The sequence below is a fragment of the Odontesthes bonariensis genome, chromosome 22 (assembly GCF_027942865.1).
Source record: "Odontesthes bonariensis isolate fOdoBon6 chromosome 22, fOdoBon6.hap1, whole genome shotgun sequence".
Lineage (NCBI taxonomy): Eukaryota > Metazoa > Chordata > Actinopteri > Atheriniformes > Atherinopsidae > Odontesthes > Odontesthes bonariensis.
The window spans coordinates 10,844,058-10,961,382 of NC_134527.1; the positions used below are offsets into that span (position 1 = coordinate 10,844,058).

At 39.1% G+C, this 117,325-nt stretch overlaps 1 protein-coding gene across 1 annotated transcript; it reads right to left on the reverse strand.

Annotated features, from left to right (window-relative positions):
• Positions 1-39,315: 39,315 nt before the first annotated feature.
• On the reverse strand, positions 39,316-101,968 carry trabd2a (TraB domain containing 2A). The gene is made up of 8 exons (XM_075456095.1): positions 101,879-101,968; positions 100,852-101,371; positions 99,183-99,743; positions 69,108-69,254; positions 68,509-68,683; positions 46,528-46,618; positions 43,640-43,912; positions 39,316-40,657 (listed from the first exon to the last, which is right to left on the reverse strand). Exons 2-8 carry the CDS (start codon positions 100,954-100,956, stop codon positions 40,453-40,455), a joined length of 1,557 nt encoding a protein of 518 aa, XP_075312210.1. The 5' UTR covers positions 100,957-101,371; positions 101,879-101,968; the 3' UTR covers positions 39,316-40,452.
• Positions 101,969-117,325: the final 15,357 nt, after the last annotated feature.

Genomic DNA, 117,325 nt, shown 5'->3' on the forward strand with positions numbered 1-117,325 from the left:
ATCTGCATCTTTTTATAAATTCAGGCTTCGCAGCAAGTTGAGCAGTTAAGGAAAGGACAACAAAGAGGAAATTTAAACTGCAAAAACATTTTTTGAATTTGGCATCTCTCACATGTATTCAGTGTGTCAAAGTCAAAGTTAAATGCCAAAACATCACAAAATATTTGCAAAGCCTTGAATGTTTTGAACCCTGAAATGCCACGGTTTACTACCTGTATATCAGTTGCAGCTGTGTCCATTTTCATCTCTGTATACATTCAAATTTAGTTCAACACTAAATCCTTTGTACTGTGCACGTATGCAGACTGATATGTCTGAGCAAAAATAGGTTACACCCGAGTGCGAGATTTACGCATTTTAATTTTACCACAGGAATAATTAGCTTACCACACCAAAACATAAAACAAATCAAGTATGACTACTGAAAGAGCAGAAAGAACGTCAGAGAAATGGGATCCAAGCTTTTTTATGTCAATCTTCACATGAAATCTCACATTTTTGGCCTTCAATTATGACTCCACCTATCACTCGCGCTCAGGCTGACTGGCACATTGTAGCTCTATAAATTCAAGGCAGGCAGCCAGTCTCAGGTTAGCAAGTTTGCAGGAGTTCATAGGGTAGCAGCCATTAAAACCACTGAATATCCAGTTGACAAACTGAGTTGACAAAACAAAACTGGGCATGCTCAGTCTGTGCTGAAACCTTAAAAGCCACCAGCTGCTTTATTGGTGGACCACTTGTATATCAGTATATAATTTTAAGTCAAATGCCCTCTGTGTAATGTCACTGAGCATTGATCTGATCATTTCTCCTTTTAGTTGTTGTTCCTCCATGCTTGTTTTTGCTTGCTACAAAAATAGCTTTGTCTGAGGCACATTATATAATTTCCTGGATGTGAGCGATCTGATCTTGATAAGAAAAGTGATGGTCAAAAGTGTGTGTGGACACACACACACACACACACACACACACACACACACACACACACACATCTATTCAACCATTATCAAACTTGTTTTTTCACTCAGAGGGAGCACCTGTTTCATTAGTCTCACAGTCCACTGAACACAAGTTCTCGTTTTCATTGAACAGCACCAAATGGCAGTGACGTCTTAAAGACATTTAGGTAAATAGCCAGCTCATTAACAGACGGGCTTCTCAACAACTTCTCTATTTACTGTTGCTGGCATCAGTTGTATCACTGAAGGCTATGATGAACACAAATAAAGAAGTGGGCTGTTGGCAGCAGTGAAATCTAATTTCAATAAAAAGCAGAGGATATCTTTCCCGGCTGGAGGGCAATGCTGTTCTTAAACTTCCCAGGATATTACAAAGTCAGCTTTAATTACAGTCCCTGAAACTCCAGCATCAATTTGACTCATTTATATTTATTTTCTGAAGGATTTTTTTTTTTTTCAAATGACATGCTCTAGGTAACCACTGTGCTTAATGGAGCCCTTTGTACAACAATAGGACTGTATGATTGTTCAGATTTTCAGACAAACAGGAAGTTTGCAAGTAATATTTTTTTTGTTTTCTTGTTTGATTTATTTCAAATGAATTCCACAGACATTCTCTGTGTGTAATTCCCAAAATCCTTTTCATGAGATTGATTGGTAAATTAATTGCTCGATTTTCACATTCACAAGACAGAAGATAAATGTTGACAGATGCGGTAACTAATGTTACACTGTTGATGCAGCTTGAGTGTTATTTTTTTTTTTTGAATGGGTACAGCAATAAATAGAAGTGTGGTGATAGGTCAGGCTATGTAAGATCAGAATTTCTCCATTGTTACTGCCTCAGTATAGTCAGCGATTGGCAAGAAAAATAAAAGATCGATGCACAGAAGTTGCTTCTTAGTTTGCAACAAACATCCATGACCAGAGTAAGCAGTCATTATTTTGTAATCAGAACTCCTTTCCTCTTTTTCTATTCTTTTATGGCAGCCAGGCCGCCTGCATGTGCATCCCTGCTGTGCAAACTCCAAATAAACTACACCCTCTGCTAGAAAGCCATATAGCCTGAATGATAAACCCTATGATGCCTGAATGCCAGCCCCTTAAAGTATGGAAGAAGCTGGTTGTTTAAATGCAACAACATATGGATTACATGTTCTGGCATGAATTAGAAACATGCGCGTGTGTAAGTTTGTTGTCAAAACTACTCACAAAAAAGCATCTCACAGTCAAACAGCCTCATTTAATCACTGCAGTGTATGAGATGAAAGACTAACAACACCTCCCAGTGATGCATTCAATTTTACCCAGAGCACAAGTAATTCATTTCTTACTATTGATGTGTAAGTCTTCCTTATGGATGTTCAGACTAAAACTTCATCTTCAATATTCACAGTTTAAATGATTGTGTCCTCTGATGACAGACAGAAACAAAGAATGTGAAACTGTGGACTTCCATCACATTATCATATTTTCAACTACTCACTCACACACAGTGCAGTTTGCCAGAGAAGTGGCATGCTATAATGTATTATGTGCATTCATTCTTATGCACAGCTGACAGTGCTCCAGTTCAGTGACAAATTTCTTGCTTTACAAGAAAAATTCATGTCACACATGCACAAATGAAAAAAGTGACCAAGGCCGCGCAAAGAAGTGTCAAAAGAAGAGGAACACTCTACATTTACCTATCATCATGTAGGAGGAGAGCAGTTTGTGCTGAACTGAAATTACTACCTGACAGCTGAGTGGTTATGACTCCCTAGTTTGCTTTGTAATGACACCTCTGTATATTTTCAATGTGATTTCAGTCCACGTTTTGAGCAAATGAAAAGCAAATGGTCCCATGATGAGGGAGCAAGGCCATTGTTTCTCCTCTTCGATTGATTCTTTGTCACCGGGGACCTAATTACTGTAATGAGGCGCATGCAGCCAAACAACAATTTTCTTCTACTTAAACAGCTTCTACCGCAACAACTTTAAAAAAAAAAAAAATGTATTCTATTTTTCCATACACAAACTAAAGCCACTCATGGGCCTATTGAAATGACTTGGCTTTTATGGCAATTGATACATGAATCACAATGCACAGAGGTATCAAAGCCTTGATATGGGAAAGAGATTCCCATCTTTAATTAATGTGTAAAAAGGAGTGCCATGTTGAAGTGAAAGACAAATACACTGATGGTTGTGAGAACAGTAAATCGGGGTTAATTGAATAACTTCCTGAGATCTCTACATGTAAATATTGTACTTGCCAATCATGAACATGTTTAACGTTCAGCTCAAAGTACATCTGTGTGCACAAAGTTACAGAGTCATTTTTGTGGCTGCTTTTTTATGTTTTATATGCTGGCAGGTGGCTCCATCTCTGCTTCTTGTTGCAACAATCCTATATTAGCTCTATCCCTGGCCTGTGCTCTGCTGAATTGTATCACATCACAAAGCATTATCTGCTTTTCATTATGATTTAGAAAGGTTCAGGTCATCCCCTGACTTCCTAATCCCCTCCCAGTCAATAGTGTGACAGGTTTTTATCTGATATTCACGGAACGCCGAGCTTATTTGACTCGTCTAATTATTAAGTCGATTGTCCTCAAACCTGCACTTTGTCATTACATCATCATCTATCAATCCATCGATTTTCTAACACTCATCCATGGCTCCTGTGGGGTGGCAGCAAACTAAGCAAGGTAGGAAAAAACGTCCCTCTCCCAAGCAGTGTTTTTCTTGCTCCACCTGAAGATCTATGGAAAAGTTTTTCCTGAACCAGACGAGGTGCTGTAAGTTACTTCTTCAGCATGCATTGAGCTGGATTTGCCCAGACTGTGGACTACGCCTTAATGTTCTCATTCCAAGCCTACAGATAGAATTAGTGTGAGTTTCAAATATGTGAACAAGAATGTTTAATCTTTTATTGTAACTGATATATAAAGTTTCAGGATTCACCCAATTTTGGTTGAAAGGATCCATTTAAAAAAAAAAAGGACTGAATTACATTTGACAGAGAATGCACAACTTGAGCTCAGCAAGTATTGCTTTACATTTTACTTTTCCAATTTTTACTGTTTTTGTGAGACATATTACAGCCAAGACCACCGTGGCAGCAACAAATCAAGAGTCTCCCAATGACTGAGGGGCTCCATGGTGAGATGGCGGTTGTGCAACTCTTGCATTAGTTTCCTAATAGAAAGTTACCTCAATTAGAAGGCTACAGGTCGAGGGTAATGGACTGCCTAAATTACACTAACTCTCTAATGGATTAATCACATTTTAAGGAACCACAATTACTTTGTGACATGATACATTTTCCTTCCACAGAAAAAAATAGAAGCATTAAATTCTTTAAATTCAAAATTTTCAATTTGCTTCTTTCTTGCTTTTTCTTTAAGGTTTTACAGCACCTTGCATCCTAAACTTTGCATGACTACCATTTTCTAGTTTCAGCTAAATCCTCAAAATTCTCAATAAGTTTCAAGTTCTTTCAAAATTCCCATCCGCCATTGTCCCGTAAAATTTCAGTTTGGTTCTCAGTTGGTATTGTCAGACATTTTTATGCTTTTTACCCTCGCAAGCAACAACACTTGAGCATCGACTAAGAAGTCAGGCCATGGGGTCAAACCCAATAAATGCATTCGAGACAGCGATGGATTACACCTGCCTAAACTCAAAGATCCGTAAAGAGTGAAGAGAAGGGACCTATTGAGACAGTATAATAAACAGACAATAAAAGACAAACAATAAAATTAAATTTATTTTATTTTGCATGAGCTTCGTAGTTTTTATTATAATTTTACTAATTCTGAAATAGTCTATGGAAATTTAAAAAATAAAAAGGCCCCTTTAGACAAGGCCCTGAGACAGAAAATATCAAAACTTCTAGACCTTTTTGAGCCTACAAATGCCCTAATGGTGATTTGGTAATTAAAACTTAATTTCATATGATTTTGGGTGCCTTGTGTAAAACGCATTGGGCTCATTATGCAGTAATTAGGTGTAATTTGAAGTCTATTTCACAGTTGAGCAGACCACTGAACTCCATTGCTCTATTTGCACCTAGAGTGCCTTTAGAAAGTATACGGGTCCTCTTTTTCATTTTCTGTTATTTTATGACCTTATGTCAAAACCTTTTAAATCTTCTTTTCCACACTGAACAGAGAATTTATTAAAAAGAAGACACTAAAATATAAGACTGACACAGGTATTCAGACACAGAGAATTAAGTTTGTTGCCTTCTGTTTCTCTTGATTGCCTTTAGATGTTTCTTCACCTTAATTGGAGCCCACCTGTGGTAAATTCAGTCAATTGGACTTGGCCTTTTAGAGAACGTGTATCGATCTCACAGCTGTCCCTGCATACATGATTACATATGGGCTAAGTTTGGGCCAAGGTTTGAAAAAAAAAAAAAGTGCACACAGGCCTCCATATATTTTTCTTCAGTTTTTTTGGCCTAAACTGAGCAGTCAGGGGAGAAGGCCCTTGGTTATAAAAAGAAAAAAAAAGGTGACCACGATCCCAAATGGTCTCTGTGAGATCCTTCGTGGAGATGAGAGAAACTCTCAAAATGATAACAATCACGACAGCACTTCACTGATGTGAGCTCTAGTGGCCAGACAGAAGCCTTTCCTTAGTAAGTAACCACAGAGGCATGGTTGGAGTTCCCAGAATACACCTGAAGGACTGTGAACAGCGAGATGATTGTGGCCTATTGAAGACAGGCAATGGCTAGACCATTTATCTCCAGCTTTGAGCATCATGACTTGAGGAAACCAGACACTGATTATAGCCCAAAAACCATCCCAGTTGTAAAGCAGGAGTGCAGTGGCATTGGGCCAAAGTTTTTATTTATTTTGTTCATTTTTTCCCCTGTGGCTTTGACAGGGATAGTGGTCATGCTTGAGTGTAGAACTGATTGGAGCTGAATGCAGATATATCTTGAGTGAAAACTCTCTCTAGACTACTCAAATGCTCACTCTGTCAGGGTCTTTTTAAAAAAAAAATTGTATTATAGGATATTATTATTATTATGCATGATAACTATTTACAACCATAGTATGGAGCGATGGACCTTAGGTGAAGGTTCATTATCCAGTTATATATAGTTTGGAGAGATAAAGATGGCTTAAAATCTAAATAAATTGTATTTTACTATCAGTTTTTGTTGATGGGTAACAGAATTATTCCGCTCCACATTAGGCTGTAAATAGTACACCGAGTAAAATGAAAGAGAAGGAGATAAACGTTTTAGCCATTGAACAATTTAATATGGTACGTGCATTAAACATCTACCGTAGGGTGTGTGCATGGCTTTGTTTGTTTGCAAGTGTTTTTAAGTGTATGTGTACACTGCACAGACGAGCTTACATGTGTGACAAATTGATGAAAGACAATGCTGTCAATTTAGATGAGGTGGAGTGGCAAGATTTACTGATTCATTTTCGAAAGAGGACTCATTTAGATCAAATTCCCATGCAGCTGCCAGTTTTGTACCTCAAAACCTCTCCTTTTCAAATCTTACAAAGAAACCAGAATTATACGGTTGTGAAGTATCCAAAAACCGATTAGCTCTTCCCGAGAATGTGCTCTAAATGTTGTTAAACACTGTTAGAACTGCAGGGGGCTGTCATAAGTCAAATTTGAGGAGGTGTGCAAACAGTAGTTCCTCATTTGCTATACATGGCAGTGAGGCTGGTGTTGACGGTTACATTTGCACTGACACAGACGGAAAATGATTGAGGCTTGTGATAGTCCTTATTGTTTTGTCTAATGTTTTTCTTTATACACCAATCCTGTTTAAGTATCTTATGAAAGTTAGGAACATCTAAGTTTTTCTCTCATGCATAAACATCAGTCACAGAGCATGTGAAAATAGTAAAAGTCAGAGCCCAAAGAAAGAAAAGGAAACTAATGTCTTTAGAATCGAATGCAATCACTGTGGAAAGATACTGTAGATAAGCAGGTAATTTTATTACATTGAAGGAACAACTATTTCATTCAAATTTGTTCTCAGTCCAAGTTCTGAAAACAGTCCATGCTCACTGACTGCCATACTGCCAATAAATATTTTTAGAGGAATATGGCAGCTAACAGATAGACATATGCCCGATACCCAAAACCCTAGCACCTTAAGGATGAAAATAGAAATCACAGGGTAAAGTGTCAACAGCGTCTTGAATGCTGTGATTTTTTTAATGAATGAAGTATAAAAAGAAGGTGATGACTGTGTTTTCATAAGCTGCCACAGTATTAAGTCACTTATTTCAGAAGATGCACCCAAGGGGAAGGAACAGACTTCTGTGAAAAATATTTTTCATTTTGTTCTTTTTTTTTATGCTGAGAGTTTTCTGTTTGCATCTGCCAGACGGGTATTGAAGCTGAGATCTGGCAAGTGTGAGTTCATTAGTCACATCACATTTTTACTGTCTACAATGGCTGAATTGGGAATTGAGTTTGTTATGCATCTAATAATTGCTATTATTTGACACACTGTACTGGGCCCAATTCAACCCCCGACTATATTTGTAGACATAAAATAGACACAGTTTGAGGGTCCTGTGATTTAAAAAAGGACAAAAGGGACTCATTGTACAAGGTTTAAATTTAAAAATCTTGTAATTAAATGCATTAAAACAACACTATGGTCACAAAACAAACTCTTTGTTGTGCCCTCCACTTCATTCAGCCTGCAGTCATTTTCTGTTCCCCTCTTTGTACCGACAGTGTGCTCCACCTGTAGCCACTTCCACTGTCAGGCCACATTTAAATAATCAGCTCTCCACCACTGATAGTCAGTAGTAGTTCCATTCCTTTGTTTTTCATTTCCTGTCCCTTAAGTGGTCTGTTTCTTTTTAACTCATTTTTACCAATATCTGCAGGTTTTACAAAATGATATAGCCTCTGATCCCAGAGATCATACTCCACGATCCCTGGATGTCTCTCATCCCAGTCAGCTTTCAGCATTATCCCAAACCACAACTTTGGTGACCCACTGCATCAACAGTTCCTCTCTAACCCAGTTCCCCAGTATATACTGCCTGTTCATCAGTCTCATACCCTTGCATATAGCTTGCACAGCTATCTTAAAGTTTATCGCTAAAATAGGGTTTTGAAGACAGAAAATGACAGGAAAGGCCACAACAATGCATAATCATAATGATAAATAATAAACATTTTTTTTTATTTATTTTTATTAGTAAAGCTTTAAAGTAGTACATTCCAATGCAGCCAGGAATGAACTTTTAGTACCTAATTTGTTGAAATAATCATGAGAGTAGAAAGTACAACATGAAGAAAACTGGCTGTGTAGATAAAAGGCCAAAGATGTATCTTTAAAACTCAAGATGAATTAATAATCAGTGTTGTTTCAGTAAATTCTTATTACTGGTGGTTTCATTAAAACTTCTCTTTGATGCTGTTGGCTACTTTTCCAAAGCACCGAGATGAATGTTGCAATATTTGTCAAATAGACTCAAACTTGTGATTGTTGGCATGGATGATGATGGAAAATGTTCCCTGTGAGATGGAGTGCTTTTCATCCTTTGCATTTCCAGCAGTTGTATGATTCAGAGTTTTCATCTGAATCCTTCATATTATTCATTTCCAGCATGTCCATGTGTTTTGCTGAGTTGTGGGGGTAAAATCCCAGACGGAGTGTGTTAATATGAATTTCCTCACCTGGATATGAAGCGCTGTGAGTGCTGAGGAGACAGGGTGACAGGAACAATGAGCATGTACCTTACACCTATACCACAAGGCAAAATAGAGCTGACAGAGTTTCCATTATTGGTAAGACGAGTGAAAGGCAACGGAGGGAACAAAGAAAAACAAAAAAAAGGTGTGTGTGTGTTTGGGTATGACTGAGTAGGTCAAGGTGAGAAGAGGTTGTAAAGAATGGATAAACAATTGCTTTTTTTGAAAAGAAACACATAAAGCAGCTCCCAAACCAGAGAGATGGCTATTTTCAGAGGCAATCCCAGTCAGAGGTAATCTCAACTCACATGAAGTAGTTTCTGCAAGGTCATTCAACTAATCTCAGTATGGAGCCTGTTTATATATTTGATTTTATTTAACACCCATTTTATTTTAATTTTTTTTTTACAAAAAAAAACCCTTTTGCTGCATTGGAGTCAGCTATTTATGTCTAATCTAACTTAGTAATTAACACAAGCCCTGATCTGGTAAACGAGTGTGAAGAGCACAAAAAAAACTAATTACTATTATTATCATTGAGAGATAGCCAGCGAAGAGAAAAAAACTCAGAGAGAAGACCAAAATAGTTGAATCAGGATGTCACAACAGTACATGCAATACAATCTAATGTGTAGGACAAGAAAATGTGAAAAAGAAATCAAGACTCAAGAGTTAAACGACAAGGTGGGGCAGTGGCAAAAGTAAAGCAGATGAAAAGAAACAGAACTGTGGCAATAAAAAGAGTTTGGGGGAGAGTTTACACATCAGTAGTATTTATTTCTCTGTCTTTGTTTTGCTCTATTTTAACAACCCTGCCTTTTAGGAATGCTAATTGTCCTTTGCCCTTTGATTTGTGCATTAATTGTGAACAAGCTCTGTGCACTTTGCAAATACTTTTTTTAGCAGCTCATTATCTGCCAAATTTAGGCTACTTAAAATGCAAATACAGGAATGTAATACGATTTGTTGGGGCATTCCACTCAGCCACTTTCTGAGTGAACAGATAAAAAAAGAAGAAGAAAAGAAAAAGCTTCAGTATTTGTGTCCTCTTGCGAAATTCGCAAAGCTGCATTACAAATAAAAGCAGAAGGGTTGTGTTATGTTACACCATGCAGCTTTTAAAAGTTTATCTGACTGCAGTAACCTTTTGATTTACAGGCTGTTCTTTGTAATTACAACAAAATATTGTAATAACTAAAAAAGATTTATGTTTATAAGAACTAACAGTTAGTCAGCAATTACTGAGATTCATCCAACAACTGTACTGTGATGACTACAAAGATGCTAATGGGCCAAAGTGAAGTAAGACACCAAACATGTTTAGCTGATCCTTACTTGCTTGCTTACTCACTTCATTTTTTCAGCAATAATTGTGCTGTCACAGTGGAAGCCAATGGTCTGGCAACCATGAGAGTAGATTATTTATTATTTAGAAGACACTCTCAACTCTTCAACATCATTAAGCATTTTGGGGAAAAAAAGTAAAGGAACACCATAAACAAGTTTGGCCATCCTGGGTATTTAAACTGCCAGACAACCTTTACCGAGGTCACTGACCTTAATTAGCTCTTAAGGACTATGGATCATTGTTCCCAATCAAAGTGAGAAAGGTCAGATGGCGCAAATATCAATGCTCATAAGTTTCCTCAAGAATCCTCGAACCTTATCTCAACAATGGGCAGCCATGAGCTCCTGTGAGCAGCCCAAAGAAGATTGAACAGACTCTGAAGTGGTTTTGCAATGCTCCACCATGCAGTGACACAAATATGAGCTTGCATGAAGAAGAATCATCAAAAGGAAAATCTCATTACAAAATTAAGCTGAGGGTTTTTCAAAGAACCTCAAACTAATCACCATCAATATTCTATGGATAGACCTCAAAGGAGCAGAAAACTCGTCCAGGAATTTCACAGAACTTGAACTCCTTTGAAGACAAAGTGAGGTAAAAATTGCCAAAATATGGACTGACATGCTTTTGGCTCACTACAAAAATATTTACAAGCTGTGATAGCTACTAGAGAATTTGCAATCGGAACTGACTGTGAAGGGTTCCCAATCTTTTGCTTCTGGCTCATTCCCTGTTCATTACCTTGAAACTGTAATAGAGGGACATAAATGAGCAAACTTTCTTGAAATTAAAGAGATGTGTAGTTATAAACTTTATACCCTTTTAGATAGATTGATTGAACTGTTGATACCTCAGGAGGTTCCCTCTGGGAAATTAAGGCTCCACCAGCGGTGCAGCACCATTAAAAAAAAAAACACAATGTAAACAATATGCAAAGGAGACAGTGGAAGCGAACAGTAAATATACATTAGCATTGTATTCGCTGTGTCACAGTATGGACAATCCAACAAAGTTGCTGTTGTTGAACGCAGAAAGAATAAATAAGATATTGTACAGTATCGCAAGGTTATGTTCTCATTGCACAAAGTGTCTTATTGCACAAAATGTCTTATCACACTAATGGTCTGGTTGGTCAGCTAATTGACTGCTCAGTCATAATTGATTATGTTGCTTGCCCAGTCCAGCTTGTGGTCCAGCCCGAGGTATTTGTAGGTTTCAACAACCTCCACTTCCTGTCCCTCAATCAGGACTGGTATCATCCTTAGTTTGGCCCTCCCAAAGTCTATGACCAGTTCCTTGGTCTTTGAGGTGTTGAGCTGCAGGTTGTTCTTGTGGCACCAGACAACATAGTTCCTCACCAGACTCCTCTACTCGTCCTCTTTGTCATCCCTTCTAAATCTTTTTAGATCTTTTTAGAAATCATATCAGCGAGGAGTTTGTCTGTTCAGAAGTTGCTTAATTTTACATGACTTCAAATACAATTTCTATTTACTCATGAGCACAAACATTATGCAGTGCATTCTGTATTTTGAATATCTTATCATCAGTAGTAACTCGTATCTGCTGGTTTATTGAACACCATAGTATCAATGAGCCAACGTATGCAGGAAAAGTACATTTTATATTGTTTACGGTTAGAATCACTTGTAGACCACAGTAAACATCACAAAGTCAGTTTAGGTTCTCTTGTACCTCTGAAAATATCAACAGCCATGCTATGATCAAATGAGCCATGGAAAATAATAACCTCAACATGGTAACAAGTTTTTAAAGACAATTTTAACCTGCTGATGCTTAACATATTTGGCATGTTCAATAATACTGATAAATTCTAAACTGACTTACAGCATCTGGGACTAATGGGAATTCCATATTGTATGCTTAATTTCCACATTGATTGGTCATAATCTTAAGTGTTTGATAGTTAGCTGGTCAGGAGATCGTGAGAGCTGTTACGATTCATGTTGAATGAATATGCATGGCATCAGACAGCACCTTTTTAACTTTGTTTAGGTTCTACAAAACACTACAAAATGTTTTTCCTTCAACAGTTTTCACAAACACTCAAACGGCACTTCTTACTGTGTATTTGCACCCTACAATCTTCAGTGACAGAGCGATGAGAAAATCAGGGGCAATTTAATTTCCTGTCCAAGGACTCTTTGCAAAGAGTCAAGGAGCAGGAGTCGAGGCAACAGGCTTTCAATGAAATGAAACATCCTCACTTGAGATAATCGTCGTTTTGAAAAGACATCCTTTAACTATAATGAAGGTCAAAGTGGCAGCATCTGTACATTGTTTTTGTCTGCCTGATTTACTGTATGTTCTCTGCCAGATGAGCATAAAAGTATGAATTTTCATTCAACTCACATTGTGAAATATTTAGACACGGCCCTTTTTTACATCACGTGTAATAATTTTTTTTTTTTAAACTTCAAAACATTCTTGTTTCTGGCTCTTAAAGAAGCCTCCTGTATCCTCTCACCAAGGGATGCATTTTAGAAATTGTGAAATTCTTTGTTTTGTTGTGTTGAGATCGATTTCCGGGTCATAGGTAAGAGGACGGAGGAGCAAGTTGATGAGAAGGTACAAATTAGAGAATAAAGAGCCCACAGTATACCTGAATTTGATTGGGGTTTGAAACAAGAAATAAATTGTATTATTTTAACCGCAGAGTCCAGTTTTTTTAAACACCCTGGATTCCTCTGCCACATGGACTTTTGCCATCTAGCTATGGGAGGACAAGTCTAATAATTCAACAAATCTTTCAAGTACCTGTAATATGTTCAGCGTTGTTAGGGGAGCCAATATGGAGGAGGAGTGTAAAATTACATTCAAACATCATTTAAAAGTTAACTACTGCCATAAAATTAGAAAAAAAAGTAATGATGGGAGTTAGTCACTTTGCTACAGTGGATAAGTGCTTTTTTGGTACATTGCTTTCACTCACCCTGTAAAGTAATTAAAGGGCAGTTTATAAAGACACTGGAGCAATGACAAACCATTAATCTATTAGCCGCCTGTGTCTGGTTTTACTCCAGGGTCATTTGTCCCCTCTGGTTTTCTGTCAACAATAACCACAGTAGCTTTTTACGTAGTTCTCTTCTATTTTCTACATTTTTTGTTCTAGTTATCTCATATTTTGAGATAAGGCATATTTTGTCAGGTTGTCAGGTTAGTCTGTCACAAGGCCGGTATACATGGCGACATGACCAAGTATTAAGAAGCTTAGCTGCAGGTATTGAAGATAAACGAAGGCAGGTAAACTTAGGAAGGTCTAAGGTGAAGAGAGTTGCAATTCAGTTTGTTCAAGAGGGGGAGAAAGTTAAAAAGACGATAAGGAGGCACGGCAGCTTGGAGGATGCTTGTGATTGGGAGATGCAAGTAGATTTAGGAAATAAACTTGTTGTTCCCCAGGAAATAGCCTCTACAAATATAAGGCCTGATATAGTCTTGTGGTCTAGGAGTAGAATGAGAGTCTATTTCATAGAGCTGACTGTTCTTTGGGAGGAATTGGTAGCAGAAGCATATGAAAGGAAAAAGCTTAGATATGTGGAGTTGGGGGCAGAAGCAGAGCAGCGAGGATGGAAGGTTAGAATCTGTCCAGTGGAAGTAGGATGTAGAGGATTTGTTGCTAAATCTGTTGTCTCATTCTTGAGGGAGCTGGGTGTAAGTGGACAGAATGTGAGGAAGATAGTGAAGGAAGTGTCAGATGAGGCAGTAAAGTCCAGTCAGTGGATTTGGATTAGAAAAAGCAATAGCAGCGGGGGCACTTAGGGTAAACAGACTCTTGGAAGAAGCAAAGAAGAAGTTCAAGATATTTAAGTGGAGGGTGTGGCCCATGTGATCCTTTTGAAAACAGGCGGCCATTTTGGGTGAGTTGGCTTTGAGTGAGGTGTATGGCTTTGTTTCTGCTGGCCTTTTTTGTGATTATAGGACTATTTAGATGAGTTTGTCTGCTGAATCTGCTAGTGTGTCTTGTCTTGCCTCCACCTCTGGCACCCTTCATTACCCCCTACCCGAACCAGGGTTTGAATCCCATTCCTACTAATCTTTACCTCTTTTATTTCTCCCCCTAACCGAACCAGGGTTTGCATCCCCACCCCGCTGTGACTGGTGTGCAGTTAGTGAGAGGCTGAGGTAGCTTGTGGCTGTAAAATAAATAAAAAGATGGTTGTTGTGGTGTGAGGAGCAGTGTTGGCTGGCATTAGGGGGGTGACTCTGGGACGCCAGTGGTCATTGTCTAGCCTCCTGGAGGTGTTGTGGGCCCAACTCGACGAAACACTGATGAAAGGAGGTTCCCACCTGATGACCCCAATGATATGTTGGTCAGCACTGCTCACTGGTCTATATAGGGAGTATAGGGAATTATTCACTTAGTCTGGTCCATTTATTTTATTTTTTTTCCTTTAGCACAAGTTTCTTGTGTTTACCTTGAATGAAATAAAACTGATTGTTTTTACCCTATAAAAATTTATTTATGGTCCCCTCAGGCAACACTGAACTTAAATTAGGTTAATGATGAGACAGAAGAAGAGATTTAATCCTTTCCTTTATCCTATTCTTCATTTTGATGAGAAGAAATCAAATGAAAGGTTGACGCAATTTATTGATGTTCTATAATAAGTTTGGTGAACAAAGAATTAGAGTAAAGTTTGTTGGTTGACCCACGTAGCAAGAAAGAGTGGACAAAATGGATCTTGGATCTGAATGGATCTGAACTTTCCCCAAAGCTTAATTTCATTCTGCATCAACTTTTTGGTCACCGCTGCTTTCTCATACCCTCTGCTGACTTTCGAAAAGCTAAAAACATAGGTAGTGATGGACAGAAAAGCAGGTCGTCGCCTGCCTACGTATGTGTGCTTGAGAGGAAAATGGATAAAAGGAGAATAAAAAAAGTCAGCGAGAAAGCAATGAAATAGAGTTCGCAGTCTGTGATTACTGTCCTCCAGCAGTGTGAATTGTACTGCTGTTGTCACTGCTTATTGCCGATTGTTTCCTGTGGAGGAGATGAAAGTGGGTAGTAAGAGGTAGTCGGGTACCATGCAGAGAGCAAGCCAAGAATATCAAGGAAACACAAGAACTTGTTTAGTCTGTTGTCAAGAATGTAAACTGTTCTAAGACCACTTAAGCCCCCAGTGTACATGCGATTTGATTTAGAATTTGTGTTGGCTGTAATGCAATGTCAGTCACCACTGGTGGCATCTAAGGAGGTCTGCTTAAAAAACAAGAAACATGTTTCTTGCAGTTCAGTGGATCGAAACTATAATTTCCACAGTCATGTGCAGTATTGTAACGACATATTCATCCAGTGTAACAAATGTACATCACAAGGTTTAATGTAATTAAAAAGAAAAAGAAATTGACCTCGCCAAGGACAAAGAAAGTTTCCTATAATTTACCTTTCAGATTTTTCGGCACATTGTCTGTGTTCAATTATTTCTAAACAAGAACCTAAATGGAGCCAGGACAACTGTGCTGTATTTTGGATTATAGAAATTTAAAAAGACTACTGTTCTTAAAAAACAACTGGGCTGGTTCACCTCAACTGTAACTAAGTAGTGTAGTTTGATTTGGAGGAATGACTCCTTAATATCTTGTAATGTTTCTATTGCAATGGTCAACATCAACACACTGCAATCGTGCGGATGTTTTCCTGAGGAAAAGAGGACCATGTCATCTGTACATGACATAAGCACAAAAAGAAAATACTTCCTGGAGGAGGAAGATGATGCTGTAGTTGAAGATCTCAAACCAGTCCTATTGCCATGGTAACAGTATAATGATGCAACAAATGGACGTCCCTATGAACTGTTTGAAGGTCTTTCAATCAGAATTTGATCATGAAAAAAAAAAAATTAATAAAAATAATACATATATATATTGGTATCGGTAAATACTATATATTTTGATGTGATAATAACTTTTGAAATTATGATTATGTGAATCAAAGAAGTATCACCCTTCTCCTTAGAAACCTTTATCATGATAATGATGATGATGATGATGATGATGGACATAAAATAAGTTTTTTTTCTGGGACATTGGAAACTCATTTTTATTTTAGTTATCATTAAACCTAACAATGGGGTTGAGGTGAAAAAAAACACGCTTCAGACAGTTTCGCAAAATGTTTCAAAAGTCTACAGATAAAAGGAGGAACATCATAAGCAAAGATTATAAAACAAAAAAAAAAATAGAAATCCAGTTAACTGTTTTGAAAATCTTCAAACTAAATCATTATATCATGGGGAGTGGAAAAAATCTTGCTTAGTTTAGTTGTATATGGTGGGCTCATGCAGAAGTGAAGGGGATTTGAAAGATCTTAGAATTTCTGTGAATGGGAGTTATTAGACTGAAGGTTGATTTAAGAAATCAAAGGGACGTGCTTTGTTTTCAGGTCTCCAAGGTAACAGTAACTGACCAGCAGTAGAACAAAGTGGCCCTATCAAACTAAGCTAAAAATTGGCTGTTGGGAACATCTGGAGCTTAATTAAAAAGCAGTTAGTGATGACAGAAAGCTGATGGCTAACTTTAACCATCACTTGTGATATTTTCTCATTTCTCATCTTATTTTTGCACAATACGCAACACTTTAACAACAATATGAACATGTGGAGTGAAGAAAGGGACAACGATCTGATAAGTATGACATAAGGGAAACCAGCTGTGACATTACCAATAAATACAAAACATATACTGCAGTGGTTGTTTTTAAATCTCGTTTATGCGGTCTCCAAGTTTCCTTTAATGTATAACATACATACTACTGCCCCTTCTGCACTTGCAAGCTCAGTCTTCTTGTACGGCGCACAGTGTACTGGCCAGTGGTTGGAAGTCATCTTTGCAGTGTGTTCAGGTGCTAGTTTGTTTGGTCATATGCTGGCAATGTGAGGAGACCCAGCAGGGCTGCTCTCTTAGCTGTAAGTTCTTCATGTCAGTTTGGTGTATAAGATCCCAAACAGATGCAGGCTGGATCAACCACAAGAGGAGTCGCATATCATGCTAATTTATGTTGTTGTTTTTGTGTCCATGCATGGATAAGATAGAAAATCGTGTCCCGCAACATAGTACAATAGAATGTGTTTCACAAATGTTCATTTTATTCATTCAACTATAAAAATGTTTTGTGACTAGTTAGCATTGTGTCACCACACCTAAGTAACTCATGGCCACAATTCAGTAAGGTACAAGGCTGTTGTAATGTAGTAACCAGACTACTGACCGCAGGACAAGGAATCTGTTGTTTACACCTGGTGTACTCCAGAGGTCCGTTTCACGTAGCAGGTTTAGTGAAAACTCTGAGTTGGTTAACCCTGAAATGAGGGAAACCCTGAGTTTTCCGTTTCACAAAGAGAGGTAACTTAACCTCACGGTCAGTTACCGTAGTAACAGACTCTCTGAACCTAACCTGGTCGGGACCAGGTTTTATTCAAGAAACCTTGAGTTTCTTTCTGTCTCCGCCCTCTTTCAGCCACACACGCCATTTGATTTCCTCATTCAGTCATTCAGCAGAGCGAGTTCTTCTACTTCTATAAGTCCATCAGGCACAGTAGGAGATGACTTTTTTCACCAACATGTCCTTTTGACAACGATCCCGGGGATGAAGGTGCAGCATTATTGCGCAGAGAAATAAATATTTGTCGGAGATGGTTATCAGACCGCGCATAGATTTTTGCATTTCCAGACAATTATCTTTTTGAGCGGCACCATCAGAATGTGTTGGGACAAAAGAAAAAAAAGACATAAAAGACAAATAAATATTTGTATGAATAGGCTTAAAAAAGACATATATAGGCCTATTATATTTTATAAAGGCACTCGTGTCTTGGGGATGGATTCCCTCCGGGGATTCCCTCAGCCACTGCCCTCCCGTTAGAGGTGGTGGCCACCACCCGTTTTACGGGCATCTGCCTTCTTTCTGTTGGCTCAGTAGAAGTCTGTGTTAGTTTAAATAGGCTTAATTATTTAACAGAACATGATATAGATGATGACTCTAAATTGTCCTTAGGAGTGACTGTGAGTGTGTGGTTGTTTGTCTCGTTTGTCTCCATGTGGCCCTGTGATGGACTGGCGGCCTGTCCAGGGTGTACCCCGCCTCTTGCCCATTGACCGCTGGGATAGGCTCCAGCCCCCCCGCGACCCGACTGACGGATTCAGCGGTGTATAGATAATGGATGGATGGATGGTATAGATGAGAAGACATAGTTTATGTGTGTGAAAACAGCATTATGTTGGGAATAAAATAACTGCACTGTCAAATAGCCACTTAATATTTATTTTACAGTGTAAAACATGATCAAAATGAGGTACCTCCATGCTGAGGTCTCACCTGTTTGAACAATGTTTTTATATTTCATCTTAAACTGCTGCCAAGAGCGCTTCTCCCCTGCGGGATTGCACCTAAATGAAATAAATGAATGGGCTACCATTCAAGCAGTTTCCCTGTAATATTATTGTGATTGCAAAGGACTACATTTAAACTTACACTTTTGCTGCTGCAACGGTGTTGCACTTATTTCTAAAAACGTATTGAAACTCGCCGTATGAGCGCATTAAGATTTCCAATTCGAGGTTAGTGAAAAACGTAGCCCCTCCTCTTCCCCGTTGCCAAGGTGACTCGTCGAATCGGGGCTCCATTGATGCTGGCTTTTTAAAGTTGTGGTGCACGCGCTAAACTCAAGGTGAACTTACTCAGAGTTGATTAACCTCACTCAAATCAACGTTTCTGGAACCGAAAACTCAGGGTTTTCTATCTCAGAGTAGATCAACTCAGAGATCAGGAATAGACTCAGAGTTTGTTGAACCTGCTACGTGAAACGGACCCCTGAGCTACAGTCGTACAACAACTTTGGTTTCACATTGCAGCCAGCTGAATAAACTTACCTTTCCAAGTGACCTGCACTGTCTGTACTGCACTGTCTGTACATACAAATGGCTCTTACTAAGGTAACTAAAAACACAGCAATTTGGATTTTCATGTGAATCAACATTCATGGCAACACAGTTATGAGTATTATTGTGAACATCTGTCAAAAAATTAATTTTAATGTTGCACGATGGCACATGGTGTTGTGAACAACATTTATGTTGCAGAAATGCTTTTACTAGCTAGGACAGAGAGTGCATGCTAATTCAGTGTCTAGAAACGACCTATGAAATAGTTTTCTTCCTATTTGCTCAAACAATTGAAGTATTCTAGAAAGCTTAGAGGGTGCTCCTTAAAGGCACAATGTGCGATTTTTATGTCATTTTGAAGTGTATTGCATACAAAAAACACCTATACATACCATAAGAGTGCAGAAATAATCCTACTGGCATGTCCTAACCAAAGTTTATACGCAGCATAGCTGAGTTTTACTGCAGAATTAGCAGGCTAAACTGATAGCGCTGGACCGGCAGTTTTTCTGGCTAGGAGGTGGCGATATAGAGTAAAATCAACCTCCGTTCAACCCCAGGCAGTAGAAGAAATTGCTGGTCTGGCGTTACAGAAGTGAAGGGTAAAAATAGACATTTTCAAATGTCATAACGGCAATGCGTTGGTGTAGTACAACTTACCGGTTCGAATGTAGAAGTTGACGAACTTGATGAGGACATCTTTTCCATATGCTCACAACCAGCTAACGGCTCTCGTACGGGGGGGGGATGGGTGGCGGGGCCTTGGTGGGCAGTGTGCATTTCCTCGACATGATGGACAATATACCTACCAGGTGCTGCCTCCACATGGTCAGGCGTGTGGAGTATGAATTAAATAAGAGCACAATACCGCACATTGTGCCTTTAAAGCAGCAGTGCATACAAGTACATGTACAAAATATATATTATGAACCATATATATTTTGTACATGTATATACAAAATTGAACTGGTCAGTTTGAAGAGCATTGTTTTGCTCTTCTCTTCTCCAGACAATCCTCCTCAGAGTTTGGTTTGATGATTAATATTTTTCCCTCCATTCAGGCTGAGCGACTCCTTTGTGCAATTAAATACAAGAGCATGGTGTCTAGTCGTAGCTTGTTAAGAGCGTATGATACTTGCATAAACAGCTTGGCCAGACAGAACTTCACATCATCATTTTAAACGTTCATTAGAATCATGGAATCAAAGCCATCAGCTAATTGGCTTGGATATTATGTTAGTATTCGCTTTATACAAGAGAGTTCTTGCTGTGATCACTAATGACACCATAAAAAAGACAATGAATAGGATATGTGTGACTGTGTGCTGTAATGTGTTTGAGTATATCCCTTCAATGCAGTATCCACAAGACAGAGTTTTTTTTTCAACCAGCTCATTTAGAAATCTGAGTTGAGTACTTGGATCCACAAATGCAATTGAAAGGAAAAAGCCTGAGCAAGCCTGCTTTGAAGTCTGACTTCCTGTTGTGCTGATGTTTAAGCCTCGCCTGAAGGCACCTCTTCAATACATGGAGCACAAAAACACAGAAAGAAATGTTTAAAAAAAGGAGAAGAAAAATGAAAGGTACATATGAAATTAGAGTGTGGATAAACAAAAAGCAAAGCCTTGGTCATTCATTGTCCAAAGCGCACAGAACTGTGAAATTATAGTTGATTAGCAGGTGCTCACCAACAAAGGACTTTGCGCTCAAATTGTTTAATTTAATGGTTTAGGCTTGTGGGAAGCACAAGATGCTTTATTAATTCTAATTTATTTAGTCAGTAAGCAGGTTCAGTCCATTAAACAAAATGCTCATGACATTTTCTTTCATGTTGCTCTTTGTTGCTGTCTCCAATGACTTAATTGATTTCCGTCCTCAAGAAAAACCTTCCGCTATAATTTATTTTCCAAAAATGGCTCTATTTATTTTGTTTAGCTTATATATGTGTGTCTATTTTCAAGTAATTCTTTGTGTCGAACTATTTCAGTGTGGTCACTTTAAGAAACATGGGTCAATGTAACAGGAAGTCATTATACAGGAAGTAGAATATAGGAGAAAGAAAATAAGTGAGATTGCTGCTTCATTGGCTGTGTTCGAATTACCCACTTTTATTATTATCCACTCATTCATTATAAAGTGTTCACTATATAGCGGACTCACTAATAGATGGGGGCAGACTGCTTCTGAATCATTACAGACACTACTTGAATGCAGCAGTGCCTCACATTTACTGTGAGCCAGCAGGTTACATACGTATCTTATCTGAGGTGATGGGAAAACTTTGACACAAATAGGGTATACGCACTTATATTTTTTTTTTATTTGTACTGATTTCAATTTTTCATTGGTTCCAACTGAAGATCACACTTGATTGGTTTTATCATCTCTGCTGAGCACTGATTACATATTGTTTATAAAATGATATATAAACATATATTGCTGTCAAAAAAAAAAAAACTTAAATGATAAAACAAGATGTTAATACAATAGATGTTTTTTCCAGGGTGGGGGACATCCAAGCCTTTACATGGTACAAAGCATTTTGTTTTCTCTCGTACTACCAGGAGGTCAGCATCTTCGCTTGTTTGGAAAAAGAAAGCAACAACTGCTTGATGAATGTCCATATTGTTTGGAACAAATATTTATAAATGCCAGAGGAAGATAACTTTGTATGATGTACATGACTTTTCATCAGGCACAATAGTCTGAACATGATTGTTTTAGTGCAAAACACCTACAAAAAATAATCAGAATTCCTAAAAGCCACTGCTGGTGGTCGTGTCAGTATTCTCTCATATTAAACTAACGTGGAGGTCTGCACACAGCCCTCGATTATTGTTTATATATGCACACTTTACCAATATTAAAGACATTGGTTCCTAATATTAAGGCAGGCTTGGTGGCCAAATCTACAGCAAGCCCACAGGAGAATTTTATACAGGAAGCATGAAGAGGCCAATCTTTGTGGTGGCTGTTCATTACTGATGCAGAGCACATGCAATATTCTGTTCTCTACTTTCCTTGTTTATCTTCCCTTATTAAGAAAGTGGTGTGATTTGGAAAAGGCAGAGATGGAAGAGATTGGGTCAGGGGCACAACATTAACATGAAGCTTTGTGCAGTCAGTATAGTACACAGGTTTGTGCTGTTATTTATGCGGTACACACCTTATGCTGTTCATCAAGATACATTTAGAAGAAGAGAGGAAAGATGAAGAAGCATTAATTCCTTTTTGAGTGAAGGTTTTAACTGAGATAGCCCATTAAATTCATGTAATTTTGAGTCAGATGGAAGAGGCATGAGAGCAAATCTGACATTTAAGTCAAGTAACGATACCAATTAAACTTTGCACAAGTAAATGAAAAGATGTTGCTATCTTGAATAAGATTAGAAAGTGAACTTGGACAGCTGACTGTTCTCAGACAACCCAATCTGTCATCATCAGTGTGTCATATATGGTGGGGTGAAAGGGAAAGAGAGACGGACTCATGAGATGTGTCCAGATGTGTCTTCTCTGTACACACCTGGATGGAGGCAAACAAACAGCGACAGCAAAACTGAATCTGTGCTCACTCGTGTTACTGAACTTGCTGCAGACCCACAGGGTCACTGTCCAACCAGAAAAAAAAATCCTGCCTGCCCACCTCACCTCAGATACATGGACAAGGAGATAGTAGGGGGTGATTTGATGTGAACGTTCTGACCCTGCTTTGAGAATTTGAAGGTATGCATTTTAATTTAATTTCATTGCATCAGGTGAATTATAGAGCAGTCTGAATCTTCGATCTGCGATTAGATCATCAATGCATTAAGAAAACAACACAATTACTTGCATCAGATGTTTTTGATTATCCCCTGTTTTAATGTGTATTGGAGTGACAAATTGATCTTGTGAATGGTGGATTCACCACCATGAAATAAAAAGCATTCCGCACCCCCGAATCAATTCAGCTTAAAGCCCACATTCAGCCTTGGGCTGTACTATTCTGTCCTTATCATTTATCAGAGGGGACACGTGTGTGGTAAGAGTTCAACAAAGTACATCTCCTTGCAGAGCTGGAAGCTCCAACACTGCCACCAACAGGCCTCACCACTCAAGCAGTTCCCTAAATGGCCCCATTTCGTTCAGTACTTTAATTTACCCTACCTGCAAGTAATTAGTGTTAGTTTAATCTATTGTTTTTACTTCACAGCTTCTCTGTTCACAGGAAATATGGAAAATGTTTTTTGATGTGTGCACTGAGCAACATTAATGAGCTGAAAATAACAGAAACGGAAGATAATATGACTCAGCTGTTACAGAAATTAAATGACAGGATAAAACGGGAGTTTTAGGATGCACTAGGATTTTATTCCATTAAATAGATGACACTTTCTCAGTGTTAAAGGTTTTTTGAGATGATATTGGGGACATCAGAATTCATGACTCTTTAAGGAAGAGTTGTTAGGAGTTAGGGCACTGTGGTAAAATGAAAGACTGAAAGTAGGGACAAGAATCGCACGGAACCAACACGGCATCCACTTCCAAGAAATTCTATTTAAATGTCTGCAAAACAAGAAAAAGAAACATATAAAGGACATGAAGATCGCAGAGAAAAATCACTCGAAAACTTCACTCGAAAAATCTAAACTGCGAAATAAGAATGGGAAGTACAATCATGTTGCCAGAATGGAATCTGCATTATCTGCCTTAGGATCTGAACAATAACGGTATCGCTTTGCAGGCAAATCATTTTCCTTTTCATTTACCTCCTGTGCTGATTCTGACACAACAGTCTCAAATGAAAATTCATATCTTTTGACTGGAACAATAGGGAGCACATTTGTTTCTGTGAGGTCCTGAAGCTCATAACATCTTGAAATGTAAGCAATTTTCCCTCTAATGAAATTCATCCAGATGAGTGCTGATAGAAAAAAAACAAATCGATTCTTTTTGATTTTCTTCAGGCAACTTCGTCCCTCCAGGGTTTCCATCATGATGTGCCATTACAGTTTCTATTATCCACCCTCTCAGGTAACAATAAGGGCATATTAAAAGTTACGCCGCTCTTACAATGTTTTTAATTTTCAGGTTACAGCTGAGCCCAAATACTTCTTACCATTGCTTGCAAATATTACTTTGAAGTATCTGTTAGATAATTGCGCCAGTGTTTCAGAGTAGATTAGGGGCAAGTGACCATACAATCTTCATGATCACTGTGTGCTTTGAGAAAAACACCATAAGAGATAACGTGGAAAGCTACCTCGACTTTAACTGGTTCTATTCAACTAAATACAATCGTACTGTATTTCTTCGTACAAAATTAGCAATTTTTTTAATTCTCCCATATCAAGTATATATCTTCACTGTTACAGAATAAGTGTTCCTATGCTGTAATCTTCATTATTTTAGCTTATACCTTATGAGGCAAATATGAGCAAAGTAACTCCATCCATGGGCCCAGTCACTAAAGCCTCTCAATTTTAATTGGCTGTTGTGCTGTAATGTATCAGTTGATTAAGGTAGTATGAATGTGAACCAACATGTCCCTTAGAATAATTATATTTATTTTTATTTTCATTATTTTTTGTATGTGGATTAGAAACAAATACACAAAGTCTTCAGAGCATCATTTTGAAAGCTGTCAACTCGCAAAATTAAACTTCCTTTTTTTGTGTCTGTAAGGAAAGCAGTACAGGTCAAGTGAGGACAGCTAGGCGTTTTGGACCAATTAATCCTCAACTGACCCAACATCTTGTTGTAACGTTTAAACATCCACACATCCACACATCGGCCTACAAACTCTGCTAAAGTTGCATCCCAGCTGCATATCTGTGAAGTAAATGTGGTTTAGGACAATTGAAATCCATTAAGAATCCGAAAGATTGTAACCAGGTGCAATCAGGACGCCCTAACAACAGCAATTACAGTGATTGCTACATAGGAAATTTCAGCCTAGCTCCCAGCCTTACACAAAATATACTGTGTCAAAGTGCCACCTAGTGCTCAGATATTTCTACTGGTAGACAGGTTTCAGGCCTCAGTGTCTCATATTCTCATGTTGAGAGATTAGTTTTTTCCCCTTTGCCCTGGTTGTTAAAATCAAACAGCCTTTTCTGCCATAGATCATTGCAGTGGTCCATGAAGCGTGCAACATAATAATCAATTCTGTAAAGAGGGAGTACCGCCACATCTCCTGTTCTTGTGTGACATCTTCTTGCTTCCTCTGAAGCCCCTGTCATGGTTGTGATCAGTGATACCTCCAGGAGTCGGTGAGATTCATCTGCTGCAGCTTTGCCTTGTCAGTGTCAGTTATTTGAGTCTTACTCTTGAATACCAGAGGAGCCCTGAGCTGAAGCACACAGCTCACTTATTTGCCTCGCTGTGGAAGGGAGTTCAGTTCTAATAAAGGATCAGTTCTGTCATGCACTTTAGAAAACACAGCAAGTGATTAAGCCATTAAAACTTGATTGTTTTTTAACAAGATTTTCAGGTCATAACAAAAGTTACACTCTCCATTTTCTTTACAGTTGTGTTTGTTTGATGTTTGAGTCCTGGTACCCTCAGCCAGAGTCCTGGTCCTGGTACCCTCAATCAAACATCCAATTTTATTTAAACAAAAAACAATCCACTTACTTACTTACTGACTAACTTACACTAGCCTCGCATGAAAAACACTGTGCTCTTTGTACAAGAGCAGAGGAAGAGGAATTCCATGGAAGATGACAAGAAAATATCCTTTTGTTGTATTTATCTGTTCATTCTGGCAACAACCCTTGTTTTTCCTGTCCTTTTCTGTCACTCTGGGATGTAAATCCGCCCAGGTTAAGAAAAGTCACGTCTCTCTATTTCTCCATTTGCATCCTTATGGGTTAGTTTTGGCAGCTGTCTTTCAGCTGGGACTTTTGATTTGCCACACTGCATCTATAATGAAACATTTCCTCCACCATGATGTTTTGGACTTTCATGAAAAAAGGATGAGATCTGTTCACAATGAGCCTGGATGAACAATAGCACCTGACTTGTGTTCCTTCTCTGTTTTCTGAATCTTTTCCTACCTGGACACAACATTGCAAGATGCAGTTATCAGCTATTTCCTCGAAACAATTCAGTTTATTGAGAAAGGTAAGAAAAACGTGGCAGCCTGACTTTGTTTAAAAAGAGAAGGTTGCATTTTAAAGCAGTTTGAATAGCTGGAATGCTTTGGAAAGGAGAGTGCCACTTCAAAGAAATCAGTTTTCAAATCACAAAAGGAAGCCATTGTGCACTTTTGTTATTATGGTAACATTTCAGGAGCTGAAAAGCACTTCATATATATATTTATATATATTAAATAGCAACATGCATTTGCCTTATTCACAGCCATTTAAATAGATGAAAGATGTGCAGCTGCAGCTGCAGCTTTAATTTCATGAAGAAGGTTAATGTTCTGTTACATTCAAAGGCCAAGAAGAGAGACGGAGGCTAAAAGCACAGAGTAACTTCATCTGAACTGCTAGGTCGGTCGTGTGGCAGGCAGGTAATCAACAAGGATTCATTTGCTCTTTTGGAGGCTCATGCTAAGTGAACATTTTATTTGGATGCTTTTCGTATACCACAAGACACAACTTTGGATGCTTTCTCATTCTAAAAACGGCAATTCAGGGATGGGGGCAACATCAGAGAAAGTGGCAATTCAAATGCTTAATACAGTCAAAATTTCATACCTTCAAAATAGCTCCTGTGGCTTTGTCCATCGGATTCTATGAGACTTTTCAGGAGGAAGCCAACTATTTGTAGGCATTTTGAGGGATTGGCTGCTTTTTCAGAATTTATTCTCTGAGAGCTGTTCACTTTTCCATAGCCTCTGACATTAAATTGATCTTGGCAGGTTGAAAAGTTCCTCCCAGGTGCTTTATATTCAGGGATGTTATCTCCACATGCTCAGAGAGAATCTGAGGTGGGAAGACTAGGAACTAGGAGAGACTTCACATTCACATTTGAGGGATGGAAAAAATGATGCTTGCGAATATCAGAGGAGCTGGTAACACTGCCATCCTTCATTTTTTAAAAAGGTGGTGGATGCAGCCCAGGGGGAAATAATTCAAATGTTTCTTGAAAGCAGAGCTTTTCACACTGGATCCTCATATGGTGGGCAGTATTCTCTTGTAATATTGTGCTTCGATCCTGTTCCACAATTTAAGTCACAAAACAAGAAGTTTACTGGTATGACTGACAGTTTAATGAACAGAGTAATGTTCAGACAAATGTTTTGTAGCCCATGTCGTAATGCATATTGGTGAAATGCAGCATGCTTGATCTACTTTTAATTCAAAAGTAGATCATTTAGATGTAATGCACTTTAATTCAAATATTAAAGTTTCTTTAAATCAAGGATGGGAAGGTTGTGGATTTTGAAAAAAAAAACTGGTCCTGACCTGAGTAAAGCTGACTCAAAATAATCACTGGGCCAGTGTTCTATCAATGGCTGACGATTGCCAATATAGATGCTAAAGAATATTACACAGTAACAAAACTTCCAGCGTCCTTCCAGTGTTCTGAAATATTCAAGAAAACCAAAAACAGGGCAGGTTACTCATATCGCACTGTTTAAGATAAACCGTTGCCAGATGGTGTGGGGAGAGAGGGAGCCTTAATATGTTGAGAAATCTAAGACATATCACAGTTGCACAGTTCTTCTCTCTGTCAGGCTGGATTTTTCACAGTTTCATCATTATAGCTCGCTTATTTTGTCACCATTGCCAAGTCCAGAGTCTGTTGCTGTGTGCACGTTGGGAACTGCTATCAGCAATCAATCTCACTCAGTCCTGACTTCGACCTCCCATCTTAATCTCCAGGAACATTATCCGACTGTCTAAAACAATCACAATGATCAACATCGCTTTTTTTTTTTTTTTACAAATGGAGCAATAGAAACCTTGGGTTTATATCTATACAAAAAGCAGGTTTGAGCAACCTGTTACAACACAAAATCTATATTCATTGTATTAATTGTGTTGAATATTGCACATGCTAGATAGGAAAGATAGAAATCTCTTTTTGATCAATAGTCATAAGGAATAGTCGTAAAGAAGATACAATCACCAATCATTAACCGTGCTGTTGTTCAGCTCTTCCACAGTACTGCAGGTGGATAGAACAGACTCTTGTTCCTTGTTCAGTTAAGCACCTTAACTGTACTGAAAAGACAAAAAAGCGACATAATCCCACATAATTGTCTTGTGGGTGTCCAGTTCACTTTTGATCGAGAAAGTGACAGTACTTTGTCTCGTTTGTATTCAATTTTTCTTGTAGTAATTCAACAAAATGATAACTGCGCTCGTTTCCAGTTAATCTCACAGCTTTATTCAGATATTTTTCCAGAAGTGTGCATTTTCAACAGATTGTGTTCTGTTTGAAGGGTTTAAGCAGGAAGCAGCTTCTCAGCAGAGATCAATCAGCACCATTAGTGGTTAAATAAATTCCATTAAAAGCACAGGTATGAGTAGTAGAGAGATGTCTTATCAGCTCAACTCTCTTTAGATGAATGAATTAGATACGATCCTTCTTCTAGCCTATGCTGTAGGGCTGTAAATAACCACCGGGTTAATGAGGTGTTCCACGTGTGGGTGCGTACATTCACTTTCCAATAAACTCCTGCCAGGGACAACATCATTCCCTGTTTTCTCTAATGGCATTTTAATAGATAATCATTTCATAACACTGCTGCACCATCAGAGCACAGGAGGATGACAGTTATGGAGATGGGAGTTTTTTAGTTGGTGAGGCGACTCCCCAGTCCTCGGTGATAAACTTACAGGCCGTGGGGCATTTTGATTTTCATATGAGGAGAAAAAAAAGAGTAATTTTCAGATGCCTTCATCCTAAAAGCTGTGCCTTATTGAAGGTTCTGTGTATTTAGACAGATCCCATAGTGGTTTATAATGCTGTTATGCATCAGGCAAAATGAATAGTGGATAATAACCCATGAATAATAACCCATTTCTCAATTGGTGACCCCCTCCAGCATGACCCTGAACTGGATTAAACAGATGTATAATATGGATGGATGGATGTAATATTATGAGAAGGATGGTACTGCGTTTCCCAGCAAGACAGCTCCTGCTTCAAATCACAGTTGTGACCTTTCTGTATGGAGTATGCATGTTTTCCCTGTGCCCCCATGAGCTTTCCGTCGTTACTTGCCCTATCTTTTGCCTAATGATAGGTGGCATCTCCAAGCCCTGCTCCCCTAAACAGAAATCACTCTTCTGCTCAACTGAAAAATAAAGCAATTTTTGAGACACAAGGCAGATTTGAACTGGGACAGCTGTAGCTCAAGAGGTGGAGTGGTTGTCTTTTAATCAGAATATCACTTATTCGATCCTCCACTTCCAAGTCAACACATCAAAGTATCTTTTGGCAACACCAAAGCCCTGTGATGTGATCTTACTCTTGCAAGTTGCTCCAGATAAAAGTGTCTGCAAACTGAAAATAATTATTTATTTTCAAAATGTATTGCACAATTATAGTATAGTTTTATCATAATGGCAGGCAATTATCCACAGTTTAATTTTCCCCTTAATTTGTTTGTAATACTTGCTTTAAAAATAATTGTCACTCAAGGGTCCAATCATTATATAACACAGTAAAAAATGCACAACATATTGAGCCACGAAATGAAGATACTTAAAGTAATGCTATAAAAAGAGCTATGATGGGAAAGATGTGTGATAGCTTGTAGATAGTCAAATTCAATGACCCACGGGGTTTCTTTATTCTGTTCCCATTATTATTCAACATCTGGGGTCCTATTCTGAAAGTACTGGAAATTAAACACATGAAAATGTTTCAGTAGTACAAAAAATGATCACCCATTAAAAGCTAATAACACCATTAAAGTACCCATCAGACAAAAATGAAGTTTACAGCTTTAACATGTTTATAAGACACCACCACCTAAAGTTTCAAAAAGCCGAGATCATACTTATGTGCAACATACAGTAATGATGTAAGTGAACAACCGGTCCTCTCTACTTGGAGGGATGGGATTGGACAGGTAATTTGCAGGAATCATATATGAAGAGAATTTAGTACAAGCTAGGTGGAGAAATGGGTGGGATACATTTGGTAGCCACCATTTGTGCATTTACTCAGAGCAACATGGGCGTTCTTCAGCTAAGACAATGGTGACAAGGCAAATAAGAGCCCTTAAAAATGTATAGAAAATGGATAAATGGATAAAAAACATTAATGATCCATTTATAATCCGCCCTGTGATGGTGACCTGTTCAAGGTGTGCCCTGCCTCTTGCCCACTGACAGCTGGGATAGACTCCCTAAATTGGATTAAGCAGGTATAGAAAATGAATAGATGGATGGAACTTGTAATCTTATCTTATTTAATTCAGATATATCTATGAACCCAATCATTTGATGTTTACTCAGTCTTTTTTTTTGCTCTAAACTAAACTGTTTCTTCAGAGAAGAATGTTGAAATAGACAAAAACTACTACTTTACTCTTCCAGCAGAGGGCAGCAGCATACACAGTTTCACTGCAAACTGATTAGGCGCAGCTCTCCCAGGAGATCTCACCTCTTTATTGCTGTTCCGATTTGTATTAGAAACAAGAACTTTTTTCAAGTAGCCACTTCTTAAAACATAAGTGCTTGTTTTGGTTTCGATGATTGTAGCTACCTATTTACTCTTTAGTCATCACAACTTTTTTTTAGCTGCAACTTTCTCTCCCTGTGATGGGAGACTGCATTCACATTCTTGAAATTAATACTAAGAAACAGTAAGTTGAGCAACTTTCTGAGAAAATAAATTTCTAAACTAAAAATGCATGTGAACAAAACCCACCTAGATCCTACATGGAGTCCTATTGAACATGCAAATCAAGTCCAGTACTCGATATTGGATCAAGGTAAAATATCTGCATGTATAATGCTGGAGGGATATGTGGGTATGTGTCTTTATATTTTGAGAGTAATGGTGTGTAAGTGTGTGTTTGTGTGTGTCTTGACTCCCAGTTTGAGCTCCCAGTGTGGGCTTCCTTCTATCCAAAACACTCCTCAGAAAAACCATTCCTGTGAATGGGATCCATTGACCCAAGCTGAAGCTGAGTGACACCCTGTGGTGTAGTGCCAGCACAAAAATGGTTCATTTGTTTATAAGCTGACAATCACAGGCAGACCAACCTTGAGAGGCCCTGAGAGACACAAAAAAATGTTTTCGTTTTAAAATTCCAACTGAACTGAAATACGGACTTTAATTGTACATGGATGACATGGCTGTTTGATGATTTCTAATGCCCCATTTGTTTCAGATTTAAGAGGGGGGAGGGATCAGTTGTGGAGGAAAAGTATTCTTTTTTAAAGCTCTCTCGTATAAGTGATTCTTACAGTGAACACTCTTCTATGTTAACAAGATGTATCTGCATCCCACTATTTGAAGTTGGGATTCAACGACTCTGTAAATAGCAAAGTCCTTATTGTAAATCACAACTCCTCTCAAAAAACAAATTGATCATCATTTTAGGGAATAAAGTCCCTCTCCTGTAGTTGATAATCACCTAAAAACTCATCTGTGCTTCTCAGAAATTGTACGTGTCCAAATCTTTTGCTTTGAATGAATAAATAAATATTCTTATGGCTTTATAATGACTCAACTCTCTGTTCACCAGCAGACGACACTTTGCTGGCTCTGCAATGATATGCAATGGACACCTCTAATATTAGAGTAATTCAACTGCACATATTTTAACTAGAGTGTGGCCATCAAGAAAGGGCAGCTATATCATAAAAGGCTGAAATATTAGAAGGGTTACTCACTTTCTGCGACTTTCAGCAATATTAGGAATGTTACCATTTCAGAAATGCATGGTGTCGTTTCTCAGAGTATGGCTGCACCCTGTGTCCCAAGAGGCTCACTGCAAAAGAAAACTTGCCAGTTGACGAAAACCCCCGATCATACTTGTTGGGTTGCCCAGATAAATGGCTAGAGCAGCACCAGACGTTGGAATTAGTTTAGAAATAAAATCCAGATGTTTTTGGGTCAAATTTCTTAAGCAGTTGCCCTTGATGTTCTCATTGCTGTTTTTGATAGGACACAATGATGTTCCTAGATGGGCTGATATCATTTATGCTGTAGTTTAAATTCTATAGCTTAGACCTGAAGGCTTACAAAATATGAGTTCATACAATCACTGCCATAAAGTGAATATTTCAATATATCTTAGCGACACAAGCAAAAAACACCAAGTTGCTTCTTCTCTCTGCTGCTACTGTCTTTTCCACAAAGCTCATGCAAACTTTTCCAAGTAGCTTGCGCTAGTTTCTCATCAAATCGGATCTTCACACTGCAATCTAATTAGCTTTAAAGGTTCCTTCAAAATTCTATGGAACATACAGGCTGTCTGGCCTCATGATTATGAGACTGGAAGTGATGCGCTGCAGGTTCAAAGCAAAATCTCCAGCCATATAACAGATGGTTGAAAACATATTACGGACATGTTAGCACAGTTAACTTGACACTCGATTTTCACTAGAGCAGAACTTTTGTATACATGACATGTATTCTATTCAACAAATGTTCGTTTAGCTTGTCACAATGCAAACTGTGCAAAATGGACAGAAATTAAATTAATGAAATAAGACTTCATTGTTTATTTTTTTATCTATTCTATGCTTTATTTAATCAGAAAAACTGAACTCTTGAGAATCAAATGATCTTTTGAGAGAATTTCCTGCCAAAGAAACAAGCTAAATCAAAAAATAATGCTCCCTGTGCTGCTTGCTTCTACCAGATGAGAGTGGGCTCGCTGAAACAGATGGCATCTTCAACACCAAATCCAGGACAAAAATCAAGCTGTTGTGGGTTTTGAAAAGTGTTCACTTGCCTTCTGAGATGGGCCAATAACACTCTCTAAACTTTCATGATGTGGGGTATTAAAGTAACTTAGAGTCTGTAGTCAGTGTGGGCAGATGGATGAGATTGATTAGGTACTGGAACAACGCAGAATTGCTTGACCAGCACTGGAACTTTTGCCTGATTCAGATTAAGGTTGAAGATGTGCTGTAGAATCCCACATAGCTGTTATGCTCAGGCTTTCAGGACCCTGGGGCTAACACGATCTGGACCTGCTGCCTGCTTGTTCTGGTTCAGTCTCTCCTGCCGCTTCTTCCCCTGCCTGCTGGAGACAGACAGGCTGGAGGGGGAGGCAGAGGAAGTGTCTTGATGTTGGGGAGATGCTGCTGAGGCTGTGTTAAAATTCATGACTGAAGTGAAGAGTGATATAATGGAGGTGTGACAGGGAGGATATTGGTACAGGCAGGTTGAGAGGTCTGTGTTGATGTTTGCAGGTGAGCAGCATGCTAAACGTTGATCTGAACTAAACCTAGTGAAAAACACTGTAAGGCCATTGGCTCTGTCAAGACTTCCATCCATTGATCTCCCTTCACCTTCAATTATCTCATCCACAACATTTCTCACATACTGGAAGATGCTTACTTTTGAGTTTATTTCTGTACATCTATTGCTCATCGTCTTTTTCAGCAGTTTTTTAACTAGCTTGCTTTCTTCCTCATGTTCAGCAGCTTTTTCAAGTCATTGATGATCAGGATTTGTTACTAGAGAAGCACCTCACTGTCATCGCCATGTGGCTCAGAGTCCATTCCTGTCAGTGGCCTCAGTTTATCCCTCTAGATCTTTTTATTTGCTTCACTTCTTCAAAGACCATGTGGTCACAGATGAGAAATTAACCACAATTGTACAGTTGGAAGTAAGAAAACCACACTGTGGTTTGATTTTCCTAATGGAGGATGGGCAGAGGGGCTGTTTGCATCTCTTATATTTGCGAAGAATTACTGTAATCCAACTTTTTACTCTCTCTGGTGGAATGGTTCACAAACTGTCAAAAGGTTGGCAGTGTGGCAAAGATAGAAATGTAGTTGAAATATCAGCTTGAGCTGATGATGTTACAGTGTCATCAGCGACGTAGGGTAAGATTTACACAGCATCCAGAATAACACAGATGACCTCTCTTTGTGGATAATATGAATGTAAACTCCCAGCAAGCAGTTCAATGTCCCAGACATAGATCCTCTACCTTTTTAGTGACATGTTCAGAATTATCTGAACCATCTGTTGTAAACTGCAATATCTCTTTTGCTTTTGATGATGCTCCTTATGTCTCTGTCTGCCCTTTGCTCTGCCGACTTGATGCATGCAATCACACATCATTGCTGGGCTGATCCTCCTGTGTTATATATCTGCGAATTACCAAGTAGGATGTTTTTGTTTTTTATTTCCCAGATCAGCTAAAAAATACCTGTTTTACGAGGTTAAAATGGAGGGAGATACAGTTCAATGTAACATAGTAACTGTGTCAGGTAAAGAGATGAATTATCTCTCAGAAGGTCTCAGAGTCACTTGATGATACATGCCACCCAAATGAAAGTTGATGGCTCACATTGAGTTGGATATATGCTGAACAGAGGACAGAGCATCTAAAGAAAGAGAGAGTCTTAACATAACCCATTTCAAGACTTTTCAGGCAACCCCAGACTATTCTCTAAGATCAAACACGTTCTACTGTTGACACAGTCAGTTCCCACTGGTCAAAGCTTTAACCTGCATTGATAATATATTATGAAGAGTCCCAAAGAGACTTACCATGTAAACATGCTGAGGACTCAGTCAGCAGGACACTCATTACCATGGTTCTCAGTTAACACACTGCAAAGACTATTTTAGACAGATGCAGTAATAATAGCCGTAGAGAGACCTACTCTAAACTTACTGTTGGCTTATTTGTGCAAGACTGTTGGACTGACCAGACCTACATCAAATAAACAATGACAGGCTTTGCTTGTTTTAACAGTGGGAAAGGATCTGACCTTGTGCTGTGAAATGTACAGTCTACATCACTCGACATGGCCTGATCAAAGCATGACTGGCAAAATTAACCTTCAGATTTACTGGTCAGAATCAGGGCAATTAACCTCCAACTCCTTACGATAGAAATATTATGATTACTGATTAATCTCAATTTGAGCTTTTTTTTTAATCTAATCTGAAATTTTAAATAATCTTATTTGTAAACTGAAATTGAGCAGGATGGTAAAATTAATTTGATGCTCCATATACATTTTTGCCTCTAAGTTTTCCCACTTTATGGAAAACAGATGTCTGCATGGACATCTGCTTTCAATTCCTACAGATTTACATCTATCCAACCAGGCAACCCTACCTCCAATCCAATGTAGTGTGTTCTCCGAAGAAACATTTTCTTATTTGATTATATTTTTAGGAGTTTATGTCTGTTGAGAGAAAGTGTCATTTATATTTCTGCATTGTGAAAAAATGCTACATAGTGAGAGAAAAAAAGTTCAGTACCCCACGTAACTTCAGTATCAGATCTTAAAGAATGTTCTGATTTAAAAAAAAAAAAATAATAATAATAATAATGGTAATACTTTGTGTGCTAGTGTAATTGCATGTAGATACACAGTATGCTGGTTTATGGTATGATGGTGGTTAAAATACTATCCTAAAGCTAATTCATGTCATCACGTCAATGAGCACCAAACTCTAGGCCCTGAATCTAGAATAATGCTCACCAGTAATAAATCAATCTTTATTCAAATTTCAAACTTCAATATCATGCCTAATATTGGCGAGAGCAAAAAAAAAAGTTAGCTCAAAAAGGTAAAATGCTCAAGTTCAAACCAAGCAACCGTCATGTTGGCCGCGAATCTTTGTGTCGAAGAGTCAATTTTTGGTTTTACTTCAGTGATTTGTTTCAGACTTCAGCTGACTTTATTGGTACTCACTTTGACTCGCAAAATTCACACCCTTCCTTAAGCTATGTTTCTAACAGTAAATGAGCTATAACATCTGTCAGCAAAAGCACTCAACGGGAGGCAATTACGGGAGTGACCTGCACCTTTGTTTGTTTGTTCTTTTATGGAATGACTGAGTGACTTATGTGGTCTGTTGTTTTTAAAAGTTTTATGTTTCATGGAGCAGAGGAAAAAATTGTCGTTAAGAATCACATGCTGATTTTAAGATGATGCAGGTTTAATGGTTTTGAGCAGTTGGACTGGCTACATACATGACAAGCTATAAATTCAATCTGCTTCCACCCTCCACAGTCACAAGGTGAAAGGTAGCAGTGTCTGAGTTGTGCATTTACACATAAGTTCAGTGGCATATGTCTGGGATTCAGTTTGTTTAAGAAAAAACAAACTGCAGAATCAAAGTGTCAGAAGCAGGCCCGAGTAATTTGTCGAGTAAAAATCAAAACCTCTTAGGGTTGAATATGATCGGTCTGCGATGGTCCAAGTGAATTATTTTTGTCGTAATAAACATTCGCCATCAAAATCCTTTTGGCTGAGTATGACAACATTTCACTGCTGTTATGAAAAATATTTACATATAGCCATAGTTTAGCCAGATATTTAGCCATTAGCTTTTGTTCAAGGAAATAATTTAGAAAATAAACAAACAGTATATATATATATATATATATATACTTTGTAATACTTTATACTAGTTGATAACATCACTTTGCTATAATTACTCTTCCAATCATATTACACACGCACATCAGCACGTCCAGCACGTCCAGCACGCAGCCCCTCCAAAATCAAAGTGCAGACTAATAAGACACTTAGCTATCTTTTCCTGTTGATGTAACAAATCACTTAACACTAATTTCTTGTACATCTAAAGGACCAGTTCTGGCTCCCGTTTCCTGTTTGTTTCAGCAGAACAGCTGCCTGGTTTGTGGCAGACCACATGCACATATCAAACAACTTTTAATAGCAGCCTTATCAGAGTACATCACCAACACATAAACATGGTATGAACCCTGGATGAGGGCACAAGTGTGTGTGTGCATAAACCCCCTGATTCTTGTGCTGAAGAAAGCCAAAACACGCAATCATACTGGTGTAATAGTAGGATTAAGGCTTTTATATGTTGTGTCCTTTAGAAAGCTGGTGAAAATGTTTTCAAGCAGTTGCCTATTCATGTTTCCAATAAGGTGACTCACAGTATATATATAAATATATATTAGCTCTAGTGTTGCAACAAAAAAAAATCCTTATGAGGGTAAGATTTTTAAATTAAAACTGCAGGTCCTGAAATTAACATATGTAGGAAATTATGCTCATGGGATCTTCATTCGAGGGGAGATAATCAACATCTGGTTTTGTCATTTGACCAAGCTGCAACCTCCTGGGCAAATAAATTATGCTTATGCACAAGTGCTAGATAAATAAAATAAATGAAATAATAGATAAATAAAGTAAATAAAGTATTTTTCTATTCTATTCTAGAAACAGCCATGCTAAAGCTTGGGGCAGGCTCCAAAATCTCTATAGACTCCAGTGTTTAAGTGGCCAAATTTGCAGCAGAAGTTATTGATAGAAAAAAAAGGTCTGTTTAAAAGAAATGCATATATTTAACTTGGAACGCAGTAGCCTATACCTCTCGGTGAAAGATAATAATTGGTGAAAATATAATAAAACTGAGAACTATGTAACTCTGGGCTGTGGGATAGAACACTGTAAACACTCGAGAGCATTTGGGTATTACAAGCTAATAAGCTAGCTTGCCAAGAATGATTCTTTCATCAAGCAAATGCATTTTCCCTTGATGCCTGAACTCTGTGGACTCATTGTTTAAATTGTTAAGGTGGTAAAGAAATTGATTCCTTTTGTTGAGACTCAAGTTGTCGAGGTTCGACAAAGATGTTAGAAAACTACACACACTGCAGGGATTTTATACTGTATAGTTTTACACAGTTGGTAATAGTAGAAATACTAATGGCTTAAGAGGCCTTCATCCTATAGAGTTCTGGTGCAGGATTATAAGCAGTACATCCCAGGTAAGGAGTTTAAAGCCACTTTCACACAAGCACTGGAATGCTGGAATGCTCTCGAGATGTTTTGGCACATAAGAAGCTAATGTCTTCAACATTCACTCCTGACGTTTTGCTAAGACTTCCCACAGAAAGATTTTTCAGTAAATATTCAGGAGCATTAGCTGCCGCTGTGTGGTTTTAAGTCCCTTTGATGCGTGCACTGCTTTCTTTTAATCTGGTGGAAACTGAGCATGTTGGTATTATGGGGGAGTGACCCCTCTGGTGTTAGAAAAGTAAACCATCGGATCCAGATTTCAGTTTGTCAATGCAAAAGATCAGTCCATTCAAAGCGAATGAGAAGACAGGAAATAAATATGTGCAAATCTGGCATCTGGCAAATCTGGATAGACAGACCCTCACAGTGGCAATGGGTTAATCTGATTCATGATCAGCTTTTTTTTAAAGGAATATGAAAGGTCACAATATTAAATATACAAACAGCACAGTTCAAACTGAAATTGAATTAGAGAAAAGTGAACTTGAGCTGAAGATTCTGGCCTCTGTTTGACCTTACATCAATATATCTAACTGCTCCCGCACACCGCTGTTTTGTTTAACACGCTGCTCAGCATTTGTTTGATTGAAATGAATTCGTATGACGATATAATATGTTGTTATGAGCACGGTGAAAGCACCGCATTTAGCATTCAGCTGCACTATCCCAACCACCCCTTGTGCGGATTTGGTGGATCGTTAAATGACAGATTCGACAATGTCTTCACCACTGATGTAGAAATGCTGATTAAAGTCATATCTCCCTAAGGCTGCTTGTAAGGATGATACTTTACAGGACAGAATTATGAGTCGTAGTTATTTAGGATCTGTACATGCAAAGAAAACCTCAAACTAAGTGATAATACATCATGATGTCCAAACCAACTGACATGTGATACCAGCCTCACGTTGTGTGCACTGATTTTTAGAAAATTTAGAAGTGATTTTTTTTTTCCTTTTTTTTACCCAACTCGTGTGAAAAAGGTCTAAGGTGCTGTCTTTGCTTATCATAGTTGACCCACACTTCTGTTTTCCCACTCGGTTTGGTTTATTTGTGCTGTTGTGAGAGTTATTAATCAGCACCTTCTGTGGGTCAGATAAGAGGCTCCTGCTAAACTTTTTAAGATTTTGAAACCTTATTTTACAAACCTGCTGATCTTTATTTTTCTTTTTTTTTTATCAATTCATGTTTGTCTGCTTGGTAATAAACATACTTTTCAGTAATGTGACAAATTCAGGACAAAAACGTAATGCTTTTCAGACTTTAAGTGGATCATCTCCGGGAAAAAAAAGAAAAAGTAGAATTTCTGGGAACACACTGATATGTTCTACATCCAAAAACTAACTATAAAATCAAATATTAATCTACATAAATATTTTTACAATCAACTTATGCCATAAAGGAAGTGTAACCCTAACCAATAAAAACGAAAGCACTATGATGTACGCTGTCTAGATGTGTTCATTTGTTACTGCATCATCATTATTACGGACACCAAAACCTTTGAAAAGAAACAAAAAAGAACACATTCGGACTTTGTAGTGACAAAAATATTTATAAAAAGTCATAGGGAAAGTTTCATGTGATTTACACCAAAACTACAGAAGTTAAATAAATTAAACAAATGACCCATGTCAATTCTTTCAGCAAACGCATATATCAAAGCAGGTGATAACACTGATACATAAAGCACAACACAATCATCTGTCCCTTTTGAAACTTTAATTTCAGTGAGACGCATGGCAAAGACTATGGTGGTTAGTTCCTGATATTCTGTTCAAAATATACTGCATATCTATTTATATCTTTATATAAACAACAATACTTTTGATAATTTTCTTTTTTTTTTGTAATCATTCTAAAATACATCTATAAATTTTCAAGAAAAAATATGTACAATTTACCCCCACAGAAAGTTTTTATGCAACATTAAGTACATTCTTCTAAAACGGAAGAATAAATTAAGGTCCGAGGAGGAACGCTGCTGTTTGCAAGTGAAAGGGGTATAAGAGCTGATAGAATGTCCCACAAGGTTTTTACATACAACAAACGCTAACTCGCACACACATATACAAAGACATATGGTTCCAGTTGTGCTGATGAAAGGAGTTTGATATTCAGCATGGCTTTAAATGATATTCTTGTTCTCCTTCCCTGAACGATCACTTTGGCGAGATCTCTAATTGTTGGAGGCACTGAATGTTGAAAAGTAAGAGTCGACTGTGACCCAGTTATCCATCAGGGAGCTGACAGGTCCTGCAATGTCTGTAAAAAATCCCCAAAACACTTCCTTTTTGTTCTTTCAGTTTTCTTTCCTGCTATGTTCTGCGTAAACTCTCTTCCTTTGTGTATGACATAACCAAAACGAAACCTTCGTTCCAATAAAAACTCATGTCATATGTATTTACATGATCATTGAGGACTCGGTTAGTAAGAAACATGCTTTTTTTGATTTGACCCAGTTCCAAAAGCACAAACTTTTTCTAGCCCACCATCCATGTCACCTCTTTGCCACCAACTACGTGTAAAGCTCATCTTACAACTTTTTCTCTGTGTTTTGATGCTTCCTCTATGTCTCAATCAGACCTCATATCTATTCAATTTAAACCATCAAATGTTTAAGTTTAAACTCATAAAGGCTGACTTTTTTCTAATAGCACCAACCAGTGTCCTGCTAGAGAGTCACAGTCCATATGTGCAGGATCACTGTTAACACAGTGCAGTTGAAGATAAGTAAAAGCAGCGAGGAGGAGGAGGTGGCTGAAGCAGACGGTAGGTTATGATTGTTGTGGTGGCTGCGGATTCTGTCAGGTGGCTGCACTGTGATGTAACCATTGATGATGCGAACCAAAGGGGGAGGCGGGGATGGCACCATAGAACTGTGGAGAGAAGACAAGAGCAGAAAAAGACTAATTAGTTGAAATTTCCCATCTTTATAACATTTAAGGTCCCCCAAACTGATTTCAGATTATCACTGTCAATGAAAATGGCGGATCCTGAATGAACACAAATCTCTGTCAAAGTTAGAGATGGACATGGCTCAGTTATAAAAACGCAATTATACAGACTCGACATTTAAACTGAAACACAATGACAGTTGTTTGCCTTGCTGCTTTGTCCATTTACAGTGCAGTTAATTCATTTTTCCAGTATCTTAGAGCAAATACTCAAAAACTAGCAGATGCTTGATGGGGAGGCAGCATCAGTGATGCTGGAAAATATCCTGGAACCAAGATTTCAGCTTAGAAATGCTGAAATCTTTTGGAAACCCCTTGTAAATCTCTATACATCTCAATGTATTTGACTGAAAATATAAGAATATCACACAAGTCCCAAAACTGGATAAACAGAACCAACCAAAACTAACGAGACAAAACACATGCATACTCGAGGAGGGAAATGATCAAGAAAAACACATCTGTGAGTGTTGCACAAGAAGGTCACGCAAGATACTAAAAGCAACAATAACTGCAACTAAACATCTCCCCTGTTTCAACTTTTGCCTGATCCTACACATCAGTTTGGCAGATTTTTTTCCATACAAAGCAGCTTCAACTCGAGACTTTTGATTGGTTTCCTCACATGAACTCATGATAAGATATTTCAATGTACTGCAGAATTCATCGCGCAGCTGCCATTAGCAGTTACATCGTCAATGTAAACAAGGTGAGCCAGTACCTGTGGCAGCCACACATGCCAAACCACAACACCCCCACCACCACGTTTAAAAGATGCGCTAGTATGCTTTGGATCTTTGGCGGTTCCTTTCCGTCTCCACACTTTCCCATCACTCTGATCCGAGTTAATCTTGGAAACGTGGAGGATTTTTCTTTAGTATAGTTGGGATTCTTCTGTCATGAGCAATGGAGGTCTTCCTTGGCCTACCAGTCCCTTTGCAATCACAGAGCTCGCCAGTGTATTTTTTTTTCTTATTTATGCTGTGTTAAAGCGATAGATGAAAGATTAACCACAAAAATTTTATTAATTTTGTGACAATGTGTTTTTTTTTTGTCTCAGAAATTTTAGAACAGTAGAGGTCCAATCCAGAACCACACAGACACTTGCTAACAAATGAAAAACGTTTAAGTCCGTTGCAGTTTTTCCTCAGTTTCTATAATAACCTCAACTGTTGTAATAGATCTGTTCCAATTGACTGGTCTTAGCCTAAGCCCTCACACTCTGTAGCTTTAATTATTCAGTACTAAATGGAAGATTATGTCAGACTAAAACAGGTTAAACTCTCAGCTGAAGTGAGTTTTTAACTACGTAAAGGAGGCTTTTTAAGTTTGTTTTATGAGTCAAGTTTATTTAGGTTGAAGACAGCAGGTGTGGCACGTCAGTGTGTGGCCTCGCATCACACGCACCAGAGCGCAGTGACACTACAGTAACTCCTGTCCTTTGGACTTCCTTGCCTTCCTTCTTGGCCACCTTTTCAGACTTTAAAATATACAAAGACCTGCAGCGAATACACTTTGCAGCACGCACACACAAACAGTCTGTTTCCTTTCCCCTCGAAATGCGGGGTCTCGCAGAAAGAGAGAAAACATTTCTACAGACATAATGTACACAAACGTTCACAAACCTCCTCTGTTCCCTTGGAGAACAGACTCTACTTGGATGGATTTGTCTTTCCATAACTAATTTGGAATCGTGCACACTGGATATGGAAAAAAAAAATGACCCCTGAATATATCAACACAGCTATCAAGGAGTAGACAATAGCTTAGACTAATGAAACTTGAAATATAAGCCAACATTTCCTCTTCTTTCAGATTTCCCCTTTTAGTTTATTCTGCTTACTTTGTGTTCCAATATAAATGGTCCAGGGCCCCTTCTGTGTAATGTTTTATGCTTGCTGGTCACTATGAGCCTCTGTGGTCTGACTTCAGCTAAAACATGAAAAGGAAAAAAAATGGTGCATAGATAGATTAATTTATACTAAGAAGGAATTTTCCATTTCCATTTCCAGTTTTGGGAATGGGAACAAAATTGAAATGTTTATATTGCGGCATAATTTTTCTTCAGTTGATTAATTTCCCTAAAGATTCAATGAGAATATGCAGCATGAGTCTTCCCCACACAGCAACAAGGGCTTTTTGTGTGAGGCTTGCATGCTTTTCTCATTTTCTTCTCCTTCAGTTGCCCCAATTTCCTCCCACAATCCAACTTTGTGTAAGTCAGTTAAAACTGGAAACTCTAAATTTGCCCATACGTGTAAACGAATGCATGTGGCCTATATGCATTGGCCTTCTGTTAGACTAATGCATGCTGGGATGGCTTAAAACTCAGAAAAAGATATGTTGCTTTCGTAACTGACTCTAGCGAACGGGAAGATGGAGTCATAAGTGTTCGGTCAATTTAGCTTCCTCGCGTGGATAAATATCATTAAAACATAATGTTACAAAACACTGAAGGGGGATTTGGATACTGTGCACCTTGTGCAGAAGAGTCTTTTCTTTTTTTTTGCCTGAAAAGTGAGCATGTTTTGTTGTCAGGTTAGTCCCTGCCTAGAGCTACTGTGACACCAAAGCTGGATTCTTATCAGGATTTATCAGGTTGCTATTTTCAACACTTATACCAGCTAGGAACTAGTCTGGACTTATACCACACTGCGGGGTTAATGTGTATGTTTTGCAACAGCAGGATGAGTATGGTGATGTGATACGGTGGCTCACTGAGCCTGCGGCACTGCATCAGGAAGTGTAAGTTTTATTCTATAGACAAGTCAATATCACACATTTCCATTTTCCCCTCCTCCCTTTCACATTCTCTCGAACCTTCTTCCCTGAGCTTTCATTATTGTACTCTTATATCCTTCTTTTATAGTCAATTTTCGCTACCCCCTGAAGTGGTCCTCTTACCTCTCCTCAATGCGAACCCAGAGGTCATTAAAATGCCGGTTTCGTTGTTTCTTCTGCTTGTTGCGCCTCTTTTTCTTCAGCATTTTCCTGTCTGCTTTCTCCAGCAACTCAAAGCTATCTGGTGGAAGAAGCATGTGGGGTAACAGATCTTCCTCCAGGGGATGCCCCTGATCTTCCTCGTTGTAGGGGAGCTCATGCAGAAAAGGCTCCAGTTGCGGGGAATAATCCTGGTGGTCCTCTGAAGGTGGCAAAGCAGGTCTGGAAGATCCTCTCCTGGAGGACACACATCACAAGATGATAAAAAGGTTTTGAAGGGGAAAAAAGGGGGGAAGATATATTTCTTGTAACTATATGTGTCATTTCCATACAGCACTTTAATACAACCATATTTTTGGGGAGAACGTTTTCTCCTGACTACCTGTAGCTCAAATTTGTCCTTTGTAGAGGACATTTATAAACTTGACTACCTCTCAACCCCTGCATACTACTAAAGTAACTCATTTTGTACTCTAAAGAGGACATTCAGGATTTTATTTTGATACCAAATATGTAAGGGTGGGCCTTTGGGAACTTCCGCTTTCTCTTCAAAGAAAATGGTGGACATCACCACAAGCACATTTTATGGAAAGACAAAAAGTAAGTTCAAATTAATTGTCATTAAGCTATTTATGCCTCAAAATGTTGTTGTTTTATAATACATGAACCTCTTTAGAAAATGTTAAGTCATTTTCTAAAATAATTTAACTACATTTTCTTGAAAAATTTCCTTGTTTACAAAATGTCCTCTGTAGTGGACATTTGTTGTTATTTTATCCATTTTGTCCCGTATTTTTTCAAATAAGATGGAAGGGATTCACTGACAGAATTTTACTGCAGGCTGTTGCAGTTAACTCAGATCATGAGTTGTCTGATAAGGAAGCTCAAGAAAGGTTATCCAAATATTCAGATGTATTGGGCCTCACACACCAGAGTTCAAATAGTGGCATAATCCATGACCGTAAATCAGTTCTACAAACTAAGACATCCCTTTAAGATTGTCAATGACCTTGATGTGTCTGATGAGGATACAAGCAAAGATCTTCTGTGGAAAGTCAGGCCTCTCCTAGACAAAGTGAGGCAGGGATGTCTAAGCCTGCCAAAGAACCGGGGAGTTGTCCATTGATGAGCAAATTATTCCATTTACTGGTCGCTGCTCTGTTCGCCAGTATGTAAGGGCCAAACCATACCCAACTGGACTGAAAGTGTTTGACAATAAGCCAGTGATCATGGCATCCTCTGCCTATGGCACTGAGTCTCAGGACTCTGGTGATTACCAATGCATGGCTTCAGTATGAGATTGACTGCCAGTTCTTATGTTGAAACAGATATTTTCATTGAATTTATTGATTGTCATCGTGGTTTAGTTTCACATGTATGAAATTCTAATGTACACTGTAGAGGACACGTGATATCTTTAAAATAAAAACTTTTTTTTTTAACATATATTTGCAATATACTCTTTGCCTCCCAAATAATTGGGAAAGATGAAAAAATAGTGATATGGCAACAATTTTTCATACAAAATCATGTATGAAAGGGTCAGATCTAGATTAATCTGAGACTCATTATCCTATATCAAACACAGGGATTGTGTGTGAAAGTAGATTTGCTCATTCACTGACTCATACAGAGGAGCAAGAACACAGATTCAAAGTGAGATAGCCACCCGCAGTGTGCCATGGTAGACTGAGTGCACTACAAGCTATGCAGCGGGAGGTATGAGCTCTACTTAGGTTGGCCTTTTCAACACTGCTTCATTGGTGGCCAGTGGGGAATTTGTCAGACTTATCAGCACCACAATCTAAGAAGTGGAAACAGTCACACACATGCAAAATCCCAGAAGAATGAGATGCATCATGGAGAATTATTTTGGTAAAACTGAAACATGTAAACATAAGATAGCCTACTGTACCTTAAAGAGTCAGAACAGGGGGCTTAACATTTTCAAAGGGGATCATTCATGTAGTAACATATTATCTTAAAAAGGGACATTTTTAGGATGTTGGAATTTTGTGGGATTTTTTCATCTTTCAATTTTTCACCTGTTGTTAACTTACTGAAAACAGAAAGGTTGTATGACAGTAAACATCAATCGTTTTGATTTTGAGGATTTCATATACTATTGAGATTTTGCTTAATTTGTATTTGTCACAAAATCCAGTCTATCAAGTTTGCATAACTGTAGTGACAACAAGTAGTGGAACAGCAGACCAACTGAACAACCCCAACTCATGTTCCTCTTCCAAGTGTGGAAAGCACTTTTTACAATGGTCGAAAAAAAAACTGCTAACACCCGCTAACATCTGACTTTTGAATTTAATGTGAAGTTCGGCAATCTGTCCCACGTCAAATGACAACAAGACGTGGATTTCCACTGGCTGCAGCTCACCACCGATGGCAATGTATCACCCAGATGAACACACTGATTTTCACTAAGGGTTGCTGCGGTCGAGGCAACTCAAATTGACACAGCTCACATTTTCGACTAAAAGGGAGAGATAAGACAGATCGTTTTCTTTCTTCTTTTTATTTTTTATTTTTCTCTTTTTTTAAAACCTGTCGGCTGGAAGCTTACTCTCTGTTCCACTGTGTGGGGTCCAGTGATCATTATCAGAAATGAACTCACTATAATCTAATACAGGAAATGTTTTAATTGGCTCTAAGCACTCGATTTGGGTGTTAAGGGAAACCTATTGATGTCTTGTTTTAAGGTATACCAAGAACAATAAAAATCATGGGAATTTTATGTTCCATTTTTGCCGGAAAACCTCCTCTAAATGCAACACATCATAACTTTAAATCAGTCCCAAAATGATGATAATTTTAAGACGTATTAGCAGTGTCATTACCTCTTTATGGACTGCCCGGCCGGGGTGTGCGCCACCTCGTATCCCTGGCGATGAAGCACATCAATAACTGTGTTGTTGCCAAGAAAGTGACCTGCAACCAAGAGAAAAAATAAAAATAAAAAATGGTTTCAATTTTTGAAAGGTATGTTGATCTAGCAATTAGCTAACAATGACCAACTCACAAACATTACAATCAGGCAAGGGACTTCATTCTACATAGTTTGCTATCATGAGTTACACTGGATATGCAAACACACGGGAAGGGCCACAATATCACATGATAGCAGTATGCTTTACTTGGAGGAAAAATTGGATATGCAGAAAAAAAGTGAAGGTATTGATGTTTAAAGGAAGTAAGGGAATATTCAAGGGAATATTTGGTTATTGTGCTCACTTGTTTTCTTACCAAAAATCCATTTTTACACTATAAAGCTGCAGCCAGGAGGCTATTTAGCAATGACTAGTCCAACAATTTCTTTAAGTTGACAGAATTAAATGTATGAAACAACTCGATCATTTGGCATCCTTCCAGAGCTGCCTCTTGCTAATGAGGTGAAAAACAAATGTGATACAGGCGATTAGAACCAGTATGTAATTAAGTGTTATTTATGCTCCAATTCTTGTCATCAGACATTCTTACTCTCACCATGATTTCTAATTCTCTATATTTCTAAGCCTGTTTCTCTGCAACTCATGTCATTGCAGCTTCTAGATTGTCCCTTTCCTCTAACTTTAGATGCAATGTCCCTTAGTTTCATTTCTCTAAATCTCTTTATCTCTCTTCCTCCATCCTTGATTATTCTCCATCTATCCCCCTCATATTATACCTCATCTCTTCCCCCTTTAATTTTGATCTCTCCATTCTCCTCTTTACTTATCTCTAACTTCCCCTCTCGATGTGACCCTCTCAGCTAGGTGAAGTGGGGGCATTGAGGCTTCAGGTTGCCATGTCAAGAGGTCTCCATTCTTCCTCTAACTCTGACAAAAGGGTGCAGGGGCCCATTGTTCAGGCCTGCTCAGCCATGGCACCACAGAGCTGTGTAAACAATGAGCCCCAGCACTTTAATCTGGCCTAGAGCCATCGATAGAGAGAGGTTAGCCTAGATGCGCTTTGGGTGCCATGATGCTGCCCCATAACATGAATAAAATGCTGGCTGAAACAATATCAGAGGGTGCAATAGACATTGAAAAATGGTCTATGAAGGAACCTTGGAAAAAATGCTAAATAAGCATTTGATGAGCCACAGTGAAGCACCTTTTTTATCTTTGTGAATGTATTAAGTTGTTTTCTGCCTCTCATCTCTAACCACCTCAGAGGTTTTGGTAAATGTCACTTTTTTTTATCCTATTCATTTTTTTTTGGCTCAGCCTTTTGTATATCTTGGTCATTTTGTTCGTGTGCTGAAATAAAATGTAATAAAATTGGATATCAGGTTGAATTGACCAAATTCAAACAATTTAAATTTTTATTCTATGAGGAGAGACACTTTCCTTAAGCAGTATTGATCTACAAGCTAAATATCTGGATAACCTTAAACTCTCCATGAGAGTTGGAAACCAGAACGAAGCAGAAAGGCAGTCTTTTCCAGTTTGGAAACAAGTCTTCTTGATTTATGCAAGTTTACGTCAGGGGATTAAGGTGGGACAAATGGAGCTGTTCAGCACAATCTAGGTCCACAGAGAGGTGGGCGGACTACAAAACTTCAAAGGGACACAAATGCATACACACACATGCACACACGATCGCACACATGCATGCAAATGCTATGGAGGTAAGCCAACTTCTTTTCATGTCCTGAAGGCCAATGCATTTCGGGGGAACAAGTGTGTGTTTGAAGAGTTGAAAATAGGAGTGCTATTTCATTATTGAGACAAAAAATTGTATATTATTGTGAGAAGTATGAGTGTGGGATAATTTGTGCTCTCAGAAACTTTTTATGAGCTCTTTTATAGGGTGAAGATATCACATAAACTGGACACTATGTGTATGAAAACATTATGTTTGTGTGTTCTAATGCAATATGTATATGTATTGCTCCATAAATAAACAGCCATAAAAAATGCAATATTCATTGTTCTAAAACAGTAAAATGATCTAATTATCAGGCTTTCAGTGACAAATGTGTGTTTGGTCAATTTTCTTGTCTAAAAGAGGACAGACTATGGAGGCAAAATGATGAAAATCTCAAAAGTGAAAACCAAAGAGCAATGGTTTTCCCATAATCTTTAATGGATTAGTTTTTTGTTTTTCAAAATACGCGTTTAACCTTGGGATATTCTTAAGTAACACTGTAGAAAATTACATGAAAGCTTGTGGTCATCTTTTTCTTGTTTGTAGAGCAAACTTTTCTTTAAGCGCTTGTAAACTAAATTTTGTTTAGCTTTAAACTAAGTACCATGCTGCAGTCATTTCAAAGGAAGATCACAACTACTCTGCTTAAAAAGAACACATTTCACACAGAAAATCAATGTGCCTGTGTGCGACAAAGATGCAAACAATAACAAAGTGTAAACATAATTAGAAATGATTGATGCCTTGGAGACACGCAGAGGATAGGGGCAGAAAATTATGATTCAGAAGGTCTACATTTTCTTGAAATTGTGCTCAGAGGGGCTTGATTTTCCATCCTGCATATTCCAGTTCCTTCTTGGCTAAAACTGGAGAGAACTGATGGTGTTTTATATGAGATGGTGCTTTCAGATTCTGAGCTGAGATCACAAAACACTGAAGTGACTTAATAGTGTGAAAAATTAAACAACCATTGTCCTTTTCACTGAAAAAAAAACGAGCATCATTTTTAATCTGGGGATCATTTAACTCAATAGACACAATAAAAAAGCATTTATATTAATCTTTCCCTGTGCGTCTTACTCCCAATTGACTTTCCATCCTATAGTAACTGTGTCTGAGACTGTGTCAATGTTTTCATTGCATGGCTTTGTTAGACACATCAACTCATGGAATCTAATAAGCTTAAACCCTTCGTTATTTTCTTCAAATTTACTCTTCTATGAAATCACTCAGTCAATTACTTTGATCTAAGGCTAATAGTACAAGTTACAGGAGTTTTCCACCAAAAGGCAAACATTTCTGTCCACCCAGCATTGCGTATGGTTCACGACATAAACTGTACTAAACGTATTTATTCAAAGGACTCCCACTGGAAACAGACCTGCAGCTCATGTTCCAGCCCAACCCACCGTTCCAGAGGTACACATCTGGAGTAATGTGTGACATCTGACATATATTTCCACTGATTATTTATATAAGCCAATTTCATACATTTTAAATCTATGAAATTGGCCAGAAACCTATAAATCAATGCACAATATGTTCACTGTATGTCCTTTTAAGTAGCACTGAGAGAGGGGAGATGGTAGCGATAAAGAGCTGGGACAGACCTGAAAGCTTTTATTCACACTGAACTCCCTTCAAGCTGCAGCATTTGTCCATGAATGAACCACTGAGTAAGCCCATCTCATACTTATAAAAACTTTATTTCAGTAAGTTTACTCTTTTTTTTTCTATGATGTGACAGCTTTTGCAGCGTCTAAAATGAATCAAATGAAACACAATAAACACTGGTAAATAAAAAAAAAATCATTTTCAAAGCCCTGTTTAACCCTCGTAGTATGACCACATCTCTTAAAAAGAGGCTAATCATTTTCTGAGCATTTTTGATCAGCTGTTGCTACTTGGATAAAGGTCACTGGCAGAAATAGGGGCATCCCAGTACAGCAAAGAAGTTGTAGGGAGGAGATAATGGTGTGTTGTTTGGAGGCAAGCACAGAATACCAGAGGCCAGTGATTCATCTTATGTGCATAGTTAAGATGAATGAAACCAAAAATACTAAAGATCTTATATAACACCCCACTACTTCAAAGGGACATCACATTCTAATACTGTTCATCTGTAAGTTAACAAAAGTCTTACTTGTTCTCATAGGGTATCTTTTAAAGTCAAAATAGTAAAAAGAAAGATAATTCCACAATGCCTTGCCTAACTCTGGTTTTAGCCCTGGTCCAAGCAGGCCAAAGGGACTAGGTTTCCATGCAGGCTGTCGCATTAATGCCATTTTAGTTCAAATGAGTCCATTTAAAATAATGAAAATCAATGTATGATATGAATTTAGTTTAAAACCTGTGAAATGTGAAACGGTGATGCTGTGGTCTTTCCAACTAAATCAATAACCTGACAGTCAACTGATGCTAATAACATCAGCTACACGAGTTATGCATCATGCTAACACTAAGGATTTTTCTGCTTTGTTTTGGGACTGCTAAATTAATATAGATAAATGTGTCCTGGAACACCTACAATTGTTGGACACCTACAACTATTGGAGGTGTTCGAGGGATATAATCTGAATGAGTCTTCAATCTGTCCTGAGTTTGTTCACACCTCTGGTGAGAGCTGTCCATGTGCAGTTGGATCATCCAGGACGCATCCTAACAACAAATGTAAATGGTTCCCATTCATGGGAGTACATGAAGTCTGTTGCATTTACTCTTTCAGCTAACAATAGAATATTGTTCTGCGTGTAGGTGAGAAATTTCAGAGTTGTAGGAAAGGATTTCAAGCAAGAAAATATAACTGGTGCATGGTGAGCTAGCATCTGTTTTAGATGAATCTGTTTGCTAACTTGAGGTCGCCCATCTCATTTTTTGACAAGAAAGAAAACCTCAATGACTTGCTTAGACTAACTATTTTTGCCCAGTGAAAGGAGTAATTGTGTCCCATCTAACAAACCATTGTGTTCTCAGTAAATACAATTTCACATGCCTTGATTTGAGATCACTCAGTCAAAACCAAATGTGGTCACATTCAAACAGCAATGCCCTCTAGTGGCTGGCATAATTATGTCAGGAGCAAACGAGTGAAGTCGGTGGTCGTTAGTCAGCTTTTCTTTCAAACGTAAAAAGGATTTCTTTCCAAAATGTTTCTCTCGTCGCAGATTGCAATCTTTATCTAAATCTTTTCGATTTTTTTGTTGTTTGTTTTTTTTTCATCTCGACGTACTCAAACCTTAAGATAAACTATGTTGCCCAACAGCATAATCACATTTATGTAAACAGTGACAACATCCTTTCTGAGACACATTAGTCTGTAACTTGAACAAACCTTGAGCACGCTGTTCACACCAGATGAGAACCTCAGACGTACTTGTCCTTAAGAAGACATCACGTCTCCACAATCAGCAGCTCAAGTTATTACAGCATATGGTAAGCCTTAAACACTGCTCCTTTTCCATACTCTTCAGTATTTACTTTACGGCTTGTAACCAGGGCCAAAGCTGCAGTTCTCATAACATTACACCATGTTGGATAAACAAACGCAATATAGTCAGCACTGAGGCTTTTCTGCTCCATTCAGCCTTTTCTTGCTGTTTGTGTACACACGTGTCCTCAGCAGCCCATAATCACCACCACCATGCACAGAGTGAAGCCTTTTATTGAATAACATGGTAGTAAGGTGTCATCTTATAGCTGCCTTTCTTTATTTTTTTTTGCCTTTCTGCTATTTTGTGGACATTTGATACTACAAGGGTTTTAGGAGGATCGGCTGTGTATAAATCACAGTACACTTAAACATAAAGGGAGCAAAGCTATATGGTTTAAAATGAAACCATAGACTGGATTTCATTATCTGACACTTTTAGGACATTGGTATGCGCCAAACAGTAAAAGATTCTACTGGAAAATCACACGACCCACGGCTAAGAGTCAAGGAAAACTTCAGTGTCTTCAGCTTTCTAAGAAGCTCAGCCATTCATAAAAGTGACAGTCGTGTCAAAGAAAAGTGACATGAAAATGAATGGTTATCCACTGGCATGAAAAAAAAGAAAGAAAATAACACTGTCTTCCTAGTGTTTTTTTTCAAACAATGCCAGCTCTATGTTAGCACACGTATCAAGTGTCTGGAAACACAGACTCTGCTTGCATAGCACTTTTTCTTACCCCTGGTTAAAGTTGTAGCAGGCGGAAACATTTTGTTTAAATTGGAAAATAAATCAGAAGTCACCCAATAGCAATTTGTAATCCAAGTGGCCTGACAAGACAACTACACTACCATAGTTCCTACAGGCTCGGTTTCAGCCTGCAGAAATGTTCCCATTGTGATGGGTGTGTGTCCAATCACGGGTCTAGTCAGGTTGAGCTGTCTCTATTGGCTGTTCTACAAAGCAAATGCACGTGCATGAGTTTGGAGTTTGGAGTTGAAAGACAGACGGGAGTAATGGCAGCGGTACCCGCAGGGAAAGACACAACCAACTTTGGCAACATCCGCCTTCACAGAGAAGCATGCTAAAAAGGGAGATGGAAAAAGACGGGCGAAGAGACAGTCTGACAACAGAAGGAACAAAGTGTGTGTCACTCTTGGCAAATCCTTCTAGTGATGGAGAGAAATAAGCGATTACACAACACTGACGCTGAGACAGTTCACATTGACAGGAAAACCCTGTGTTCTAGTGATTTTTAAATATGTTCTAATGGTTTGTCGCAAGCTGATAGCCACTATGACTCCCTGTGTCAGTTGTTGCTGCCAACATTCTGTTAACCTGGCTGCTGGAGACCAGGTTCTATTAACAAAACTGACAGTTTTTATCCTGGCTGCCTACTGTAGCTTTAAGTCGTAGAGTCATATGTCTTTGATGGACAAGATGACTCATTAAATAAAAGGTAAACCTAATCCACTGTCAGGCTGGCACACTTGTAATAAACAAGATCATTTTGAAAATAAGTCTCATATCAGACAATATGATTGAATACAGTCAGTCTTCGTCATTTTAATAGTTTGTGGAAAAGCTTAATAAGTGTGTTATTTATGTATTGACATTATTATTATCTATGTTTTACTGATTTGAAAGCAGGCTTTTTTGCAGCATTTTGAACAGGCCAAAATCTGATTGAGAACAGAATGCTCATTTATATGTACAATAATAACAGAATATTTTAGATGTATACAAGTTCTGAAGACAGAAAGCTCACTTTTATGTTTTCTCACTTTTAAAGGGATAGTTCGGGATATTTGACATGGATCTGTATGGCATCACCATAACCAACCAGTGTCGTGCATTCAAACTGACTTACCCCCGACAGTGTCCTATGAGCCGAGTTTTTGTCCAGTGTTGGTCAAGGCGAAAGTAGTCCGGCTTGTTTGCTGGGGTCAAGAAATTAGCGCGTTTTTCTTCCCAAAACAGTACGTGTGCTAAAGAGTGATTTATTTCATCACAAAAACCGAAGCCGGCAAAAGTCACTCCTCGTTATCACTTGGGCCCTATACTGTCTCTCATTGTGTATCAGTGCGCACGTCATTCTGACCGCGAGCTGTGCGCACGAGTCTTTCTGTTCTTTGGCAGTGCTCAACACTTACTCTGCAGACAACTGGCCATCGGGTCCAGCTGGTCTGGGACGCCTCTTCCAGTTGATCTTGGGAACATGGAAAAAAGTTCTCAGACGCCTGCATTCAGGAGTGCAGGGAAGTCACCGTTATTTGTGATGCAGGCAGCAGCTGTCCCGCGCCCGCCGACATCCTCATCTATGGAAAGGTTTTGTATCTGGGGCATAACTAAATCCCACTCGTGTCAGCAGTAACATTCCACCTCTGTCTGCATTACTTCGCACTTCAAACAAGTGCACCAGGATTTGTCGGCCACCCTGGGTATCGCAGCTCCAGCAGTGGCTCCAGCTTCTGTGTCCATCACTTCTCTGTCCACCCTCTCTCTTTCTGCCCGATCTAAGTCCATTTGGCAAACTTCCTCCTCAGTATAAACGGGTTCATAAAGATACCCCCTTGGCTCTGAACGGAAGTCAATATGTTCCTCGTCGCTCTCGTTGTCAGACATCTTCCCGAGCAGTAAACAAAGTGAACTCGTGCGCACAGCTCGCGGTCAGAATGACGTGCGCACTGATACACAATGAGAGACAGTATAGGGCCCAAGTGCTAACGAGGAGTGACTTTTGCCGGCTTCGGTTTTTGTGATGAAATAAATCACTCTTTAGCACACATACTGTTTTGGGAAGAAAAACGCGCTAATTTCTTGACCCCAGCAAACAAGCCGGACTACTTTCGCCTTGACCAACACTGGACAAAAACTCGGCTCACAGGACACTGTCGGGGGTAAGTCAGTTTGAATGCACGACACTGGTTATGGTGATGCCATACAGATCCATGTCAAATATCCCGAACTATCCCTTTAAGGACCTACTACTGGAACAAGGGTCTTTTGGGGGTTTATACTAACAGAGATTACCTGAAAACTTTGGGGTGGGGATGTGGGGATGCAGAACTTAACATCTTTAACTGGTCAAGTATTCCTAGCTTTTCTTTCTCACATTTATTCTCATTTTGTTTATTCCGCAGCTCGCAAACTCAGTTAAGTTTAGAGCCAATTTATCTGTCACTGTTTGTAAAAACAACATCGAAATCTCAGCCATTTATGTTGACTTCATACAGCTGGTGAGACAAGGCGTGTACCAAACTCGAGAATAATACAATTTGAAATAAAATGTTAATCTGTTTGCTTCACGGTGGCTATGTTTGAAGGCCTAAATAAAAGCACCCACGACAATATTGTGACGTGACTTCGCAAAGTGAATGCTTCTGATAACTGATGTCTAAAGTATTATCTATACTGAGGATGCATTAGGCTTCAACTTAATGGTGATCCATTCAATATTTAGAACAAAAGTATTTAGATAAAAAAAAATCTGTGGACCAGCATAGTTATGGGATATGCTGTCTGAGAATATTTTCTTTTGGGAGTCTATCAGATATAGAAAAAGGATGGAAGAACCAACATCGTGAGCCTGGTTGTTGCATAATAGGAAAATTCATGAATCCCAAATGTCCGTGGGATTCATCCTTTATATACCATAAATGTCTGTGCAAAAAGTCCATTGGAAACAGGTTGGGATATTTTTACTGGACCAAACTGCTGCATCAACAGACATCCAGCCTAAGAGCCACGTTGCAAGATACAACACAAAGAATGAAGTAAAGAGACATTAAGTGCTTAATATAGAGACATAAACCACAATTAACTTACTGCAAAGCAGCAGTCAGTGTTGTTTTATTTAAGTGAATCTTCCATTTATGGACAGTCACCAACTTGTGGTCTTGAGTCTTTTCTTAATGTTAATATTTGTATATCCCTACAGGCACCAAGATTCTTGACCACTAGACGGGCCGTGGAAAGCCTTTTTGAGAGTGAATGCTTTTGGCACGAATCATTTCGGCATGATGTAACTTTCAAATGTATATCGTCACTTTGATGTTAATATAATAGCAAAGGGTATGAAGTCAGCAGCCAAAACCGAGATATATTTGGTCAAATGAGAATTCAGCTTTGGTCCCAAGAAAAGAGAAAACATTCGATTTATTCTTTATTTCTAAAAAAGAAAGAAGTAAAATAAAAAAAAAAGCCTTTTTTTAGAGGAAATCAAAAACAGAGACTGAACAAGAAAATTTCTCCTTGAGGGTAAAACAACTGCCTGAGCCCAAGTCCACATCTATATATATATTGTTTTAGAAAATCTGAACTTATCCCACAATCGTGCCACTTTGCAATTGTTTTTGAGTCCTTCGTGACATTGTTTTAATACAAAACGCCAGCAAAAGGAAAAAGCTGTGACAAAAAATAAAATGGCTCTGAGAACTGGAAAGACAAGCAGGACTGATCACACAAGCCAAGCTTAACAATGTATCTGACTATTCCATGAAATAAGCCGATTTCTTAAGTCAGCCCAAAGAACTTTAACATCTCAACCAACCTCAATGGCATCTCCCTCCTTTTGTTTTCTCAGGCATAGTGATCCATAGTTGAGAAACAGACCATTTGTTGAAGGAAAGACAGACAGAAAAGAGGGAGGAGACAAAAAGAACTTTACATGTAAAGGAAAAAAAAAGGATTAGAGACAAAAGGAAGAGGCAATGCAAAACAACACGGGAATGTCGTCAGACGGTAAGTCGTCAGATGCCAGACTGTGATAGTTGTGGAGACGAGCATCTTATAAGACCTTCAGTTTTTGAAGGACAATCTATACTAAGATGATTAGAATGACTCTTGATGCTGCAAAGTCTACTATTCAAAGCAAGGCAGTTTGAAGCGGTATCTCAGTTTTGGGAGTAAGTTGTCCAAATATTGTAATGTTTTGAATCTCTCTGTCAAAACCTAGCCTGAAAAATACAAATGTTTGAAGATATTAGAGCAAGACACAAATACATCATCTAGAGAAAAAAAAATCCATCATAAAATTCCAGGCATGAAATCATTTAAAATATTTGAGACTAAAAAAAGCATCTATGGGAATTTTAATATGGATGATAACAGGGGTAATGTCCCAGTACTGATGGCCAATGTGGTTTGTATAGCAAGCTATACACAGACAATATAACTGCAGCATTATGTGCACTATTAGACAAAGATTGAGCATGAAACATTTTCACTTTTTTCACTTTTAAATGAATAATGTTCCGCTGTGTCTATCATTAGGGTGCAAAAGCGGCTCAGCGAGAGCTTTCTCAAGATCGTGCTAAGCAACTGCAGCTTTGGAGTTAATGCGGAGTATAAATGAGAAACAGGGCACATAAGAGGTCTGTGGTGTGAGGTTGTTTTTTAAATAAACCCTCAGTCAAAATTTGTGGTGGCACACAGCACTTTGGAGCCGTGTTAGGGATTACATCTGTCAGCCTGCAATAGTCTCTACACTCTCCCTCAGCTCAGTTCTCACTTTTGCTTTTTGGGCCAAGAAATTATAGCGCTTGAATTCAAACCACCTCATTCACTGTGGCCGTATGAAAAAGTGATCAAAGTTAGAAAATTCTCTAAAAGTGAGCAGTTCTGACAAAACAAACCCTAGCGCTGCCAGCTCTGAATGTTCCTGCCACTGAATGCCTCGTGTTCCTTACAAATACAGCTACTATAAAACCAAGTTTTAAAAAAATAAAAGGTTTCATAAGCGGCTTAAGAGAGTTGGGTTGGTAGCTGCCCACCTGTCTGCCACTGGAACATAGTGGAGTAATATTTGTAAGTAGCATGAAGTGGAACTATTCAAGATAAGCATCTCAAAGCTGCAGTGCGGTGCATTCGTTTAAAAGTCGTTTCTCTTTTGCGTGAAGTGTAACTCATCTGCAGTAGTTCATGTTGGGAAGATTTCTAATCTTTAATAGGTGCTGCTGTCTAAGCAAATTCAACGAAGACGTTTAGAGCCAAACGGCTTACCTTTTGTGTTACCCCAATTTTAAAAGCTGCACTTTTTGAAGAGTTTACTTTGAAGCACAGTACTTGTGCTAATTCCCCATAACTTAGCATGGCATACACTTTCCTTTATCACACAGTTCAAAAACTTCAATGATTTTTGCATCAGCTTTCAAGTTTATCAACTCTTTCTACCAGTAAGACTCAACACAAGTCACAATACTATTCATGCTGAACTAAACATCAGTCTGCTGCAATATCATGCCCAGTTGCCTTACATTGAGTAGGTCCTTCTAATGTTGCTAAGAGAGCTCTAACTGGTCAGTATCCTCGGGTGTCCTCGGGTGTCAGGTACTGGAATGTTAGCAATACGTCCTTTGGGCCCTGTGGGTTGGAGTCTTGTGAACTGAGTTGTGAACTGAGCTTCCCACAGATGCCATCAGATCCATCAGATTGGTAACAGGGGAGTTTGGAGGCGAGGGGAACGCCTCAGACTCTTTGTCATGTTGCTTTGGCCCTTCCTAAGCAGTTTTTGTGGGGTCCACTGTGGCTATGGGCTGCACTAATAGGTATATAGCTTTTGAAATTCACCCAATGTAACAGACTCAATAAAAATAATAAGTTGATAAAGACATACATCTATCAGAGCATCATAGTAAAATCTTAGTACTAGAGCCTAATGAATTTCAGACATGACAGCAATATATACAGTATATAACAGTAATATAATTGCAAAATGTTCATATTTAGGATATTTGTTTCAAATTTTTAGTTTAGCTAAAATTACCCTAAAATTATCCAAAACAAACGTTTCTAACTTTTAAAAGCAAAGTATCTGATCTTCTGTAACTGCATTTTTTTGTCAGATGTGTTGATGCTCTCTTCACACCAGACGGTTATCAATAAATTTGCATGAAGGAAAAAAAAAAAGGTCAGCCAATCATTGCATTAAACCCTGTGAGTCTGTTTGACCAGAGATCCAGTCTCCCTGTGCAGATCAGGGACATACAAGGGGTTAAAAGATAAACTAGAGTAGTTGCAGGATGATTAATTGCATAGAAATTCAAAACAACTATTTTTTTTTTTTACAGACAAAATCATGATTAACTTTTCAGATCTTTGTCTGTGTCTGCTGGATAATTCTACATCTTTGTGCCCAAATAAAACAGTTTGAATATTTGTTTGAGCTGGCAACCATACATGGACATAATGCAATAATCTACAAGCAGGCAAAGCTTCGTTTAAAGGGGTCACAAGCCAAAGAGTCAGCTTTTAAAATTGCTCTGGCCTTTAAAGACCAAAACGCATATTGAAGATATAGATGAGGATTATTCTGAGGAAAAAGACCACAAAACTAAAACTGTTGAAAGACTATCATCTACATTGTACTCGAGTAGGATAATTATATATATATATATATATATATATATATATGTACGTGTGTGTGTGTGTGTGTGTGTGTGTGTGTGCATATATATGTATACATATATTTCTTTGAAATTCATATCTACCGGAATGTATTCCTGCAGTTTGCATTCTGTGGTCTGGCTCCTCTAAAATAACACAAAAACCTCCGTAAGCCTGAGATCCTGCTGCGAGTCTCTGCTCAGCCTTTCAACTGTCTCAGTCCAGGAAAAAGGATACCAATGGGAGTCGGATGCCCTCTCCCTCTTTAAAAAGCATTCCACGCAGCGCTTCCATCTAAAACATGTGGCGCAGAGCGCAATTTTGTGCCTGTTTAGTTTGAGTAATCTGCAAGAGATCTTGTAGTCGTCCCAAGAGGCCTGCATATCATCAGTGATTTAGGTTGAAGTTATAACTAAGAGCAGATCCACAGGATTGAGTCTTGTAAATTCCTACAGGCTCTGCTTTGGGCTGTCAGTCCATCTCTCTTTAGTAAACCTTTTTTCTCTTTTTCCAGTCAGGTACTGCTACTACACCACTATCTTTGCCAATTAACCATTCGCTCATCCTGTTTCATTCCCGGTCGCTCTTTAGTTTATGCCCCATAAATTAGTCAAGCAGAGTGTATTGTACATACATACTGTAGAACTGCTTTTTTTTTTTAGGTCTAGTTCCTTGCCACAAAAATGTCGGCATCTCAGCGAAACATGGCCAGTTTCTACATCTGCTGAGCCTCTGAAACAGCTTCAGCAAGAACAGAAAATTATGTTTTTCTGATTGCAATCTCTCGTTCCCACAAGAGCATCTGTGTGCTTCGAACAGAAGTTACAAAAGTTGCGACTGTAATTTCTGCCTCAAGTACATTAAAAGTGAAGAGTTTAATCCATAAAAATATTTTCTCTCTGTATTCTGAATATTGGATAAGGCTCAGTTAAAAATGGTGGGATCATTTTGTTCATACATTAGATTATTTTCTTTTTCCTCAGATCTCAGTTTTTATCACTCCATAAATCAGAAAATACTGTGATCAGAGAGGAAAATAAAATACATTTTCACTGTTGGGATAAAATGCTCTATAAATCAGGCTGTGAGGGACAGATGAACAAATCCCTGGGTGAAAGACTTCAGATCATAGAGAGAAATAAGGTCGTATGGTCTGGTGTTTGTAACGGCTACTCTAGTGAAGATTTATGAGTACCAACTTCACCCTACAAAGATATCAGGCATTTCAAAACAACTTTTTAAATGATTCTGCTGTTTTCTGAAACTTTGCTCATATGAAAAAAAAATCATTATCTAAAGAAATGAGCTAATTTGCATAAATAAAAAGTAAAATTTAAATTAATATCAAATAAATGCAACATAATTCCCAATAATTAATATTGCTTGTAATGTCTTCCATATATTAACTATGTACTCTGGGCTTGATCTCATATCTAATTCATTTTAAAAGTTATATTTTTGACATGCAAAATGAGAGAAAATGACAGATTTTAAAATGTATCTGTTCATTCATATAAGCCTTTTTTAACTGTAACAGTTCTCGAACCGTCAGTCTAACTGTACTGATGAGAATGCATGAACAAAATAAAGCTCATTTGGGTCTTAAAACTCAAACTAGTGCCCTGCGATATCTTTTGTATCCTTCTCTTCACACACTCTGACCAATAGCACTTAAGATCACCCATACAGACAGCCCACTCCTTGCTCCAGTGAAACAAAAAAGTATTCAATAACTGCACAGCAAGAGAGATAAAGAGAATGTGGAAGCCACAAATCACACAAGTCATTTGTTCCTCTGTCTCCTCATATCTTCATCCCCTCTGGGCACCACGTTGCTATACTTTATGTTTCATCTCCAAAATGAAAGGGGACAGCTCCTTCATAACAATTCTCATTCCAAATCATCAATAGATGCACTGCTGCTCGCCGGCTAAAGATATAATTTTCCTTTCCCTTTCCCCTTTCATATAGGAGTGAGGTATTTCTGGTCCAAAAGAACGTTGAGCCCCTGGGCAGGCACATAAAGAGCCTGTTCCAGGTGGATAAGGAAATACTGCAGGGTTTGAATGGGGTCAGGGGTGAGGAGTTCAACTCTTTCAATAAATCACAGCAAGCTGTTGTGACAACTGAGAGAGAAGTGTGGGCTGTATGAAATATGTCAAGAACAGAGACTGCGGCCTCTGACCATATGAGAGCAGAAAAAATGTATATATTTGGGTGCTTTTCATTCAACAGTTTAACAGGCAGTTAGTTATCCAGAGGGGATGACAGGTTTATCTCCCCTTTATCCTTCTTTAAGGAGGGATGGGGTGCACTGATGACACATTACAGATGCTCCAGACATCTTGTCCTACTGGTAAAATGTTTTCTGGCTTTATCTGGATACTATCAGGGACTCTAGATATGAGGGAAACTAAGATTAAAGACACTGAAAGAAAAACAACAAAGCTTTGTTTGAGCGCACTGAAAGCAGATGTGCCATTTGCTTGTTTTTTTTTGATCGCGTGAAAAATATCAAATATATTTCAACCATGAAGCCATTGTTGGCTGCTGCTTTTAACCATCAAAAAGGAATTAAGTCCATGAATTGTCATTTTATTTGCAATTTTTCTGGAGAGCTTGGTACAACAGGAGTAGCAAAATGATCTCTAATCCAGGAGCAAATATCTTACGTGGTGCACCGATTAAAAACAGAGAACATTTTTTTTTTAAATAAAACACTCCGACATAAAGGTGTCATTCAAACTTAAATCTGGGACTTAATCCAGGTTTGGCAGACGGTTTGCCCCTGCCTGCCCTGCCTGCCCTGCCTCCCCACCCAGCGTGTATGTGTGGTGGGTCTGGTCTGAATTTTAATGGTGTTAGATGACATGTGTGTACTCGTGTCAGCGACTACCCCAAACAGTTGTAAACTGGCTGTTTATGAGGGCGAGGTGGTGCAGAAAAGCAGCACATTTTTTGACTTTCACACCATCTGGGAAAGAAAAAAAAATTGTAGAAATAGAGGCCAGCAACTGCGGTGTTGGAGTGCTCAGTGTGAAAACACACAGAGGGATTTGGACCAGTCACGGATTTAGGGCAGAATTTGAGGAATATCTCGTCAATAAATTAGAACTCAGCCTTATATTGGATCTACATGGGGGTAATTATATCTTAGTTTACATACAGATCTGATCAGAATCGGATAGCTCAGCACTGTATCATGATGATACTTTAGACTATCTTCATTTACTTTGCTGGGCCATGCCATCAGACTGAAAACTTGGACCTAATGCTGATGAAACAGTGTGTAGGTCTTTTTTCCAGAGCCAGAGCTTTAGACCATAATGATCTTCTTTTCTTTTTTTTTTTTGCTGAACCAGCTTTCATTCAAGTTCTGCATTAAAGTGATATGATTTATCAGCATGCTTTCTTTTGACATCTTAAGCTTCTGGACTCCTTCACTCTGCCTATGAGGTTTATTACTGGTGATGTTTAGGATGTGTTCTGTCTGATAAGACTGGGTGGTCTGCTCTCAGAGAGAGACGTGGTGCTTGCTGGTACCTTTTCATTAACAAACCCTTCATTGAAAAATTTTCAGAAGTGCTTCACCATGCAGATATATTCTTATCTGACCAGCTCTACCAACTGGCTTTTCTTTCATGTTCAACAGGTTCGGTCTGAGCTTTAAAAGCAATGAAAAAAGAAACAGCCCTCCTTAAAATCCAGATAAATACACTTTGGAGACGGTTTAGAAATCTAATTTCATACATCCCAGCCTCTAATTTCAAATGTTTGATATTAGTCGGTTTTATTTCAAATCTAATTACTGGATATACTAAAAAATATATCCACCTTATTTGCATGTTTTAGGATTTCTCACAGTACTTACAAATTTTTATGACTTTATGTAACAAATTGTGTCCCCTAAACAGGTATTTTGGTATAATCATACAGTAAAAGAGGTTCACCTCCTAGAGTGATTTCCTTGAGGTCAATGGCAAACACCATTGGGGTAAAGAAAGATGGTTGGAGAAATCACTCTGCAGTTTGGAAAAAGATACCTGTGAGGCAAAGGGCATTCAAAGTGCACCTACACTAAAATGTGATGTGATGAAACTACGACTGTGGTTTGTAATTAATGACATACATTTTTGTGGTCAAAACAGCTCAACATGCTTTGTTTTGTTGTGTCTTCAGTAGATCTAATTGTTAGCACTTGTAAAAATCTGTTTTGTCCTCATTATTATCTTCATTTACCTCTACTTCCTGGCAGGGTTTTTCAAACTACTCATTTTTACTTCAATAGTATTATTTGTTTGAAGATCAACTACATGGGAAGTGAATATAAACCAAAAAGCAGTATCCATGAAGTCATTTTACTTGGAGCACTTCTCAGTTTGTTGAATTACAGATGGAGAACTCGGGGCAAGTATTTATTTCCCTGCTTCAGTACCAAGATCTACCCACACACTGACATGTCAAGGTGCTCTGGGTGATTTTATGTCAACCACTGTCACAAGCCACATCTCAGACCAAGGCCTTCATCCATCGCAGCCTACCCACCACACCAAACGGCTCACTAACTAATGGGTATTCACTTTACTGAGGACCTACCAATCTAAATAGCAGAAGATCCAAAGGCAAACCTTAATTGTCTGTGAAAAGAGTCAAACATTTCAATGTACAGCAACTGTTAGAGCTTGTCGACCACATTGGCAATTACTTTGCCACAAACATTTAAATTTGTGGTTTGGAGCCAAGCTTGAGGAGAAGCATGGTGTGCTAAGCAGGCTCGGGCTGAAACATAGATGCATCCAAGTTCAGCCTGGGGGAAAAAAAAATTAAGAACGACAGAAATGGAGACCCTCAGCTTTCAACAAAATATGTATAAACACATTATTTTACTAAAGTCAAGAGTGCCAGGGTATGGCAGGGATTATGAATAGAACAAGGGTTCAGGTTGTATACATGGACTCAATTACTGTACCTACAGAGCTGAGGAATAACCAATTCCATATGCCTGTTTGAAAATGTGGCACTTTTTCAACATTGTCGCTTATGCTGAGTGATGGGTGTGGTATTTCAGACAAAGAAACGAGAGGGGAGAGACAAATCACCGTAAAGTATATTGAGGCATGACAATGCCCGAATTATACTCTAAGCGGGGGAGAGACAACGCAGCAGTTTAGTCACACCCAGGGAAATTGGAAAAACCTTCATATTTCTGTCATGATGTTTAAGTTACTCTTCTAAAACCCCTGCAACGCCGCTGAGATTCAACCGCTTTTTAACAGGATCGTAGTGCCGTACATGCCAAAAGTCCGATTCCAGCCAGTAAGAAAGGTTTGAAAGTAGTGTTGTTCAAAATGGTAATCATAATGACAACTTTTTAGATGTTGATTTCAGTAAAAGTTGAGTAAAAGGAGCTGACCACATTCTGAGCAGTTAACTAAAAGAACAAAGATTTCTCCAACAGTGAGAGTCAGGATATAAAACTGGAAACAGGCCACTTTGTAGTTTACTGTTTTGACAACTAAACACCTCATTTCAATTAAAACTCTGAATTATTTTCCATTCAGCATTCGCCTAGTTTAACATCTTACAGATCTTACATAGATTTTACCAAATGACATCATGTAAGAGGATAGAGGACTCGCTTCATACTTGGGCAAATATTATTGTAAGTACAGTATTTTTCACTTCACCTGCATTCAGTTTCTCCACCACTGCCTTGTTGCTGTATGTGTATCAGACAAGAGGCTGCAAATATGGTAGACATGTGATGTGATCATTTTTATCAATGCCAGTATATTACAACACCCCTTCGCTGTTCTTTACATTATTTCAGCTCAAGTTTTGATTTGTCAGCACATTGCTGTAAGACATCTATTACCAGTTCCTCTGTTGCGTTCCCTTTCAATGCGTCTCTAGTCCTGGCTAAAAATGCTTATACTGGGGAATGAGGGCATGGCCAGAGGTCAGGACTCATGTCTTCAACAGTCATTATATTTTTCTACTTACAACTTCTACCCACAAGGGATCTGTTACTGTCTCACTATTTACAACTATAGATTGTGAAATCCATGTATGTTGGACGTGAGGATGTGAAGTTTCATCTGTATTACGTTTTCTGGTGAGTAATAATGCTACATTCTTACATCTTAGTTCATGGACTGCTTAGGATTTTTGTGGTCATGGCATATAAAAAAATGGGGAAAACAAATACACCAATTGTCATAGCAATGGTCAAACACACACGGCATTTGGGTCAGTCTCCATAAACATAAATAACCAGCACACCCAAACACTTATATCTTCATTTTCTTTGGCAAAGCCCAGTCACTATCTAACCAGGCAACTTGACAGGGAGTAAATTATAATGTATAAACAGTTTTCTTAACTTGTTGTGGCAATAAAGCTTGCTTATGGCAAAAAATGAGAACTCACAGCAATTTTCCACATAGTATCAGTGAGGAATCTGCAGGCTAGTGGGATCATTACTCAGGAAAAGAAAAAAGCTCAATATGCCTCCGCTCCTTCAAACAGCACAACCCTAATTCCTCTGAATCCAACCTAGAGTTCAGACTAGATACATTTCAGGTAGTCAGGGATTATCTAAAGCTTTCAGCATTACAAAGGCAGCTACGTCCAAGTCTTTCCTAAAGTTTGGTTACTGCAGCATGTAACACTGACACTTGACTAAATGCAAAGTAGAAACGAATTGGACAATAATCTGCAGACACATCCTTCTGTACTGATTTAAAGGGACATAAGATGGTCACTGATAAGTCTAACAGCTGATGGTAACAGAGTAGTGAGTATGCTGACATAATGGGCTCCATTGTATTGAGTGGGTGGGTGTGTGTGTGTGTGTCCTCTGACCTGAGGGATAATTAAGGACACATTTTACCCAAGTTGGTTGTGGGAATGGCTTCTGGCTGGGGCTTGTATGCATGCGTGTGTGTGTACATGTACCCTAATGTGCCCCATCCCGTTCCTTGTCGACCTAACCTGCCCTCCGTATGTCCAGGACTAGTGCTTCTGGGCTGATTGGCCGTATCACTTTCACTCACAAGCTCTCTCACACACACACACACACACACCCACACATACACAGAAGCACACACACTTTTAGAGACCAATCCCTTGTAAAGGCACCTCCTTTGGGACACGCTGTGAAATGTACTCCTTGTTAGGGCTTGAGTGTGTATGTGTGTGTGTGTGTGCCTGCTTTTCCTCAGCTGTTTCCTGCCAGCTTAGAGACCAACAGCCTGTGAAGGTCTCTAACTCTCCGTCTGCTAAAAGCTCACAGTTTTTGGAAATAACCACAGAAAACTTTGGAGGATGATTTTTCTGACTATGTCATTATCTCACAATACAAATTAATGCCATAAATATCTGATCCTCCGTCTTTAAATGGGGTATTCTTACCACTGTGTTTATCAGCTTTCATAAGACACCAAAAAACTTCATAAAGGTTCTAGTGGTTTCAGTGGCAAAAGTTAAGGGAGTTTGGTCTTTCTTTTTGTTTTTGCTTTCTTTGCTCTATGAGCTGTCAAGAGCTCTATATAAAATAAGTAGAAGCACCTGCAAGCTAAGTACTGGTGGTATCCATTCAAAGGAGAACTGCGCTAGCTGCAGCTCCAAAACAGCAATGGCTAGGTTTTGGATTGGATAATGCTGTCACGTCGAGAGAAATTAAAGTGAAAAGTAACTTTTTTCTTCTCTTTTTTGTAAGTATGGTTGTGTAAGTACTTAGGGTCAGTCATTATCTAACCTGCAGTAGACAGCTGTCAGAATACTGTCAGTTTAAAGAAGGATAGAGAGGGCTGGGCTAATAAGGGAACCAATCTAACAGCTACTTAAAACTAGGACTGGAAAAGAGCAGTTTTTTGCCTTCTCAAACAACACCAATCCCATAAACTTATAGTGGTTCTAGTGATGGCTTTATTGTGGATTTTTATGCTGCTTCTCTTGCAGAGCCAAACAACACAGATATTATTCACAATACAGCTTGAGTGCCAAAGTTCATGAAGTTTGAGGTATTTTGGATAAAATCTTATCTTATCCCCATTTGGAAGAGCTGTTACGTTGGGTATGTGATTTAACCCATTTAATGAGGTTCCTTTTTTTCATTTGCCTCTTATTATGTTCTTCCACAACCAACAGGCCAAATGACACTACCGCAGCAAAGTTCTCACTATCTGTATCGAACTTCCCACAAACTTCCATGGTGAATGAACAACAATGGCGTGATAAGAAGCGAGCACTGCTTTGTTTACAATGTTTACTCTGTGTTGTTCCACTCTCCCTTGTTGAATGTTATAAACAGACAACCAGCCTCCTCAGCAGGTGTAAATGGTATCTCTTATCTGGGATGCTTGTGTCACCCAGCATGGGACCCTTTCATCCCTGGTTCTTGACATCATTTTGGTATATATCATCCCCAAGTAGCTTGATGGTGATTACATGGTGGAAAAGATATTGCATTCAAAAGTATAGGTACAGCAGGCAGTACACCTACCAGACAATGTAAACAGCTTGAAATATTTCCAAAGTTTATCCAATTTCAATAATGTGAGAGTGCGTGGTGCATTCACAGACACACGCAGCCACCATTTAATGAACAGCCTTGGGGAATCTCGCGTGCAGTTCTCTGTTCTCCACATCCTCCCTGGTTTTACTCAAGTCTGTCATCAGTCAAGTGATTATTGTGAAGTTGCTCTGTAGTTGCACATGAATTCAAAATAATTTACTGACACATCTAAATGACAAAAATGGCCACAAAGCTGTTTATAACTGATAAATGTATGCTTTCTAAGTATCTTCTTTAGAGACAAGTATTTGGACCCAAAAACTGATAAAGGGTTATGACACTCATCATCAGGGATGATTATGAATACCAGCTTTCCCAAATCAATGTACATTTAATAATTTAACAACAATGTTGCTGCACTAAGATGCAGTAAAATGCATAAAAAAAATTACATATATAAATGTTAATTGGCAAATTCTACTTTTGGTTGATATTGGAAAACATGTATTTGTTTTGTTACAACTTTGTTAAGCTACTCAGGCTGCTAAGGCTTCTCAAATATCTCTCTTGTATGGAGAGTATTTCAATTAAGAGCACTGATAAATGAACATATAGGGGATTTTTTATTCGTTTTTATTTTGGTCTAATCATTTTACCCTGAAACATTGGATTTTTTTAAACCTTCATTGTCACAGAGACATTAGACTAAGGACTAGTCTGAAAATATTTTTGCCCTTAGTATAGCTGCAGGCAGGATATTATAATCTTATGAATGAATCTTCTATATCTTGTACTTATCTTGTCCAGTTTTATTCCTTTATATGTTTCATTATAGACATTGATCATAGACTACCAACCTGCTCCAAAGGCAAAGAAGAAGCTCTTGTCAGGGTTCTCCTCGAGCAGTGCCTTGACTCTCTTGCCCATCCTCTCATTCCTCTTGTAAATGAGCTCCTGTCGGAAGTAGCTGTCTATTTCCTGGGCGGTCACCTGCTCACTGGGTGGCAGCGTCACGTTATTGAAGTTAGGGACCTTTATTTGCAGGGGTGGTGGGTCAGTCGGACAAAGAAGGTGAAAAAAAATTTACTTTTTCCCTTTTAGTCAAAAAGCTTTTTACATAGTCTGTAAATGAAAATGCTGGAATTCTAAACAAAAAAAAAACTTTGTTTTTTCCAAACAACATGCCTCAGTATACAATGTACTCGTGACTTGGAAAAATGACTGGCACTGATAATGAAGGAAATACAAAAGATCTAATATGGTTTAGAGACACTGACACAAAGCGGCTGTGGGGGAGGGGAATTTGTTAAGAGGGTTAGGGGTGAAGGTATAAGGTCAAAGGTCGTGTCGGTGGAAAAACAAGGTCAAAATGATTCTTAGTTTATTAGAAGTAACACTACTGATATGGCTTTATAAGTCAGGATAAGATGAGATAAGAGTCTTGGAGAAGACTAACCTGTGAGGTGTCATGATTGAAGATGATTGAGTTCAGATCTCCACAGTTGTAGTGTCTGATTAGGTCCTCAGTGGTGTAGGGGACCTGTAGGCTTCCTGCTCTCAAAGACTCTTGTTGTAATAACGTCTGGTTCAGGGCAAAGATCACCTATTGTGAGACAACAAGTTACCAACAAGTTATTACAATGATAAAAATCCAACTTTTTCACTCTCTTCTGAAACATAATGAACTATTTCAATTAGAGCAGGCAAATGTGGCACAATGTAACACAGTTACCCACACATTTGTTCGAATGCTTAGTAACCTAAACAGTGGCAGAAATGACTACTGTTGCTCACATTTTCATTCCAGAGGAGGAAATTATAAATACAAGCAGCATGTGGGTGTGAGATTGGAAAGTTTTCACTGAGAAGTAGGAACAGCAACCACGGTTTGGCTTACGCAACAACAGCTTAACAAAACTGACACACAAAAAGTATGACCGGTAAACCGTAGAAGAAGACTGATGTGTAAATACACAAACAGGGACGCAACTAAGCTGCAAACCACAGAAGAAAATAACAGTACAGAGAGATAAACATTGAAAACACAGATGTTACACACACTAGTCTACACACGCTTCTTCTAGTCTACAGTTAAGTTTAGACACGAAGACGGGGAAGGAAACAAACACAGACTGGCAACGATGGACAATGGTAGTATATTGTAGTTTGGTTATTCCCCACTTGAAATGCATTTATTCACAATTTGGCATAGCTTGAAGTATTTTCTCACTAACATGATTTCATTGTTGAAATGCATAAACTTTATTCCTCCGTTAAACAATACCACGCCATTTCGGTACCCCTTCAACTGACATTTGAAAAGCTACAGCTGGTTTCGGTTGTACAGTTTTGGGCCAGGTTCAGACAAATGCCAGCTCAAACTAATTTTTGACAAACTGTACGCAGTTCATTTTTACAAAATCTAAAGGACTTTGAAATGTGATCGCAATCTATAGAGATGAATCGCTGTTCCAATTTGTCAATTTGTGTCTTGTACATCACTTACAAGGCAATGTAAATTGACGACGTCAGATCATGAGCAACGCCACTGCTGAGCAGGAACTGTGCTGCTTCTGGCTAAGTTCCATTGGTGGCACTACGGGAAACAACAGTTCATGGAAAAGCATAAAAAGAATCACGCTGGCACTCTGGAGGGGAGTCTTTTGTAGAACCTAGCATTGGAAAAACTACAACACCAGTATAGTCATGTCGTAAGTAAAACCTATGTCATAAACCACGGCAAACTAAGCTTTTAGGTTGGTGTTGTCTGGACACGATTCCTAACTCATCACTTGCAAATTACTGAAGAAAGTTTCTCCTTAAGATTAAGTTTGAGAAACAGATATGTGTTTGTGCAGTATGACCGAAATCATAAACACAATAATAGACAATAATAGGTTTTTTAAGCCAATATATTATACCTAGGCCTAAATACCTTTCGTTACTATCCCTTTTTTTTGTGTGGATGCTTCTTTCTCACGGCAATGGCATCTTCAGGCAATGGAAAATACTGGAAGAATTGCTTTAGAGCAAACCTTTGTCACCAACATCATGTCTAAGTTTTATTCAAGTGTTACTTACAGTAAAAGTTCCTCAACATTACTTATTACAGTATTGCTATTACTCGATTTTTCTTTCTGCATCTAAGCATCCAGGAGCCCTTCTGCAAGAAAAGCAAAAATCTGAAGCAATCACTTACATTCTAGGTGAATAAATGATGAAACCACTATATATTTTAGCTAGAGTAGCCAGATTAAAAGAAAAAACAAGTTGTTGATAAATTCATAAAAATAAAAAAAAAAGCAGAATTGATCTTTTTTTTGTTTTCATCATGTCGTTTTATCATCTTGGGCAACAAAGACATGATTCAAAGACAGAGTAGCTAATGAAGTGAGCCAACGTTTCAGATTTACTAAATGAACTATTGAATTTTTCCAGCCAAAACCCTCTCAGCTTCGCTGCAGAGCCTAAGCTATTGTGTGAGCGTGAAATCGACCAGTGTTTGGAGACAGAGTCCTGGTGAGCCTGCCGCCTATGATCAGCACCGCAAGGACACACATGCAACCCAAATACACATAAACACACACGTTCCGAAAGTCGTACAGTCCTCACACAATGAGACTGAAGCACCTCCTTGTGATGTCTCCACCACCACCCATCCAAAAATGCATACACGTGCAAAACCTTCACCCGGCAAGACATTGATCTTAATTTCCATGAAAGAGGAAAGTTTGTATGGCTTCTCAAAGGGAGCAGCTGAAGTGAAGAGGTTCTTTGTCAGCTGTGGAACTATGTAAATGGTGTCTATAGTATGTACACATGTTTTCACAATTCAGCATGAGTTTGTGTACTGTATGTACTCATCTGTGTAAGTGTGAATAGTTTTGGATCTCAATTCTAAAAAAATTCAGTTTTGATACTCAAACGAGAACGCCAACCCAAGTGGCTGTTTTTTTTCTTTCTTTCTTTCTTTCTTTATTAATCCATTTTTTGTGTTCTATTTTCTAAGGTGCTCCTGATGACCCTCTTGGCCGTCCTATTGTGGGAGAGTCGGGAGTAGCAGAAGAGAGGAGGGCAGCACGGAGCAGATGCCTTCTTGTCAGGGGACAAAGAACCCCTCCGTCACCCTCTCTTCTCCTCTCTACTGCGCCCCTCTAGCTTTCATCGGCCGCGCATCAAAGTGGTGCTCTGCATATGAAAAGGGCCCCGTCTTTATACCACGCAAATTAGCCTATCGCCACCCCTCCCCACCTCATTTCACAAAAACACCCACACATCTGTGCCACGTCCGTGAAGGAAGGCCCTCATCTGCAGGGTCTCCCCTTTTTCTTAGTTCTCTTCTCTCCTCTTTCTCCGCTCGCCATGCCTTTCAGCCCCTTAAATTATGGTAGTGAAGGGAGGAGGAGAATGGTGAAAAAAAATAGGGGTGAGGGGGAGGATCAGTCATATATAAGTAGATAAAAAGGACTTGAACTGGAAAGGAAAGAGACAGACAGGAAGGAACACCAACAAGAAAGTGAGAAAGAAAAGAGGCACCTAAGGTGGATGGAAAAAGAGAAAACCCTAACAAATTATTTCTTTCTCTCTTTCTGACGTGATCCACCTTTTCTGTTAGTGAACTTTGGGTCAGTGGGTGCACTTTCCCACTCGGCTCCTTTCATCAGGGTCCCCTGTTTCTTCTTCTCTGCCGCTGTCCCCTAACCCGCCCCCCCCTGCACACACAGAGACACACAGACACACCCCTTGCTGATATCAAAGCAAGCTGAGCCAATGAAAGTCAATAATTGTCCTTTGTCATGGAAATGTCCCCTCTTGTTGAAATGGAGTGGGGTGGGTGTGCACATCTAGAGCAAACATCATCACAGTCAGATTCCCACATGTGGAGATTTGAAGTGTTCAGTGGCTCGGTTGAAAAAGCCAGTGCTGGCTTAGTGAAGGATTTACTAATCAGTGCAGAGCAAACTTTGCAGAGTATCATCGAGGACATACTGCATGACTTACACTGATGGAAATCATCACAATAAAAGCTGTAACTGCAAAAACAGAGATGGCAACAACTTCTAAATTTAGCGGAGAAAAGCACAACCCAAGACGAAACAGGCTGCAAATTAAGAAAACGTCTCCATCAATTTGGCAACACCTGTTCTGCAAACGTACAAAGGACGTAAAATCAGAAAGCCTCGTGGCAAAGACCCACAGAAAGTGCAGAGGACAGCGAAATTTGTTTCAGGAGCACAATTAAGTGACAGACCTGCTCATAAAGCGCAATGAAAAGACCGAGACTGAAGTTTGCAGCACAGGTTTAGTGAAATTGAGGAAGACGTTTTCTTAATTGCAGCACTATCATCGATGTATGCTTGAGTCCTTTTTTCAAATTTTCTTTAAGTTGGAAAAACAGTTTATACTGGTGCCAAACTTCGGCTTGCCAGAAGCAGCATCATTAAAGCTTAACTGCTTGCTTTCACTATTTGAAGTAGCTCGTATTATGCTGTTCTGCCATTAACGGGCGACCTGTTGGCTTGCCTTGTGAAGGTCCCCTTAATGAGAACATCACCATGAATATGACAACATGGGAATCCTTCAAGAGAAGGCTTTGTGACCCAGTGAGGCTGACTGTGGAAAAAGACCAGCAGGGCAAGTCAACATCTGTCTGCTTTCATGCTACCTAATCTTCAGTCTTTTTGACCCACAACGCTGCAAGATAAGATAACTTGATGTATTTAAGCTCAACAAGAATGTCAGCCATACATATAGTCTTTATATAAATTCACAACATAAGCTGTGTAAGAAGTCTTGTCATAGACCAAGTGAGCTGTGAATAACATAACAAAGATAAACCCCTTGCATGGTAAAGCCTAGTTGGAGAGTTTCAGTAACTTAATTTCCAATTCAGTTTTAATGAGACTCTAAAGAGGAGCATATGTGCGTCTGCATGCAACTATCTTTCTGTGTGGGTGTTTTTCTTGTCTTATGACTGATAGTGTGTATGCATGTGAGTCGAAAAGCATGTGTTGTAACAAGTGTTTCAAAGTTAGTCCATCCACACACACATACGTATGGCCAATTCAACGGGTCTTGGCTGTATACCAAGTACAAATGAAGACTTCCAAATGCTCCTCTCTTTCCTCCTGCCTTTGAGTTGTTATCATAGTAATACAATGCTTACTCCCTTTCTTTCTGTCTTACACACACATCAAGCAGTAAGGGATTGAGAGGAGAGAAGTGTTTGATTTCTACCAGAAAATCAGTGAGAAAATAAGAGTCAAACCAATGAGCGAGAGAGAAAGAAAGACAGACTCGTAGTGCTCACAATACACATGAAACCTATAATGAAGAGAGCACTTACAGAAATGATAGATATCCTGAGGAGCGTATCAGTGAAATGTTAGTCGAAGCAAACCCCTAAAACAAAACCCATCTAGGGAGGACAGGAGCACATCCCGGACGTGTTACACTTTCTGCCTCCTCCAAAGATTTAGGCCCAACTGTTTCTACAGTTAATGACGGTTGGTATGAGAATTTATTGTGAGAAAACAATTCAATCACGTCCAAAAATGAACTTTCGAAGGAGCTTTGAACTCTGAGAAAATAAAGGTACCAAACAAGATGTAAATAAACTGCTATTTAATTCCAAGTCAGATAATAATCATGCTGCACTTTTTTCAGGCCAACAAGTGGTGACTATTTCAAATTCTAAATAAATGTATCTTTCATTTTTCCCATAACATTAATGAAGCAGACAAACACGTTTAAAGTTTTACCTTAATATTCATATGTGAGTGATTATTTTTATATCAGCGTTGTAATACGAAATCTTAAAAAAATGTCATTTTGTTGTTACTTTTTTCCATTTTTTCACATTTGTAAAGAAATGGCTGTGCCCACAGTACCTAGCGAACATTGTGGCTTGAAATGCAGTTTTAGTCAGCAGGAATTCGCCGACACTCCCTCACACATAAGGGAGCCCAGACATAAATCTTTCACCACTGCACAAGCTTTCACTTTCTGACTGAAAACCAACCATTTAAACGCAGATGCACACACCTGTCAGTTTGAGTTAACTGTATTGTTTCTGCACTCCACCCCCCCCTCCCCTATCTCCCCCTTTTTCTTTCCTTTATTACTCCCTTCCAGCACATTTTCTCATACTTTCTTTCCCCTCATCTACACCTCCACTCTCACTCACACATTCACCCTCCCATCATTTCATTCCTCCCTTCCTCTCCCCTTTGATCCCATGTATACCCCCCTTCCATCCATCTCACCCTCCCTTTCTCCCTCTCTCCTTTGATCCTATACATCCCCTCTATCAGCCAGGTCTTTTAAGATTTGACCTCTGCATTCCTCAGGTCACTAATGACCTCCTCGCTGCGTGTGTGTTTCCATATAAGTGCGTATCCACCTGTACGAGATTAGGTCTTTTCTTTGTGTGTTTGTATGTACATGTATACATTTGTGCATGTATGTTTGAGCACGTTTTTGTGTGCGTCTGTGTGTGTTTTAATTGTTTCATCATCCTGCATGACAGCAACCTCTGGAGAGCTCAAAGTGGACCTTTGAAGGTAGTTTTATTAATTTTCCAATACGATGCGAAAGAAAGGAAATATGGGACCATGATTTCCTCCACAGGACAGAAGGAAGAGAAAGTAAAAAAGAGAAGCCAAGCCACATAAGGAAAACTCCCCAGGCCTTTGAAAATAAAGAAAATAATGACGACCAAAAATTGTTTTTCCCTCTTTCTTTGAAAGGAAAATCCGTTCCCAGACATAATTGATATATCCTATTCCTTTTGATCGTCGACAGATCAATCAATGAATGTTGACAGGAATTCTCTCCTGCAGCCAGACAGCTGAGGTCAGTGCGCGCACAAGTTTCTTTCTTTTCAAAATGTGCATAAGAAATGAGTTTTCACTGGAAAGTATATATTTATGCATTCTCAAGTGGACAATGTATTTTCAGCACCACAATGGCACTGAAGCTGTGCTTTATTGATTATTGCCGTGGATCATTTTAATGACTATATGCAGTAAATCTTCTTAATAAAGTATCAGACAATTAGGGCTTTTTCCAATATGATCTCAAGTATCAGATTATGGTCCCGATCAAGGTGTTTTTTGATTAATTGGTTTCGGGGTCACTGAGTACACCTAAACTCTGAATGACTGTTGTTTTACATAAGCTACAACAAAGAGTTGTGCCATTGGTTAGCCAGTGGAAAACAAGATCAGCTACTTGTAAAGTTCAAGCATTTGCAAGGCAGCAATGAAAGACAATCACAAGAGTATCAATGTTGCCACTTTGTGTTTAGTTTAAACTGAATGCAACCTGCTCACTTAGCGAATCAGACTAAAGCCATATCGAGAAATTGTCTTCTGTTTTGTAACTAAAATGGACCATTTCTTTCCTCTTAACTGCTGTAACAAAAGCTTTGAATCAGAAGCCAACACAGGAACACAATGGAAGAAAACCTTTAAAAGAATCACGTATCAGCAGGACAGTGATGAAGCAAGTCGCACTACAGAGGGCCTAACTGAATTCATAGCCTGCAGTGTTCTAATCAGATTTTGGAGTCATGGTACACCCTTCTCTCTCTCAACACAACATATCTACACTTACAGTGCTAACCGAGTCTCGTTTCATTGCTTACCTTCTTTGCACACTGTACTGATTTCTTATTTGATCAAAAGCATGTGGTGCTGCATGCCCACAATTCATGGATTTTAATACTGTAGAGCATGTGAAGCAGGCAATCAAGAAGATGCTAAAAGCTTTGTAAAAAGCACATACAAAGAATTTAATGGCAATTCATGCTATCGTTGTCAATTAAAAATAATAAGAAAATAAATAAAAGCCTTGAGAAACAGAATGAATGACTTATTGCCTCTCAGGGCTAATTCTAATAATACATTTACTGTATTTTGTGGTGTATAGCTTGCAGTGTGCTGTAGGACAATGCTAGTACAAGACTGAGACTCAGAACTGGCAAATGTTAAATCCAAAAGACTCTGATCTGTTTCAGAGGAAAAACATCTTGATATCTATATATATATAGATATATATAGATATATATATATATAGCCAGGTGAGAAAGTTGAAACAGCGTAATGGTTTTTACAAATACGTTAGCAGCCCTGATTTATAAACCACTCTCAAGAGGAACTGCAGGAGAAAAAGCATATGGCCGAATCAGATATAACAGACACTTTACTTGTTTGACCCCACATGCACTCCTGTACATATGTAGTCCTTGTACTGTGTGACTGAACATCTGTCTGAGCAGGAAACTGTCCAAAGCAATTGCTTAAGCAAGCGTGTGTCAGCCGATGGTGTTTATATCATTCAACTGCTGTTAGTTAAATTGTGAGAATCACAGATAAAAAGAAGGTCAAATGAATATCTAAATAAAGAGACAACTGGGTTCTGGAACTTTTCCTGGTAAGGGCTGACACAAAACTACTCAGAGAATTTCAAGACGCAGCAAAATTGTTGCATAGTTTTGTACTGCATGTTGTTAGTTATTACTTCACAATGTGCTGCGCTGTCATTTAGATTTCAGAAGAGATTCCTCAACATCTGAAATAGAAGAAATGAGAAAATAGTCAAATGTGGGACTTCATGCCACGATAATAACTAAAAAAAATGGAGAAGAAGCTTGTGGTACAGGTGTCCTGTGACTCAGGAAGGAGAGCAGTCGCCTGCCAACCAGAAGGTTTGTGGCTCGATCTGACTTCCCCAGTCCACATGTTGAAGTGATCTTGGACAAGACACTGAACCCCAGATTGCTGCAGATGCATTCACCGGTGTGCAAGTGTGTATGATGTAGGCTAACACAAATTTGCAGACAAAGAAGTGCAGCATGAACGTGTGTGTGAATGGGTGAATGTGGCTTGTAACGGAAAGCACTCTGAGTGGTCAAAAAGACTTCAAAAGCATATTATAAATCTAATCTAATACACTTACCGTTTACAATTTAAAATAATAAAAATTTGTCAACATCATAAGGCATTGCAAATATTTTGGTATTAAGTTTGTCCTCATCCTCAGGTGTACGTCAACAAAAATCATCACAATCACTCCAGAATACTTCATAGGATTTGTGGATCAAAAATCTAATCGGAAAATTCTCTTCTACTCCTCACAAGTATATGATGTGAGTAGAGTTCTTCTGTCTTACTGTGTGTTCTCTGTTTCTCTCATTTTATCTGTGTCCAAAACTTACCTCTCTCCCTCCCTTCCCCATCTCACTCTCCCACCCTGTAAAAACATTCTTTGCGGGGTGCACTTACCTTGGTGCCCGGACGCAGTCAAATATTTAGGCTGTCACAGGGAATCAGCCTCAAACCAAATGGCTCATGGTTTGTGAGTGCGTGCATGTGTGTGGGTATTGGGGATTGTGGTGATTGAAATGTCAACTTCTGAAACCCCCCACTCTATCCTGCTTCGCTGCAACCTGAACAAGCTGTGTACAAGTCCCGACCAACAGGCTCTAACCAAAAGTTCCAACATTGGACATATCTACCAAGAGTATATGCTGGGAGACAAAGGGTCAACCACAACTGGATATTAGCTACTTAACTGGATGGCAACAACTCTGATAACTCGTGAAATAAAAAAAAGTAATAATAGGTGACATTTTTCTGAAGTAATCATCTACCTATCCGTTTAAACGAAGAAGCAGGGGTGATGGGGGTGAGGAGCATGACAACAGCAACTTAGGGGCTGAACATAGATCTCATAGGACATAGAACTGTCTTCATCGATGTCTGATAAATGTGCATTTAGATGCTATGCTGCTACTTGGGGGCAGTCACATAAATATTTGGAACAATCCAAGCTGTGGTCTGCTCTTGGTTGTAACAGCGCTGTTGTTGTTGTTACTTTAGCTTTACTCTCAGTGGAAAGTTAAAGTGGACAAAGAACTGCCTTGTGATGAAGTGAAACTAAGTCCAGTGCAGCTGTTGTCTGGGCTTTTCACCGGTGCAGACAAGTTCATCCATCCAAGAAGAACTACATTTCCATGTGTTGAAGACTAACAGCTTTGTCCGTTTATCGGACAGAAGTTACAGACCGACACAAACATAAAGCTAACGAATGGGCCTCTTAAGCAAAGACAATTATCTTTTTAAAAAGTTGTGCAGTATCCAAAGTAAACAATGCTGTAGAAAATACCTGCCTTAGCCACCCTTGCTCAAAGTACAAAGCTCAAAGGTGCACCAAAATTGACAGAATTATCACTGACACGCAATGTCTTTTAGAGTTATTTTGGTTGACCTACAAATTTCTGCAACCTGGTGCACTTGGCATGGTTGGCATAAATGCAAAAAAGATCAACTGGAAGTGAGAGTCAGAAAGCAGGCACATCTTTGCAGGCATCTCTATGATCCATCAGTACGACAGAAAATGTTTTAAAACAAATTAGAAAAAATGTTGTGTTTGTGTGTTGTGTCTCTCTCCCACTCAAGGGGCATACACTGTATTTGCATAATTTGGGAGAAGACTGCACTTAGACTCGCACATCAATATCAGAGGGTAATGCCACAGTGTTGACATTACAGTTGACATGCTCAATGGGCAATAAGTAAAACATAACTGGGATATTACATACAGTAGTAGAGACACTTGAGGTAAAAAACTGGGTGACTATTGTGTTAAGCTAGATTCACCCTATTTGATCAGTGTGAGAGCCTTTCTTGTAAAAAATAACTTCATAATTTCATAAATATAAATCCTCAAAGGAACATGTTTGTCAAGTCACCTTCCAAATATTAATCTCCATGCTTTCTTATCCAAATATGCTCATTTCAGTAAACTAAGATGGTAATGTCAAAATACCATACTCAAGGCTTGAACATGTCAATTAGAAATCGCAGGTACACAGTGTATATAAGTTACAGTCTAACACAATGCACCCTAGTTTCTCATATAAGACACGTGAATCCTTATGGACGTCCTCTTTTAAACCTGGAAAAATGATGCACGCCTGTTATGTTTTCCCAAACAAGTTTCTGTTTGTGAAGAACTTATGGAATTACCCATTTTTCAATTGTAACGTCTTTTTAGAGCCAGCTTACGAGGCCTTAAGAGAACATCTGAAATTCTACGTCAGTAAAATAAAGCAGGTTACACTGTCCCAGAACAGGCTCTGCTTTGCAATTTAGGTGCTTTGGTGCACCTAAATTCCGAAGGCATGCGCATTTTGAAAGGAAAAGAACCATAAAACGCAAATGGTGTGGCTGTCCACCGCTAAAGGGCCAAGTATCTTGAGTACTGGAGGTTCCAATTTTTCCAGATGATCTGAAGGGTGACACATTCCTTTTTCTGGGCTGAGAAAATGATAAACATGTCATTTAAAACCCACTGGAGTAACCGTTCTAAAACTGAGACAAGGATTGGTTTGGCAACAAGACACATGTTATGGAGATGCATTTTTGCTATCGTGTGTATTTTTGCATTGATGATTGGAAGATTTAAAGGTCCCGATTTTCATGAATTAAGACATCAATTCAATCAGTATGCTTTTAGCTAATTGGTTTGTTTCTAATATTTTGATAAACAGAGCCTTTGGATTTAGAGAAACCAAATTCCCCTCTGCACAGGATGATAGTAACAATTTTGTTCAGAAACTTGTTCTCAGCATTGGAAAACAAAAACCGGCACAGACTAGCTTTAAAAACCAAAACACCTCTAACTTTTAGAAAGACGCAGCAGGAATCAAAACCCTCAGAACCATTTCTGTGTATCTGCAATTCCCTGAAACCACTGACCCAGACTCAGAACTAAAGCACTGCTGGCAAAGCAAACTGAAGAGGCCACACACACACACCAGCACACAGCCACGCTCATTCATGTTAATATACATATATACATTTTCACAAGAATTCCCATTTTCTACACAAAAGTACACTCAAATTCTAATATGCTTAACCTTTACTGCCAGTAACAATATAAATTCTACACATCACATACACACATTGAGATGGAGTCTATGTAATGGAAAATAGGAGCTCGTATCCAAACCATCTGAGAAATACATCTGTTTATTGAGCTGATGTGCAAAGGAGACAAAGAGACTGGCAGATATAAACACAGTTTTGAGAGACAAAAGGTGGGAGGGAAAGGGGGATTATGCCTGTAAGAAAAGGAAAACAGAAAAAGTGATAATAAGCTAAAGTGGAAAGATGGGAAATCAAAGTGAGATCGATGGTGGTTGTCATGCAGATATCTGCAACGACCCACAGCCTCACCACAGATACATAAACAGTCCCAAAATAAAACACAGAAAGCATCCAAAAACTGAAAATGTGTTATGAGTTCAACTCTCTGATATGTGTCGGTTTCATTCACAATGCACACGCATAAGCATTATCCTGCCCTGTGAGGTTATGACCAAAATAGCAACTTAATGTTACTCAAACAAGATGTGACAATCTGGGAAAACAAGACTTTCAGTTTAGAGAAAAACTGTTATGAGAAGAGAAACAGCCAGGGAGAGACAATCATAGAAAAATAAAGGAAACTATAAAGGTTTCATATCAGCAATGCCCACTTTAATGTTGCTTTACCAGCAACGGAGAAATATTTCACCATGACGAATGTTGTGAGCCATCATTTTGGTCAATTAATTTTCTATCAGTCAAGTGATTGTTTCAGCGGAAGACAACACCTAACCACTGTCGGTTAGCAATGAGTTGCTGCCTCAAGTGAAGGAGTTTAAGTATTTTGAGGTGTTGTTCAGAAGTTTGAAAACCACGGAGCAGGACACTGACATGCAGTTTGCATCACTGCAAATGGTGCATTGGTCTGTCAATGAGAAGTGGGACTCGAGCCAAAAGGCAAGGCTGGATATTTACTGGTCGATATATACATTCCAGCCCACCAGGAGCTCCTTCAGTCAGGATCAGCTCAGAGTAGTCGCTATAACTCTGAACCAAAAAAGCCAGTGAACATGGTTCAGACATCTGTCTATGGCCCTTTTTTTCCCCTGCCTGTTCAAGGCGGGACTGAGCTGCCTTATTTGTAAGGAACAAACAGGGGAGTCTAACCTGAGTGAGTGAGCGACAGCCGGCACAGCAAAACATGCTGCTCTGCCAACGTCATCTCTCAGCTGAGGCAGTGTGCTTTTTGATGGATACGATGTTAAGACACCACAGTTTGGTCCTTATAAATCAGCAAAAGTAAACATGGCAAACACTGGAGACATGCTGCTTGCTTGAATGAGAAGTTTAAATTTCTCAAACGACGTCAAAAACTAGAAAAGTAGCAGCATGACTAGAAAAACCTTCGTAAAGAAACCTCAATGATGAGAGGACAGACAAATAAAGAAAGAAAGAAGGTGGTCAAATGAGCTGAGAGGCTTAACAGTAGTGTTAGTGTTAAGCTCTCACACGTTTTATGATCTCAGCAGCCACAAGTAGTCAAACCCCCAAAACACAAACAGTCTGTGGGTGGAAACAACCCTGAAAACTTTCATCCACCGAGTGGAAGTGACTCTGGGTGGTGGGAGGAAGTATATGCATGTGTTCATTGTATTTGTTGTGGCATGTGGAAATGCTTACATGAATGTTTAGAAGTTGAATTACAATTCTGTATGGTCTTCTCTATGTAAGTGGGTGTATGTATGTATGTATGTCCACACCTGCAACAAATATAAAGAGAACATGTAGTGATATTGAGTCATTATTATCACCTCTATCTCTCCTAATACTAATTCGGGCTACATCATTTTCCGCATATTACTTTTTCTAGATGCATATGAGCTGCTCAGTCCTCTTGACTTTATATGATCATCTGCCAAATCTTCATTAAAGCCTGCTATGCAAATCAAAAAATGTATCTGCTCACGAACCAGTGGAGGTTGAAAAAGGAAAATAAAAAGTTATTAGTCATTATTTCCCCTAAAAAGACATGCTGGTGTCTCTCTTAGTACTTACAAATGTTAATCATATTGCCTGTAGAACTTGACAGATAAAAATCACAGATGGACAGATATGCAGACAGAAATACACCGGACACAAAAACATGACCACACACCACCGGTTTATACAACATCCTTTTCTTCCTTTCTTTCGTGGATTCAGAGCAGCAGACCATCACATTTCCAGTTGTGTTGGGGCCAATATCTGTCAGTCATCTAGGAAGCAACAACTGTTAATCAAAAGGAATCTTCCACCGGAAAGATCTTATCTGGAACCTACAACTACAGACTGCTGAGGATTTTTTTTTAGACACATGGGAGAGGAACTGTCACAACCATGCGATGGTTTAACTCCCCAATTAACTCAGAAGCTGTAAAAGGCAGCAATTCAATCAGAAACAGCTCTGCTCTTAATCAAGTGCACGGAACGATCAACTAGTTTTCCCTTCCATTGGGATCAAAATAAAGCAACAGCTTGTAAAAAAAAATCTAATAAAATGAGTGGATGTATAACTATCTTTTGTCTTCTTTCGTGTGAGCAGCTTCAGCACTCCGAGAAACAATAGCTGAAAAAAAGTGTTTTATGCCTTAAAATAAAAAAAAGCTCAACTGTGGCCTGTTAAGACAGCTGTAGAGTATCAGGAACACTGATGAAGATCAAAGCCTTCCACAAGGTGGACTGCATCTTAGTAAGAAAAGAACAAGAGTGCACCAGGACACGGAACCGGATCTCCAAGGTAAGAACTCCAGGCATGCTGGATATCTGTCTTTGTTTTAGTCAGTCTGATTAACTTTGCGCAACATTCAGCTTGAGAAATCTGCGATTGTTTGTAATTCAGGGTGTAGTCTGAAATGTTTCTCTCCCAAAAAAGAATTCAGAAACAATCAAATTTCACAGGATGAACCGCTGGTGAATCTGGCATTGACGAGTCAGTGTGGGGTAGGTGCTTGCCAGAAGCTTGTTGAGCTTGTATTCCATGAAAAGTTTGCAATTTAGAGGAACAAGGGGACAATATTGGTTGTCAGCTTTTACTTAAATGTGTTTTGTCCAACAGAAGAGACCGCATGTGGACGGAACACAGCGAACAAGCTACAATAGTTTATTTGGCTTTATTTTTGCATTTTTCGGCTCCAGCACTGTCTGTTGAGGTCCAGCCTCTGGGGAGGATTCATCACTCTATCAGATCTGTTGCCACTGATTTTCAGTCCACTTCTTGTGTCATTTGGCATAGCTCGGCCTTTTCAACCCGTTTCCCTTCCTTATGAATGGCTTTTTTTGACAACCACCTTTTCATGGAGACCATTTCTGATGAGACGTTGTTCAGTGAACAGCAGATGAATCAGCTGAAGGGTCGCATGTATTTCTCGGGTCCTGTGACGCCTGTTTGCTGGATTTTATTTTTTCCTTTGGCCTGCCGCTTCATCTTTTGTCCTCCATTTGCCTGGCTGCCTCACATTTCTTAAGGATACAGTGCACACCATGTGCAGATGTGACGAATTTTTGGTTCATAATAATAACAACAATAACAGCCCTTTTATAACCTTGTTGATGCAAAAATACAATTTTAAGTGAATCAAACTGGGTTATCTTTGGCATTTTTTTGTAGATGCAACTAATGAAATGGAAACCTATTATGTATTTTTGTGTCAGGCTGCTAGTCACAAAGTGCCTAAAGATACGATTTAGAATTGGCTCTTTACTGTGTTACCTGTAATGTAACATCCCTTGAGTTAGGTGCCTTTTTATGCTTGGATTATTTGTAGATCACCGTCCTAATAAATAAAAAAATAAATTTCTAATTCTTTACATTTACATCTTTACATTTTTCTATGAAAATGTCAAGTACAAGGACTGTACTGAAATGAGTGGAAAAGCAGCCAATGTGCAAAGTAAAACTCTGAAAGATCTTCATAAAGCCTGGAACTAGAACTGTCTCAAGAACTGTTCAAAGGATTATAATAAATTCTGGCTTCTTGGAAGCAAAATATAAAGAAATCAGGGGTGGCTGAAAGATTTTGAGGTACTGCATTTGTGTTTTAGTTTCCATTTGCTATTTTTTTGAAGCCAGTAAAATATCTTACATATCTAAGTCTTTACTGAAGACTCAGTCTATTGTTATTTAGACAGTGAACACAGCTCCATTAGTCTTGTACAACTTCTCAAGCTGCACATTCCCTTGGTGGCCGACCTACCTAATATTTAGCTAAACTAATTAGTACAATATTTTACTGTTTGACACCTGATCTGAGAAGTTATAAAGTAAAGTACCGGATCGACAAATCATTCTGGAAGTGCAAAGCATCGCCCCAGTAAATGTGAATGGCAGGCGAGACCGTTGAAGCCTCCAACACAGATGTGTGATTCCTGCCTCACAGGTGAGCAATGACTTGAATGTCAGCAGGCCAGTTCGCAGTATAGGTTGAAATTCTTGTTGATGAACAAAGTGACTATTCATTACACCACTGTAATGTGTGAAGATATGCAAAAGCATCAAGACACATGCCTGTCTGATTCTGGGTCAAGTCAAAACATCTGTGGAGACGAGCGCGGTTCACAAAACCCTCCTGTATGGTGCTCACCTGCGAAATTCCAATAAAGCCACAAAAATGTGGACTGGAGCTCGACAGACACAAGTGGATTTATGGTCACGTTGGCTCAAAAACGATGCGGTCCTGACCACAACTCACCTCTATGTAGGTTTAAAGTACAAGTTCAATTTCAATAGCATCTACTGGACATAGTATGAAATCTTTTTTTAGCTGCTCTTTTATTCATCTGGACAGTTTTATCAACAACATGGAATAAAGCCTGACACGTATTTCCACCTGATAAAAGGCCAAAGAGACAACTTGAAAAGGAAGTACATGCTAGACAAGGTGAACTCGGAGAAATATATGAATCACCTGGGATCTTTTTTTTTAACGCAAATATCAAATGAATTTTATTCCAAATTAAAAAAGTGGCTTCTGCGCAAAACCTGTCAACACTGCTGGGAAGCAGAAACTATTAATCCTCTGTGTTGGAGCTTGTGGACAGGTTTGGCCTTGTATTGCTCGGCTGAAGTCCAGCAGGGTTTGGCTCACTTCTACAAGCGGTGGAGTAGCTGGATTAAATCCAGACCAGCCACAGATCTCACCAGCGTACAGACAGCATTAGCAAACCAGGCACAGTTTTTTAGAAGTCGTGTCAGACAACGAGAGGGTAATGTTTGATTTGCATCTTTATCTCTTATTAATTGGAATTTCAATACATTTTCAGCAATCACATGCATAGGAATAAATGAGAATTTCCAATGTGAATAAAATTCCTAGTTCAAATTTAGATACTGGCTTCATGTGTATCATTTTAGATATTAATTAAAAAAGTACTATCTTTGTAGTTTTCCCCTTCTAAAAAGAAGCATAAAGCAGCGGACTGCTGATATGTTGCCACATAAGAAGAAGATCAAGAATTAGAATATCAGTTTTCATGACCATACAGCTATCATGTCTATGACAGCATGTGGCCAGTGGGTTCCTTGCGAGATATTAATAGCAGAAAATTCTTTCACCTCAAAGCATGACTGTGCAAGCCCAGTTTACTCTTAGAGGAAAAGTTAAGTGTTAGGTCAGAGTGGGTGCCCTCTAATTCACATAATATGACATTATGAAAACTTTGTGGTTGAGCTACTACAGTGAAACTACAGCTGACTCAGTGTCCCTACATTGCATCATGAAATATTGATTCAAATTTCAACAGGGGCGAAAGGGAATACATGTAAAAAGTTGTTTTCATGCTGCTGCTGAGAGTTATTTTTAAGTGAATGCTTAAAAACAAGTTAAATTTGGATGCAGCAGAAATGAACGTAGAGATGTTGAAGCCTGTGTGAAAATAGGCTCATGTTTTAATAGGATACAATTTATCACACGTCTGAATGAAGTTTTAACTGAAATTTGCAGTGTCTGTATGCAACATAGGACACAAATGGTGGATTAAAACGGAATCGTTCTTTTCCCATCACTGGCCCACAAAACGTTTTTATCTACAACTGAGGTTGTATTTTTTTCAATACGAAAGTACAATTACTCTAAAATGAGTACGTATTGTATTTCTTCATTTGTATTCGCCACATGCTAATTCAGTACTGATTGGTAGTAGCTTAGTAAAAACAACGACCCTACCGCAATCACATTCAACTGCCTGCAATTAACTTACACAACAATACAGGGGTATGATTGGCCCCTAACAAATTGAAACTAGCCCTGTGGTGACTCCTAGAGCTCTCACGTAGACATACAGCTACATTACATTAGCTTTAACTATAGGAAAGAAGGCTGTAAACAAGCGTTAAGTACATTAGTAGTTGCTGCTGAGCTTCTCTTATTTAAATCAGGGTGGTGGTAATGTGGGACAGTAGAAGACGTTTTCAGTGTTTCCTCCTGAGCTGTGTATACTCGGCAAGGTTTCATAATCAGATGCTGGACCAGTGCATGGAAACTGTCGGCTAAAATAAGCAGTGGCAAAGATATCTGCTGCTTCATCTCTAACTACATTCAGGGTTTTTTTTTTCCACTGGTCTCCATTTAGTTACTATACAATAATCCCTGGAGAATACCAGGTAAGCCATAAATCAATTATAATGAACCTACTTAACCTCCAAGTGTTAGCATGTAAATACTAGCCAAATAAAATATTCAAGTGACTTGGATTTCTTGTAATCAGAAGGATTCTGATTGGCAAAATACCACTGAGGTTGTTTTTATTTAGCTGTGAAGATGAACTTTTGTTTAGTTGCTAGTTCAGGCCATAATAAAAGCAAGTTTTTTTTTCTTTTTTAAAGTAAAGATTACGTAGTTTATTAGATTTCTACAACTGCAAGATGAGTACAATTCAAATAAAACTGATCCCAGCAACACGCTTCGGAGGAGTCAAGCCAGGGGAAACAAAGGACTGAAGAGGTTGTGTATGATGTTTGGTCAACACTTGGTTGTTAACAAGTAAATGCTAACTACATAACCGGGAAAGTGACATGGCGACGCACAAAAATAATTTAGTCAGACTGTCACGATCCATATATTTTTTGTGTTTTTCTGGTTAGTCTGTTTAGTTTCCTATCAGTTTAGCCTTGCCATTTCCTCACCTTTCCTCAGTTCCCTCCTGCCAGTTGTCAGCTCCACTACCTAATTAATTATCCTCAGCTGTACCCACTCACTAATCTACTCTCCCCACATTATTTAGTATTTAGTCTCCCAGTTCTTTTCAGTCAGTGTCAGATCCTCCGTCAAACTACCCATGATTTTCCCCGTCTATAAGGTTCAGCGTCCTTGTTTTTGTACAGTTAAGTTTTTGTTGTTTCTTCTTTAGGTGTTGTTATTTGTCTAGTTTAGTTTTGTGGTTCTCCAGCATTGGCTGTGATTTTCATTTATATTATAATAAACCCTTTAAGTTTTCTCCTGGCTCCTGTCCCGTGTCTGCATCTGGGTCCTTCATCTCCATTGCCAAACCGTGACAAAGACATAAAGTTGAAAAAATCCAAATTGCAAGAAATATAGAGATTTCATGATCTATAGTATGCAATGTCATATAAGCAATTCAGAGAAATTTGATAATAAAGGTACCATCAACAATAGCTTGGACGATAATATCCTTCAATGTCGAAGTTCACATGGGGGGAATTAGCATATTTGTGTAGGCACCATCAATCCTAAACTTTATATACAGATCGTGGAGCAACATGTTACCATCCAGATGCTTTCTTTATTACAGGAAGACAAAGCCAAAACATTTTGTATGAATTACAGCCGCATGGCTCTGCAGTGAGAGAGTAAATAAAACACAAGAAAGGTGGTCCAAAATTGTTGTGCCTCTGCATATAGATCATTTCACTGACATCAGATCATCTCCTGACTTCCCAAATGTTTACAAAGTATCAATAAACAAACTGAATAAAAGAATTGTCTGTGACAATTACTGACATCTATTGGTCAAACTGGAGGTGGCACCACCATTTGAGATGGCCACCAGCAACATATTGCATCTGTATTGGTAGGCTATGGCTGTGTTCGAAACCGCCTACTACATACTACATACTACATACTTGAAAACGGCATACTCATCTATCTGACAGTATGCAGATTGTTTACACACAGTGCACTTCACTCCTGCCCGAGCCGAAATCAGCCGGCCTGAAAAGCTGATTTCGCTTAAGCTATAAACTCTGTAAATATATAACTTTAGCAACATTTGAAACATTTTCAGACGAGAAAATAGTCATTTAGACCCCCAAGGTGTTGAAAATCTGACAAAATACCAGCTATTTACAAATTTTTTCCCACGAATTCGGCGCTAAAGCTAGCCGCAGTGAGCAACGCACTTCCGGTTATGCCGTTTTGACTGCTCTCGTCCCGTTAACGGAATTTGACCGTTCAAATGGCGATGGGCAACGTCACGTTACGTTGCATCTTGGGTAGTTTGAGTGTGACAAGTAACCTCATGATGAATACTCAACATTTCGGTGAATCTAGTATGCATCTAGTGTACATCCGGGAACTTGAAAAAGTATGACTAGTAGGAATAGTAGGAGAAGTAGGCGGTTTCGAACACAGCCTATATCACCTGTTGAGGAGAAAATATACAAACCTCTGTGTGTCCGCCTTTGCCTATTCCAAAATACCTTCTCCCCCTCATGTTTTCATTTCAACGATAGGGTAGACTTGCATGCCGTTGCCTGTTCGTGCATTACTTAATAAGTAGAATCCTCCTTCTCTTAAATCTGTACCCCTAACATCCACAGATTCCTACGCTTTCAAATTCGCTCTCAACAGAGCTCATCTTCTATGTGCTTTTTTATGACAGTAATCTCCCTTAATGGACTTACTCTGCTAACAGATATAAATGGTTCAATTTATGGAGAAAAAAAACATAATAATTCATGTAGCATATTGATTTAAAAACTAATAAAAATATTATTTTCAATGACATCTTTTTATGGCTCTCTCTTGTTGTTACAAAGTGTAACTTTAAAAGTTGAGTTGATCCATTAAAAAGGCCTCAGTCGCAACTTTTCTGACACGTTGCCAGCATCAAATATGATCGCGTTTTTAGCATTTAATGTTATATCTGTACTAATTTAACTTAAACATAGTGTTTTTCAATTATTATTTAGAAAGCATTGCTTTTATAAATGTACATTTCCCACAGTAGCCCAACTTTTTAGATTCTTCACACATTTCTGCAGTTTTATAGAAATGTGCTAAAGCCTGTTTATTATAGTTGAGAATATCCTTTATGTTTTGGAATGTTTTCTTTCGCACCTTTGTGCTTTTTAAAGCCTTTCATACTAAGTACAGTGTGTACTTTGAAGTATCTATCATTTGTGTGAGCACAGCACGAAGTTAGTACTATAGGCCAAGCACACATTTTCATGACCTGGTGTTAAGTCAAAGAGACAAGCTATTAAATCCCTTTTTGAGCTGCAGAAGCTTGTGTTACACAACCAGGAAAACCCTGCGGCAGTCTCTACAAGTCAAACCCTACTCCGAGGGAGAGTATTACTGTGTACTTTCAAGGATCTAAGCTCTTTTTCTTGGCACACAGTTGGCACCATCCAGTGGTATCCGATTCCTCTTTCAATCAAATATACTTGAAAAACAAAACGATGCAAAATGTTGGACTTAGACAGGAATGGAAAATCTAATTTGTGAAATTATTCTACCTCAATAGAATGGAAAGCAGCAAAGAAAAGTGCTTAATTGTAAAATGTAAAAAAAAAAAAGTTTTTTTAAATGTAAGAAAGCTCTAATAATGCCCAACAAAGGTTGATACCGATATACAGATGACTTGGTTTCTCATTCACAACTTAAATTAGCTGATTTAAAATTTTGAGCCAGTATATTGATCATCTCAGCCATGAAGTTCATGAGATATAATCTTGGTATATTTTTCAGTGACAGATGGCACACATCACCTTCTTATCTCACTGGAAGATTAAATTCAATCGTTCAAAACAAACTCATTGTCGTTTGTGCACGTCAAAAGTAAAAACAGAAAACAAATCAGACTGATGCTTTGCTTTTTTTCTGTTAAATAGTGCTTTCTTTTTGATGACCTTTTTGAAGACAGACTTCAATTTCCGCTTATAAAGCTTTCGGGAGGGGGGAAAGAGGGGGTTTGAAAGTGAGAGGAACTCCACATATTTGTCTCCGGTGTCATGTATCCAGACAGATGGACAGATAATGTCTGAGGAAATGCCAGACATCTAATATGGGTCTGTTTGGTCAACAGCAAGGAGGAAATCAAGCACCTCACCATGACACAAGAGCAGGAACTAAAAGGAAGTCATGAGGACCTGATGGAAATTCAATCATAGAGCTGTACATGCACATCAACGTATACATACTCATACACATATAAATCCTTATTCATACCCTGCCATGAAGTCTTGCAAACAGGCAGAGAAGTGCACATGTGCATGGAAAAGTTCCACCCACACACACACACACACACACACACAAACAATAATAAACATCAATTGTATGAACAGATACACACCAGACAAATACGCCCCGTGCTGTAATTGCACATGGAAAATTTACTCCCTCTGATCAAAGCAGAGTGAAAATGATTTCATAAACAATCTAGGGACGAAATCCCTGAGCATAGCTCACAAGATTAGAAATAACTTCCTACAAAATAAGGCGTGAGCTAGACATCTGTGTGCTTATGGTAAAACATTGTATTTAAGAATAAATCACGACACTTAATCTACTACACATCTTGTTTTTCTTTTTTTGAAAAAGAAAAGACACATTTCCTGGTAATCTCATATAATGACATTTCTGTGGCATTACTGTTTCATTAGTCACAAAAAATGTCCACATGATTCATAATATGTCCAAAAATACCAAAACAACATCCTTTAAAGTCAGGATGATTCTTTGGCTGGGCATCAAACTCCTACTTGAAGAAACCTTTAATGACCCTAATAAATTCAAGAGCAGGTTAAGATTTATAGCTGCTCGTGTCATTTCTTTGGCTTCGTGGTGTGCAAGTATAATGTCATCACTGCAGGCCATTCCGCTCTGATGCTCACTCATTGGACCACATGGCCACATTTCTTTCCAGTGAGACAAATAAGATCTAATCAGATTTGCTGTATGTTTATTACTGTGTAACACTCGCTTAATGCCAGCATAATTATGTTCTCTCCATTACAAACACACAGAAACACACACACAAACACCTAGATCCAAACATGAGAAAGACTAATACTATTTTAACTGTCACAAAGTTGGTAAATAGTTTGTCTCTTTTAGAAAATTAGATAATGAAGACCATTCTCACATCTTTTAATGAATATGAAACATGGGAAACTATGGTGTCGTGTTAAAGGGACAGGCAGCAGAATTTAACTAATCAAAATATCATATCAGATCGAAGGGTGATCTGACTTCAAAAAGCCCAACTTGCAATGGTAGCCATTGCATGCCACCCATTCGCAAGCAGAGGCCAGCTCTGAGGGATGGGAAAATGACTAAAGGCCCGGGCTTGTGGCAGTCACCTGGTCCTAGGGTTGAATCAGGCAATCTTTGTGGTAACTAATGGCGCGTTTCCACTAGCTCGCTTCGGCTCGGCTCGGCTCGGCGCGCTATTGCGTGTTTCCACTAGAACACAGTACCTGCAACCAGGTAGACTTTTGGTATCACCTCAGCCCTGGTTCCAAGCGAGCCGAAGCGTTGCTAAAACGTGACGTCAGCCGACTGCCTTCCACTGATTGGCCGATGAGTGTCATCACTTTTCAATACGTCTGGCGGCCAGGAGTCTTCTCTGGCTCTCTTCTCTTGCCTTCTGTGCGACAAAAAGCCACAGGGTGAGCAGCAACACGAGCGCCTCGATGTCCTCCATGCTGTCCTCCTCATATGTTGTTGTTGTTGTTGTTCTGGTCGCGCAGCCGGGTTACGACGACCCCGCCCACGTCGAGGAGGCACGAAGTGATACTCGGTTGTAAATGGAAACACAACCGAACCGAGCCGTGCCGAGCTAGTGGAAATGCGTCATAAGTGGTATCCCCTGTTGTTGGACTATCAATGCTGCTGTGTCACAAATTTGTGATTATTGTGACATTTCTGAGGCAAACCACAATGTTCCTGGTATACACAGCACATTCTGTAAATAAATATTCTTTGTTCCATTGACCGTTCACTGAAATAGCCTAGCAGACCTGCATCATTGCATGGTCCAAATCAAAACCTACCATTTTTAGCATGTCAGATGCTGCCCCACAGGATGCTTTTTTCACCTGCAGTAATTCAGTTAAAAGAAATACTTAAGATGCAGTTAAGAAAAACCAAAGGGGAATGCAGTATGAGATAAAAGACCTGTTGGAGCAGCAGTCTGAATTTGATGAGCCAGACTAAGCCAGCCCATAAGCCCTTTTTAACCAAATACCATCATGTACTTGGTAAAAACGTTTTTGTTACGAGACGATACAACAGTGTTAGTGCTAATTGTGAACAAAGCCAAGCTAGCTGTTTCCAAATCTTTTCAGTCTTTGTGCTAAGCTAAAGAGCTAATATTTTTCCTGATTTTATTTCTTGTGCTTCATGCATTCCTTTTTAACTGAGCGACAGGTAGCAAGCGCTGCCTATGCTAGGCAGAAAAATATTGATGGCTAAACTGTCTGCAACGGTAATTTTCTGTGTTAATGTGCATAATCAACAAGCTTTATGGCAGCATCAGTTCTTTCCAAGTAGTGATACAGGATGAGCTGCCTGTTAATATGTGACCTCTCTGATAGTGACCGATGTAAACAGACATTTTTTCCACAAATCTGATGATTCAAGAGCCAATCCAATCTTAGAATTTACATGCTCAAGCCAGGAGAGATTTGCCTTTTTTTCTGTAATTGAAAGCAGCCCTCATTCTCTGAAGGCAGAAAATATTTCTGGACCCAGAGATTAAGATGACTTGTACAGAAAAAGAAAAAAAAACTCTATTAGAAGCTTTTAATTCCAAATCTCGGAAAGTGCTAAGTTAAGTTTATGGATACTGAAGAGCAGGAACAAAGAAATCATAATTTGGTCAAAATCATCAGTGCTTTTGAGCCTGGTTAATGTTCTCTGTCACATAAGGCAAAAGTTATATTTGTCTTTGGTTGGTGAAATAGCTCCTTGATATTTTAGGCTTAGAAAGAGGTACACCAAAGAGACCAGAGAGAGAAGAGAACCAAAAGTGTAACATGAACTGAATTGCTCCATCAAAAGAGAAAACAACATTATTCAGAGTCTGACATCTTTGCATTTCTCTAATGTCATAAATGTGGGTTTTGTTTGGATTTCATCAGACCTTGCATTGTGTAAGCCTGCAGATCCAGAGCTCTGTAGCTTGTCAGTTCAAGTCAAAAGAAAATACTGCAACTGGGGTTTCGAGGTTGTCAAACAGAGGTAACGTCATGATACCTTTAATGGAGATGGAGTCACCCCTTTCCGTCCGTAATGGCTCTTCTACTGATCTCAGTCTGCATCTCAACTCTCCCTTGTTCTTCTGGTCATGAATGAACTAAATGGGCTTCAAACATTCCTGCTCTCATAGACGTATACTGAGACCTGCATTCATCACGTCGCCATGCACCATTACTCCCAGTGATGGGAGGAAAGAAACAACACTTTCATTAGCAGGTCTGCGCCGCTGATGTGTGGAATGTCCCGTGGGTTTCCAACAACAGCGACACAGAAAGCGGGCCTTCATGCAGCTATTGTTGTCTTCGAAAAGCTCACTTAGTGTAATGGGCAAGGCTGAGCCCGCTCTTCAAAAGACTAGGGGCACTGTGCAAGAATAAGAGCAGTCATGCTTAGCCAGATTAGAGATCGGACAAAAGAAAGTATAATTCTATGTGGTTTGATAATAATGAGCTAAAAGGGCTTAATTTGTATTGACAAGCAACTCCGAAAAATGAACACATCGCTTGTATTAAAAAGAAATTGGACTGCTTTTTTTTCTTTAAACCTATTAAGTTATGCAAATGTTTGGCAGTTTAAAACAGCCATACTGAGCCAAGTAGCAATATTCCAGATAATTTTCCCTCATTAGACACTAGTCTGAGAATGATTACAGTCGAAACCATGACAAAAAGACATCCAGGTTAAGGAATTCACTAAATTGGTGGTCAATAAGGGCTCTCTAGCAATTACTGAAACTTTCCCAATTAGACAATTTGCAAAAGCCTGCTACAAATAGAGTCAAACGCAGCATCTGATCTTAAAAAATACAAAAAACTAAAAATGCTTTCCTGGGGTGAAACACTCAAATGAAACATAAAAGCTTATCCAACTTCTCTATAACTAACTCAGGACTGAATTTTAGTACAATTCCAGAGGAGCCACTGATGGAAATCAGAAATAAAGACCCAGCTTGGCTAATGGTGCATTCTGTACAAAGGCTTTGTTTTGATATTTCCCTGAATGTCTGGGCTGTTGGAGGTAAGCAAGCAGGCAGGCAGGGTGCCATTCTGGGTTTGCCCTTAACGAGCACGAGGAGAGAACTTTTCACTGCTGCAGTACATCAAATATTTTCATTTTGCTCGAAGATCTGTTTTGTGCCAGATAGAAATGGCCAGTGAAAACATTACAGAGACTATTACAAAGCATAAATGCGCCCCACTATGTGGAGCATGATTAAACATCTTTTTCAGTCAAGAATGGCGACTGAGGCGGCAGCATTGTTTCATCAAGCGTGTCTCTCACTCATCACACTCTGTCTGGACATCTTACAGTTGAGTTGAGCTAAAAGGCTTTAAATGGAACTGGCCTTTTCAACTGCAAGACAAAACTGTGAGAAAAAGGTCTGCTGCAATATTAGGACGGCAGGGTGAAGGCGTCTGTCGAGCTGCTGGTGATAAGATTGAAATTGAGTGTGAAAGTTTTGGAGTGCCAGGCAGCGTGCTGTTTTGGTGAAATGTCGGGATAGGGGTTGTTTATGGGACAGTAGAGTTCATTGTTGAGCTTTGTGAGGGCTTTGCAGACTTAATTCAGTGATTATGGAAGGTTTGCTATCTTTACAAATCTGTTGGCAAACCCAACTCCAGTCTCCAGCATTCAGTCACAACAATAACCTGTGCCGAAACAACAACAAGTCAGCAAATCTTGAAAAACAGACTGACAGGATCATTTATAAATAATTGTGGGATTATACCATCTTCTTTAGATAATAAATAACAGGCACCAAGACATTTATAATAAAAAAAAGGTACTTAAAGCTAAAAGAAAAAAAAGGAAAATCATCATTGACCCAGTTGAAGACAACAGGAATGATGACTGCACTTCTGCCTTTGCGTCTGCACAGAAATTATTTGCACGATTACAAGAGAATGCTTGTTAGATGAAGGCTGATTCTGATGAAGAGTGTCATCCAACATCTTCGTTACCAGAGCAAAATGTCAACATTTATTTTTTTTATTTTGGTAGGCTGCATTTTAATGCCATAGCAATATCTTTTTCATTAATCGAAACCAAGATGTCCTGGTGCCTAAACCTCACCAAACAGTGAGTGGCCAGGTTTCCGTACTGTTTCTGATTCGTATTTAGAAGATATGAAGAAGAAAAGGTGAATGAAAATGTTTGAAATGTTTTATTTGTTTTTAATCCACTAAAGCCCACTTTAGAAGGTTTCCTCTGTTTTGAAGAATAACTAAAGCCCATTACCGGGAACAAAAACAATTATGCTAATTATATCTGAGCTGGCAAACATTGAAACAACATGACTCACCAGCTGTTTCTGCCCTGAGCTGGCAAACAAAAAAACACACATGCCTGACCACCATCTTCCCAGACAGGACATAATATCCCATATATTCCCGGAGATCGAAGTAAATCCTGAAGAGGCGCTTTCACCATTTTCCTCTCATGGATGTCCACCATTGTTGTTGTTGTTTTGTTCCTCCTTATAATCTGTTCTCTGGAAATAACAACTACTTATTTTACTGAAAGCACTGGCGACGTAGCCTATACAGCCTCTATGGTGACATATGCTACCTAGTTCATTCAGTTTAAACGAGTTAATTAAAATGTGTCTGATTAGTTTTCCTTTGGTGCGGCCTCTTAAAAGGCCTTTTCAGATTTGCTTCAAAAGTGAAAAAAAAAACTAAAAATAATAAAAGAAACCCAGAGAAGAAAAAAAACAGAGGGTCTCAAATGATGGTCACAGGCTGAATGGTGTGAAAAATACCAATGGTCTCACAACAGCACAGCTTAAGTCCATTGCAACCCCTCAAACCAACCTTAACATGTTTGCTGGTTAATGGGGCACAAACATGTGCGCATTGCAGGTGCATTGGTTGGGATTCTGGTTTTTTGTATTTTCTAGAAAAGCAACAATGCAACATCTTACTCTGTCAAATTACAAAACAAAAAAAAAAAAAAAAGAAATTCTTGCACCAGGTCAACCTAGCTACCTCCTCTAAATTAGAGAAAACAGCCCATACTCGTTGTCGTCTTACAGTGTGTTTGCTAAAACTTAAAAGCTGTCTCTGAAAACATGATTTCTATTCAAATGCCTTTGCAAACATATTGAGAAAAAAATTATTTCAATTATAATATTGTAATTAATAATTACATTATAGGGACTATTTAATTGTTGATATCCTCAACTATTGTGACTCGTAAAAATGCTGGTTTTTCAAGGGTCCAGCAAGGCCTGCTTTAAAACAACACCATTCAAAGCTTCTGGGCATTAGGCTAAATGGTCATGGGTAACACCTTTAACTCCTGAACAACATGAGCAGAAATTCCTCGATAACATGTAACATGATTTTATAGCAACTGCTGCACTGATACGAGTTTGTAATGCCGAAAAGGTCGCCAAGGGACACAGAGAAACAGACAGACAGACAGGTAGACAAGGAGACTTAAGCGTGCTCATCCGAGAAACAAGGCTCCTCTTTATGTGGTTTCAGACGTGAGTCATTAGATTCCATTTTTTCTTTAATAACGTGTGGAAGCAATAATCCACATGTTTGAACAGCTGATTAGCAACACCACACAGCTCCCCGTTTGACTAAGTTGTAGGAAAAAGAGGAAAAGAAGCCAAAAAAAAAAGTGTTATTGCAGCTATTGCTTATTGCACACTTAATATTAAGTGTATATTAGTATTATATGTATATAAGTGTATATACACTCAACACTTAATATATAAAAAGTGAATTAATATACAGTACTTGGTCTTTGTCATTTGAAAAGGGCAGCCATATCTTTTGGGGAATTTGGACATGTTGAACTTTGTTAGCACATCATCTGGCATCCACATGCTGTAGATGTCATTCAGACAAGTAATCAGGGTACATCGCCAGGATGAGAAAATCCATAGTGATTACAAACACAATAAATTTTGCTCCCAGTTGCAGACTGATACAGGTGCTCATTATTTCTATATTTAATCTGTTGAGCATCCACGTAGGTCTGGATATGTGCAAACTGACACGAAGCTGATTCTGCACATTATTTCAATTTCTTGCGGAAAGAACCTTTCAGTGCTTTTTTTTTCAGTCTAATTGAGGCCTAATGTTCTGGAAATTGCATTGCAACGATTCGTAACAGGACAACACATGTTCACGCTCAATCAGTCATGTTTCGCTTGAAAACTTTTGAAATCTTACAAAAGTTTACTGCAAGCCGCCGAGTGAACATGAACACTGTCACACACATCAATCTCATACACTTAGATATCGCATTCTGTTTTCACTTTGCATTTAAATGATTGCGTCTAAGGTTAGCTAACCGCGAACGTCACTGTTAAAACATCTGGATTCATAATAAAAAGGCCTCCCACTGCCTTGACATTCATATGCTTAATTCTGATGCTCATCCAAAAGGTGGCCACAGTAGCAGCAGCAGCTAAATGCATTATTTGTTCAACAAAGAAAAGAGCACCAAAAGAAAAAGTGAATAAACTCTTATAATACAGTAAAACATAATGTGGATTGATCACATCTGGCTGATACTCAGCCTCCTTAATCAATCATCTTGAGAAGCAATTGAATCAAACTGTTGAATTCTGGAGAACTCACACATGTTAATAATTTGAAATAAGATATAAAGAGTACATGTTGTTGCTCTGTGTTGTTAATTATCACTTAATATTTTAATTTTATTATGATTAATGATCTAGAGGAAGGCCCGAGGGCTGAAATTTTAGTCTAACTGAGTTAAAGCGAACTTCGTGCGGAGCCTTTTCTCTTATCGGTTTCCAGTGATCAGAAGCTGACAACAACCTTTGGCGCGCAACACTTGCCAAATATCGAACTTGGAATGGAACAGGGGAGTATCAAAAAGCAATGCTTGAGATTAACCTGTACCAGTCCGAGGTTTGGAAACACCATCTCAGTCAGAATGAACAGGTAACTTATAGTATCCATCGAGCCAGCAGCCACAAAAAGCTCCATGCTGTGTCTCCTCACAACCACAATGTCTGGACAAAAAAAAGTTTTAAACCTTTTCTTTTATCCAGCCTTTAGATTTCGGTGACATAAACTAAAATAATCTGGATATGACAACAATCGTGACTGGGACAGCAAACGCTGCTCGGACAATTAAATGGAAAAAAAACGTGTCCTCCTCAAGCTTGACCTCCAAATGTTTCAAACTCACCTGGGAGAAGTTGAGCCCGTTTAGTGGATGGCATTGTTCTTCCACCTTCTCGACTGCCCCCGTTCTCTTCCTCATCCTCTCGGCCTCCTGGGCCAGGTACAGGTCCAGCACCGGCACCCCTCGCGTCTTAATGTCTGCCTCAGTTAACGAGTTGACCATCAGCATCACCCAAACAGGTCGCTTCCTCTCCCAGTTCCCTGCGATGGCATTGAAGAGGTAGTCCGCATAGAGACCCTTTCCCCTCTGATCCGGAGTCATCCATGATGGCATCATGAGTTTTACATACTCAAGGTGTCTTTTGAGTCTCCTGTAGATGTCTCTGGGTAGGACGTCCTGTAGGTTCTCACCTTGTGGAAGCAGCTGGCAGCTGGTCAGGGCTGAGATGGTGTAAGGGTCGGTCAAGTCCAGCTCAAAGTACACGATGTTACTCTCCTGGAAGGCCTGCTTGGAATTTTCAGGGATGAAGTCCCAGACACGCGTGTAGGGAACGTGGATTGTACCATAGAAATATGACGGGGGATCGCGTTTGATCGTCCACAGGAAGGAGTTTAGGTCATTTTGCTGGGGAGAAGAACAACAATATCAGTTATGATAGAACATACAATAATACAATAAATGCTCAAAATTATGGGCACAAAATGAGACCTTCAAACGATTAGTTTTCTTCTTTCCACAGCCCTAAACCCACACATATTGAGATTTCAATTATATAAAAGAAAAAACTTAACATCCCAACATTTTAACAGCTGGAATCTGCCAGCAAGTCCTGATAATTATTTGTTGTAATTTACTGCCACTTAATTCATTCTTTAGGCACTTGAGCACCAAATAACCACAACTTAAAAACACATGAAAGGCATGTAAGAGAGAGGAAGCGGCTGGATTTACAGTTACTTTACAACCAACACTGGGCCCGTCTGACACCAACCACCTCTTTGTCTGTATAACAGTATTTGTTAGACTGCTAACAGACAGATAATTACTTATTAACAGGCCACTTAGAATCCAAGTGTCAAACAAACAAAACACATGTCAGTAATTGTCAGGTTATGGGCTGTTGCCCAGAACTTTTTGCTCTCCAGTTGTTGCTGGACCTGACCTTAAATAGCCTTTGTGACACGTTTAAATAAAATGAATCAAAGAAGGGACTGATAGATAATCAATATAGGGGGAGGTAAGAAATGCCATTGCAAAATGTGGTAAGCCTTGAGTTGAAGGTTTTTTTTCCTTGAATCTGTACGGCATGTTACACAATGCCAACACAATACCAAAATGAAGTGCTCTTAAAATAAATTGGTCTATTAATCGGCAGAGGATTAATCATAATTCCTATTTGTTTCTTTGGGATTTGAACTGCATTCTCCCATCATATTTAAATGAAGAAAATTGAAAAAAAAAAATGTGATAATGAGAATAAAAGCGAAATGCACGAAACAGAAGTAACAGAAAAGAAGTAAGAAAAACGTCCTCAAGCTAATTGTATCATAAGAATATATTTCAGTAAGTGTTCCTGCGGGAGAGATGGGCAGAATGTCATATTGCAAAAAGGGAGCAAATTGCACTTTGAGGCTCACTCGCTGACACAAAATTTCATGAAGTACTTCAAACATATAAAAATGCATAAAATAGAAAGCAATCACTCGCTGACAGTTGCTTTTAAATGACTTACTTTCCTGTTTAACTCGCAGTTGGCAGAGTCCTTCAGCCTCCACTGGTCTGCCCGGACCAGCAGTATGAGACAGGACTGTATGAATGCGCCCAAAGTGCCCCGCATCGTAGCTCTTTCCAAACTCCAAACTCTACACCACTGCCTGTGTTTGCTTCACCCTCGCGTGTTTGCAACAATTCCCCAGAAAGCATGGATGGCGAGTCCTATTTCCACAGCTCCGGCTCCATGCGGTCGCGTAAAATGAGCTGACAAGTATCCGACAAACCGCCGGACAGGGTCATGTTGACTGGAGCCTCCCGCACTCAGACCTGCTGCTTCACGTGTGTTTGAGGGAGGGAGAGGTGGTCACTGGGGTTTTACACGGGGTCACATCATCCTCTCACAGCTGGCCGGGCCGTTTTCACCACTCTCCCTGCGCGTTAACGCCTCCCTTTCACGACGATTTGCCCAGATCTGCGAGAGTGGAATCCAAAAGTTTGCCACCGAGATTGATCCGACGGGGGCCACGTCGCGTCAGCACCTACAGCCAAAAGAAACACCAAATAAAAGTCAGGAGGACGCCGTGAGCGGTGTTCCCGGTGTTCCGTTGGTGACTTTCAGCCAGGTGAAGGTGACAAACTGCACCGGGGAGTCGCACTATGCAGAGAAAAGTTTTTAAAACCCAACTTCTCTGCGGTTTGCTGCGCGTGTCTGCCAAGTCGGCACCGTTTGTGAGTCTCTGCGTATATGGATAAGTGTGTGAGAGAATGTGTGTGTGTGTGTGGTGTGTTAGAGTGAGAGAACATGGGCAACACCAACACCACCTACCCCCCTGGTTTGCCTGCTAAACCCCACCACCAGCAGCCCCCTCTCTTACACAGGCGCGCGCACAGCAGCAATCTGCTAAAGATCACCTTGCCCGTCTCCATCCATGTTCTTAATGTCAATCAACAGAACGTGCAGACCTTAAAAGTTTACAGAACCGAAATTTATCGTCTACATTTTTTTGGTTTAACATTCGCCTTAATTCAATTAACGCTGTCATTACATTGACTATTCTGATGGGGGTCTCTTGGCGTCGCTCTGCAGGAGGGCCGAGGACGATCAGATATGCCAGCGGAGATCCTGAGGATACATTATCATGCCCTCGCCGCTAATGCCTTACAAACTGCGGTCGTTTGCATGTGAAAAGCTGCAATAACACAGCTTTACAGTGGCTGTCTGAGGCACAGACACAGAACTCCACCTTTTTAATGAGTAATCAGCAGCTTTGGCATGCTGACTCATTTTATGGTTTGGACCCCAGCCTGCCCTCAGGTCACACCTCTTGTGGCCCTTAATCAAACGCATGCTTTCACGATAGGGCATGGAATGTAAATGTTCTGCACGCAGGCCCAGTAGATTGTTTTCGAAAATAAAAATTCAGTGCAGATTAAAATGTTGGGTTGCACTCTGTGTCTGACCTGGAATGGAATTTTCATCTGGAGGCCAACCTTTGTGCCCTTTTCTTGCTCCTCCGTGCGGACAAAGTCCTGGTCCACAAGAGGCCAGCGAGTACACATGTAGGTGCTGTCAGACGTCTGAGTAAACACTAAACGATTTGTTGATGCAAAGAGTGACTTCAGGATCTATTTTTTGCCGAAGCTACTGTGTTTACAGACAGATAAGACCGACTGGAAAAGTTAGGACTGTCTGGCATGGTAACTGGTCCCAACAGCAGCCTGAGATGAGCTCACGGCTCACGAACTTTAAAAGTGATACTGTATCAATTTATTGGCATTTCAATCTTTTTGCAAACCAGGCTAGAGGAGGACATAGCCAATCCATCAGAAATTATCATAGAAAGGGGAATAAACGCAAACATTTAGGCTTCAGAATTGTAAATATGCACTTTATAGACTAAGATCACTGTTTTTGATAATCTATTTGGATTATTAACTCCTGTTTGTCATGTAGACAAATCCAACCACGTCAAGGCCTGTTAGAGCTCCTCCTAGTGGACACAATTATTTCTGCAACAATTATTCACCTCCAACTTGTCTCAGTGGAAGCTACAAGACAGTGTTTTCTTCTTATTGAGAAACCAGAGAGCTTAAAGAAAGAGTGACAGACTTAAAGGCGAGAGACAGACAAGAAGAATAGAAGCTAATAGACATAAGTCACAGAGATAGAGGCTAAGTAAACACCTTGTCATCAGTGGATCTGCCTCACTGGTTTTAAAAACTGCCCTCAGGGGCAGATGATGATCGCTCCACAGGTGTTAGGGATGGCAAAACCAGCTGAGAATTTACTCTGTTCGCCTTCATCCAAAGTATAAAGAATATTCATGCCAAAAAAAACAAAATAAAGTTTGCCTGATGATGCCTGATAGGTGAATAGTTCAATGAATTTTTCATTTATAGAACCAGTATAAAATTCTCTGCATTGAGGAGTAAGAAAGATTACAACCACCCTCAGCTAAAAGGCTTTGAAAAGGTATTCCCAGCCGTTTTCTTCCTGCTTTGTTATTTTATGACCTGGAATTTAAATGCATTTAAATTGTAATTAATCAATACAACACGGCCACCACTTTATACAAAGTCCCACTTTGCCACAATTTCAGCATCAAGTCTCTTGGGGGAAGTCTCTATAAGCTTGGCAAATCTTTGCATATGATTGGGGTGAAAGATGAACCCTTTGTCCTATTATGAGTTCGGTTGGATTGGTTTAGATTTTAATTAACTGGTTTATAATGATGAGGATTAGAATACATTGGATTAAGTTGAATTATACTTAAATTACTGTATTATTATTATTTGGATTCAATAGGATCCTAATCATATTTAATTGGACTGTATCTAATTAGACTCATATTAAAACTTGTTTATTTTCTCTTTAAGGTGTCTTGAGATAATTTTTATGATAATTTAGTTTTTATGAATAAATCAAATCCTATCGAATTCACTAGAAGACTGAAACAGATTTTACTTCAGAATTTGCCTGTGTTTTGCACAATTTCCCATTCCACAAGTCCAACATGATGCTGCCACCACCGTGCTTCGCTGTGAAGATGGTGTTTTGGAATGATGAGAGGTGTAAGGTTCTGCACTACACACTGTGTTTTCCTCAATGGCCAATTCATGCTCAATTTGTCTCACATCTGAGCAGAATACCTTCTTCCACATGTTTGGGAAATCTTCCATGTGGCTTTTGGTGAATTCCAAATGTGCTTGATTGTTTAATTTTCCACAAACAGTAACTATTTCCTCTGGGCATGCTTCTATAATGTCCAGGTTTGTGGAGTTTACAGCTTAAATTGGGCCTATGAAAAAGTCCACTTTCTACCACATAGCTTTGCAGACTCTTACCTTTGGTCTCTTTGTCTCTGATATATGCCCTTCTTGCCTTATCCGTGTGTTTTGGTGTTCCAACTTCACTTTGTTTGGTGTCATATTCTTTATATTCATAGTCTTTAATGGTGTTGAGATAGTCTAACTTTTTTATATATTTTTTTTGTAGCCCAACCATATTCAGTACTTATCCAGAACTTTAGACCATAACGTGTTTGGAAAGCTCCTTTGTCTTCGTGGTGTTGCAAACTGAGGCCTTTCGCAACAGGTTTGAACACACTGAGATCACGTGACACTGTGTATCACACTAATTCATCCAAGCTGTTTATGGATTATAATGAAAGAACCAAAAACAGTGCATATGCCTGTGTTTATGATCATCTTTCCTTTTGTTGTGCAAGATTAAAAGATCACCATCTGTGCACAGCTACACACACACACCTGTTCTTCATCTCCTCACTCAGCTGCTGTATCATCCTCTTGTGCTGTGTAGCATAAAAGACAATATCCCTGATGAACGGCTTGTTAACTGATCTTTTTTCATATACATCATTTATGGCTTTTTATAGCGGCAAAACGAAACCACATGCTTAATTCTTCACTGCGGATTATAACAGAGTTTGGTTTGATTAAACAGGACTTTTAGGAGAGATCAAACTTAACATTTTTCAGATATGATTATCAATATGTGCTTTAGGCTGAAACTGAACTGAAGTTTCGGGTTTGCCTAAACCTACTTTGTAGATACACATGTAAAGAATGAATGCATTTCAATAGATACACGAATAACAACGATAGCCCATAACAATCAGTCAACTCTGGCAGTAAAAGAATATAACAGTGTGAAAATAAAAGCGACCTGTATTAAATCTCTCTTCAAAATTCAATGCAATTACTTTATGAAAGGGAGTCTCTTTGAAGCCTGCAATGGATTTCGATGTCCCCCTGTCAATACCGCTTCTGAAATACATCTGTACATTTCCACTTTAAAGCAGCTCTGTTTTGTGAACATCAAACAGAATGCACGTCCTCTGAGGGATCCTGAGCAAACATTTGATTCAGCCTCTTTAGAGGAATCTTCAAACAGATTTTACAATATGGGAATAACCACATATGTTTCATCTTATAAAGACTGGGTGGTAGATGCGTTTGATCCTGTCAGGTGACTCAACGCTCTGTCTTTTTCTCTCTGTCATAAGGGTAATACTGTAAACTTGGAAAAAGAAAAAAAAAAAGACACTTCTGAGTTATCCAGAAGAAGAATCAGAAAAACGTGTGGGAAGCTTGAAATTGAGACAGCTTGTATGAGAGTGACCAGTGTCTTTTCCTTAAGCAAGAGTTGTGAGGGATGCCAGCTGAGCCTTTAGGGTCAAGCTAAAAAAAAAAAAGAAAAGAAAAAGCTTCCCTTTGGGGCCTGAAATGTGCTTCATTCATTTCTGTAATGTAACCAATCCCAAAACCTCCTTTCAGAGACCCAGGTACTGTATGTTGACCCCTTCAGAGGGGAAGGATGTAGAGTTGCTGTAGGAAATGGGGAGGTATCAACTCGTTGCTGGTCCTGAAAATAAAATGCCTTTTCCAGAGGTACTCATGGTGAAAGTTACTGGGTCAATAATCAAAAGTCCCTCATTGAGCATCACTGTGATGGTGTTCTGTGTTGAGTCGCTGGAGGGAAGTCTCTGACGGGTCCCGGAAAGAATAACACCTCGCTGGTGATTTGGAACAATGCTCTGCCTGCTTTTTTAAGCCTGAGTGCTGCCTACATACTATGTTTCTGACAGAAATGTCTCTGTGAATCAAAAAGGCTATTTTATAGTTTTTGATTGAACTGCATTTTGAAAAATATTTTGATTACACTTAAAAGCCAGATAGCTACTGGTGGGAGTTAGTCGTTTTTTTTAACCCATCTAAAAAAGGGCGTGGCACTCTTATGAGGGTGAACTGAGGGGTGAACGGGGCAATAGCTCCTTATCTGTGAGGTCTTTATCATTTGTCTTTAGATTGGAGACATGGAAGCCAAGCCATGTTGAGAACCTCTAATGGTAGTTTGTTGAAGCTGTGGTCAGAGAGTTGTCAGTGCCTGTCAGGTCTGCAACTGGAGAACCAGCTGGCAGACCCCAATGCTGAGCAAAGCTGTCAAGCTAAAAGAAAAAGGGGAGCATTATGGGCTGGAAGATCTGCTGGTTTTCCAAAGCAACAAAGGTAGAAGCAGGCAAGATGTCTGGACAACTTTCAGCTTATTCCGACTGTGTTAAGTCCTAAAGGTCAACTGGTGACCTGGACTGAGGACATATTTTGGTGTCAGAAAGAGCATTTCGAGGAAGGAGATGAAAAGTGCATGGACTTGTATAATCCTTCCAGTAACAGTTTGACTTCATATGACTCAGCCCATTTACAGATGGTCAGTCAAATTAACCATGGCCTACTTCCTTCACAGCACATTAAACTCTGATTGAAAAGACATGGCACTAGTCTACGCAGCTCACATGAATGTGTACAATATGTCTCACTGTACTCTGGAGGCACGCAGGAGTATGACTTTCTGCATGCTTACACTGACAATGTGGTTTTGTGTCGGTGATGGGGTAAGCAATCTTCAAGCAAACCTGAAGAGGTTTCTCAGCATCCAGGTATGAGAGTATTACAGATGTTTCCAATCAAAATTAAAGCAGGAATTCTGATTTGTGTATTTCTTTACAAACTTATCGGTACAGCAGACTACAGCACATTGCTCGTAAGCCTTCAGCCTCTGTGACCATTGGTCATTGGACTCAATTATACTTCGAGACACTTAATTCCAACCAGAGAGCCAATTACAAAGACACATTAACATGTGCAGTTAGGAACCCCGTGGTGTTCAAAATTAGTCATTAGCCAAGTCTTGATTTGTTTTTTTTTAGAAGTACATGGAATAATTGATACAAGGTGTCTTGCCCAACATAAACGTAAGGGTCATGGACACGGACCAACATGATTTGAGACGACTTACAGTGATCAGGCAGGACTTGGTGGAAAGGAACTTTAGGGTTTACATTAGCCAGAAGGTAAAAGTTTCAAAAACATGAAGTGGACGTTGCTGCTACACCGAATATTAGCCTACGAGATCTCTCTGAACTGTCACAGCAAGACATTTTCTGTTGAATTTGGTACCGCATTGACTGCTTCACGGATAAAGATGTAAACTGTTTAATACCTGCTGCACTGGGAATGATTTAGCGTACTCCCTGTGAGCGCGCAGATCATAGGTTTCCTAAGATCCCTAAATGAAAAAAACAAAGCAGAAAAACAAAGCCTCTGGTGTCTCGTGTCTGTCAGGATGAAGGGGGCTTATCGGGTAGCTTCCTGCTGAAGGAAGCTTCAGTAATCTCTCACAACTGAAACAGTGACTCAAACGTTTTTTGTACTCATATAAACCCCACAGGGTTACCTTGTATGGAATATGTCCTACAACCAAATCTTTATTTCATTTCTGTAAACAGGTTATTTCCTAATTGTTTCTTACAATAAAGTAGGGAGGTAGATCATTTCTGGTGGTTAAATATTACTGATCTGAACATTTTATTTCTTTTCTTTTGTGAAGAAAAAAAAATTTTTTTTAGAGAGAAAAAAAAGAGAAAGCCACATGGAGTCCCTTCTTGTGAAATGATCATTTGTCAGGTCTCTTTGCACTGCTTACAGTAACCCCATCCATTCTAATCCGTGACTTCCCTACATAAGCAAGCAAACTCCACAGATAACTCAGCTGCAACAAGAGATGTGCTCTGACTTTCTAGTTTTAGCTGTAAAACAAACCACACGATGGTTGTATTTGATATTCACAACACGTCGAATTATCCAGCTCGTGCGAACCTCTGTAGTATCGCATTTCAAAAACAAACTTGACATAAATGAACAATGACACTCGCACCAGAAAAAGCTGGAACTGCACGGTCAGTTGTGATGGAAGTGGTCGTGTGACTGAAGCGTTAGTCACAGCATCAAAGCAAAAATGGTGTCCAGGGTAAAATACACTTACTGGAATCCGGTTTGTCTTGGCAGCTCTGTGGGCAGACACACAAACCATCTATGCACGATCCAAAACTCTGATCCATCCTTATGTTCTCCATTATCCCATCACCACCTTATCATCTGAGTCTGAGGAAAATATTTTTCACATCTTGTTGAGGAAGTGAAAAACATCCACTTAGAATCATAAACCATCACAAGTGTATGTGCTGCATAATTAAAACTTCAGATGATTTTACTAATCTTTTTTCATAACAACCGAGGATACTTTGTGACTGCGCCAGATGTTTTAGTTGATGGTGAGAAGTGTGTTGCGGACGGTTAGGTTAGGTGTGAGAGGCTGAACAATGTTCATTGCAGTCACCACAACTGTTGTTTGTATCACATCAATACCCTTAAATACACTGTAAGGATAGCCTCTACAGAACTGTCGCTACAGGCATCAGGAGGGAAATATGACACATGCAAGCATTTCCACATGACGGCAAACATCTTTCTCAAGTGAGGCCACGAAAAGATACGAAAGCAAGTCTAATGCACAGGTGCAACACATTGTCACTTGGGCTTAGGTAATAAAAGCACTTGTTTAGTATTAGAAATCAATACTTCTTGATTAGAATAAAAAAACAAAAACAAACATTGGGTTGGGACTGAAATATACTCTTAGTACTACACTCCGTCACCTTGATGGACGCCATTTTAACATGTCACAGAAAGTTGCTCTCCACACCACGAGAGGTTGCATTTTCTTTTCACATTATTGCGTTATTATTATTATTGATTTTAAAACACTTTGCATAGTGTATATGCTCAGCGTGTGAGGTTAAGAAATGACTAAAACACAGAACTTTCACATTTATCAGCCATGATAGTTAGTTAGGTAGGAATTGGGGTTGTGGATAGATAGGTGCTTACTTAGTTACTCAGTTACTCACTTAACTTGTTCCTTCTTTCCTTCTTTCTTCCTTGCTTCAGCTTGGACTCCACAGCCATTGACACTTAAAGGGATAGTTCGCCTCTTTTGACATGAAGCTGTATGACATCCCATATTAGCAATATCATTTATGAACATTGAATTACCCCCCGCTGCGTCCTGTGAGCCGAGTTCCAGCCTCGTTTTGGCGTTGACGAAGGTAGTAAGTAAGTAAGTAAGTAAGTAATATTTATTTATATAGCACCTTTCTCAGACAATGAAGGTCACAAAGTGCTTCACAAGAAGTGCACGTAAAATACAATAAAAGTCGACAATAAAAACATACAACACAAAAACAACACTAAAACAAAGAAAGTGGTCATAAAAACAGCCAACACACTGCTGTGGTTAAAAGGCTTGACGACAGAGATGGGTTTTAAGTCCACTCTTGAAAGCATCCACTGTATCAAGCGAACGTAATGAGAGTGGAAGATCATTCCAGAGCCGCGGAGCGACGGCCTGGAAGGAGCGATCTCCTCGGGTCTTAAAACGAGTACGAGGGACCAGGAGAAGATTTTGGTCCTCTGACCTCAGCCTTCGCGAGGGAGTGTACGGACACAAAAGGGCTCTAATGTAGGAAGGAGCCTGACCATGGAGAGCTCTGAAAGTCATCACCAGGATTTTAAAATTAAAACGAAAAGCCACTGGAAGCCAATGAAGGGACTTAAGAATGGGAGTGATATGGGCCCTTCTGTTTGTGCGGGTCAGTAACCTCGCTGCAGAATTTTGGACATGCTGCAAACGAGACAGCTCCTTTTTGTTTAGACATGAAAACAGGCTGTTGCAATAGTCTAAACGAGAAGACACGAACGCATGGATTATCAACTCCAGATCATTCTTGGAAACAAAACTTCTAAGTTTTGAGATATTCCTGAGCTGATAAAAACAGTTTCTTGTCAGCTGCTTTGTATGATGCTCCAGTGACATCTCTCTGTCAAAGATAATGCCCAGATTTCTAAGGCTTGATTTAGCAGACAAGCTCAGATCACCCAAGTATTGCTTGATTCCTGGGATTTCATTGTCAGGGGCAATAACCAGCACCTCAGTCTTTTCGGAGTTTAACTGCAGAGAGTTTGCGCCGAGCCATTGTTTTACTCTCACAAGGCAATTTATTAATGAGTTCAGTTTGTGGATCTCAGAGGACTTAAAAGAGCAGTATAGCTGGATATCATCTGCAAAGAGATGATAAGAAACACCAGCAAACTCCTGGAGAATTTTACCCAAGGGAAGGACGTAGAGCACAAATAAAATTGGTCCCAAAACAGAACCCTGGGGCACTCCACACAGCAAATCTGCAGAGTCCGAAGTGAACTGGTTTGCAGAGACGCTAAAGGTCCTACTCGACAAATATGAGGTGAACCATGCTAGTACAGGACCAGACAGACCAACCAGGTCACGCAGTCTTGTTAACAAGATTTCATGGTCAATGGTATCAAATGTCCGGCTAGTTGGCTGGGGCCTCAAAAATAAATCGTTTTGCTTCTCAAAACAATATGCGTTCAAATAAGTAATACATTTGCATCACAAAATCGTTCATCCAGAAAAAGTCAGACCTCACAATCGCTTGGCGCTATTTTCTCTCCCTTGTATCAATGCGTACAGCCACCTGACGATAGCTGCACCTGTTACTGTGTTTACTGCTCGGAAGCAGGGGACTGCTCAGTCTGCACTTCGGTCTGCACCGTCTACATAGCCCGTAGTGATATGAAGGGCTATGTAGAATCAAGGGAAATAACAGTGAAAGGAAAACGAATATGAGTTGTGAATAGATGCACAACCTGGAGCCTCAATCACTTTGTTTTTTCATGTTGCAGCACAACTTCTGCAAGCTCTACTTTTTTTACTTATTTTATTGTTTAAAACACCAATCGAGACAGGTATAAAGGGATATTTAAATTGATCCACACCTTTGAACTCTGCATCACCTGCCTTATGTCAACAACTGTGCACAATATGGGATGGATCATCTATTTTTTTGCACGTGTGGTCAAATAAAAAGACAATTAAGATCACAGTAATCTGCAAGCAAAGTGGGAAATATATGTATCTCATCCAAGAACTGTTTCCAGATGAGTTCAAAAGTTCACAAAATAAAAGCCATAATTATGTTTACCGTCTATCATCATTCCTACTCTGCCCTCAAATTCTAACTCATTCCAAGATGCTCAGTATGCGTGTGCATTCCGATCAGTAGTTTGCCCAAAGTTATGTTTAAATTTCCAACCCCTGCTGGAGGCTTTGACATGCTCATAGTCAACATTTCTTTTCACATTCCAAAGAGGAAACTAATTAAATAGTCATAAACTATTCTGATGTTTTCACTATTTTGACTCTCATCTTTGCTGCATGTGCCTTTCCAAGATTACGTTTATTTTGTTTCAGTGATCATTAATTCAAACAAAAACAAAGGTGAATTTTTCCAAATGCAATGCCCAGGTCTTGGAACTTTCCACAGCACCACAGTTCGAATATAATTCTAACAGAAGTGAACCTGTAATCCAGGCTGGTAGTTGACAGACCTCATCTGTTTAGCATTAGTGCTGCAGCAGACACCAGAGTGTTTTCCCACAGGTGTGACGTCTTTCTTCAGAAACGACTTGATAAAGAGCTACATCTGAATTCCAGCAGTTTTCTAGAGAATGTGGCAGCAGATATTTACCAATGCTGACAGAGTAGAGGGATGTTGAATGCAGATACTTTAGCAGAAGTTTCCTTGGCTGTCTTATTTCCACCTTCTTGAAAGCCATGGAAATACGTCAAATCATTTAAAGCTCATATTTCTTTAGAAAGGAAAGTGCACTCACCTGCCACTTTTCTGCCTGTTTTCTGTCACATGGACAAGAAGAATTGGCCTCAAACTGAAAGATTAGTCAAAACATGAGTTTTTAATGGAGACACTGTCATGCTTCAGTTCTTTCAAAAATCAATCCGGACTTCAGGCAAAAGCAACACTGCTGTTGCTTGAAGTTAAGTTATGGAGTGAACAAATCAGCAAAAAATGTCAAATGCCAGAAATGATAAATGCATTAAAAACAGTTTATCTTGCCAAATAATTCAGGTAAATATTGGGATTTTTATGTCACATAAGCTTTTATGCAAGCGTTAATTGTGCTGCTGCACAAGCATTCGCTGTGTTGCACTCAGTTTGCTCTCCGTTGAAATTTCGTTTGCAGCAATCCATCCACAGTGTTGTGGACTTTAAAGGGGAACGGCAAGAAAAAGCAACATTCGTCGAGTGATAAGGGTAGTCAGTCGAGCGTGCAAGGGAAATCTGTTAATGTGTTTGGAATAAAATGGAAAAATACTGAGGAACATTTAGCAGGATTACGGAAATGGACTGGTAAGTGCCTTATTGGAACAAATGGCAAGATGGCATGGAAAAAAAAGCTTGCGTCCCCACTCTCTGCGGAATAAGTTTGGCATGAGAAGATGGAGCTTTCTGCAGTAAAATTTTCACTATGTGGTAGGAAAATTCTTGTTTATGTTACTGTCTCTGACATCATTACAGTCAAATGCACAGTATTCTAAATAATATATCATATGGAATGTACCCCACAGCATTTTTTCAAAACATTATTGGATTTTTAACACTTCTGAAGCTTAAACAAAAGAAATCTTTCAGTGCTAGGTCTGTCCATACAACTGCAATGGGAGTGCCTGTCACTGTAAACTGATGGCCCAACAATGAATGACTCTGGAGGAGGGCGGCTGCATGTGTGAAAAGAAATGGAAGCTACATAATGACTCACTCGGGCTGTCATGGGTTCATAAATCAGCCACAGTTGCTGCTGGGAAGCCTCACAGAGTTTCTCTGTTGCAGCGTTATACTCGCCCTCTAATAGACACCTGTCCACAGTCAAAGGATGACTTAACTCACTTTTGCACTCTTTTTCCATTAAACCTGATCTCCATCACACCAGAAAGACACAGACGGGGGTGGAGGGGTTGGTCAGCAACGAAACCAGAATTAGTATTACTATACAGCAAGAGAGAGGGAGAGGATGAAGGGGTGTGAAGGAATGCAGCTGTTCAAACAGCTCTTTGATTTAGCGGTCACGGGCACCCAGAGTGACTCACTGTGGCTCAAACATGGAGGAGATTACTTAGGCGTTCATCCCTCTGGTCTAGTGGTTTTCAGCTCTCTGTTGGCCTCTTTATGCGTGTGTGCAAAAGCAAGAACGATTTTTATGAGTATGGACAGTATTTACTGTGCTCAATTACACATTATATGGGATTATAGTGTATTTTTTTTTTAAAAAAGGCAGAGATTAGCCAGCTGGTAGTAAAGGTGAAGATGCAAAAAATGAACAGCAATAAAATATATATTAATGAGGTTTCAAACTCTTTTCTACATGTTTATCATTTGAATGTCATGTTCCTTCCGTATGGCAATATACGTGGGAGGGTGAAAATGCAGCAAGGAAATGACACAGCGGTGTTGTCTTTTCTGCCGTAGCCTCCAACTTTGCAGAAATACCCCACGACCCAGCACCAAGACAAACCATTTTTGACATGTGTCACTATAGTCAAGAACTATGCAGAATTAGTCAGTATGCTTTGTCCAGGCGAGGATAAAATGTGTGGTGAAGGCAGCTCACCAAAAGGAATATGATCAGCGTATAAAATGCTTATGATTCAAAGATGACTTCTAGAGTTTTCTGGCAAAGCAAATTACCTTTTACTCATGAAGGAAAGCACTGTGGTCATCCTTGAGAGTTGGTAGATGCATTCATATGAATTTCTTTTGCAATACTAGTTGATGGTTGTCATCATGCATCATGCAATGTTGCATGCTGGGATGGAAGAAGCCCTTCTTTTGTTTTGTTTTCTTTTGTTGTTACCTCTGTATTGCCCTTGTTGCAGGATTAGTTTTTGTTGGACAAATAGAGCAGAGAAGGGAAGAGATGGAGAAAGAAATAAGGAGAGAGAAGATGGACGTTACCGGTCGGGACCTGTGCTATCAAGCTTTCTAATGTTGCCACTCCTACTCACAACATTTAAAAGATGCTCTGGCATTTAGGAATCCAAGCAATGTTTCAGGTGTCATTTTGTCTCAACCCATTTTATGCTCAATAAAGATCTAAGTGGCTTTTCATTTTGTATCGCTTGACAGAGGTTTCACACAGTAACACCTTGCCCGTGAGGTTACAACAGATATCGATGAATGAGTTTTCCATACCGTCTCAACTCAGCGATTTCTCCTTGTTTAACTAGAAAATTGCTGGAATGATAGGAGAACTGTAGCTTAAATAGTTTGCAGCTAGCTTGGTGTTGAGGTTTCAGTTTTGCTGCCTCAAAAATCTTAAGTTTTTCTAAACAGGGCTTTTTTAGACTGTTTGGAATGCTAATCACTCCCTCTGCCGCGTTAGGAGCTGGGTTGTGAATCCTTCACTCTCAAGACCACATGGTTGAATGATTTGCTGTACACAGCTTGACCTACATTTATTTACTGATTAACAAAAGTGTGTGACTTCTCTCCATATTTTGATATTTACACAATACTGGTTTTATACCAGACGAAAGGGGTGAAAATGTTAAAAGACGACACACAAGGTCTCATGCTGAAAAGAGCTGATGTACTTGTTCAGGAACATCTGAAACCTGTCACTCAACGAGTAACGTGGGGGCCAAAGGCATATTCATTGTAAATGAAAGCCTTGTATCTCAAAAAATGTTCTATTTGGCCTTCATGTTAACTTTTTATAAAGCATACACGACCCCTTGTACACTGCAGCTGTCTGTCGAACTCCTCCCCACCAACTCTGCTCACTTCTCCTTGCTCACAGGGGTCAGTGAAATCCAAAGAGCCACTCTGCTCTCCTCTTACTCTTTCACTGTGTCAACAGGCTGAGCACGAGGCTTCAGTTTCTCCGGTGCACTTCTCACCTGTGCTTCACTGAAGTCATGCCAAAAATGATCATGTAAAATTGGAGGGCTTGCCTGCGTGCTGGCTGAACGTGAATGTGCTGAGTGTGTGTGCCCGTGGTTTATGTGTGGAAGAGCGTGTCGAAATGTGAGGTCCGGTATCAAACAGGCCTCGATCCAAATGCGCTGAAACGGCTGATCTGTGTGTGTGCGTGATTGTGTTGGAGCAGGAGCATCAATGAAAGCCTTGTGTTATCAGTCCTCAGACACCCCCCTAACAACACCACCTCCACTACTTTGTTGAAATGGAAACTGAAAGTGTCATAATGCCCATATTGTCGGCCAAACCTTAAGTTATGAGGAATTAATAACAGGCTCTTTGATCAGGGAAATGACTCGTTTGCTCTGATTTTCGTCTCAATTGAATGACTCCATAATTACTTCAATACTGAGAGACAGAACGACGAAATTCAAAAAGCAGAAAACATCTGGGATCAATGAGAACATTTTCTTTTTTTTTTTGGTATTAAAGACGATCTTATAGCGTTAACTTTTAAAGAGCTGAGCTGATTCTGACAAAGAATCAGTGTTAAAGAAAGCAATCCAAATAACATCCAAAGGAAAATTCTTCCAATGGGTCTAAGGGGGCAGTTTCTAATTAATTTGTCTTTTTCAGATTTGAGCTTGTCGGTCAGGACATTATGAAATAACGATAACCCTGACAGCATATGAGCATGTTTAAAACAGCTGATCTTCCGAGTCATATTTTGTGTTTCATGATATGCAAAATGTTGTCAGTTGGCAAAACGTTCGGACTGCTGGCAGGTCAGTGCAGCACCTGGACTCTTTTACTACAAAGCCATGCTGTTGTATAAGTTGCAGCATAGTTTAGCACTGTCCTGCTGAAATGTGCAAGGCCTTCCTTTCAGCTTTGATGGTGTCTTTATAGATGTGCCACTAGTCAGTTCCATTAGGGACTAATGCACACCCGCATCATCAGCATCCGTAACTTCCAAAAAGAATTTCCAACTGCAATTTGTAATCAACTTGCACTTTTGCTCTGTCCGTTTAAAAAAGAAAAAATGCTTTGATCCAGAGAAAGAGAGTGTTTTCTGGAAGTGTCCTTGAGCCTGTACAGTCCCTCCCATGACAGAATGCTGCCTCTATTTATTGCAGAGCCTGAGGATCACGGGTACCTGAGTCATGAGGATGTTCTGGAATCTCTGAACCTTTTGATGATAGTATGTCCTGTAGATAATGGAACGTCAAAAGTCTTTGCAATTTTATTTTTGAGGAACATTCTGCACAACTTTTAGCAGTTTTTTTTAGAAGGTCGCTAAACATCTGCCCATCTTCACTTCTGAGAGACTGCTTCTCCCAGGTGCTCCTTTTATACTCAATCATGTTGATGAGCTGTTGCCAAATCAACCTTATTAGTTGCAGCACGCCGCTCCAACAGCTTTTCTTTTTGCAGTACCACTTACTTTGTCCAGGCTTTTCCTGCCCCCGCTCAAACCTTTCTGAAAAGTGTTGCTGTGAAAATTCTCGCAACATTTAGTTTTCTCTGTTCGGTTGTGAATAAAATATCGGCGTCTGAGATTTGGGACCTGGTCCATTCTGTTTTAATTTTCGGTTTCATACAGTATTCAAACCTTTTTTAACTGCGACTGTACCTCAAGCTCATTTTGTTCCTGTGAATCTTTTATCATTCTTTGAAGATGAACGATATTTTTCTTATCGAAAATGGAACACACAAACAGTGACAGCCACGGTGCAAGGAAGTGTTGTCATTTTTAGTACGTATCATCGCTGAGACTGCATTTAAACACAACTACACTATCAAATAAATAAACAAAAAAAATAATTAAAATTTTAGAAAATAGGTATATAAAAAAATTAACTGATAAGCTGGCCAGTTGAGCTAAGTAACGTCAAGTAAAAAAACAAACTACACAGGAACATTACGCTGAAGGGGAAACTTAAAGGGCGTGAGGGGCATCAAAGGGTGCCATCTTCTGGCCACCATGAATGTCTTTACAATATCTAATAGCATCCAAAATCCAGGTTACACCAACAGGCTTCCAATACAAATCCAGAACTACAAGTCGCGTGGCTGCCCTGTGCTTAAGAGGCTTTCTGCAACTTTTACTCTGTCACATATTGGGATGTTGTTTCCAACGTTGACTAGTTTTTATAATCAATAAAATAGAGACAGCTGTTTCATATATTTGCAAAATTAATGTGCATGCTGATAAATACCCAATTTGAAATAAAATATATATGTCCAGACGTGTGCTGCATGCTACATGATGAACTAAATGGA

Excerpts from the sequence above, each read along its gene's own strand:
- trabd2a (XM_075456095.1), bottom strand. The coding sequence starts at position 100,956 with ATGCGGGGCACTTTGGGCGCATTCATACAGTCCTGTCTCATACTGCTG. Across the intron at positions 99,744-100,851 it reads ACTGCGAGTTAAACAGGAAA|CAAAATGACCTAAACTCCTT; the intron begins GTAAGTCATTTA and ends TCTTCTCCCCAG. Across the intron at positions 69,255-99,182 it reads ACGGGCTCAACTTCTCCCAG|GTGATCTTTGCCCTGAACCA; the intron begins GTGAGTTTGAAA and ends GTCTCACAATAG.